At 53.9% G+C, this 119,767-nt stretch overlaps 1 protein-coding gene across 7 annotated transcripts; it reads left to right on the top strand.

Moving 5' to 3' along the window:
* The first annotated feature begins 29,311 nt into the window (after positions 1 to 29,311).
* Positions 29,312 to 117,488, top strand: PAX2 (paired box 2). 7 transcript variants are annotated; one of them, XM_030334868.1, is made up of 12 exons: positions 29,312 to 29,358; positions 40,104 to 40,214; positions 43,745 to 43,910; positions 44,710 to 44,907; positions 71,157 to 71,242; positions 72,521 to 72,640; positions 78,184 to 78,252; positions 97,510 to 97,685; positions 99,885 to 100,011; positions 114,392 to 114,493; positions 116,679 to 116,765; positions 117,261 to 117,488. In XM_030334868.1, exons 1-12 carry the CDS (start codon positions 29,334 to 29,336, stop codon positions 117,380 to 117,382), a joined length of 1,389 nt encoding a protein of 462 aa, XP_030190728.1. In that variant the 5' UTR covers positions 29,312 to 29,333; the 3' UTR covers positions 117,383 to 117,488. The 7 variants fall into 7 exon arrangements, with proteins under 7 accessions (XP_030190728.1, XP_030190727.1, XP_030190731.1 ...); XM_030334867.1 differs by having other exon boundaries at positions 43,742 to 43,910; XM_030334871.1 differs by having other exon boundaries at positions 117,242 to 117,386.
* The last annotated feature ends 2,279 nt before the right edge of the window (positions 117,489 to 119,767 follow it).

Raw genomic sequence — 119,767 nt, 5'->3', positions numbered from 1 at the left:
TACTTAGAAGCTATTAGACTGCTCCTTTGTCGACTGTCTCACAGGAGTAGCTTATACCTCTTCATGTGCTTATTCAATTGCCATTAGGTCCGCAAGGTCTGGGGCTGTCTCTGTTTCAGATCACCATCATGTCTGCAGGGCAGAGCACAGTGCCTGGCCCAGAATCTGTGCTCAGCAAATTATGTTAAAGGAATGAATGAGGAAATAAAAAATAAAATACAGGAACGAATGAATGAAACCAGTACAAGGACTCTGCCTCAGCTAAACTGGATTGCTTTTCCCATGGGCGCTTTCTTGTCTCCACGCCTTCCTCACCCGCGTCCCTCTACCTGATACGCTTTCTTGCCAACTCTGTTCTTCTGTAAATCCAACCCACCCCTGGCAGCCTCCGCCAAGTAATCGTGCTCAATATTTGAGCCTCCAGTGGCTTTTACCTCCATTCCCTCCCTCCCTGCCCCACCAAAAGCGTCTACAGTTTGTATTATTTCTTTCCGATTGTGAAAGCAATACACGTACATCGCAGGAATTTTAGATAACACGGATAGTGCAAAAAAATATAAAGGAAAACAGAACATTTCTAATACGACTACCCACTGATAACTGCTGCTTCTGTTGTAGAGAAGCACCCATTTTCCCATTCATAGTCACGGAAAAATCTGTAACCTCACGACTAATCAATGAGGTTCATATCGGTCTCATTAAAAAAAAAAAGAGAGAGAGAGGTGCCTGGGTGGCTCAGTCAGTTGGGCGTCCGACTTCGGCTCGGGTCGTGTTCTCACGGTTCGTGGGTTCGTGCCCCGCGTCGGGCTCTGTGCTGACAGCTCAGAGCCTGGAGCCCGCTTCGGATTCTGTGTCTCCCTCTCTCTCTGCCCCTCCCCCGCTCATGCTCTGTCTCATTCTCTCTCAAAAATAAACATTAAAATAAATAAATAAAAATTTTGTAAAAAGAGGGTAGAAGGCTCAGATATGTTTACTAACTTGTTCAAGATCACACAGAACTATTGCACAACAAGGCTGGGATTGGGAGATGGGCCTCCAGCCTCGCTGACTCCGAGCCCCCTGCTCTTACCATCTCTCTGGCCCTTCTCCCTGTCCCTCTCCTCCATCTCGTCTCACATCGCCTGCTTTCTCCCTTCAGACTCAAAGCCAAACTCTGACACATCCCCTTTAACCCAGTAATTCTACTTCCAGGAGAGCCGCTTTGGCATTTTCTGCAGCAGTAGAAGACCCGTAACAACCAAAATGTACGTCCACACTGGTTTAACTAGTAACGATACATCCTCACAATGGAATACTAGGCGGTTGTTCTCAGGCACAAGGAAGATCTTTAGGTATTACTCCGGAATGACCCCTCAAATAATTTGTAAATCAAAAAAACCCCAAGATGTGGAATGATGCGGATGGTTTGCCATCATTTATGAACGTAGGGAGTATTTCTACAATGTATGTGTACAATATTTCTACACACAAAAATGACACCAGTTGTGGCTTCTGGGAAGGAGAATGGCGACTGAAAGTTGAGGGTGAAAATGCACCTATATATAATGTTCGAATTTTCACCATGCCCATGCCCTTAATACATAAAAGAGCAAAAGCAAAAACAAAGACAAAAATTGCCAAGCTTTATCTGATCACCCCACTGAGCCCGTCTTGGCTCCATGTATGTGAAAATGCGTGTCCTGGTCCCCCCTTTTGGTGGGGACCTCCCAAATTAGTGTCGAATATGGACTATTTTCAGAGACTGAAGAAGTAGTCTCTTCCATCAGACTATAGGATACTGCAGTCACCAAGGCCAAGGACTTCTGTTCCAGCCCTAGCTCTGTCATTTGCTAGCTGTGTAACACTGGACAAATCATTTGACCTCTCTGAGGGTAAATTCATTCTGTCTTCTCCATCAGTCAGGTGAGGAGTAATCCACTGGCCCCCTAACTTCCAGATCTTCAAACAATGTGTCCCCTCTAGCTAAAAGTAGCCCTCTTCTCCCTTCCCTGTCTCAGTAGCTCCTACCCATCCTTCAAGACTCAGCTTTCAAGTCACCCCTGCAGGAAGACATCTCTGATCTCTTGGTCAAGGTCCTGTTCTCTTGCTGTGGGCTTCCCTGTCACAAGCCCCATCACACTTGGTCAGCACGACTTGTCCAGTGTTGCCGTCCCAATTAGATTACAAGCCCCATGAGGACAGGAGCCATGCTGCGTTGATCACACCTAGCACGGTGCCTGGCACATGCTTGGGCCCAGCAAATATTTGTTCTGAGAGTAAAGGGCCACATTGCCTTTGCCCAGCCCCTTCCTCAGATACCATGTCCTTATAGACTTTAGCAGCCTCCTCTTGGCTACTCATGAAAGAAGGGATGAGGCCTCTCCATTCCTGTTCTTTCTCCAAAGTCTCTCAGCCCCCTGGGGCATCAGAGCCTGAGATCTTCCCCACCATCACACCCACAGTCTCCAAAGCAGGCTTCTGGAGGCTTCTGTCCAGTCTAAGTCTCTCCTTTCAGGGAAAGGCCCACCCAGGCCAAAGTCAGGCCTCAAACCCATTCCCCACCTCCAACCCAGCCTGAGAACACGGTGACCCAGCCCAGCCTGGCGGGCCTGGCCCATCAATCGTGCTCCCAGGGGTACAAACCAATTTCTCTTGCTTTCCCGAGCCCGTCTCCCTGGCGGAGCCTGGAGGAGCCTTCAATCGCATTAATCCCAGCCTGGCGGCGGTGACGAAGACGGATTTCTCCACCAAACGATCCATTTGTATCTCTCGTGCACTCACTTGGTTTTTTTCTGCGCGGATGTTCAAAATATCATGAAAAAGGCGTTAGCCGGGTAGCTGTGGCGCAGCGAAATAATAGAGTGATCCGGCAATGCGCTCCTGACCTTGCAGGACAGCTAATCCATCCGCACATCTATCTTAATTATTCCCGGTTACAAAAGAGAAACTCCACCATCCATTCATTCCAGGCTGGCAATTCCATTTTCCACCCCCACTCACGCCCCATCCTTTCTCCACCATTCCCCTAGCCAGAGAGGCCCATTCACCAGGGCGAGAACAGACTTTCCCCATGGCAGCTCAGTCTAGCCAGGCCTGGGCCCATCCCATGACAACCCAACCCCCAGCTCGCTGCTCCTCGAGATCAGAAGAGGCACTTCCCTTCCCCAGTTGACCGACCAATGTCCACTGGAGGAAGACTGGCTACCAACAGGACTAAGGTACAGCAGGGACACACACAGACACACACATGGAGACACACACACGCGCGCACACACACACACACACACACACACGAGACCCTCACAAAGGCAGCCGTGGACTCAGTCTCATCCAGACTTTGACATTCAGGCCACCTCTCACACAGACACCAACAGACAGGCCCACCCCCCTGCCCACCCCAAAGCAGATCATTGGAACTCTCCTGCTGCCCTAGCACAGATACTGGGACAGATACCGAGGAGGGGCATTTTGACTAAGGGGAGGCTCTCTGGGGGGTGTCTTGGTCTGTCTCCCTCCCCCAAAGCCAACCCCCCACCCCCAAAACACACACACTGTGTCCTCTCAGGCCCACCCATTAGTACAACCTGGGCAGCTGGAGAGGCAAGGTGGGGCAGGGCAGACGAAGAAAGCCAAAGAGGTGGAGAGAGGAGAAAGAGTTTGAGCAGAGGTCAGGCAAATGGGAGAAAAAGGAAGAAGGAAAGGGAGGTGGGTGTGGTATGGCGAGTAGGTCATTGGGATGGTTTGTGGAAGTGTCTGTTTGTGTAACACAATTTGAGCTAATTGTACCAGATTCACTTCGGGGATGCCTGGGCCAGTCTCTAAAGCCCTTTCTAATTCTACTCCTTCACGTACAATTTTCAGATCCCTCATTCTAATGATTTTAATGCAATCAGCAAAACTAAGCATGTAATTGTCTTGGCTCTGTGCTTGGCCATGGGGGCTCCTGGGACCCCCGGCTCCCAGCTCCCGCGCCCTCCTCCCTCAGTCCTCCCCTCCCTCCTCTTTCACCCCTCTCTGCAGCCTCAGTCAACAAGTACCCACTGAGGCTTCTTTGGCTCTGGGGGGCCGTGAGAGAAGTAGAAGGAGGAGTTTCAGTCCCTTGCCCCATGAAGCCCAGGTCTGACTAAGGAAAGGACAGTGATGTCTAGGCTAGAACTGGGCAGCAGGGACTGTTTGCTGACCCAGCCTGCCTACATTATTGGGGATGGAGAGGGAGGAGGGCTTCCCGGAAGAGCGCGGTGGGCTCTCCCTCCCCTTCCCAGAAGCAGCAGGCAGCCGGGGCTGGGCCTGTGGGGCGGCGTGCAGGGGAAGGGCCATTTGTCCCGAGACAATGGCAGAGAAGGGGTCTCGGAGCGGCTGTTGAGAGCCAATTTGTAGTGGTGACGGCCGAGGTTGCTCCAAAGGCTGGGAACAGCTGGAGCTCCGGGTGACTGATGGGTGGGCCCAGGAGAGGGGCCATTGGTCTGGCAGACACAAAGGCCCCGATGGTGCGCGGATGGAGCCCGTCAAAATCATTAAGTGCCGAAGATGGGAGCCGCGGATCTCAGATGGGACCAGTGGTTGGGGGGGAAGAGGTCAGGAGCCTGTCCCTCCCTCCCTGAAGCCCCTCCCCGCCCCCCATTCCGGCTTCGGAAAGTCGGCCACCCACACCTTCATTATCATCTTCCTGGCATAGACACCCCACCCCCAGCCTTCCAGGTCCCTGGCCTCACTCCATTGAGAGTCCGGCCTCCGGTCCTATTTCAGCAGCTCTGGCTCTGGGGCCAGCCCCGCGCCTCTCAGGGGGCCCTGTCCACCCTCAGACATCGCAGTCTCTAGCCAGTGGCCTCATCCACTTCTCAGGGAACAGAACATGTCAACTCGGGACCTGGAAAGAGCTCCCCTCCGTTGCAAAGGAAAGAAACTGAGGCCCAGGGTGGTGATTTCTCTCGCTCTCCCCCTCCGAGGGAGATGCTGGTCCCACCCGACCTTCTCCGAGGCAGGGGGCGGCGGGGTGGCGGCGAGCCCGGGAGCCCCCCGCCCCTCCCCCTCTCGGCGACGCTCCCGGCAGGAGGAAAGCAGTGACCCGGCCAGGTGGTGATGATGCGGCCGGCCGCGCTGGTCACTCTTGGCCGCTCCCCGCGCGCAGCCCGACCCCCCTCGCATGGGTCACGGCGCCGGCAAAACTCCCTGACACAGAAACGCCGCGGGGCCTGCGCGTGTCGGGAACAATCCTCCGCCTGATGGGAAGCGACAGCTCCGCTCCTCCTCCCTCCGCTCCCATCCGTCCCGCGGCTCCTCCCCCGAGCCTCGCTCGCCGCCCCGCCACGGGCCCAGCCCGGCTGGGGGACCCCAGCAGGTGCCCCGGGCCCCCCAGTCCGGCCCGACAAGTCGCCACCAAGCCCTCCTGGGGGTCCTAGGGTGGGGACGGGGAGGAGAAGGAGCCTCTCTCTCTGCCGCGAGCCCTCGGGGCTGGGGTGAGGGGGAGTGGGGACAACAGGGACACCCGGACAGGTACGCGGCAGCCCTCCACGGTGGCGGGGGGAAAGCAGGCAGCGGAACCGCTTGTGTTGTGCGCTCCTGCTTCTGGTTTCACCGTGTTCGCGTAGGAAAAAAGACTGGAAAGAAACACATCAACTTTATTTTTTAAATTTTTTTTTCAACGTTTATTTATTTTTGGGACAGAGAGAGACAGAGCATGAACGGGGGAGGGGCAGAGAGAGAGGGAGACACAGAATCGGAAACAGGCTCCAGGCTCTGAGCCATCAGCCCAGAGCCTGACGCGGGGCTCGAACTCACGGACCGCGATATCGTGACCTGGCTGAAGTCGGACGCCCAACCGACTGCGCCACCCAGGCGCCCCAAAACACATCAACTTTAGAGGGGGCTTTCCCGGGGTGTGAAATGACAGGTGGGGTTTCCTTTCTTCTTTTTTGCTTATCTGTAACTCCTGGGTTCTCCACCCCGCCTCCCCCCTCCCCGTGTGTGTGTGCGTGCGTGTGTGTGCAATAAACGTAAATAAACATATATAAAAGCCATGCCAGGGCAGAGGTGCTGTTGGAGAGACGCTCCCACCCAGACCCCAGGCCCTGGCACTAATTTAGTCACAGGGAGGGAGGCTAGTGCACTCTGGAAGGGCCCTGGGTATCAGACCAGGCTGGGGAATGACCTCTCACTGGGGGATCCTGCCCCTGCTCCCACTGCACCTGCAGAGGCTAAAGGTATGCGAGGAAGGACACTGGCTATAGAAGGGCCCAGATGTACAAAAGTAGCCTCTCGGCATTTCCTCACACATGGACACGCAGGAGCACACTGCTGTACCGGCACACAGCCACTCACACTCACGTGTGTACTCACACACCTGTCACACACCCTTGCACTCATGGCCACACGCCCAAGAACACATTCGTAGGCATGTGCTCCTGTACTCACACACTCAGGCTGTCCCTCCCAGCCCCAGACAAACACTACCCATCCTTGTCCAGCTGTTTTCCTGCTTACCTCAACCCAACCTCCCTCCGTCCTCTCCCTCTCCCCTAAGCTCCTACTCCACTTGGCCTTGAGATATGAGGGAAGATTTGCCTGCCCTAGCACCTGGCCTCACCCCAGATTTGATATGGAAGGATTGCCTGAGGGAGAAAGTGAAGGAATTCCGCCCCACCCCCCCCCACCCCCCCCCCAAGCAGGCCTCCTGAACCCAGGGCCCTCCTGCCTTCTACCTGTGAACCCCTGACCTGCCCAGCTCCACCACAGAGCCTCCCTCTTCCTCCCCCTCCTACCTTACTCCTACCCATCCTATATGGCCTCACCTGGGGCCTAGGATCTCTGGAAAGCCACCCCTCCTGGAGCCAGCAGCCAAAGGCCTGGCTGCTACCTCGAACTCCTATCCCCTGACATTACCCCTCACTCGGGTGACATTCCTTCTGTGCCTTCACCTGGGATTCTCTCTTCATGGTTATGAGTCCTGTGAGCTCCTACAAAACAGGGGCTTCATCACGCATTCCCCCCAGCCCCCACAATCAGTCCCTAGCTGTCCCTCGGCTGACTTCCAGATGAATGAATGAATGAGCTGAAGGCTGTTTGTGAATATGGCTTGTCTGTGCCATTGAGTGTGACCGCGTGTGAATGAAGAAGAAGTGGGGATAGAGGCAGGCACATGGGGGAAGCGCCGCCACCTGTTTCCTCTGCGAAAGTACTACCAACAGTGTGCTCGGTCTAAGTGGGAGGTGTTGATTTTATAAGGAAACAGAGGCTCAGAGAGGTTACGTTATTTCTGCAAGGCCACAGGGCTGGGCATGGCAGAGCTAGTCAGATTGCCAGAGTCACAGGCCCAGGATACTAGCTGCGTCTGCCTCCCTCCTCAAGGCTCAGGATGGTGCAGGGGTGGGGAGGAACCACTCTCCCATAACCCTCCTGGCCCACCCAACCTCTCCAGGTGCGAGGGGCCTCTTATCCCCTCTCCATCTTGGGTCCCAAGTCTCTCTCCCTCCTCCCAAACCTTTTCTTCAGTCTAATCTCCCCTTCCACCCTCTCTATAACATCATCTCTGCTCAAGACCACCATCTCCACGGTGTAACCTTGGCCTTGAACACATTTCCAGGAGCAAGAAGATAGAGACTACGGTCTTTGCTCCATCATTGGTTAGCTGGCGGCCTTGAGCAAATCATTCATCACAAATCTTCTCTGGCTTGGGTTCCCCCAAGTGTGTGGAGTGGGATGGGGCTGGAGTAGGTGCTGTCCGAGGTTCCCTCCAGTGTCAACAATCTGCGTTCCAATCTCTGCTGAGAGCAGGGCAAAAAACGATCCAGCACCTCACCCAACCCCATCCACCCCCAGGCCTCCCAGAGGGGTTTGGGCTCAAAGAGGGCTGGGAAATGCTGTGAATTAATTACCATCAGACCTCCGGCCGCTGTTCATCTCTGTAAACAAACATTTTAATATGCAGTAATTAATTACATCTGCCACACCGACCCTCCTCTCGTTCATCCTTCTTCAGCTTTTCTTCTGCTCACCCTGAACCAACCTCCTCCTCCCATTTGGGGCCTGAGAACCCCGTCAGGGCCTCCCCTCCTCCATCCCCAGCTTTCTCCCCCCCCCCCCCCACCAGATGCAGGTGCTCACATCTGCCATGCTACTCTGCAGCTTTTTGTTCCTTTTTCTGTTTCTCTAATACCTGTCTGTCTTTTTGACAGTCCTTTGTCTCTAGTTCTCTCCGCCCGGATTTCCTTCTCCAGCAAAGTTTGATGCCGGGGACACATTCTGGTGGAGACTGGAAAATGAGGACGCCGGTGGATCTGCCTCAGGCGCCTGAGCTCATGAGCACACGTTTGGACTCCTCCGCGGTACAGGACCAGGCTGATTTACAGGGATTCTCCAAAAGCCAGAACAGACCCTGTTCCAGGAGTAACCCTCCCGGCCCTGAGAGCTCCTAAGAGTCCTCTTGGCCTCCATCCTTTCTCCAATCCCACTCCCTGCCTCCGCAGCAGGTCAGTGGGAATCACGGAGCGACACATCCGCCCGGCCACGTCACAGTTACTTTTCACCCTCTCCAAGGGCCAGGAGTACCACCATTGGATTCACCTTCTACGCCCCAGGCCGCCCCAGCCCTCGCGGCCCACCGTACTAGCCAGGGTTAGGCAAGCTTAGCATGGTGGACTTGTGGGCTGCGCCCCCAGCCGGTGGAATGGAGTGAACCCCTTTTCTGGGGAGGTTTATCGTGTCCTGTCTGGAGTCTGGATGGGAGCAGGGGTGACCAACACTGGATCAGAGGCGAGAACCCCAGATGAGAACGAGACGAGGGGGGCCGGGTGCCTAAGGCTCCGAGCGACAGGACGGGTGGGAAGAGGACGGGTGGCCCGAGAGGTCCAGCCCAGCCTGACCGCGCAGGGGGAGCCGGGAGCGGGGTGGGCGGGGTAGGGCGGGCGCCACCAGGCGTGGCGCAGGGAACCGAGCAGAATGAAATGCAGATGCAAAACGTGCTCGTAAGAGTTTCCTCTCTCTCCCCATCTGCCAAAGCCGAGATTTTAATCTTTAATCCATGAGCAATCAGCGAGCAGCGGCGAATGGCACATTACAGATGTTTTACTGTCGCGGGCGCTCGCAGCTTCCGCGCTCCGCACAGGCGCGCCCGGCGCCCCCGCCCCGCCTCGCCCCGCCCGCCCCCACCCTCCCCCTGTGGTCCGTCTTCTTCTCCCCATCCCTGGTGGCCGTTTAACAACTTCCCCCCTCACCTGCACGCTCCTGGCCTGCCGCGGAGATGGGAGTGGGGCGCAGGGCCATTAACCTTTCCTAACGGACCTGGGGCTCCGCTGGTGCGGGCACACGCAGGGACACTGGCGGGGCAGGGGCGGCACTCTATTGTGTCGAGGCGGATTCCCGGCCCGTCCAGATTGGGGAACGCTGGAACAGGGCCACCGAGTGCCACACTAGCTGAGCTGCCCCACCCCCACCCCTTTCCCCCGACCCTACCGACGGGGCCGCTCGCGGCTCTTGTGATTAGCGTTCCAGATGTTCAGTTGCTCTGGGGTTCCAACTTCCAGATGTTGGGCACCTCTGTTCTCACGCGTGGGACCACGATTCCCCTCTGCATGATAGGGGAGATTACTTTCGTGGTCAGATCTGGAAGGCCCTAGGGAATTCTGGCAGGATGGGGGTCTCACTTCAGTTGTGGAGTTGTGCCCTCTGTAAAGTTGGGGCAGAAGTTCCTCCTGCTACTTGGAGCTTGAGCACGAGGAGGAAAATGGAGCCCTTACTAGGCTCTGAGTCCAACTTGCTCTCCGTAATCCTCATAGGATCCCTGAAAGCCACAGGGATGTACTCTTTTCCCAGCTCAGAAATCCTTAACAGTGATCCCAGTTTTCTAAGAGATTATTCTTGTGATGGTTTGATTACTATGTGTCACTTCCACTAGTCCATAAGTTCCATGAGGTCAAAGACTGTTTTCACTCATTGTTGTGTTCCCTGGGTCTTAATACCGGGCCTGGCACAAAGTAGACACTCAATAAATATGTGTTGACAGAATAGAGAACTTGTACAGTCTGCTATAGTCTTGGATCGTATTTTCTTGTGCCATTATCAGTGAAGATAGACCCTGCACCCCCATACACCTAAAGCATGCACACACATCCCCCTCCAAAGACTTCCCAAACTGTAGCTCTCATCACTCCGGTTAATAGCCCATTTTCCCCCCTACCTCCACGATGGGTCTCTTTCATTCAATACAAGGGGACGCCAGGGCAAGAGTGTGTCCGGCACTAAGCCAGGGCTCCTTTGGCAAGCTACCTTCTCTCCCCAGACCCCAGGAGCTAGGTCCCTCTGACTCAGGGTTCACCCACAACTCTTGGACATCCTCTCCATTTCCCCCAGCTAACTCCTTCTGTTTGCATGGCCAGGCACCATAACTTCTCTGACACTTCCCTTCCTAGTGGGGGATGTGCCCCCAGTCCAAGCCCAGTCCCGACCTAATCCAAAGCCCTATTTCACCAAGCAGGGTCCATTCCATCAGGGTCCATTCCATCACTGGGACCCCTAGTCTCCCCTCAGCTTCTGGTCTTCGTCTTCTTCAAAGTTTTTTAAATGTTTATTTTTTTGAGGGAGAGAGAGACAGACAGTGTGAGCAGGGAAGGGGCAGAGAGAGAGGGAGACACAGAATCCAAAGCAGGCTCCAGGCTCTGAGCTGTCAGCGCAGAGCCTGATGCGGGGCTTGAACCCACAAACGGAGAGATCACGACCTGAGCCCAAGTCTGACGCTTAACCGACTGAGCCACCCAGGCACCCCCAGCTCTGGGCTTCTGAGAAGAAAAAGTAAGGGAAGGAGGTGGAGACTCTGAAATGTAGTGTTTAAAGAGGTGGACAAGAAAAGCCGGAGAAGAAACCTAGACAGGTGGAAGAGACCCACAGCACAGGCAGGGGCAGAAGCGCACACGGAGGGGAAAGAAGGGCGCCTGAGAGACGGAGGACAGAGGCGGATGCAAAGACAAGAGGGAGGAACAGAGATTGGCAGCGGCCACGGGAGAGGCCCAGGCGGACGCTGGTGGAAAGAGGGATAGAAAGCAGGGAGGGTGCTGGCGGGGGAGGAGGGAGGCCCGGGAAGGCTGAAGAGTCGGGGCAAGAGCAAAGACTCGGGTTCTGGAAGCCGAGCGTCGGGGCGGGAGATGCTAAAGGACGAGGGTCCGAGAAGCGTGGAAGCCGCGCGGAGTCTGGGCCTGGCCGAGCCGCGGTGCCGGCTGTCGGAAGCCGCCCGGAGCCTAGGCCGCAGGGCCCACAGGCGGCCCTGAGAGGCGGCGGCGAGGGAAGCCGGAGTGAGAGGCGGCGGAGCCGCGTGTGTGTTTTTATTATTATTATTTCTGATTAAAGAGGAATTCATCTCGTATCTGCCTCCTGCCAGGGGCCGAGGCGCCGCCATTGGGGTTAACGGTGCGGAAGAATACAAAAAAATTTCATTGAGGAGGATTATAAAAGTTACTAGCTGGAACATTAACAGAAGAGTAACTTGTAAAAAATGCAATATTACAATATTCACAAGGACGGCAGAGCGTGGTAAAGCTATAAAATTCAACATTAAAATCTTCCACAGCCTAGATAACCTAGTTAACAAACATGGTATTGGAACTACTTTTCTGTTGGGGCTGAGGGATACGAGCCGGGGGCTGATCACACCTCGGCGGCGGCGGGAGGGGCGGGGCGGCCCTGGGCTAGCCCCGCCCCTCCCCAGCCTCAGCATCCTCCCCAAGGAAATGGGGATGACCCCGTCCAGCGCTGGGATTGAAGCACTTCACAACCTCGGGCAGGGCTGGGCGCTTGCGAGGCTATTTTTTGTGTGAAGTGCTAATTAAGGCAGACAATTCACCCATGGATTTGGTCCTGCTGAATAGGATATCCATTTCTGTAACTGCGGAATGTGCATATAAAATGTATGAAGAAAGGATTGTGTGTGTGTATGAGTATATGTATTCAGGGTGAGATATGTGTGCATGTGCAGGGTGGGTGTCCCCAGGGTCTCTGTATGTATGTGCACAGTTCTTGAGAACATAACGCGGGGCATGTAAACGTGTATGCAGGGCACAGAGATTTGGGGTGCAGAGTGTGCACGTTCATAAAATGTATGTATGTCAAGTGAATATGTAGGGTTTATGTGTAGGTAAGATATGTGTCTGCATAGCACAGGTATTTGCTATGGTACATGGATGTGCATGGTGTATTCATCTATAGGTCATGGTGTCATTGCAGGCATAGTATGTATCTTTGCAAGGTGTATTTATTAAAAGAACATAGGTTTGCTTGGTTCTGTGTGCATGCATGTGCAAGTTATATCACGACAGGGTATTATGTGCTTGTGAACACAGAATGTCTGTGTGTGCATAACAGCATAGAAAGTGTAATGTGTTTGCTACATGTGCAGAATATGAACTTTTGCATAAGCTCTGAATGGGATAGCATGAACAAATGTGTATATGTGTGTTCAGGGCAGCATGAGTGTATGTGAACAGAGGGGCTGTTTGTGAACGTGTGTGTCCAGGTATTTTGTGTATATTCAAGTATTTGTAGTGCATATGTATGTGAGCAGAATACATATATGTGAAAGGCATGTGTATGTATATGTTACATGTTTATGAAAAGTATATAAACACCATGTGAGATGTCTGAGTGCGTGGAGTGTCTATGGATGTCACAGAGCGTCTGTTTCTGTCAGGCTCCCAAGGACTTGTAGTGTGGTCATTAAAAGCATAGATTTGGAGACAGGCAGATTGGGACTGAATTATAGCTTTGTCATGCACTAAGTATATGACCTTAGTCAAACTTAACCTTTGGTTGTTTTAGCTCCCCCAGCTGCAAAAATGGATATAGTAATAGCACCACTTCACAGAGTTATTGTTGGAATTGAGTTAATACTTGCTGTGGTAGGAAGAATAATGGCTGGCCGCCCAAAGATGTTCAATTCCTAATCTCCCAAATCCATGATTATGTTACCTTACATGACAAAAGGGATTTTGAAGATGTGATTATGTTAAGGATTTTGAGATGAGAAGATGGTCCTGCATTATCTGAGAAGGCTCAGTGTCATCACAAGGGCCTTTGTAAGAGAGAAGCAGGAATATGAGAGTCAAAGAAGATGTGAGGACAGAGGCAGAGATCACAGTCATGTAGCCGTGAGCCAAGGAATGTGGTCGCTTCTAGAAACCGAAAAAGACCAGGGAACTTTCTCCTCTAGAGCCTTCAGAGGGAACATAGCCCTGCTAACCTATTTTAGACTTCTCACGCAAGAACCGTAAAACAATAACTATGTTTTGTTTTAAGCCACTAAGTTTATGGTACTTTGTTACAGGAGCAATAGGAAACTAGCACCCTTGTAAGGTGCTTGCAATCGTGTCAAGTACACAGCAAGTACTTTATAAGTATTTGTTAAATAAATGTCTTGGCCGTGACACTTGAGGCTCCAGGGGAAGCCTAGTTTGTTAGTCAGTTGCCAGATTTGCTTTCCCCATCTAAGACTGTCTTTGGCTACCCTGAACCTTTCAAGATTCTGGATCCTGCCAGAGGCTGTGTTTTGCCAACACAAGCATGGACACATGGTGGCGGCGGGGGGGGGGGGGGGGGTGGGGGTGGTGCGGGGGGGGGGAGTTCCCTCAATATCTGCCTGTTTATTCTTCTTTAATCATGCGCTGGAGTTCAGGCTAGTACTGGGAATCTAGGCCTGTGGCTGAGGGAGTTGGGGGGCAGGTTGAGAATCTTTGGACTTTTCAGCGTTCTTGCTCTTTGGCTCAGGCTTGGCAGGAGAACGAAGTTGTCGTGGGGGAAGAGAAATTTGTGTGGGAAGTTGGGCCTCGAGTTCCAGTGGAGTATACACTTGTCCTTGCACACAGAGAGCTACACCAGGTCACACTCAGCCACAATTTTAGCCACAGAACTTGAGCCATCAATAGGCCATCAATAGGCCTTGGCTCTCCCCCTTACCTCTCTGCTTCTGCTGTCTCCCTCCATCTCCAGCTTGGCGCCCCTGGGTAATGCCTCCCCCCCCCCATAGTTTCCAGATGGGGACAGGGATTTTGGACACATTGCCATGAGATAATGAAACAAGTGGGTTAATTTGCACCGCAATATATTTTTAATTCATACAAGTAGGTGTCATGTATGAGCATCCGTTTCCTCATCCACAAAAAGGGAATAGTAATAGTAATCCTTTCCTGCCTTCCTCACTGGGCATTGAGAGATTCAAAAGAGAGGCACCTGGGTGGCACAGTTGGTTCAGCGTCTGACTCTGACCTTGGCTCAGGTCATGATCTCACAGTTCGTGAGTTCGAGCCCCACATCGGGCTCTGTGCTGACAGTGTGGAGCTTGCTTTGGATTCTGTCTCTCCTTCTCTCTGCCCTGTCCCCTCTTGTGCATTCTCTCTCTCTCTCTCTCTCTCTCTCTCTCAAATAAATAAATAAATAAATTTAAAAAAAGAGAGACTCAAAAGAGAACATGCTCTACAATCTCTTGGTACCGTCGACGCCCGGGGCCCTGGAGCCAGACTCACATCTACTTGAAGAAAAGAAACAACTCTAGTTGGTTGCTCTTGGGCAAGGACATAAGTAGGGAAGGTGAATCACAAGGATCTGAAGGACCATTGCTGGCAGTTAGATGTCCATTCCTTTTCACCACGGAAGAGGACACAGGAGGTCTTTGCAGATGTGTCTGGACTATAGGGGCCACTTGAGCAGGCCCCAGGGAGGTGTGATAGAGCATTCTTGGCATGAGTCCACCACGGGTGCAAACATAGGATTCAGAGTTCTCTGTGTGCATTGAGATGTTTAAGTCCTGCACTCTGGAGTTAGAATACCCAGGTAAAGATCCCAGCTCTATCACGTCCTGGCCAATGTAACTCTGGGCAGCTTAATTAACCTCTCTGTCTCAGCTTCCTCATCTATATAATGGGGCAGTAACGGCCTCCAAGGGACACACCATGAGGATCAGAATTAATAAACATGTGGCCCAAAAGCCATAGTTGGCCTTCAGCTCGGTTTGCTCTGCCTATCCTGTAAATAGGTAATTGATGCAGTTACTGCAAAAGCCAAAATATACTGAACAGCATCTAGGGAAAAAGTCTTCGTATCATCCCTGCCCGGTTCCTTGAGGCAACTACTATTTCCAATTTTTGGTATATCTTTTTAGGACTTGTCCGTACAGGTACAAACGTGTGCGTACGTGTATGTGTGTGTCTCTTCTTCTCTCAATAAATGGTCCCTTATGCATCGTTCCATGCCTAACTTTTTCACTCACTTCCCCTTGGAGATCTTTCCATATCTTTATATATAAAGATTCACTTCATTCTTGGTCAAGGCTGTCTAATATTCCATTGAATAGATGTGTCGTAAGTCATTTAACTAGGCTTCTAATAGTGAACGTTTAGGTAACTTCTAATCTGCAAACAAACCTGCAATGACTGACTATCTTTACACATTGGTCATTTGCCTTATACACCATCTGCCTGCTTAGGTTTTGTGAGTTTGCTTTGTTTTTTCAATTTTTGATAGTTTTCATAGGCACCTGGGTGGCTCAGTCAGTTAAGCATCCAACTTCAGCTCAGGTCCTGATCTTGCAGTCTGTGAGTTCGACCCCTGCGTCGGGCTCTGTGCTGACAGCTTGGAGCCTGGAGCCTGCTTTGGATTCTGTGTCTCTCTCTCCCTGCTCCACCCCTGCTCACGCTCTGTCTCTCTCTCTCTCTCTCTCAAAAATAAATAAACATTAAATTTTAAATTTTTGATAGTTTTCAATGGATTTCAAATAAAAACTAAGACTCATGGGTATTCTTAAAAAATCAGACCATTGGCATCACCGGCCCCCACTTCTGCATGACAGTCACATCCATTAGAGAGGCCTTGCCCTCTCCAGCTGCCCCAGAACCCCCCACCCCTATTGGTCTTTCCAACCATTTCTGCCCTCACCGGCATTTGTGTTTAAGAACCCCAAGTAAGACTTAGGAGACATTGGATGTAAATAGTGTTTTGTCTAGTAGCCAAGGAGTGCTAGTGTTACCCTTTCATAAAGAGGGGGATCACTCATCTACAGTCTTTGGAATGGGCCTGTTTTAGGGGCACAGGTTCTTATAAAATGTAGTGGTCCTGGGGGTCCACACAGGAAGAGGAGCTATGCTGACACTTACAGGCTTCCCACAGCTCTGGAAGGAGGAAGGGATTCCTTCCCACACATCCTGCCCCATTTAATGAGATGAAGACTAACCCACCAAGAGACCCATGCTGGTCAACACAGTAGCCATCCGCTGCAAGTAAGCGGAATAACTAAATCAAATTTGATTAAATTTAACTTTAAATAAATAAAAGAAAAAAATCAGTTCCTCTGTCACATCTGCCACTCTCTGAGTGCTCAATTGCCACATGTGGCTAGTGGTCACCAGATTGAACAGCGCAGATATAAAACCTTTGCACGATCACAGATAGTTCTATGGGATAGCACTCCTCTAGACTGAACCTACATGGAGGCAGGACTGGGTATCTCTCGTCCGCCACTGGAATCCCCATGCCAAGCGCAGAGCTGACACAGAGGAGGCACGCAGCTGTGGTTGTTGAATTAGTGACTGAGGAATGAATGAATCAACCAACCAACCGCCCACGGGACACACAACCACAGGCTCCCCCACAGTGACCAACTGAGGCAAGCTTTTGATGGGAGACTGAGGATGGGCTAGGTCAGAGGGAACTCAATATAACGCTGGAGGCTGGCTGCCTCCAGGAAGCCCAGCAGGGTCCCCCCAGGGCAGAGGCCTAGAAAGAAAACAGTCACCCACAGATGGTTGCTGGAGTCAGAAACCTGTGTTCTGAACATTGCTGCTGTCACTTGTTGTGAGGTCTTCCTCCTGAGAATCTGAATAAAGGCCTCTTTTAAAATATCCTAGTGTCTGTGAATCAGAACTAGGGAAACCTCACTGACCCCTGGGGGTCAGGGCAGAGCAAGTGGGGCTCTTCCAGTAGCTAGATGGAGCGCCTGAGATCTTGCTGGTGACAGGGGAACTCCTCTACCAAGGCAGAAGTTGTCCCAGGGGCTGTGACGACCTGTTCCTGCCTCAAGCGTGTGTACATGCTGAGAGAGAGAGGAGAGAGATGAGGGGGCTGAGAATCTGGGTAAGAGGGCATGAGAGGGCGCTGCATATCTGCACACCTGTGTGTTTGAAAGATGTGTGCCCCTGAAACTTCTGTGCATCTGTATGCATTGGGGTGTATGTGTATGTATTGGGGATATGTATTGGGGGGTATGTGTATGCATTGGGGGACTGTGTGCAGTATGAGGGGAAATATGTGTATGGAGAGATTGGCTACATGAGTGTGGTTGGGGTCAGTGTTGGGGAGTGTATTGAGGGTTGTGTGTGTTGGGGGCTGTGTGGGGTACATGTGGTGTAGGGCTGTGAGTGTGTGTGTGTGTGTGTGTGTGTGTAGCAGACTAGTGTGTGGCCCTGCTTCATTTCCTTAGACTTCCTGGATATGGGCCAGAGTTGGCCCCTGAATCCATCTGGGGAAGCCCTCCTCGGCCAGGGAGGGGAGGCTCAAGCTGTTCTGTTAGGAACTGCCCGTCTTGCTTCTGGGATGGGGATGCTGGCTGGGGAGAAAGCAAAGGCCCAAAGAGACAGACAGAGAGAAAGAGACGAAAAAGAGGAGAGACCTGATGGGGCACTGGAGACCAGGTGAGGGGTTGGGGGTGAAGAGGGAAAGTGAGAGCCAGTGGGAGCAAGCTAGTAGGGAGGGAAAGAGACCCAGTGGATCAGAGGCCAGAGGGAGAGCTGAGATGAGGGAAGAGAGTGGGAGAGACAGGAGAGAAAGAGAGATTAATGGGGAGGAGGGAGAAAAGAGAGAGCGGTGGGAGCAGTGGAGGCAGCGGATCAAAGGCCAGAGTCGGGGACCACGTCCGGGGCCGGGGGTGGGGGGGGGGGGGGGGGGGAGGGCGGTTGGGGAAGGAGAAGCGAGGGGAGGAGGCCGGCGGGGGGAATTGCCAGGCGGGCGCTCGGGCGCTCCGAGCCGCGCGGCTCCCCGGGGAGACGGCAGACACTTTGCGGAGATGTTACTCCGGAGTTGGAGACGATGATAAATATGATAATTTGTATAAAATCTGAATGGGTCTTGTTTTCAGGGAGAATGCCTCGGATGATGAATGGGCCCGGCTCTCAGATAGATGGCTGATAAAAAGTGTATTGGATTGTTGAGAGCGATTTTAATTCTCATTCTGTACCTGCAGATGCCGCGGCCGCCGCGCCCGGCCTCCTCCTCCCTCCTGCCCACGGCGCAGGGCGGCCGGCGGCCCGGCCGGCCTCGGCGGCTCAGGAGGCTTCTGAAATGACTCTAATTACAGAGTTATTAATTTTAAGAGGAGGGTGAGCGGGGGGTTTATGATTATTAATCGAGCGCCGGCGCGCGGCGGGCGGGGCCGGGCGGGCGAGCGCTCGGAGCGCGGAGGACGCACCAGGCCCCGGGGCAGCTCTAAGCCCCGCAGGCTCCTCGGCCACCGCCGCCCGGCGGGCTTCGGACACGGGCCGGGAGAGGCCGAGTCCTCCCGTGCGCGCTCCGCACCCCTCACCCCTAGCCTTGATCCGACCGGGTGGTCCAACCTCTCGGCCTGGCCGACTCCCCTCTGCGCACCCGAGGGTCTGGCTCTGCGCCACGGAGACCGGAGACCGGTGGGTCCGCAGCCCCGGGCCGAGAGGCGCGGCTCTGCCCGAGGAGGCTCACCTCCCAGCTCTCAGCGTCCACAGGTGCTGAGCAGTCGCCATGAACCCCGAACCTGTGACCCAGGCAGTTCGGGTTCCTTCAAAGACATATGACAATGACATTGAAGGGTGGTCCCTGTGTGTGCCAGAAGCCGCACCAGCGCTCCAATGTGTGCAGAAGGGATGAGCCTTCCCACTTCTCAGATGAGGAAACTAAAACTTGGAGAGTAACTTGTCCTTGGGAAAGGATGTATTTACTTCAGGGATGCTGAGGGCAGAGCCTCCCCCCCCCCTCCTTTCAGCCCCCACCCCCAGCCCCCATGCCACCAAGTACACAACAACTTTACCTGAAGAAGACCTGGGGTAGGGGACAGGAAGGGAGCAGCGGGAGAGAATCCTCTCTCATTTACATCCATCCAGTCACCCTCGCTAAGTGCTGGTTCTGAGCGATTGGACTCTTGCCTAAGACCCTGTCGGTCTTGGAAGAAGGTTCTCAAGAGACAAGGCTGCAAACTGGGAAGCAGACACTTACAAGTCCATAAAGGGTTTTGTTCTGTGGGCCTGGCACTTTGGGACTAATATCTTCCTGGCTACAGTGACCATTTTTAAAGAACTCACAGGTAAAGAATTGGTTAAATTCCCATAAAAAAAAAAAAAAAAAGAACCTCTCCAATGTAGGCCCAGACCTCTCCTCTCATACTCGCACACACACTCATTTCTGCCTCACTCTTCCTGGATGGGTTAAGAGTGTAAATAGTTTCCACAGGCCTGGAAAATTCCAGAACTTCAACTTCTATCTTTTGGCGGACATAACTCCTGCTCAGAGCAGGGAAAAGAACGACCTCTGTGGGCCTAGAGGCGGGAGGAACTGTAGGTAGTTGCAGCACATAGCGGGAAAGGCAGCTCTCTGGCCACAGGGAAGTCAGTTCTGAGGACAGCCACAGTGCCTGGTATGTGAACCGAGAGGAGCCAGTGGACAGGATGGGCCCCTGAGTGGGGTCCTCTGTGCTTCCCTGCAGTTCCCAGGGGCACCGTGGTCCAACTCCTGGGGATCTGTGTGGGACAACCCAGGTTAGGCCTGGGAGGGGCAGGCATTGAGATCAATCCAGGCAACTCTTGGCTGCGGCTGCTGTTGAGGCTCAGGATCCACCCAGGTCTGATCAAAGCCTGAGTCCAGCCAGAGAGGAGCTGCAGGCCTGGAAGCTGGAAAAGCCTGAGGGCTCTTAGAGAGGGACAAGGCCAGGCTAGAGAAGTCAGAGTCCCCCAATACACAGGACAGCTCTTAGGGTAGGGCTCCCAGCTCCCTGAAGGGCTGAGCTGAGCGAGGGCTTGGTGGCCCTGCAGTTTCACAGACTTGTCTGGCCTGGTCCCAGGAGCCAGCTCCGAGTTTTGGATTCGGAGGTGCTAGGCAGAGATGAGAAAAGAGCATGGAGGTGGTGAAAGGGGACTGGGGTGAGAATCTGCAAGAAAGAGGGAAGAAGGACTCTTGAGTCCCACCAAATGGATGCCCTGAAGAAATCCTCTCAGACCCATTCAACCCCTGAGCCACAGCCAGTGTCCCTCCTCCCCCTGACTTCTCTCTGGGCATTAAGAATATCTACTACAGCACATGCTTAAGAACGCAGGTCATGGAGGGGCGCCTGGGTGGCGCAGTCGGGTTAAGCGTCCGACTTCAGCCAGGTCACGATCTTGCGGTCCGTGAGTTCGAGCCCCGCGTCGGGCTCTGGGCTGATGGCTCGGAGCCTGGAGCCTGTTTCCGATTCTGTGTCTCCCTCTCTCTCTGCCCCTCCCCTGTTCATGCTCTGTCTCTCTCTGTCCCAAAAATAAAAAAAAAAAAAAAAAAAAGAACGCAGGTCATGGAAGCAACATCTGGGTACAGATCCTACTTTTGCTACCTCCTCGCTCTGTGATTGTGGAGACGTTACTAAAATGCCCTGTGCCTCTGTTTCCACATCGTTAAAGTGGGGTTCATAATAATGGATGTGGATGAATGGAATTAATATGTGTAAAGCATTTAAAATGATGCCTGACATACCGTAAGCCTTCAGGCATGTTAGTTGTTTTTACTGTCATTATTAACTTTGCTCTAGTGGGGCACCTGGCCTTCCCTCTGGATTGACATCTTCTCCGGAGTGTCTCTATCTCACTGCTCTTTGTACCCCCTGACACTTCGTGCCTGCGCAGGAGAAAATGCTCAGTCAGTGCCTGCAGAGGTCTAGGTCTGGGATGGGCATGAGGAATGACCTAATGTGGTCAGACATTATTGTTAGGGCTTAATATACACCCCTTATTTAATACCACCCAACAATTCCACAAGGCAAATACCCTCACTCCCCTTTTACAGATGTGGACACATAGGCACAATGAGTTCAAGGTCACATAACTGGCCTGTTTTAGAACTGAGAAAGAGGAGATCAACCTCAGGACTGCCTGGCCCCATTTTTCACTCTTGGATGCCACCCTCTCTGTCTTGGGGTTAGTGAGAAGTTACCTTCTTCTTTAGGGCACCTTGTTCTATGAGGCTGCCTGGTAAGGTCATGAGATGAGGAGACAAGTGTTGCCTCCAGACAAGATGCCTGGATTTTGGCTTCTGTAACAATTACAGGGGGGGGGGGAGGCTTTATGAGAGGAAGGGGATGGTGAGTGAGGGGAGGGGTCAGAGTTGAGACTGAAGTTATCCAGAGACTTAGACAGATCTTAATTTATCATCTCACCCCACAACACACACACACACACACACACACACACAATCTGTGCCCAAGTACTCACCACTCTGCTTCCATTTCTCACCTCTCTTCTCTGTCTCCCTCAGACTATTTTGTTTTGAGGCCTTCCATCTTCTTTTGCTGAGAAGACTATTTGTCCAGTCTCTGCCGCTCCCTGTCTACCTCCCACCCACACCTGCACAGTGGTCTTTCCTCCCAAATCAGATCTTTTTCCTTCCCTGCTTAAAATCCTTCAATGGCATCCCATGGCCTAAAGGAGAGAAAGAAAAAAAAAAACTCCTTAGCAAAAGTGTTCCTTGATCTAGACCCCCTCTACCTCCCAGTCTTATTTCCCTAGCCTTACCTTTGACCCCAGTATTGGCCTCCCAGAACCCTTTGCCAGGCCCCAGCTAGGTGGGTTTTTGCCCTCTCTCCGTGCCTTTGCCCCGATCCCTTTCTGCTTGGGAATATTCCAACCAGCTATGACCTACATCTAGTAGACACCTAATCATCTTGCAAGACCCCATCCCCTTTATGAGGCATTCTCTGACATCCTCTGTGTCTTAGTCACCCTTCTGCCCCTCATCTCGACACTTTCTGGAGTTTCTTGGCAAAGCTCTCTCTTTGCCACCAGATAATGTCCTCCTTGAAAATGGGGGCTGTGTCCAATTTACCTCTGTAGTCCTGGCGTCCATCACTGAGCAGACCAAAGTGGACTGACCAACTGACTGATGCCCTCTGAGCTGGTTTTGCTTGGTCACTGCCTCCCGACTTCCCTAGCCCAAAGGATTCTGATCTAGGTTTTGTCCTGTCTCCACACAAAAGTAGGAATGGACTGAACTGTCAATCTTCTTCCTGAAGGTCTTTTCATCCAACTCCTCTCTAGTCCAGCTCTATAGCTGCACCAGACCTGCCAGAGAAGGCAGGAGAAAGGGGCAGGAGCGGGGAGGAGGAGTGGACTGGACTGGACCCCATCTACCCGGAAATCCCAGGGGTTGGAAAATTTCCGGGCGCTAGTCACTCCAGGGGCGAAGCCTTCCTCGCCTCACCCTGGGTCCCACAGGCACAGAGGCCACCAGCGGCCCTGTCGGGGTCTCAGTCTCTAGCCCGATGTCCCGGGGGAGCCATAGCACAGGTCTCACTCGCAATGAGTGAGACCGGGGAGGGAGCGCCTTTTGTCCGTGCAGTGACCTCGTCAGACCGGAGGGGAGACGCCCCCTAACCTCCTTGCTCCTTCCTTTCCCTCCGGTCCACATTTCCACTTTTCATCCCTCGCTGCTTCTCTTCTGCACCTCTCCCCACCCTTCCCCACTTCTTCTCCTCTTCTTTCCTCTCCCCCTCCCCACTCTCTGCCCCGGGAGGATCAGTGCGGGGCCTGGCCCCCAGAGCGAGAGGAATCTGCGCGGCGCCTCTCGGTCGCCGCGGGGAGGCGGTTCGGGAAATGCGCCCTCCACTGGCGCCGGGGCGCGGTTCTCGCCACGTTACTTTTTTTCTCCAAGCAGAGCAGGGTGCGCGGGCCTGGGAGCGAGGGCTCTGCGAGAGGGGGCGGGGGTGGCGAGTTCTCCGAGGCTCTGCCCAAGAACGGGCCCCGGGGGTCCTAGCTGCGGGGACGCCCAGGGGTCTGAGCTAAGCGACCGAAGCCAGCCCGCCCCGCGTCCCCGTCTCCTTTCGCACCAGGGCAGGAAGTCCTAGGCGCCCCACGCGCGCCCAAGAGAGCCTTGTGCCTTTTCATCTCCCCATCCCCTCCTCCGCCACGGATCTGGGGTGACGTCCCCACACACAAACACCATGCCTTCCGGGAGCAGATGCTCCTGCGTGCCCAGAGCCCTGGAACTTCAACTTGGAGTCCGATTCTGCACGCGACCCAGTCTAGAGCCCCGAGTGCGAAGGCTGCGCTGCCCACCGGGGCCTCTGGGGTCTGCGGCCCTGGCGCGAAATTCCTGGCCGCCGCGGGGCGCGTTCTCACTGCCGAGCCTCTCGCAGGGGAGTTTTTGTAGATAAAAGCGTTTGCTCTTTTGAGTTTCTTTTATTTTATTCTTTTGTCCCCATCTTCTTAATCTCCCCCCCCCCCGCCCTCCTTTCTTCTTTAACTTCTCTTTCCCCTCGTTTCCCCATTCTTTTCGTTCGCCTTTATTTCTGCCTCTCTCTGTCCGTCTTTCTCTGTATCTCCCTTGTTTATTTTGGCCCCTTCTCTGCCTCTGGGTCCCTGACTTTCTTTGGGTCTCCCTTCCCGGACCCTTCTGTGTCCCTACGCTAGGGTCGCGCCATCTCTCTGCCTCTTTTTTTCTTTTTCTTTTCTTTTTTTTCCCCCTGACTCCGCTCCTCTTTCTCACTTTTTCGTTCTCCCGGCGGCCCCAGTCTGGTGAGCTCGGGTCCGGCTCCCCCGCCGCCGCCGCCGCCGCCACCGCCGCCTCCGCTGTGATTTATTCGCCTCACCCGGCGGAATCAGGTGCTGAACCGAGCCCCGGAAAGAGGGAACAGATTTCTCCCAGGAAGGGTTTTGTGAACTAAACGATGCTAATTACGGGGTGGGGGACGCGCTGCCGGAGGTGGGGAGGCGCGCCAGGCCGAGCGCGCAGGGCGGAGGGGAGAGGCCAGGGCCGGGACCAGGCCCTCCCAGGCCGCCTCCCCGGCCTCCTCCCCTGCGGCTCTCGCCCTGGCTTTCGCCTTTCCCTGGGAACTTTCCTGTCTGAGTTAACTATTAACTGTTGGCGAGAGGCAATTTTCTTCGGAATTCAGCGATTTCCTTTCCGCGGTGGAGGCAGATTAACATGCAAATGGGAGATGCTCGGCTTGAGTCTGCGCGCGGGCGAGGATGCCTCTGTCCCTCCAAACGGTGTCCTTCGCGACCGCGGAAAACTACAGCCCGCCCCCCCGCCCCGTGCCGACGCACGAAGCCGTGACCAAGCCGGCGCCCGGCCGGTGCCCGGAGCGAAGGTGGAAAAAGCCGAACGCTCGTGCTTGGGGGCGGGGTTGAGAGGGCAGCTTTACCTGGGCAAGCCCGGGGCACCTCCGAGGAGCCCGCGACCGACACAGCCTGCTCCCTACTCGGAGCCCCGGAATGCGGGGACGCTCCTGGAGGCGTTGGCAAACTTTCCCTCCTCCAGAACCCTAGCACTGTGCCTCACTTCCTCCCCCTTCGCCACTGCCGAGCACCCCAACAACACACACGCACACACACCCTGCTCGGGCTCCTGACCGCCACAAACTTTGCCAAACTTGAGCCACCGGGCACAAACTCCTCGCCTTTTCCTCCTTTCCTCTTTTGCCCCGGGCCGCTCTTCCTGGTGCAGGCCGGGAGGGGTTCCCGGCTTCCAGACAGGGGGGGATGGCCGTGCTGTGAGGGTGGTGGCCTGGCCTCGCCGGCTTGTTAGCCCCTGCCACCCTCCAGGCCGCCGGACCCCCAACGCGTTCCACCGCGGAAGGCGCTGTTGGGTGCCGCGGGGAGGCTCGGCAGGGCCCTGGCCGCCAGCCCCGCCGCCTTCGGGCCGGGCCTTCCCGGGGCGCCCGGGCGGCCCCCCACTACCGCATCGGGCGGCGCTGGGGCGCGGAGCCCCGGTTCAGGGCGGCCAGGCCCTCGCCGGCCGTCCCCCCTGCGTTCCCAGTCTCCGCAGGTCGTTTCCCCACAGCCCACGCCCGGGGTTAGCTCTCTCCCGCCCGACTCGCCAGCTCCGTCTCAGGCGGGGCTGCCTCTGTCTCTCTGTCTCTCCGTGTCTCTCTGTCTCTGTCTCTCTTGTTTGTTTCAACGCGCGGACACTGATTGCGCCTTATGAAGTTCTAACTGGTTTTGTGTCAGGAAGATCTTTCTCGCTGCTACCCAGCCTGGCGTGACGGATTAAACATCAACTAGTTAAATAAAAATTAATATCAACTGCCTCCTAACTTCTAATGTCATGTTGTTTATAACTAATGAACTGATTAGGGGATAAACACATCACGAAGACATTCGGCTCTCCTGCCTGGGCTCCGCCGCCGCCCGGTGCCCACTCCCCGGTGCAGCCTGCAGGTTACCAGGCCAGAAGGAGGGCGGGGGCCGGAGGGGCTGCGAGTTCCCTGGGGGCTCGCTCCTCTGACTGCCTTGGTCTTCTTTCCGCTCTTTCTCTGTGTCTTTCTCTTTCCCTTCCTCTGTACGTTTCCTTTTCTCAGTCTCTCCTCTTTTCCTTTTCTTGCCTTCTTTCGTCTGTCTTCCTCCCTTTCATTCTTCTCTGTCTTCTGTTTCTGAACTGCAAAGACCAGTGCATCAGACTGCCCCGGTTGTGTCTGTCTGTCTGTCTGTCTGTCTCTGACTGTCTGGGCCCCCAACCCCCCTTTCTCTGTGGGAATCTCTAACTCTCTCTTCCTCCCGGCTCCCCCTTCATTTGGATTCATTTCTCTCCCAGCACAGAGTGTAATGATTAAAAGCGTCCTTGTGACCGCCCTGCTACAAAGCTAGAGGCTTCAAGCTCTCCTTTAGCGCCTGGTGAGACACTGACACCCCCTCCTCAGCTATTTAGGGGAAAGAGGAGGGAGCCAGAATAGGTGGGGTCTGGTTGTTGTTTTTTTTTTTTTATTTCTCCTCTATTTAATCTGGAATGGGAGGGAGAAAAAGAAATGTGATTTTTAAAACTTTTACCTTTCTTCTTGTCCCAGAAGCAATTACTACAGGTTCGAGTGTTAAATTTAATTTTCGAGGAAAGAAAAACTGCTCTGGTCTTCTTCCAAGGCCTTCAGAGCCCTCTCCACGCACACCCATCTCACCAGCCAGACCCAGCCTGATCTGAACAGCCTCCTGCAGGGCCCTTTCCCTAAAGCTACTTAAACCAGATCACAATTGTCATCATGACAACAATAAGTCAAGAGAGCAAGTAATCACAGACCTGGCCTCAGTGGTTTGTTTTTTTTTTTTTCCTAAGAAGCCACAACGTTTAAACTTGGTTTGCCCTGGACCGCGGGGTCTGACAAGACAATAACAACAGAAAAAGCTTTTAAAACCAATTTAGCACACGTGAAAATGTAATTCTAATGAAGAATCAATAGACTGGTGGTTCATTTTTCCTGGGACTCCTTGGAGGACCTGAGAGAGACTTTCAATCAATGGGGCGGGCAATGAGCAAAAGGGCCCAAGAGACGGTGTGGGACAGGGGTGAGGGCTCGAAGACAAAGGGAAGCAGAGCCTGAGGGAGGAGGCTGGAAGGAGGCTGAGGTACAAAAGCTGGGCCCTTTGACTGGCATCACTTTGCAGGCTTCCGGAGTCCCCAAGGCTCCCAGAGTATCAGAGCCAAGAACTAAGAAAGCTCTTTCCTCCTCTTGGCCCTCTGGTCTGCGACAGGCTACTTAGCACAATGGCCTCTGCTGCCTTCCCCTGGGCTTAGGCCCCAGCCCTGGCACTGTCCCAACCCTGGGCCCTGTGTTCAGGTAACTGTGACGAGCTGGCTCCGGAGCAGGCAGGGATACCGATCCAAGTGTGTGTTCTCCCCAGTTCAAAACACCTGGTTCCCCAGTGGGTGCCTCCCTGTTATGTGTGTATCTGGAACGCTGGGCTCTGTATTCCTGTCTCTGATAATGCAGAAGCAAGAGAAACAAATGTGTGTGTGGTCGCGCCTACATTTTATAAATCACTTCCACCCAAGTTATCTCTTGAGAGCCCTGGGAGAAGTGCAAGGGTTATTAGCACTGTTTTAAAGAGGCAACAAAGGCACAAAGAACTATGCAGGGAAGGTGTGACTCAGCAGGCCGTGGCCCTTGTGTATGACTGGGTGTGGCTCTGAGTAGGTGACTGGGTAAGAGGCTGTGTGTGTGAATATCTCATGTGTGTGTAAAACAGTGACCACATGAGTGTGATTTGTGTATGTGTGACACTAGGGTTTCATTTATGCATATTGCTCTCCCATCCTTGCTCTTGGTAATGTTGTTCTGTGTATAACAACAAAAACAAAAAGCAAAACAAAAAAAAAGTGGTTTTTTTTGCATCCAGTTTTTGTGCTCTCAGCTAATCACTGTTTTAATCTTTTAAAAAGAAGACAGAGAAGACACACCGGCAAAGTCTGATGTTTAAAATCACAAACGTTGGCCAGGATAATTTGGCCATGACTTTCCTAAAAAGCGTAGACATTCTTGTTCCTGTAGGAAGATTTTTAAAAGTGGAGGAGCCATGATACAGGTTTGCCTCTTCCCCACCCCCCAGCTTCCTGTCCCTGGTTGCACAATCTGTCTGGAGAAACTTTTGTTGAAGTGGAAGGGACTTGCAGAGAAGAATTCCAGTTCCTAACCTAAGCGGGCTAGTGGGCCCTATGGACCTGAGCCCTGCCCTTTGCCTTGGTGCCCTGCTGCCCCGGGGCCTGGAGGTGTGTGTACAGGAGATGAGGCCAGCCGGAGACCCCTGCCTGCACACAGGGGCTTACCCAGCACTTTCCCTGTCAGCCTCTCGGCGTTACTCAGCACATAGGAGCAAGGCTGAGTGAGAGTGGGAGGCCCAAGGTGGGCAAGTTTCTGGGCACATAAAACAGGGTAAATAAGAAAGGGGTACATGGGGGTAGAAAGAGGAACAGACTGCTTGAGAGGTGTGCAATCGTGTAAGAAGTATAAGAGAGTGCATATGTGAAAAGTGGTGGAGGAGGGGTCTGAATGAGAATTTGTGACAAGGTGTGAGGTGTAAACTCCAGATGTGGGAGGGTATGATGTGGACAAAGCTAAAGTGAGCCTTTGATCATGGCTGAAAGCATGGGTGCTTGGCGATGGTGTCAACCTGAGGGTCCAAGAGACTTGGGGTAAGAGGACCAGAATATTTTGGAATGGTGTGGCTCAAGTCGGTGGCTATTTGAGTGTGGCAGGAGCTTGGGAGGGCTCTGGTCATTCTCCCTTCCTCCCTTTCCTGAGACCCTGATCACCTCCTCAAGGGCACGGAAGCCAAGACGTTTTCATTTTATTCTAAGTTAAAGGGAGGAGGAGGAAGAGGAAGAAGGGGAAAAGAGGAAGGAAGAGGAGGGGGAGGAGAGGGAAGAAGAGGAGGAGGGGGGAGGAAGGGAAAGGGATGGAGAGAGAGAGGAAGGGGAGGACTAAGAGGAGGAGAGGGAGGAAGAAGAGGAGAGAGAAGAAGAGGAGAACTAGGAGGAGGAAGAAGAGGAGGAAGAGGAGGGGTAGGAAAAGGACAAGGAGGAGGAGGAGGAGGGGGGAGGAGGAGGAGGAGGGGGATTAGGAGGAGAAGGAAAATGAAGAGGAAGAGGAAGGAGAAGGAGGAGGAGGAGGAGGGAGGAGGAAGAGGAGGAAAATGAAGAGGAAGAGGAAGGAGGAGGAGGAGGAGGAGGAGGAGGAGGAGGAGGAACAGGAGAGCTTGTGAGGAATTTAGTGAGCAGTTCCATAATATACGGATGACAGGGACCTTCAGGGAGCAACTATGTGTTCCGACAAAGTTGGGATGCCTTCGTAGGGATCTTGGAAACCGAGGCTGAGACAGGGGTTGGGGGTGGGCGGCAGGCTGTGGAGCCCAGTGGTCGGGGAAGCAGAATGGGGCGAGGCTGAGAGTTGAGGGGAGGGAGCCGCACGAAGTTGGGGAGTGCACGAGTGAGGACGCCCCCGCGTGCGAGGCCGCGCGGCTGCCGGGGAGAGTGTGACAGTGAAGAAGAGGGGGTGGGGTGAGAGGGTGTGCCGGCGGCTAGGCTGGTGGGGATTCGGTCTCCGGGCGCCCGCGGCGGCGCGGGCGGCGGCTTGCGGACGGCTGGCTCCGGGCCTGGGCGCGTGTGCGCGCGTGTGCGCGGGGCGGAGAGCCGGGGGCTCCTCCGCGCGGGGCTGTGCCTCGGCGCGGCCGGCTGTGTGAACGCGGGCGCCGGCGGACTCACCGCCCAGGCGGCGGGCAGCCTGGGTTATCTGAGCCGCTCGGTCTTGGGTGGCTGCGCCCAGATCTCGGGGAGGCGGCGGCACGGGCGAGACGCGCTGTCGGGGCCGCGGCGCCGCGGAGGAGCGAGACCCGGGCCCGGACGGCAGCGGCGGCGCGCAGAGCATGGACCAGCGCACGGGCCGGGCAGGTAAGAGCGAGGAGGAGCGGCCCGTCTGCGCCACAGGCGAGGGGCGGGGGTGGGGGCGGCGGCGTGAGAAAGATGGGGCGGCCCAGCCCAGCCGAGGACGAACCCCACTCTTATTTTCTGTGCTTGCGGGGGGGGGCACCGTAATCGCTGGGGACTGAGGCTCTGCGACCTCTCCCCACCCGTGGGACCTCCTGGGTACCTCCCTCCGGGTGTCCTCTAAATCTGCTAAAAACTTTCCATCCAGAAAACGTGAGTTTTACAACTTCTCTTGGTCTCTTTACAGAACCGGGCTTTTCCATTCTGTTGTGCCCTTATGACTTTATCTTTCCACTTTCCAGTGTAAAAATATTTTGCATAACTTCCTCCAAGTTGGGTGCACAAGGAAGGTCTTAGTTTCTAGTGGGAATGGAGCCTGGGTGTGTGTACATATGTGTTAGTGGATGGGCACATGCTGTGTGCACATGTCTCTGTGCACGTGTGTGAGGGTCCTGTGTCTGTGTCTTTGAATATAAACCAAAGTGTAAGCTCTGGTGTAGACGTGCCTAACATTTGGAAAGAAGACTCTGCACCCCCCCCCCCCACAAATAAACAACTCAAGGGAGGCCTGGGGCAAGGGGAGGAATGGCAGCCCCCCCCCCACACACACAGGTGGGGATTAAAATCTGACCCAAAGGGCTAAGGGAGTGGAGAGCTGTTCCTTTTTTTTTTTTTTTCCTTCACCACACCCCCCCCCCCAGGTCTGCCAGCTCAGTTCTGTCTGCCCACCAGGGGCCCTAGAATAGTGTGGGTGTGGAAGCCAGGGACCCAGATTTAGTCTTGGATTGGTGGGGAGGGAGAAGGTTGGATTAGTTTCCAAGAGTTTTCCAAATAATTCCACAGAGGTCAAGGACCAACGAACTCCAGCCCCTCTTCCCTCCCCTCACTCCTTATCTTTCCCAAATCTCTCCCCCAGCCCCCACCAGCTCAGGTTCTAGCTTTTTCAGCTGATAATCCAGTTTCCTCCCTCAGCACTGGTCCTCATCTAAGCTTCTTGGCCCAGTCCCTGGACTGCCTCCATTCCCCCTTAGGAGCCTGGTACCCACTGGGGGACCTGGGTCCCCAGGAGGGTCAACTGTGGTCTCCTGGGCTTTGAGGGCCCTGGGCCACCCCTCCGCACCAGAGGTTTAAGTAGGGAGATCAATAGCAAACAGTTGTAATGATCTAATTAATTATGGCAAAATTAAAAGCGAGTACAAAATCAATCTCTGATGGTGTTGAAGATGGAATTCAATTGAGAGCCCATCTGTGCACCCCCTCGACCGTATAAATATGCAGCCCAAGGACAGACCTAATGGCTGGGCCTTCCTGGAAACCTCTCTCCCCCTTTCTTCCTCCCCAGTACGGGGCTTCTCCCTCACCCACGGCCTCTATTTTGCCTCCTACCACCTCCTGCCCCGACCCCTCCTTCTTTCCCGGTCTTTGCTCAGGCTACTGACACTCCCACTTTTCCATTTTCCTGCTCCAAAGGAGCCTCTCCCTGCCTTGCAGGCCGGAGGTGCGTGGATCTGGTTCCTGGCCCCAGCAAGTCTTCCCGCGGGTGCAGACAGGCCCTCTCCACGGCGCCTCGGAAAAGAAAAGGCAGAGCGGTGGTGTGTGGGGGGGCATCCTTGAGCGCCTGGCCAGGCCATCACCCCAAGTTTCTGGGCGCGTGGGACACTCCAGGACGGACCAGGGCGCTTACCCCGGGGCGCCTGCGCCTACCTGCGCCAGGCCTGGTAGCCGCTCTCCTGGCACGGGTGGCAGAGGGGCCGGGCAGACCAGCTGTGCACCGCACTCCCTTTCCCTTCCCTCCTTTGCCCCGCTTTGGCCGGTGCGGGGGGTCGCACTGCCGCCGGCCAAGGCTTGGGGAAGGGTGGGGAGGAGCTGCGGAGCTGGGCAGGAGGTAGGGCTGTATTTGAGAGAAGGAAACCCCCTTTCCCCTTGAGGTGGCCCCACGGAGCCTCGGAGTCTTCCGCCCACGGAGCCGCTTTCTCTCTCTCTTTCTTTCTCTTTTCACCGCCCCCTCCCGTTCCTCTGCCTTAATTTCTTTCTTAGGCACGCCTGGCCGACACGGCTCCCCGGGGGCTCCGCGTCCCCCAGACGGCCCTGGCGCCCTCTTTGGCCTCATCCGGCTAGTTCAAAATGACAATGACACAGGCGCGCACGAGCGAGCGTGCCTGGTTGCCGCCCTGGCGCAACCGCCGCAGCCGGGTGTGCGAAGGATGCGGGTTTTATTTAGTCTCGCTGAGCCAGATCCCCAACAGCGAAAACCACCAGGAAAAGGCGAGGTATGGGGGAAGGAGAGATAATCAGTAACAAGGTTAATTGTGGTCTTTGGCCATCGTCGCCTATACCCCTAGAATCATAAAAATAAGACGTTTATTTGATGTCCGCTGGCCTGTCCTAGCTGGTCCTCTGCCTCTCCCTCCTGGGACTCTGAGCCCGCTCCCTGGCCCACACTGAGTTCCCAGGTTTCTTTCTGCCCTCCGGGACCCCTCCCGCTCCCTGGCCCTGCCGCCAGGGAGAGCCTGGGGGAGACACAGCCCGATGCCTCCCCGCCCTCTTTTGCCAGGCCTCCTCACCCCGTTATTAATTGCTGTGTTGACCTGCAGGATTGATTGGCGGCCCCGCAGGAAGAGGCTGAGAAGGCCTTGGCCTCCGAGCAGCCTCGGCTGAGGGCAGAGAGAGGAGGGGGAGGTGTTGGATATGGGTCCTGAGCTCCTATCTCGGCCCCGCCTGGGACACAGCTGTTTGCCCAGACACCCTTCTCCACCCCCTCACACACACACACACCTTCCACGCACCCTCACAACACACACGCTCATACGATCCCCTCGCCAAGAGATGCTCAGCCCCCAAGGAGACCCATCAGAAATTCTCCTTAATTGATTTAGAAATGGAAAGAGGCTCCCTCCCTCCATTAGTCAGTTTCTTCAATATGTTCGTTAGCCGCGGGTCTAGACCTCACGGCCGGTCCAGACATGGCGGAGCGAACTACTGGGACCCGGGCTTTTTTCTGTCCAAGATTTACTTTGCATCTTTTTTTTTTCTTCCCTAGGAACAGTTACAGAAAGTTAAATAATCCTGGATGCCGTGACCCTTAGTGTCTCAAACCAAAGCACTTTTTCCAGAAAGAGCCCTTGTCCTGGCTCCTGAGGGATTCTGTGCAGCCCTTTTGTTTCAAGTTCGGGGAGTGGACGGCTCTGGACCTCGGAGGGTGGAGGGCGCAGGCTTGCAGCCGCCTGGGGTGGGGGGGTCTAACCCTGCAGCAGCGGAGACCCTCCCTCCCCACCCCCACCCCACCCCACCCCACCCCTGCCTGCCTAAACCTCTGTGCGCGCGCGCGCACACACACACACACACACACACACACGCGCGCGCGCACGCGCGCACACACATACACACACACACACACACACACACACACACACACACATACTCTTCCACGCCCCCCCCCAGCCACAGCAACACCCCTCGCCCCGAACCCAGGCCACAGGCCCGCGGGCCAGGCACCCAAGCGGGAGTGAGCCCCCAGACGTCCCGGCTCTGGGCTGGGGTGGGCGGAGGCGGCAGGAGTAGACAAACCTCAGCCCGTCCCCAGAGATAGCCCTGTGTCTGGGTTCTCTCCCTGTCTCAGCCAGCCCCTCTCTCCCCGGTTTTCCCCTCTCCCCTCCGCTCCGATCCTTTGTCTCCAGCCACTCCGCGGCGCCAAGCAGCTTGTCCCCCGCCTTGGCGGCCCTGCCCTTCGCTTCCCTGTTTCGTTGGCGGGTCTCCCCCTGCCTTACCCGCTCCCGGCTCTGGCGCGTTCTCCGCCTGCTCCTCACATCCACACCGCTTGCTGGGAGAGGAGGAAGGGAGGGCGGGCGCGCCGCGGATGGATCCGGCAGAGTAGATTTGGTGCTTGCTCGCAACTCCGGGAAAACTCAGCCCGCCGGGGTGCTCCCGCCCCTCTCCAACTATTCCTCAACGCTGCGGAGCCGTGCGCCCTCGCCTGCGTTTGGCCCCTTCCTTTCCTCGTGCATTGGCTGTGGCTCTTTCGCTCCCCCTGGCCTGCCCAGCATCTGCAGTTGCGCTCCCCCACCCTGCCCTGCACTGCGCTCCCTTTCGGCTGCCCCCGGCTACCGCCTGCCCCCTCTCTCCGCAGCCCTCTACGTCGCGGTGGCGGTGGCGGTGGCGGGTAGCGCCGGAGCGGTCCGCGGGCCCGCAGGCACTGTCTCCCTCCACCCCAGCCAGGTCAAGCTGCAGGCTCAGGGCCTGGCTCAGAAGAGGGTTAATCATTACTTCGCTACCGACACAGCCTTCACTCGCACTCTCTCACCCGGGCTTGGGGAGGAAGGGAAGAGATAGTTGGCCGGATGGGGACCTCGGCTTCGCCCAAACCAGCCTCTTCGGGCCTTCCAGAGACAGGTGTCTTCTCTGTGCCCTCAGCACCCCTTTCATGTCCATTTCCTTCCCCTCCTCTCTCCCCGCCTTCCACGCCTCCCCTTCATCAGGCCTCTCCCCCACCGTCTCATCTCCGCTCTGGCTTTGGCAGGTTGACTGAAGGTCCAGAGAGGACCAACTTTCTTTGTTTGGAACCGGACTGGACGGGATTTCCTTTCCCAGGTCTCTGAGAACGGGCCAGCCTCCTCCCAACCATTTTGGCAGACTGGCCCGAAGGGGACTGCGCCTGAGGCCACAATTAACCTGGCTGTTGGGGGAGGGGGTAAGAATTTAATGGACCCTCTAGCATCTGCGCTGACGCAGGGGGGCGGCGAGGGTGCAGGAAGAAGTAGGAATGGAGTAGCAGGAAAGAGAGCAGAGTGATAAACATGGACAGGGTGTGGTATAGTCAATGGAAGGGGAAAAATCCTGAATGGAAGGAACACAGGAAGCGAGGCAGCAAGGAATCCTCTTGTTACCTTTCTAGGATAGAAGTTGGGTGGAAAGCACCACCCCTTGCCCTGCCTAAGCAGCCCAGCTCCCCCCCCCCTTCCTCTTTGTGGAGGGGTAAGTGTTCCGGGAAGCTGGGCACTTATTCCTTAATCTACCACAGAAATGTTGGGTTTTCAAAGTGCTTTTCTATTGGCTAGCTCCAGGTAGTAGGCAAGACAGGTAATCGTCCCTATTTTACAGGTGAGAAAACTGAGGAGGCTCAAGAGGCAAAGGGACTGTGAATGTGGTGGCTGCCGCTCCTTCTCATGGGCTATGGGGTCAGCAGCCCCTTTAGCTGTGCAGAGGTCTGTGAGTGTCTGGGGACAGGCTCTGTGCAGGTCTGAGCCGCGAGTACCCCGGCCTCTGTGGGGCCTCTTGCCCCCCACCCTCCAGCTTGTTTTCTGTTGCACGGGGCCCTCTGCTCCTACCCTGCAGACCTACTGGCCCAGTTTCTCCTGTTTGACTATTTTTTTCAGCTCCCCGGTCGGGTGGGCCACCGGCGGCAGCCACCTGGCAGGCCCGTGCCGCTAAGAGGCCGCTTTGGTGGCCAAGTGGCTTGCATTGTCGTTTTCCCTCAAAGGGCCGGGCAGGTCGCTGGGACCTCTGGCGAGGAGCAGCCGGGTTAAAGGGGGAGGGGCCGGCGAGGATAAAGGCGCAGCACGTGCGCCCGGCCTCCACAGGACCAACAGACCGAGCGGGCGGGGCCGGCCGGGAGGCTGCCCCCCCCCCGCCCCCGGGCTTCACGCGGGGAGCCCAAATATTGGGAACAAAAGCGGGAAAAGAAGAGTGAGAGCAGGAGGGAGGGAGGGAGCCAGGGAGGGAGCGAGGAAGCAGAAATTAGGGGGTCTTAGATGAAAAAAAAAAAAAAAAGAAAGTAGCTTTAGGGGGAATGTGCTGTGGAGTGTGAAATTGCAGCCCATGGTGCTCCATATTGTACCAGAAGCTCTTCCAAAAAAAAAAAAAAAAAAAAAAACATCCTCCAACGTGACCAGAGGGTTAGGAAGGGGGAGGGGCGGGGAGAGAATGGGGAGGAGGAAGGGAGAGTGCCGAGCCGGAGCCGGGCCGGCCGAGGTGGAGAGGGGGCCGGATGCGTGCGCCGGCGGCCCGGGATCTGGTCGTGGAGAGCTGGCGCCCCAGGGTGCGCCGGGACCCAGAGGGCGAGTGGGCCGCGGCCGTCCCGCACTTGGATTGTCAGCGAACTTTTTTCCTCTTTGCTTTTTTCTTTTTTGGTGGTGGTAGTGGTGGGACTTCCCAAACTGGGACTAATTCAGGAAAGGAGCTCGGCTGCGAAGCTACCTTCCTTTCTTCCCTCCTACGTTTCTGCTCTTCCCTTCGGACTAGTTTCCCCCCTTGGTTCTAAACAGCTTTTTCCCCCCTGAACTTTAATGCGTTTAATTTGGTCCGCGCTGTGGGGAGCATTTCCTAGGGAGATACATTTAATTTCGGAATTTCTAATCCCCTCCCTCAGAGGCCCGGCCCTGGCTCCCTTTGCCGCTCCCCAGGAGGTGAAAGGAGTCGTTGGAGGAAGAGGAGCCCAGGCCAAGGGGGAGGGGCGCGGCTGGGAAGCTCCTTCGAAGCCCCCAGGCCCCCACGGCCCAGCCGCCTTTCCAAACTGCCTGAGGTCGGGGGCCTGGGCTCTGGGTCAGGGCCCTGCCTGCAGAGGAGAGGCAGCCACGCCTCTGCCTACCCACACCCGGACAGAAAGCGCAGAGCCAGGGACCGGGAAACCGGAAAAGGAGGCGAAGGGTGGAGAAGAGAGGGGGTGCAAGTGGGAGCAGCAGACAGGGTGTATATGAGCACTTCACTCCGTGCACAATCTACCCAGAAACGCATTTCGTAGCTCGGAGTGCTAGTCGTGCTTAGCTTGGCTTGGGATGCCTGTGCGTGTGTACACTTGGGGTGCGGGGTGGGGGTGGGGGAAGAACTCAACGTATCCCACACGTATCCGAGTATCCCACACCTACCCTGTCCCCCCCCCCCCCCCCCCCCGGCGGCCTGCTCTGCCCCGGACAGTGGGAGAGTCAGGCCAGCTGCAGCTCAGCAGTCGGGAAGGAGGCAAGGGCTGGGGCACCCCAAGAGCCAGGCCGGGAAGGGAGTGGAGAAGAAGGAACGGAGATCCACAAGGAAGATTTATTGGGCAGATCAGATGCACAGAGGCGGCTAATGAAGCAAATCCCGAGATGGGTATCAGAGCAACTCCCCAAAAGTTTATTTGCCTTTAAATTTCCGCAGGGAGGCGGGCGCCTTGTTTGAAGTGTAAATGCCCCTAGGTTGGGGGGTGGAAAGGCCGCTTTGAAAACACCAGAGAGAAAAGGTTCATTTAGAGGCAGACGGGAAAAGCAACCAACCCTGACAGGTCGGAGCCCGGGTTGTGTTTGGGGTTGGGTTGTTTTCTTTTTTTCTCTTTCTTTTCCTCTTTCCTCTACTTTCTTCTTCCCTTTTTCCCTTTCTTGCTTTTTTCTCCTCTACTAGACTCTATAGAAGAAAGGGAAGAACAGGAAAGGGAGCATCAGAGGGAGAGGCGAGTGCCTGGAGAGAAATCTGTAGTCCAGCCCCGGAGCAATAGAAGAAGGCAGAGTCTTGGCTAAAAGGGTTTCTAACCATCAGAGATCATTGCTCTTTAACTTTCTAGACCCAGGAATGGGCTGGAGCTGAGGAAGAGGCTGCCAGGGGCTGGCTTGGTGGGAGGGTGAGTGTCGAGCTGGTGTAGTGCTGTGGAAAGGGTCCCAGGAATTGGGGGTGGGGTGGGGTGGGAGTGATTCTGGAGTCTCAGAGGCTACCTGGGAATTGGACTATCATGGAAGGGTCTTTACTCCTCAGGGGGCATTTGGGAAAGATAGATGTGTGACTATAGCTTCCTGAATGCTTTGTGCATTAAGCCCTTGTAAGTCTCCTTTCACAAAACGTAAAATCCCTCTTGCCCAATACGTGAAAATGCCTGTTGTCTGCATCCACACTTCTTCGTAGTGTGTGTAACATAGGGATATGTCTAGCTGGTTCTAGAAAAATATGTGTGTCTTTGTGCCTAGTGTGTGTGTGTGGGGGGGGGGAGGCGGGGTTCTGCCCACAGTTTTATTCCTGCAATAGTTCAGACTCCCCGGGACTTAACTTCCTGAACTAACGTAAGGAGACCTGGGGCAAAAGGTTCCCTTAGTTGTCAACTCCCCTCAGCAAGGATCCTTCCTCTGTGCCTCTCCCTACACCCCAATTCTTGGTTAATTACCTTCCTGCAGGAAGCCCAAGGCTGTACCAGGTAATACCACCTGAGAGCCCCTTTCTTCCAGGCCTGGGAGCCCTTTCCTTTAGGCTGCCCGAACTCTGTTTTCCTTTTTTCGCTCCCCACACGAAGTTAGCGCGTGTACGTGGGGTTGTGAGGCCAAAGCAAACCCGGGAGCGCCATCTGCAGGTCTCGAGAGGAAGAGACTGACCTTCGGGGCTGGACTCTGCGCCTTCAACCTCCAGCGGAAGGGAACCAGCCCCGCCGACCAAGGGGAGAGGGAGTGAGGGCTGGGAGGGAGAGGGATGGTGGGGAGGATTCTTTTTTTCCTCCCAGGAGTTACTCCGCAGGTGGATTAAGCGGATCAGGCTCAGGAGGATCCAGGAAGGGGGGCAAATGTCAGAATTCCAAAGACTCAGCCTCTTAAGGAGTGGGAGGTTCCGAATGCTGTGGGACTGAGCCTGGCTGGATCCCGGCCCGAGGATTAGGGGCCCTGGAAAACCCGGGTGTAAGAGGCCCAGGAGGAGTCTCCTCCTGGCCGAGTGGGGCAGGTGCGGCACCCAGCCTAGCTGCCGCCTGGGCTCCAGCCAGCGGGACAGCGGCGCGAGTCTGCGGCTCTTTCGCCGGCGCCAGGGTCTGCAGTCAGGGGCCAGAGGCACCTCAAGACCGGGCAGCGGGAGCGGAGCGCGGGCTTCCCCAAGCCGCCCTTTCGCAGACCCAGGGAAGCGGGGGGAGGGAGCGAAGGAGGGAGAGAGAGTTAAAACATCAGCTGAAGTGCCAAGATGATTTATGAGACGAGGGAAAATATTTCATAAAGATCTCCCGGATATTCTGTACTTAACCAGTTAGGAGACAAAGGGCTTCTCCTGCCTGGTGCGTACGAGCGGACCGAGCGGGTGCGGACGAAGGCTGCGGAGGCCGGGCCAGAGGCTCTAGCACGAGCGGGCCCGGGCCGGGCGCTAGCTCGGGAGCCGCCAAGCTGGCGGCGGGCGGCGCTCAGCCTCGTTCGCAGCCTCTTCTCCCCAGCCGGGGACAGCAAGCCTCGTCTCCCGCGTCCTCTGCCGCCAGCGACCAGTCGCTCTGCACTGTCTCCCTCCCCAAGCCCTTCTCCCAGGCCACCCGAGGGTCCAGAAGCCAAGTCCCGGGGCTGTCCCACCGTCCGCTGGGTCCCACTGAGGCAGGTGGGTCCTCGCCGGAGGTCTCCAGCTCCATCGGAAACCGAGCGTTCTGGGCTGCCCAGACCCCGATGGGCAGGGGGACGAGGGGAGCCCTCCGCGCAGCCGCGCGTGGGATGCAAGAGGACAAACTGCCGGGCACTTTGCCCCGGAATGAGATTGGGGGGTGCGTGGGTGGGGAGGTACCTCAGGAGGGAAAGGCGAGAGGGAAGGACCAGAGAGAGGAAGGAAGAATCAGGAAGGAACGGAAGGGAACTCAGAGCTGAGAGGAGGGGGGTTAAGACTAGGGATGCGGACCGGGCTCGGGGCCGCGTGGCCCACGCGGGCACTGGCCGGTGGATGGCAGGGCTGGGTGAGTTGGGACTGTGAGCCCGGCTGCCGAGAGCGGCGCGCTCCGTGGCACTCTGTCGTTGCCTGAATATTCATTAGACCGGCCGCTCTTTCTCCTTATCTAACGTTTGTCTTATCGGCGAGTTTCGTTGCTCAGTGTAGTTTTAATCCCGGGCTCCCCTTTCCCCTCCCCCTGGCCCGCTCCCCTCCCTCTCCCTTCCTTCGCCTGCTGCTCCCTCCCTCCCTCCCTGCCGTTTCCCCCTCCCCTCCCCTCCCCTCGCCGGCACCGGAGTGACAGGCGCGGGGCCCTCCTCGCCGAAGCTCGGGGCTCCGGCGCTGGCGAATCACAGAGTGGTGGAATCTATTGCCTTTGTCTGACAAGTCATCCATCTCCCAGCGCGGGGAGGGGGAGGGGGTCTGGAGGGGGCTTTGCAGCTTTTAGAGAGACACACACCGGGAGCCGAGGCTCCAGTCTCCGGCCGAGCCTTCTCGCAGCCGCAGCCCACCTGGGGCCAGCCCGGTGCGGCCGGCGCTGCTCAGCTCCCTCCCTCCTTCCCGGCCCTTCGGCCGCGGCGGCGCGCGCCTGCCTTTTCTGGGGGCGGGGGCCCGGCTCGCGCTCTCCCCTCTCCGAGGCGCCCGCTCGGACATCCCGAGGATTGCTACTTCTCTGCCAACTTCGCCAACTCACCCGCACTTGGAGCGGCCCGGCTCCCCGCCCGGCGCCCTCGGGCCGCCCCCCCCTCGGCTCCTCGCCCTCTCCGACCGCCGCCTCTCGGATGACCGGGTTCCAGGGGAGCTGAGCGAGCCGCCTCCCCCGCCCAGCCTCAGCCCTGGCCTCAGCGGCCGCGCGCGCCATGCGCCCCCAGATCCCCCCGGCCCGGCCCGCCGCCCCGGGGCCGCTCTGCTGACCGCCCGGCCCCGCGCCCCGACGGCGGGAAGTTGCGGTCGCTGCGGTTGCCAGCTCCGACCCGCCCGGGAAGCGTCCCCGCGGGGAGCGCAGCGCGGCGCCCCCCGCCCGCCCCGCCGCTGCCGGGCGCCCGCTCACCTCCCCCACCCCCGCCTCCCCAACGTCCCTCCCTTTTCTCCTCAAGTCCTGAAGTTGAGTTTGAGAGGCGACACGGCGGCGGCGGCCGCGCTGCTCCCGCTCCTCTGCCTCCCCATGGATATGCACTGCAAAGCAGACCCCTTCTCCGCGATGCACCGTGAGTACCCGCGCCCGGCTCCTGTCCCGGCTCGGGGCTTGGCGTCCTAACCCTATCCTGTCCCGCCCCGCGTGGCCCTGGCCCCCTGCGCTCAGGTCCCACCTTGGGGACCACGCTGGCTTCTCTAGCCCTCCCCCCTTCGTTCTTCCTCTTCCCCCCATTTTCCAGTGTTTTCAAAGCCTCCAGTTTCTCTCTTCTGCCTTATGTTCCTGGTACTTCTCCCTCTACCAGCCTTCCTACCTTCCCTGGTGCCCATCACCTGTCTTCCTTCCTTCCACCTGCTTCTTCTTAGGTCATCGATCCACAGCCCCTGGTCCTGGCTCCAGCCATCCTACTCCCTGGTCACCCTCTTGCCCTGGGCTGGGAGACTAATTGGCAGGCAGTTTTGAGGGGTTTGTGTTGTGGTGTTCTCTCTCTCTCTGTCTCTCTCTCTCTCTCTACCTCCCCCTCCCTCCATTCATCTCTACCTTTCTCAAACTTAGTGTGATTGTCCAGGAGGAGACTCCTAACATGGGCAGCTTCAGTGTCAGGACAATCAGGCAGAAGAGTGTGGGGGTGGGGTGCCCCCATCTGACCCTCAGCTCCCAGCACCTCCAGGCCGTGCCAGCCCCGACAGGGCTTCTTGTGAGCTGGTTTGTAATACTTCCTTCCTCTCCTTTTCTTTCCCACCTCCTTCCCTTCTCCTTCCCCTTCTCTTCTCCTTGAGTTGGGAGTCTGAGATTGGCAGGATGTGATGGTCATCTTTCTCCGCCTCTCCCTGGGAGATGCTCTAAAAACAAAGAGGGGTTCCAAGGAGAAATCCAAGTCAGCAAGAGATGGGAGTAGAGGAGCCTGCCAGGCGGCCCCTGGGCACAGCCAAGCTCCGCTTGCAGTTCTGGAGGCTCCTTGCCGGCCTCCCACTCCCTGGTGAAAATGGTCCAGCCAGTGACCTGGCCAGTGGGTAGTCAAAGAGAGAGAAAACGAGGGGGAAAAAACAAAAGGAAGGCAAGCAAATGCCAAAGCTGGGGAGAAAGGAAAGAGAAAAAAAAAACAGGGGGAAGGAAATAAAAGAAAGAAAACAGAAAGGATGTTCCAGAAGAAAGAGAAGGGGAGAAAAATGAAAAAAAAAATAGAAAAAGAGGGAATTATTTTAATGAAATCTGAATTTATCTAATTCATGTCCTATATCTTTAGCTTGGAGAAGAATTCGGAGATTGTTTTTTGCAGGCTTTTTTTTTTCTCTCCCAGATAAATGAATTCTAAATAGAAAACTTCTCCTCCTCTGTAGATTAATAATTAAGGATGGTTTGTAACTTTTCACAGGGAAACTTTTTTAGACCTGGCTTGGATCGGTGCTCTGGACAAGAGAGCCGAGGAGGAAGAGTTGTGTTTTTCTATAAGCATATAATTAGCGTTACGGGGGGAGCTTCAAAAAATACTCCTGGGATAAAATATATTTTCCTAAAGAATTTCTAAGCACAGCTAATCCAAGTCAGGGCCCTCTGGCCGCGGCGGATCTCTGTGAGCTGAGCCAGAAATCCTGTCTCCTTTTCGGAGTGAGTGGAACCAGGTCGACCCGCCGTCTTCGCCCAGCCCGCCGGCCTCCCTGCTCCGCCGCCTCTGCTCTCGCCCTTCTCTCTGGCTGATTCCGCGGGGGAATCTGCCGAGTCCCGGCCGCCCACTGGGTGTCACTTGGAAACCCAAAGGGGAGCAAGGCGAGCTGAAGGCGGTCGGAGGAAGGAAGAGACCGCGGAGCGAGCGAGCAAGCGGGCGGGCGGGCGGGCCAGCAAGCAGCCGGAGCCCGTGTCCGCACCGGCGGCAGTGGCGCATTCCAGGCCCGACTCATCGGCGGCTCCCGGCCCCCTGGCCTGGACTCCTGCCGTGCCCCCTTCCCATCCCCTTCCCTTAGATTGGGGACGAGGGGCCGGGCCCGGAGCCCGGGGAGGCTGAATTATTCATCTTTAATCTGCCCGCAGCTGCCGCCTTTTCATACCGGTAACGCGAGTTCTCCCGGGGCCTAAATTATTGATGGTCGAGGTTTGGAGGGAGGGGAGGGGTGAGGAGTGGGGCTAGAGGTAGGGAGAGTAGCAGGGATGAGGGGCAAAAATAAGAGGTTGTGGCCTCCCCCAGCCTCCAGATCAGAAGCCTCTCCCCAGGGGTTTCGCCGGCCCTTGCTCTCAGCACCCCCAGAAGGGGACGCGAAAGAAATGAGCGGAACACAGATGTCCCCGCTTTCTCCGAAAGTCGCCTGAGGCTAGCAGGGCAGGGGCTGTAGGTTGCCGGTCAGGTCAGGCTGGCCGCTAGAACTCTGCGCTTGGATTGCTCAGGAACTGCGGCTGCGGGTTGATGGCTCTGGGTGCAGGATTTCTAGACTGCTGTAGGCCAGGGAGAACGGGGCGCCGCGCAGCGTCCTCAGGTCTGGCATCCGGTGACCACTTGGGCTCTGAGGTTGAGGGCCCGCGCTGGAGTCGGGTTGGAGACCCAGCGCCCTTGTCCTGGGCGGGAGAGCAAACGCCCTTGCTTCGCGGTGTCCTGGGAGGCTGCCGAGGTCTAAGAGGTCAGAGGGACAGGAGCTGGCTCCGGCTGGCAGCACGGGGTGCCCCGGTGAGCCCTCAGCCTGTCTGGGCCACCTGAGCCATGTTACCTAGGCAAGGCAATGGGTCCCAAGCCTGGCGCAAGGCGGCAGGCAGACAAGCCCCTGCAGCCTGCGTTCTCTGGCTGTTACCGAGCAGAGCGCCCGGCCGCTCTCCGCTGCCTCCCAGTCTCTGAGCGCAGCAGGCTCCGGGCCCCTGCCTCTTCAGCCTTCCCTCCTCCACCTGGCCTTCTTTGAACTTTAGACACTAGGGAGACCAGTGGGAAATATGGCCCCCAAATATATAAATATAGAAAACATAAAGGAAAGGGAAAATCCCGGTCAAAAACCAAAATAAAATAAAAACAAAAACACAGGGAAAGAGGTAGGAGAACTCCAACTCTGATTAAAAATAGATACAAGAGGTAGGGAGCCAAAGGAGAGGGGCAGGGACCTAGCCCCTTTCTGTGCTTAGAACCCTTTTGTACTGAGTCCACCGGTCCCAGACACCCCCCCCCTCCCAATCATCTGCCTCCAAGCCCTAGCACGCACCAACGACTCCCCCTTGCTTGCGGCTCAGGCGGGATCCCGCTTCGCGCTGCTTCTGTTCTCTGCTCGGCCCTTCCTTTCCTCTCCTACATTCTTCCCTGCCTGCATTAATTCCCCCTCTTCCCTCTTTCCTCTCACCCTGCTTCTCCATTCCTTCCCTCACTTTCTCCCTTGCGAGGTACTGGCCTTCGAGACGCGTTCTTCCCAGCCCTCTGCCCAGCGTCACGCTCCCGCATCTCTAACGCCCCGTGGGTTTCAATCCCCAATCCGCCGCGTGGTGTTGACCGGACCACTGTTCTTCCGGGAGTCCGGGATCATGCCCCTGCGCCCTGCCTGCTCCCTTTGCACGTCCTGGGCCGCGGACCCTGACTAATGGCCGGTCCCTGCTGTCTGTGGGGTGTTGTGTTTTTTTCTTGTCTCTCCCCAGCAGGGCACGGGGGTGTGAACCAGCTCGGGGGGGTGTTTGTGAACGGCCGGCCCCTGCCCGACGTGGTGAGGCAGCGCATCGTGGAGCTGGCCCACCAGGGTGTGCGGCCCTGCGACATATCCCGGCAGCTGCGGGTCAGCCACGGCTGTGTCAGCAAAATCCTGGGCAGGTGAGGGCCTCAGAGTTGCCCCTGGGAGACACCTTGCCTCCTTATCCCTCCGCCCTGGGTCTCCAGACCAAGGACTTGGCTAAAAGTCAAGGACGCCAGTGGGAGAGGGGCTATCCAGATACTCAGAGGTATCTAGAGAGCTGCTCCTTTCGGTGAGGGCGCTCAGGTGGTGGCCGCAGCCCCAGGAGCCAGGGCGGAGCAGGGTCACTCAAATTCCGCCCAGCTTCGGGGTTCTCGAGGCTGCCAGTTTCCAGCCTTCAGTAAGGGAAGGACTCCTCTTCTAGGAGAGTTAACGCAGACTGGGGAGGGGGGTTGGAGGAACAGGGTGGGGAACGGAAATGGGTCCCCAAGAGAAGAAAAAAATCAGCACTGGGTAGGGGAAAGGAGGGTCCTGGTTCTCAGGGGGCTCTGTGCTCAGTAGGAAAGGGCTGGAGGTGGTGCCTCCGCCAGGGTGGGCCTGGAGGCCTGGAATCGTGCTGTTCCTCCAGTTCCTTCCAAATGAAAGTCTGGGCTTTCAGACTCCCAGGGGCGCCTATTCCCGCTGGTGTGCTCCCAGCCCCCCTCCCCCGTGACTGCCTTCCTGGAGGGAGTGTCCCTCTCGTCCTCCCCTTCATCCTCCAGGCTATGCCTCGCCCTAGCCACGCGCCCTCTGGAAGCTGGCTCAGCCATGCTGAGTCTTTTCCCTCCACGCTGTTGCCTCGGGTGGGAGAGTGGCTCGGCCGCTCTGGAGCCTGCAGCCTCCCTGCCCCCGCCGTACGTAGCCTGCTTCTCGCTGACCCCGCCGGCCTTCCGGGCGCAGGTACTATGAAACCGGCAGCATCAAGCCCGGAGTGATCGGAGGCTCCAAGCCCAAAGTGGCGACCCCCAAAGTGGTGGACAAGATTGCTGAATACAAGCGACAGAACCCAACTATGTTCGCCTGGGAGATCCGAGACCGGCTCCTGGCCGAGGGCATCTGCGACAATGACACGGTGCCCAGCGTCTCGTCCATCAACAGGTGAGCAAGCCGCCCGGGGCTACGGGCTACGGGGCGGGACTCCAGCTCCCAGCTCTCGCCTACCAGCGCGTCTCCCAGCTTGCGGTCTCTGTTCTTTCTCCAGCCTCTGCCCTTGCTCCAGGATCTCAACCCCAACGTCCTTTGGGCAGGGAGAGGGGACCTGGGAGGCAGAGAGCTAGACAGACAGACAGAGCTGTCTCCAGCTCAGGGCTGGGTATTCCCTGCCAGGCTTCTCCCGCCGGCGTCCTGGAAATGAATCCAAGTGTTTGTGGTAATTAAGACTCCAAGATTACGTGCCTCGGTATCTAGAGACAATCACAGCCCACAGCCGAAGCCTTTAAAATGACCAGTGTCTATTCATCGCTTCCAAACAGACTTCCCTTTCTAAAGGCATGCTCCCTTTCTCCAGGGGCAGCCTCCTGTTCTGGCTTCCCCACCCTCCCTGCCAACTCCCACAAAGCTTGCCTCCCAGGAGCCCAGGCCATGCTAGCCAGCTCCGCACAAATTTCCGGCCTACGAGCACCAGGCCTGCAGAGCAAACGCTAACCACCAGCCAGCAGTTGGCAGGGAGTAGAGAAGCCGGACAAGGAGTGGGGCACCAGGCGAGAAGGGAGAGCTCTGGACCCCGAGGCTCAACTTTAGGGTGCTTAGGGCCAGGACTCAGTCTGCACCAGATGACAGGCTCAGGCACATGGGGACGACATAGGCTGGAGTCAGCCGCACATATAGCTGCACAAGGTAGTCTCCCAATCCCCAAGCTACTCTAGCACGCTCTCTGGCAGAACGCGCGTGCACACCCCATGTACGCACACCCCCGCCAGTGTGCAAACGGGCCTGTGCTGGGTACAGCACATGCAAACAGCAGTTGGATGCAAGAGCCCAGGATGGCTCCGACATCACGGAGCTGTGCAATCTGACATCAACAGAGACCCTGTACAAGTTCCAGACTGCTTGGCCGGCCTTTCAACCCCTGCCCCCCCCCCCCCATTTTAAGGCAGATTCCCAAATTAGAAGAGGATTTCCTACCCTTGTTATTCTTTGCACTTTTCACGGGCTCATTATCAGGACAACTAATAATTCAGATGGTGCCTTTTCCTGAAACTGGCATCACGTATTAAGGTTTTTTTTTTTTTTAATATTTTGCAAATGATATGGAATTATCCCAAATCATCCTGAAAACAGCAGGTAAAATTAGCTGGTAGAATGTACCTTGGCTAAAGAAGATTCCCTCTGCCACACTCGTGCTGTAACGTACTGCGAGGCGACCCCAGAAATTATCCCAGTGTGTGCCATCTGTATTAAAATGGTTATTCAGTTATGAACAGGGTAACATAATACTGATCAGCTAATTATACACCCTCCGAAAACCCTCCAGCTCCCTGGGCCTGGCTCACTAGGTGTTGAAAGCATAGCGGTTTGACATTCAGACACCTTCGGAAGAAGCCCGAGAAAGACTGTGGGTGGTTTGGGAGGGGAATGTGTCTTTTGCATTTAAAAGCCAGAGGAGGCTGGGGAAGCTTTGGGGCCGGGGCAGGATTGGCGGTTAGGGAAGGGCAGGGGACAAAGCATTGTTTTCTGAGCCATCTGGAGACAGCCCCTTGGCTGTCTGCTGGTCCTGGGAGTGAGTTGGAACTGAGATCTTGCGAGGAGAGCAGCCTGCTAAAGAGCAGTGTTGTTGGGACTGGGCGCTGGCGTTCTGGGGGACGTTCCAGAGAAATGCTTGTTGTCAGTGATAGGATTTGCAAGCCTTTGGAGGAACCCAAGACACGCACAGTTAAGGCGATTTGCTTTTCTTGATGGGCAGAGGGTCAGAGCGATCAAGGCAGTTATGGTGACAGCCTCCCTTGTCTACCACCCCATCCAGCACCCACCCCCGCCTCTCCCCCAACATATACCCTTTCAGGCTGAGATGTTTTGGGAAGCTGGCTCATGCACGAGTTTGGGAATGCCCTCATCTTGAAAAGCCACAGAAGACGGGGAACGGGTGACCCCAGGATCAAGCTCAGGAGCCTTGGGGTACTCCACCGGAATTGGGGGGAGGTAAAGGAGTGAGGAGTAGAGAGCGGGTTGAGAGTGGGAAGAGAACAGCCTCAGCTTGACAGCTCTGACCGTGGCCCCGTCTGCTCAGCGTGGCGCCCCACCACCTAAGGGGCACAGAGGCTTCCTCGGGTGTGTAGAAATAGCCATCTGTGGGCAGGTGTTGCTGGAGATGGAGAGAGAGTGGGAGGAGAGGAACGGGGAAGCCACAGGCAGCATGGGCAACCAGCCCTGGGCCTGTGGTTAGGCCTCCTGGCTTGCTTTGTCAACCAGGAGCAGTCAGGGTATTCTGGGTTTCACTGTGGGACAGAGTCCTACCGTGGTTCAAATTTCGGAGGAAGATTCTGAGGGCTTCCCAGTGTGCTGCTGAGTTGGGGCTGGAGGGATGCGTCTGGGCCCCCGTGCCCTTAGCTTCATCCTTGTAGGCACTTTGCTTGAAAGAAGGAAAGGTTTATTCTGAGATTTGTTGGTCCACCCTGAAACCGGATAAAGCGGGATGTTTCTGCCAGCGTTGGTGATGTCGGGAACTTTGTGAATTCTCATCCTCTATAGGAAGAGCCTGGAGACTTTCCTCCGTGCAGAAAGTGCACCGGGGAAAGGGTGGCTCTTGAGTTTAGAGTCTTACTGTGGGTGAGGTGCCCACTCGTCTTAGGTACGTGTAACCATTGTCAGAGTGTGCATGTGCCGGTGGTTGGCAAGAAAGGAAGTCCACACATGCTCACCCACCTGAGCCAAATTGTGAGATTTTTTTCATTTTCTCCTCCCCAAAACAGATGCTGTCGCCGCACTTGAAATATGCTGTTATGGTTACAAACTCAATTGCTTTCCGTGCCTCTAAAATTGGTTCTGGCTTTCTCTGATCCTGTCGCGATAAAGGCTTGGACATTCAATCCGTACACTCCACTGGCAAATCCTCAGAGAAATACCTCTCTGAGTCAATGGAGTAGGTCAGGGAGGCCTCCCAAAGCCACTCCTGCCCCCGGAGACCACTGTCAAACACCCAGAGCGTTGACTGGATTGCTTAGCATGTGGAACTTTTGTGACTCATTCTTGATGTTGGGTTACTGATTGCTGACCACGGAGTTGCCAGTTCTTCAGCTTGCACGCTGCCACTGTAGAGGGTGGGTGTTTACGAACAGGTGACTTGAGGTTGAAGCCTGGTATGGGAAATGGCCAATAGATGGGGGAAGTGATGCTGCCGAAGGAGGAAGTCACCCAATTATATCGCTGAGCAATTGACGAGGCAGGAAGGATTCTCCTGATTATGTGCCAGTGTCTCCTGGTTTGGCTGTTGCTCTGGGCAGAGAGTACTGCTCCTTTGGAAGAATAGGCGCAAACTCCAGGTAGAGTCTAGGGTTATGGAGGATCCCCTGAGGGTGCCCCCTTGGAACAAGTCGATAAAAAGGCCGTTGCCCTCTTAACTTTTTCAGCCTGCCCTACACTCTTGGGATCAGGGCCTTCCCTGCTCCTAGATCTTTGGACTGGACTCTTCCAGAGTCAGTTTCTCGCTGATCACCTGCTACCCACACTCTCTCTCAGCCTGTTTGGCTCTAAGTGAGCACGTTCATTTTCCCAGCAGTGGCAACAGTGGCTTCAAGGCTGCAGTCCCGTGCTGTTCAAGAATTCCATCCTGTGTCGTTCACAGGCCTCATCAGAGGTCTGGCAGTGGGGTGACAGTCGTGGGCCAGCTGTTCATCCAAAGACTATCCAAACAGGCCAGGAGCCACTCACCCTAGCTGAGGGAATGCTGAAGACACGTAGACATGTTCAGGGCCGGAGCCTGTGTCTGTCTCTCTGAAACTTGGGTTCTACAACATTGCACTTTTGACTCTTAGACCTGACTTGGCCAGAAGGGCAGCTTCACCTGCCCCATCTCCATAGTCGTGGAGCTGTTTTGTGGTCAGGGCTGGTGGTCTCACGCCAAAGAGCTAAGGCAAGTTGGTGAGCTAAGAGGAAGACTTCTCTCCTCAGAAGAATGGGAGAAATAAGGACAGAGAACTTGCCTTCTGTGGCCTGGGACCTACCAGCCACAAAGAGCCCCAAATAGCGAACAGATATGACAGTTTCTGTCTGAGAAGCCTTGCTCACCTGTTGTTCCCCGGGGAGGGCTCTCCCGCTGCTGAGGTCCCCCCCGTCATTAGACAAGCGTGTAATAGGCGGGACTGCTGATCTTATTTCTTAAAACGACCTGGAGTTGTCCCTCCGAAGGGTCATTTTTGTTCCCTTAGTTATGTTAGACTTCTCGGCCAGTGGTTGTATTGGTCTGACTGTTTCTCTCATTGGCTGGCTCAGAGTGGGTCCTCAGGCCACCAGATGGCTTCAGGTGAGAGCAGTGGCTGGTGGCCCTGAGCTCTTACCTTAGCTGGCAGCTCTGGAGAAGAGGAAGACAGGAGGGCTTGTTCCTAGTGAGAACTCCAGGTAGGTTTTGGAAGGTGATGCAAGGAAGAAAAGAGAGGGAAACTCCTAACTAACTAGCTAAATAGTGTCCCAACTATTTTGAGAACTCAATAAAACAATCACATCAAATATGAAGAGGCATAAATCTTGTGTCTGCACAGGTAACCTACTCAATTGCTTTTATTATCGCTCAGGCTGCCTCCATTTATTACCGTCCACAGCCTGGGCAAAGGAGGTTGCATAGAGGGTGGTCTCCAGTGCAATCCTACACCCTGAGAGGCAACAATCAGCCCATAGAGCCAGGGATTTCGATGGGAGCTCGGGAAGGGCCCATCTGTCTGCATGAAAACCAATCAATAACTCTGTAACCAGAGCCCTTGTCACAGGGAAATGGACAACACAACAGTTCAATACAGGGGCCACAGGGGGAATTAGCCAGTGGAGATGGGGGCCAGGCAGGAGCAGACCCTGGAGAAGGGAAACAGGGTGCCTGGAGAAGGGAAGGTTGGGGAGGGAGTGGGCTGTGGCAGGGGAGAGCAGCGGCTTTGTGTGCATATTGGCAGAATGGGTGAATTATTGTGTAGAGTAGATCCAGGGACGGAGAGGCACTGTTGGAAGTCGGTTTGGGAGGGAACAGTTGGGCTTATTCTGGCGCATGGGAGATAGTGTGGTTGTATGTGTGATGGTATGTGCTTATAGACTAGAACATTACAGATTCCAGAGAAGGACTGGCAATGGTAGTAACTGGTGCAGAAGAGGAATCGCCACCCCCAACCCCTGCCACCAAGAGCCTGCACCACGAAGAGGGGCTTGGTATGAGCCGAAGTGGGATAGAGGTCCTGCTTCCCCATCTTGTGAGCAGGACTGATAAAGGAATACTGTGTGCCAAGGGCTCCACCATATGCTCCTAGCTTTGGAGATCTCTGGCTGTAGCTACTTTGCAACTTCCCCTCTTAGTTTCAGGTTTGTCCTTAGTCCCCCTTTGTTGCTACCTGGAGCTGGAGGTCCTCACAGCAAGAGGAAACGACGTATATGTATTTCCTTTTCACTTCTGGTCCTTTAAAAGAGTGCACTACAGTGTTCTAACCTGGGCCACCACTTCTCTGAATTCCCTGCTGTTTCCCCCCACTCCTCAAGCCAGTTGTCCAGAGTTCAGACCCTTGCAAAGGAAGCAGTTACAGGTACAGCTTTGGTCAGTGCAGCTCACCAGCCATGTGGGTGAGTCTAGAAAAGAGAGAAGGGCCCGTGACAGATCTGAGGCGTGGGAAACAGTATCTCACGACAATGCCCAAGTAACAAGTGAAACAGATGGGAAATTAAATCACATTGGGTTTATCTATCTACCAGGAAGCCACGGGGTTGAATGGTTTCTTCCTGTTGAGCCTGTTGTTTTGGTGCTATCAAGGTGCAGCTTGCACATATTCACGATGGTTTCTAGGCATAGAGGTTGACATCTTCAGTCATGTGGATTTGTATATGTAAGTGTGTGCCATCCCGTGTCTGCTCTTTGGTAAAAGGGCGAGGAGGCCAAGAACAAAGGGAGGAAGGCCCACAGGACGTGACCTACAATCACTGACAGAGGCTGGACACCTTGTCTCTGGCCCAACAGTTTAACCAGTGATGCAGTCACGGGGCCATTGGCTGATAATAGGACTCAGCTGAAGATTCTTTGTTTTGTAATTTGGGCAAACCCAGGTCAAATTTCCCTTCAATCTTTATTTGCACTGTAACACTCCATGGTCCAGTTAGCCCCCCAAAAGAGGGCCCTGGCTACAGTGATGTCACCTTTGTAGTGGAGAGCTGAATGGTCAGCGGTCCATCTTCTCTTAGATACCTGACTCCCAGCCCAGTTGGCAGGACTAGTTAGGGGCCAACTGCACAAGCAGCCGAAAAGATGCTCTTCCCAGTGGGTCTCCTTCCTATAGACTTGTGTCACAGAGACCCACCAAGGAGAGCGGGTCCCTCCAGCAGGAGGCATGGCAGCAGCACTGGGGCATGGTCATTGGCAGAGCTCTCCCAAGGACCAGGCCCTGGGCCCAGCTTCCAAGTCCTTCCCCAGTAACCCAGATGCCAGGAAAAGAAGGGAGAGGCTATGTGTGAGAACCACGTAAATGGGAACTGGAGTGGGCTTGGAGACCAGGAAGGGCATGAAGGCACAGGCAGATGCCTGGGGGTTCCAGAGAGGGCTGGGCCTCGGGGAGCTGTTGGGAGTGGGAAATAAGAGGAGAGTGACCGAGCACTGGAGGAGAAGGGGCAAGGCCTTGTGCAGGTCCCTGTGGGAACTCCTGGGTGGGAGAAGAAGGTATGTCGAGGGGAGGTACGGAGAGGGGAGAGGCTGTAGAGCCACGTTCCTCTTGTAGCCCATCCTCAACAACCACACACACACACACACACACACACACACACACTGGACTCTGTCTTTTGGTTTCTGAGGGATAATATATATGATGAGGAAGTATTTTGTGTTTTTCACATAACAGTGAGAGAAAATGAGACTTGCTGACCTTCAAGAGAGGTCAGGTTTACCATAGGGATGTGGATGGAGGAGGGTAGGGCTGCAGGAGATGGAATGGAGCTGGTGAGAGCTGGACGAAAAAGGGCCTGGAATATGCAAGAAAAGATTTGGGGTTTAAAAACTCTGTGCTGGGCAAAGAAAACACCATTTCTGGCCTGATTCAGTCCATGGGCCCTGGTCTGCAGCCCCAGGGCTGTGTAACAAGACATAGCTTCTCTTCTCTGCTTCAGACCAGAGGGGTAGCAGGGCAGGTGCAGGGGTGCAGGTGGTACTTCCTGAGCCCCTTGGTCCAGGAGCCCCTGAGGGAGGGAGGTGGAGGGGACGTCCACTCTCTACCGTGAGGGCAGGAGAGGGTGAGGCAGGAGTGGGAGAGGAGGACAGAAGTCAGAAGGAAGGCTGAAGAGTGAGGAAGGAGGTGGGGAGGCTGAGGGGCAAAAGGGAGAGGCCTCTGAGCTGGCTTGGCCTGAGGAGAATGGGGTGAATGGCGGGAGTACAAAGCAAGGAGCTCCAGAAGCTTGAAAATTGGGCTGGATCCCGTGCATCTCAGCCAAGGGCCTCTAGTAGAGCTTGGAGGCAGTTGGAGGGACCCTCAGCTCTGGACAGCTGGTAGACCAGGCTAAGGGCGGGGGGGCGGTGCTCAGGAAGCTTAGAAGGTGGGAAAGGAGAGAAGGGAGGCCAGCCAGGAGAGGGAGAGGTGTCAGAGTGAAGGAGGTGGCACGGGAGGTCAAGTGGCGGGAGCCGGGGCTCACGGCCGCCCGCACCAGGCAGCACACAGCACCAGGCGGGCTGGCGGCCGCTGCAAAGCTGCTGCAGGTGTAGCTGCTGCAGCCTGGTCCCCGCAGAAGGGAGAGTGGGAGGGAAGCCAAGAGGAAGGGAGGGAGGTCCTCACTTCCTAGGTGTTCCAGAGTGGAGCCCCTTCCACCTGGGAGCCTCTGGCCGCTTTGCTCAGGGCTTCCTCTTCTGCCTGCCTTCAGCCCTGCCCGAACTTCTCTGCAGTGAGCTCCCTCTGCAGCCATTCAGGAACAGAGGAAGCCAGAGGACGCCGGGAGCAGCTCCTGGCAGGAGTGGCGGAGAGGCTGTAGGACAGGGCAGCAGGCTGGAAGGGGGACTGTCCCCACCTTGTAGGCACAGTAAGGTCACAAAGTCAGAGAGGAAGGGCTCAGAGGACTGCGGGAGGAGAAAGGAGGGCAGGAAGGGAGAGCAGTGGTGGCCCCAGAGCTTGAGCAAATGGGAACAAGCATTCCCTGCCCCGATGCTCCCTCTTGGAGCCAGGGTCTTTGCTGGGCTGGTGGAGGAAGCTTCAGGAAACCTGGAGCCTCGTGGGCAGTGTCTGGCTCGACAGGCCCCAGGGATGCTCAGGGAGGAGACCTTCATCCTGCCCCTCATCTTGTGACTTTCCATCCTGATTGTCGAGGGCGAGGTGGCGCCTGCCGTGTGCATCATACCAAGAGAAGTTGGTGACGGTGTGTTGAGGGCCTCTGTGTGGCTCTGTCGTGGGGAGAGTCTGGGAACTTTGGGAAGAGTGTGTGGGTCCAGCTGAGCGTAGCATTCGCGCCCTGGGAAGCTGTCTACCTGGTGCTGGTATTCCAAGGAGCTCTTAGAAGGAGTCAGGCTTATCAAACGGGGAGCTGGTGGCTTGCTACTCAGAGGGTTTGCGGCTGAAGGGATCGTTGGTCTCAGAATGAAAGTCTCTGCCGTTGCTTGGACGACCTGCCCGTTTGGGACGTTAGCAAGCGTTACCTGGCAAGTGTGAGTTGAATGGACGGTAGAGCTCCCGCTAGGCTGAGGAGTAGGGTTTCCGGTCAGGTCCGCAGGGTCCGGACACACTTAGTCTGAACCCGGGCACATGTGCGTGTTTTCTGCTAGACGTGAGGGTGTAGAGTGGTGTGCGAGGGCCAGGTCGCTACCGGGAACACAGTCGCGGTGCGTGGTTTGCGTCTGTTGAGATCCTCGAGGCGGGTGTGCATCTAGGTAAGGACACAGGTCAAGCGATTTATCTCCTTTTTACATCTGCAGAGAGGAGACCTCCCCTCCCTCCCCCTATCCCTTACCTTTTTCCTTCCTCTCTCTCCTCCTCGGGTTAGCTGGTTTGGGTTAGGAGGCCAATCTCAGTAGACTCTAATTGAAGAGGGAAGAGAATGTGATAAGATAAGGAAGGCCATCCATGCTCTGGGGACCAATAGAGGTTTCATGTTCCCCCACTCCGCTCGGCTTCTCTAGGGAGCTGACACCAGGGCAGGCGGCCTTCCCACAGACTGTAACTGTCTGGCCTCTGGCAGAGCCAGAGCAAATGAAGTATCCCTTGGGGTCAAGACTCAGGTTCCTTTCCCCATCACCATGGGTCTGGGCGGGGGAGGCCCTGACCAAAGAGGAAAAAGGGGTAGAAGAGAGACGGCCTAAGACAGGAGCAGTGAGAAGCGGAGGTGACCGACACTGGTCAGCTCCAACTAAAGCCTGGTTTGGGGGCCACAGAAATGGACTGAGTATGTGTGTTGGGAAGGGAGGTCATTTTTTTTTTTATTGGAGAAGAGGCTCTGAAGCCTTTCAGCCGGTCTGCTGGGCTGAGCACTCAGCTCTTTTCAGAGGTACAGGCCTGGTTTGGTCCAGGTCCTCCTAGAAATAGTGTCCAGCCCTCACTCTTATGCCCCCTGCCCTCCAGCCCCAGCACATATGCATTCGCCTCTTCCCCCTCCCAACCCTTCCCTTAACTTAGCTCTGAGGATTAGGTAGTTCCTGGACCCAGGGAGGCAGCCTGGAGATTCCTTAGGAGATGACCTCCCAGGGTGGGTACAAAAAAAGTTGAGAGAAATTCATTTCATGGCCAGTGGCTGCTTAGAAAAGGCGATTCCAGCATACGAATGTGATAAATGTTAACTGAGCATTAATCGCATTAAAGAGGGCCCTATAAACTTTTCATTTCTAATTAAATTCGTCCAGTGATGCTGCCCAAGCGAGTACTCTGGGCCTTTGTTTATGTGGAAAATTAAAATGCAAATACAATGGGATTTATTTCCAGGAGTGGAGTGATGGGCTGGTCCCTCTGGCTACTGGTCTCCAGGCCTGTCCGGCCAGGTAACTGCTTCTTTGGAAGTGCTGTCCCCCTTGGGACGCATTCTGGTGTGAAGGGAGAGGACAGAGTTCAAGGTCAAATAGAATTAGCAATGAGGAAGTGTGGAAAGATTTGAAGAGAGGGAGAAAAAGGCAACAGATGACCCAAAAATATAGGAAGGCATTGCCCTGGCCCCCCCCACCCCCACCCCCACCACTTCGAACTCACACCTCTACGAGAAGAGATCCCGAAAATCTTGCTTGGGAATAATGTCATCACAAGCCTCTTCTGCAGCTCTGGGATGAAGGGTGTACGCGGCAGGGAGAATTTGGAGGAATCAGCCCTGCCAGGCATATGTGGGCCTCCTCCTAAAAGAACTGAGTGGTCATCAGCAGGGAAGGCCCTGGGCCTGGATTTATCTGCAGCACCTTGAGGGTGGGCTGCTGTCCACATCGCGATTTCACTGATCTCTTCCTGCCGGTGCCAAACGGCATTGACACAGGGCAGTGGAGCATAGAACCGAGGACGCTGTGCAGGCACGCCCGCCCGCACGCAGCCTTGTCGTGTGTAGGGAGAGCCAGTCGCTCATAAGCATAAACAAATGTCCCTTGCAGGGAGTCCTTTAGTGCCACGATGCCTTTGATAAAAAGCAGTAACCCTAAATACTGTTGAATGGAGCGATCTAAAGTTCCTATTTACTAAAACATAAATTAAGTCAAGTGGAGAGAAAACACGGGTAAGGAAAATCGTGTGGGTAGATCAGTAGCGACACTGAAAGATCGCTGTGCTGCTCCATGGATAAGGAAGTTGTAAACGGCATTAAAAAGTAGAGAGGGAAAGAAAATGGAAGTAGAGAGATGATAAAAGGCAGAGCACTAAATCACAAGTAGGGGTACGTGCACAAAGTCACAAACCAGATTTACACCAAGCGTTGCAAAATCTACAGCTTGGACTGACAACACACAGAGATACTCTGCACCCGGGCATGCAGGCATCCAGAGAGTGGATGGGGCCACGTCAGCACCAAGAGGCTGGATGTGGCCGCAGCGTGGTCTCTCCCTGCCGGACAAGGGGACTGATTCATTAGCTCCGCCGTGCAGGGATCTGACTGGTCCGGTTCTGCAGACGGTCCAGGATACAGCCTTAGGACGTTTTTAAAGGTCTCTGAGTACATGAGGCTCTTGTGAACTGGATCCACGTTCTAACGGATCTCCAAGATGGAGTCTGATTGACCAGTTTTGTTAAATAGCTTGCTACCCCTGTTCTCTTTAGTCTGTTTTATTCTGGGTTGTTCTTGTCCTTTTTGGTGTTCACTTATGTCTCTTAGAAACGTATGAGCACTTGCTGACAAACAGGTAAATGTGACAACTCCCAAACATCTGAACGAAAATCAAAGCTTTAGTCAATCGTCTATAAGGGTTGTCAATAGGATGCCAAATATCTGGTGATTTAGAGACATCACTGATCAAATTTCTTAGTTTTTATCCAGGCGCAGCATCAACACTCGTTTTCATTCCACTGGTGTTGCATTTCACTGGAGAACACCTGTTTCCAGAGGGAAGTATTGTAGGCGACAAAGCGTTGTGGTTAGAAAGCATCTCTGATGCACTTGGGTCTGGCTTCTGGTTTAAAAAGAGGCTGGTCTTGACCCGAAAGTCAGGTGGAGAGCTGGTACTTAGAGCGCTTAGTGTCTGGACAAGTACAGCTGATGGACCCGGAAGGTTGGTTGGGAGGGCAAATCGCTTTGTCCAAATAAGGGTAAACTGTCTGGTAGGTCTGGCTTCCATAAGGGGATCCTTTTTGCCACCTTAAAGGGGAGTATCGGGTGCTTAGTAGACATGGCCTTTCACTCATTTATACTTTCATTTGTCCATCCGGAAAACCTTTGCTAAGCACCTGCCATATACCAAGCAATGCACACAAACCTTTGTAACCCAGAAAAAGTAAGAGAATGGGCTCTAGGAGAGATTTCTGGAGTTTGAAGCAAGCTTCCCTGCTCACTGGCTGCGTGGTTACAGGTCAATCTCATCTCCTCCCTGGACCTCAGCCTCTCCACCCCTCTAGCACGGAGATAACCACACAGTTCTGTCATAGGTGCTTGTGAGTGTTATGTGAGTTCATCCACATAAACCTGCTTAGCATTGCACCTGGCACGACGCAAGTGCTCAATAAATGTTATTATTGTGGCAGTCGTAGCCATCGAGTGTACATTTCTTGCGATGTGTCTGTGTCAATGTGTGTGAGTTCTGGCCTGTGTGTGCACAAACAGTGAACTCTTTTAAATAAAAAGCTCGAGTTGAAAGGATATTCTGTGAACAGAAATGTGTATCAAGAATGCCGGTGAGAATTATGGTGCTCTCTGGGCCCAGCCGGATTGAGGAAAGGGCCTGTTCTATGTGTGTGCAGGGAAAAAGCGCTCTGAGTCACTTATCTAAGCACTGAACAGAATTAGTCAGATAATTGCCCCCTTTGTCCACGTTGTTGGAGAGCCCAGCCTGTGTGTGTGTGTGTGTGTGTGTGTGTGTGTGTGTGTGTGTGTAAACTTCGTATGCCTGCACACTCTTTCTCTGGAATGAGCTTACTATTGCTTGAGGAGTTGAAGGTTGGCATTTTCTGGGCTTCATGGCATTTTCATGGGTTGTGGTGCTTTGCATTTTATAGGGTTTTTTTAAGATAAAATGAAACGGTAGTGGAAAAAAAATCCTTATTTGATGGGTTTGAAGGGTTCCTCTGATTCTTAAATGTCATAGAGGGAAGAGAAGGGAGGTAAACAGGAAGAGGAAGGAAAGAGAGGAGAGAAAGTAGAGACAAGATAAAGGATAAAGAGAGAGGTGAGGGGGAAGTGAGCAAATATTTGACAAGTTCAAACTGATCTGTCTACTATTGTCCCACATATCTGGACGTTCCAGGGAACCATAGGAGGTTGATAATCCCTGCAGTTATTTTCACTGCTAAGGGCTAAAAGATATTAAGAAGTAAATTTAGGAGAAAATTTTACTTTGGGCTATATGAATGAACACATTGAGCAATGGCTCCAAGTAACGACAACTACAGATTCTTTTTACCCTACACTCAATAAGAACAAAGGTGAAAACCAAAGTTCTCCAAACCCCCGATGATGTGTTCTGTCTCCCCACCTCTATGGAAAGGCCCGTGGAATGAGGCCAAGGCCCAATCCCATTCTTGCCTGTAGTTTTCCCGGCCCCTTTGGTCTGGGTGGGTAACCAAGTTCAGCTCAATGGACTTTCATAAGATCCACACGCAACTGCCTTAATATTCACTGATCTGATTTCCTTCTTACCCCTTCCTTATTTCCCAATTTGACACCTGGATTTCACTATCCCTTATTTATACCTATTGGCTGGCAAAGGTTCTGACTTTTAAAATTAGAAAGCAAATATTTTAAATGAGCTAAATTTGAACCCTGAGGACTCAATTATCCTTGAATTTTTTTCATAAGTGTAAAATGCCTAAGGGCCACCACCTTCCTTTCTGCCTATTCATCCTTGCGGGGCTGGATGCAGCCCTCTGTATGGAGACAGGCAGTGGCGAAATCTGTCATCGCCCAGCCCCTGCCGCTGTCCAAAGGGACCGGAAGGCAGAGGAGGGAGCTACCCCCTGCCTCCACACTACCTGACTGAAGTTTTTACACTTCTCCGCTTAGATCACACACAGCTTTACTCATCTTGGGGTTTTAGGTATGTTAGCACATGTGTGTACACGCTTGTACACATGCAGAGGCCAATCTATGGCCGCTTTACTTGGTAAGCCCTTGTGTTCATAATAATAGTAGCTAACAAGTGCTTACTGTAGTAGAAATCATTATAAGCATGTTGCATGTATTAATTGATTTAAGCCTCGTAAACAACCCCATAGGGCTTTATAGGATTGTTTATAGATGAGGTAACTGGAGTTTAGTGACGTTAAGTAAGTTACTCAGGTCACAAGGCTAAGCAGCAGAACTAGGATTTGAACCCAGGCGGTACTGGCTCTAAAACCTATGTGTTCATCCAGCACTCCACCCTTCAGATGGCCTTCGCCGTCAGAGCAAGGGCAGGTGTCTGCAGTCTCTTGCAGGGCTCTGTATATCTCGCAGCCTCACACCCAGCAATGTAGTTCCACATTTCCTGACAAGCTCAGAACAAAGACCCTGAACCCTAGTAGAAAGTTATGCCTAGTAGGTGTTGCTGTACTCTTCCATGGTGTGTGTATGTGTGTGTGTGTGTGTGTGTGTGTGTGTGTGTGTGTGCATGTGTCTGCGGCCTGGTGAGTGCAGGCCGCTGCTGAGCCGCATCATCTGGGGATGCTGGGAAGGAAGAAGGTGCTGATGGCCAGAATCCCAGAGAGGAGGGGACTGGGGAACTAGAATTCCTGTTGGACTTGGGTTCATGTTCCTTGGAATCGGGGAGCTTACTCCCATCTATCCTCCTCTACACAGGCTTGGAGGCTTAACTTTCCACATGAGGCAGATGTAGGGAGGGTGGCCCCAGGACCTGTGTCAGTGTGGTCAGGTCAGAAGTGTCCCACGGATCAGGGGCAGTGTGCTTCCAACAGAACAGAGCCGTGCTTCTGGTCATCAAGAAGAGATCTGTCCCTCATCTCTAGAATCTTCCTTCTGGAAAGCAGCAGTGCAAATGACCAGGTCGAAGTAAGCTAAAAAAGCTAAAGGATGGGCCCTCTCGCCTGCCTCCCGCCACCACACCGAGAAAGCAATTACCGAATCGTACAGCACCACCCAGATCCAACATCATTACTCAACCCACATCACCAAGGAGACACCCATTAACCTAATCTCTGAGACGTACATTACAAAAAAAAAAAAAAAAGATGCTGATATGATCAACGAACACAATAATTCAAAGCTGAGACTCAGACATTGCTGCTAAACAATACTCAAATTCCTCCAGCTCAGTGTTACACAAAGTGCAGTCACCTCAATGTCATATCACAAAACACCAAGTAACAAACCTCACGCCGGCTGCAGGAATGCGTCCGGCCACAATGCGTTACAACGTACACCCAACACAATTCAAACCCTGCATCCCACAGGCGCACCCACACGCAAAGGCTGAAACCATGCGGCCACCAGAGCAATAGTAAACGCGACTCAGACAGATACAGCAGTGGACCGGGAAGCACAGCACCCGGCCCTTCTGCACACCCAGCAGAAACCGGTCCCCGCCGCAGCCTCCCCAAGCTCAGCGTGCTCTTGACCCCCAAGCTCAGTGCAGCCTGCCAGAAAGCAGCAGCACCATCCGGTTTCTCCAGCAGGTGGATGTGTCCAGACCATCACCTTCAATAAGGCCTCCGGGCCCTGGTTGCTAGTAAGAGAATAAACTGTCCCCTGAGCCTGCTTCCTGAGACAGGACGAACCCCGCTCTGTCCTGGTTGGGGTTTAATAAGACTTTGCTGTTACTGAGAACGACAGAGCTCCGGGGAGGGAGGGAAAGGTGGGGGAGGCCTGGGAGGGGGCTCACCAGGCTGGGTGCGGGATTCCCCTTCCTCCACCAAGCCCTGCCTTCCGTGGCCATTCCAGAGCCGAAGCCTTCTTGCTGGGTGTTCACTGAGTATCGATTCAGTCTGCAAGCAATTTTAATATTTCTTCAGGGACTTTCCAGCAACAGCACAAGTCATTAATTCACCCTCCCAAATTGCTTATTCAATAGCAGGAACATGGCTCCTGAATAAAGTCCCAGAATTTATGTGACTCGCACGAGTCAGGAGGTCAAACAACTGTTATGGAGCGAAGTTAAAAATCCAAATAAAATATTGACACTTTTTTGGGGAGGGGGAGGGGGGGACGTAAAGGTATTTAAAATAGGTTTTTGTTGCAATGCCCCCAGGATAAAGAATGGAAGGAGACTGAAGACAAGTTGGAGTTTATAAAATCAATGGAATTTATTGCACATCTACTTGGCATTTAATAATTCTCTCATTTCCACATCCCCTGCACCCCATCCTAGCCATAGACAGAAAGATACACAGGTGTACAAGTGCACATTTATGCACATCAATACTGGTTCACGGACCAATATAAAAACACAGTTGTGATGTGAGAATCTAGACACCCTGGGAAGGGACCAGTGATAAGTGTGACTGCGGCTTACATGTTTGACAGAAATAGGCGTAACTGGGGCAGAAATTCATGAAGTAGGTTTTGATAAATATATCCAGTATTATAAATCTTGGATCAATGCATCAGAGCAGACATGAATATAAAGATACACTAATCATGGAAGTAGTTTCTAGAAACATAGAAACCGAGAAACACTTCTGTGTGCGGTTTCGCCACGCGATCATGTACATGATTTGAAAACTCGAGAGATAGATAAAGAGATGGATGCAGAGAATTTGGAAACTCTACACCCAAACCTACCAGTGCATATAAAATACTGAAACCATAGCCACTTAACCTAAAATTGTGGTTCGTTTGTTACACGGACATGCTGCTCATCAAATACAGGGGAGAGGTTAAGCATGTTTGGAATCACTGCTGTATGCAATTTCTGTTTATTGTCTCCACATACATTTGCTCAGTTGTCCAGATCGCAGAGGCGAGAAGACTGTAGGGGAAATTTGTTCATGCCCAAATAGTTAATAAACACAGATAGCTATTAATGTAGAAACTTCCAGGAGAGGTAAGATGGTTCAGCCTATACACACTGGAGTCCCAGGCCTGTACCCAAAGTCTGGCTCCAGTGCTGTTCAGCACGTGACCTTAGGCGAATTGCTCAGCCTCCTTGTTGTCGCGTTGGTGTAAGAGACAACATGCGTATTTGACAGAGTTGTAGTTCAGATTTGAATGAGAAAATGCGCTTGTCACAATGCCTGTCAGTTAGTGAATATGAAATAAATTTTAGTTATTTCTTTTGCCGTTATTATATGCAGCTCTTCTATTCAGGGCCAGCCTCTCATAGATTCTACCATCTGTTCTTGATATGAGTTATTCTACCCAGTGGTTGGCAGCGTGGGTTCTGGAGTCAAGCTCCCAGGTCTAAATCCTGGCTCTGCTACTTACCAGCTGTGTGCGCTTGGGCAAGTGACCTAACTTCTCTGAGCCTCAGCTTCCGCGTCTGTAGAACAGGGATAATAATCTTTGTAAGAAGTTGTAATAAATAAATTAAATAATCCACCTAAGGTGCTTAGCACAGTGCCTGGTACATAGTGAGCATATATTAGCTCACTATATCCCTTAAGGTGTCATCCTTATTATTAATAATAACATTCAGTTGTTTTCCAGCAAATAGTTTCTTTCTTCAAAAAATTTTTAAAATTCTGCAAATAGTTTTGAAATACTGACATTATGGGGGCGCCCTGGGTGGCTCAGTCAGTTAAGCTTCGGACTTCGGCTCAGGTCATGATTTCATGGTTCATGAGTTCGAGCCCCAAGTCGGGCTCTGTGCTAACCGCTCCGAGCCTGGAGCCTGCTTCAGATTCTGTGTGTCCCCCTCTCTCTGCCCCGCCCCAACTTGCTCTCTCTCTCTCTCTCTCTCTCTCAAAAATAAATAAACATTGAAAAAAGCTTTAAAAAATATATGTAAATACTGACATCATGCCAGGCCCTGTTACTAGGTGCTGAAAATACAATAGTGAGAAAAATGGGCATGACATCTGTCCTTGTAGAGTTCAGAGTCCAGGGGAGGACTCAGGGTGAACTGAGTAAGCAAGAAAACAAGCTTTCAGCTCTGTGCTAGACCCTGAGGGGAAGAGGGGTACAGGGCAGAATAGATTGGAAAGCCAGGGTGGAGCCAAACTGGGGAAGATTTTGAAGGCCAGGCTAAGGAATTTTGAGTGAATTCCGTTGGTAACAGAACGTAGTTGCGGGGCTTAGCCACATCCCATTCTTTCAGCAGGCAGACTAATGGGTTGTTTTTGAATACTGAAGTAACTAGGTAAGAGGTAGAGGGGCTAGGGGCACAGAGGTCAGGTCCCACCTCTGCTGCCACTCAGGGCACTTCCTCCAGGCTTCCTTCCGCTCACCCAGGGAGGTGGGCATGCCAGGGAGGGACACGAAGGTTGGACGGGCAGGACTTGGTCCCAGCAGTGAGTCTACACAGCACCCCTTCCACCATCCTATCAGGATACGAGGCAGTCTTCTAGCCTCTGGACCTTCCCGAGCAGGACCGCGGGCTGGACAGCTGGTGGTCCCCAGTTCTAGCCCAGAAGCCCTGACAGATGAGGGCAGGCCGGTGGCGAGAGGAGCTAGTCTGGTCACGCTCTGGGCTTGGCATGCACTGCAGACTGGTTTCCAAATGGTTAGTTAAACACATTGCCCCTTAATTTTTAAACCTATGCATATCTTGAAGTTAAATCAATCCATATGCTTACCATCCATCATATAAACCATCACTATTGCCCCCTTGGGCCAGCCCCATGGCCCATCTAGCCTGGTAAATTGTATCTGGCCTGGGCTCCCAGGGACACGTGGTGGAAGGATTATCGCCCTTAGTGCCAGTCTTAGAAGGCTAAGGTGATGCAGAATACCTAAAGAAATAATAGCTAAGGTGATATCTAAGGAACCCAGTGGGAATCTATCGCCCTGGAATGCACAAAAAAACTATCTGCAAATTATTTTTATTTTTAACCTGTAGTTCAGTTTCCACAGAGGAACCGGTAGCTTCTTGAATTTTCGTTACTGGGCCAGTTAGAAGTCAGGATCAGCAGATGGAGAGAAATGTCAATTGACAGAAATGAGTAAGGAACCTTCTGAGCCACTAAGACTTTCTCTCAACCCTCTCAAGGCTCCCCTCTATAACCACAAGGATGGTTTCTTCCCCCTCTGGCTTAAGCTAGTCCTCTCAAATACTATAGAGTTTAAGAGTAGTCTAGAGAATTTGCTTAAATCCAGATTTCTGGGCCCTACCACCATCAGAAACTCTAATCAGGAGGCGTGGGGTGGTCCTCAGGGATCGCATTTTAGCACGAGTCCAGGGGATTCTAAACGCAGGTCGTTCAAGGACACTGGTTTGAGGAAACTCTTCTGCAAACTTTTCATTCATTGGCGCTCAGTCGTGACTTCTGAGAAGCAACCAAAGAGGCAGAAGCTCTTGACACATGTAGGGGGACCCCTGTTAACCTCGGAAGCTGTGCATTCCAGCTCCGCCATGCTATGGCCAGAATGGAAGGTCCTGCCCATACCTTCTCCTCACCAGCGGCCGTTCTCCTGCACAGACCCTGCCTGACCTATGGTTAGTTGTCCAAACCCAAACCTGTAGGGCATGTGAGTGGGCGCGGGCAGGCAACTCTAAGCTGCACAAATTGCAAAGCTGGAACCTGGGACGACAGAGTTCGCACAAAGAAAGCGCTTCCGGGCTGCCACTGGGGAGGGCAGATTGGATGGATGCTGTGTCCTCTGCGAGGAGGAAGTGGTAAATTTAGGGTTTTAGTTCCTGGGATGTACAGAGGGGAAATTCTAGTTCTTTACTCCCCCGAAGTAGGGGGAGGTAGGAACCATTTTTAGGAGAGGTGAAATCTTCCTGGAGAATCTGTGATCCCTAACTCGAGGTTCTGCTGTGAAAAGTCTCCAGCTGTTTGCACTGGTCCAGTTTGACTCAGGGCTGAGCCAGGGACACGTACCTGACAGAGGCTTTCTCAAGGGCCTGTGTTGAAGCGATTACGTGCAATCACTGGGCAAAATATCCTTTGCTGAAGCAAAAATCATTGTGTCCTTTGGAGTGACCCGGCCTGCCGTAGCCAGGCAGCCCAAAGCTCTGGCAGGGGCCCCTCCCACCGCTCGCCTGGCTCAGTGGGCCGTGGGGTCAGCTAGTCTGAGACATTCCCTGGAGTTCCCTTGGTTTACCAAATCAGGAAAGACTTTCCCTCTGTGAAGAGTGAAGTGTTTTCTGCAAAAACTGTGAAGTGAGCAGTCTACCACCCTAGGGCAATTTCAACTGATTTTTACATGTATATGGCACGTGTGTGTGGGTACCTAGGACTTCTTGCGCTAAAAAACCATTTCAGCAAACCAGTAATATGACCAGGCCTGGGGCCAGGCTGAAGGCCAGGAGGCCATTCTACTAGGAAGTAATTCCAGTGTAGGGAAAGCAGTCTGTTCTAGGCAGCTGAATGGGACGTGATGGGGACAGGCTTGCAGATCATGTGTATATATCACATTGTCAGCAGCTGCTTCTAGTAGGTGTTACTACTCCCGTTTTAGAGCAGGGAATACTGAAGCTCAGGGAGCCCCTTACCCTTGGTTTCTCAGAACACAACAGCAGAGACTGGAAATAGAATCCAGGAGTTTGGATTCTGGGCTTTAGGGTCTCTCTTTTCTGGAGGCAGGAGAGTTTGGTGGTTATGGGTATGGGCCCTGCATTTAGTCTACTTGAGTTCAGTCCCCAGACTTGCCACTAAGTAAACGGGTGACCTTGGGTAAATGATAATATGCCACATCTACAAAATGGGCTATTGTGAGGATTAGGTAAACTATTTGTTTGGGGCACACAGAACACTGCCTAACACATGGTAAACCCTCAATAGACAATGGCTTTCATTACTGGAGCTCCTGCTAAGGGAGCACTGCTCCTAGAAATCCTGACCGGCCCAGTCCCGGAAATGCCGCCACCTGTCTCTCCAAGGTGAGCTGTCTGAGGTCACCCCAATGCTAATAGGACCTCTTCTTGTCTCCACCTCAGGGGGAGTTTTTGCACACCATTTATTATCATATAATACAATGCAATATAATATCATACATAACATAACATAATATGATGGGTAGGTTAACTTGGAAACCCTGAGGCGGACCGTGGATGGATGGATAGATGAATAGATACATTTGTACTAAGTATACATACATTATATCATTCTATTGATTTGTAAAAAGTTCCCGGTCTGCCTGGCTGTAATGAGATTTTTGAACTTTGCGTGGCGATCAATGAGTGGAATATTATTGGCCTGGAGAATTGATATACCTGCTCTCAGTGGCTTGTTCTGCTCCCAGGCTGCCCCGGCCCCCCAGGTGTACGATTTCAGCAGACACTTAACCTTTTTTACAGTGTCATCAGGCTAAAAGGAATCTAATAGTGACACAGGACTTGTGCTCAGCACTCTGCCACTATTGCTTTCCTGTCACAAATAATTTATAGCCTTCTATTTCCATCCCTGAGCCTGCACCCCAGCCCTGCCTCCCACTTTCCCCCAGCTCCCGGGAATCAATAAACTCACACAGCCACAGTGGGACTACAGGGTGCCCAGAGACAGACAGACGGACAAAGAGAAGGGAGAGCGACAGAGGGGCAGAGAAAGACAGAGAACGAAACACAGAGGCAGGAATGCGAGGTGGAGGAAGAAGTGAGAGAGGGAAGAGAGCCAGCGGAGGGGTAAGAGTGTCCCCGGCGCTTTCTTGGAATGTTGAGAGCTCCTCGGTTTCTTCATGAGTTTAACAAACTGTTAATGGGAGTCTCATTACATGCTCTCCTTCTAACTCACAGAGCTGATGAAACTGTTTTGATCTCCAGCTTGGTGGGAGGTGGAGGCTTCCTGGGAATTTAACCAAAGAAAGAGTGGCTTCGCCCCCCCCCCTTGTCGTCTATACCCCGAAGCGCCACCACAGCTCCCTGGCATCTACAGGGTCCCGAAGAAGCTACTGCTCATACTGTCTGTGGACCCTTCCTGGGGCCCCCGGGCAGAGGACCCTAATGTATCTTCCTGAGAGTGTCTCTGATTCACCTCTTTTTGGGTCAGGCTGTGACACCTGCCACTGGTGTTTCCTGTTTTCTCAGTGCCCTTTCCAGGGCCGCCATAGCAGCTACACTGGCCAGGCTGGACCGTGCTGGGCTGAGAGGCCTCCTGCCCATACCTGGCTCAGTCCCTAAAGAGAAAGCAGCCAGTCCTGGCGGTCACTCATAGGAGTAATGCTACAACTAGTCGTGATTATTGTTATTAGCAACATTAGCATGTATTGAGCCCAGCATCATACAAATCATCTTACATGCGTTATCCTGTTTAATCCTCACCACAATCCTAGGAGGTGGGTAGTATTATTATCTTATTTTACAGATGAGGGAGTAAGAGACTGCCAAGGGTTTCACAGGCAGTTAAGTAACAGAGCCGAGCCTGACCCAGAGCCCAGAGCCCATCCCCTTCTTCCCTTTGCCCTAGTCGCACCCTTGCTAAGTGCCTAAAGTCCCTGTGCTGGGCTCAGGCAAAGCCAGAAAGGTGGAGGAGGAAGGGCATCCCTGTGAAGGAGAACATGCTAGAAAGGGAAGTGATGAGCAGGCGTCCTGACGTGTTCCCATGGCAACAGGAAACAGCGCTTCTCGGCTCCCCTGAGTAGAGCTATGGCCTCCAGCACCCCCACTGCACCCTCCAAAGACCCATACCTGCAGACTTGACTTGAAGGCCAAGCCTGCCCGGGGCCACGGAGGCCAGGATGTGTCTGGCTGTCTCGCCGTGCCAAGAATGAAAAAGATCGGAAGAGAAGGAAGATCAACAGGGGGAAATAGTGCCAGACAATCACCCAAAGCAGTGCTTTACTTTATCCTTTTAAGCTGTGGTGATATTCCCACGAGTTGTTGGGTTGTGTACAGGATGCAGGGGGGCAATGGATGACTACCAGGGACCCGCGATCTCAGTTCTTAAATTTCCCGAGAGCAGCTCTGGGGACTAGCAAGTGCCCACTGCCTGGGGGGCACGGATGGACGCCAGGAGCATTAGTAACTCACGGCAGGCATCCCGCCCAGCTCCTGTCCCATGCACCACCAAGCCCCCGTCAGGGAGTAGTGATTTCCTATCACTTGCTGCCTCAGCTGAATCTGCACTGGTGCCTCAGGGGTCAGAGGCTCTGGGTAACAAAGATAGAGACCCCACAAGGCCATCTCGTTACCTGTCTCAACCAGCCCCAGCCCTGGGGCTCCCTTAGTCCAGGGCTCATCAGCCCGCAAGCCAGAGCCACCCACGGCGGGACCAGTGAGATCCCAGAAGCTTTTGCTGCAGTGAATTAGGAGCGGCTGCTCTGAGCTGTATACACAGCCTCCTTCTAGACTTTTCCGGTACACCCGCCTACATCGCCCTTAGCCACTGTCCCATCTTTTCCCATTGTGATCATGCTCCAAACATTCCCCCAACTCTTGGGAGATGACCTTCCCTTCTGCTTCGCTGAGAGATAAAAACTGTAAAAGCTCCTTCTCGAAGCTTTTGGCCACCTCAAAATGCACCATCTCTCACCAACTCCCCCTGGCGCCTCTCCTTGTTCTGTCTCGCTTTCTCCACCATCCACATTCTGCCAGGCAACTTCAGCTCTTCTCTGGTTCTCCCTCCTCGGCCTGCAAGTGTACCCAAGTCTTTCCTCCCCCAACCAGCCTTCCCTCCACTCAGCTGTCAGTCCCATCCACCGGCTCCCACATTTTTCTCTCTTCCTTTCTACGAACTCCCGAAGGCAGGAATCTACTTTCACTGCCTCCCTCTCCTCCTATTCAATCCCTAACCTTTCTGTCTGGCTCCTGCTCTAGTTGTTTGTTGAGACCTCTGTCCCCCAAATCCCCAAACCTGTGCCTCTTCTTATTCCCAGTTCCCTCCAACCTTTGCATTGTCACCGATGCCGCGAATTATCTTCTCCTTCCGGAAACGTTTTTCTCCGTCGACTTAGGTGAAACTGCCCAATTCTTGCTCTGCCATTTCCAGTGTAACCAATTCTGACCCCTCGGCAAGGTCAGGTTCTTTCCCCCAGCCTGTGAAAGCCAGTGCCCTCCAACATCCACTCCTTCGGCCTCTTGTCCCTATCAACGCTCTTTTTCCTTGATGGTTTCTTAAATCCACATGTGCTGTGCTAGCTGGACACCCCCCTCCCACCTCAAACACTGCGTGTCTGAGACAAAACCCGCCACCTCCCTGCGTCTCTCCTCCTGACAGTGGTGCAAACCACCAGCCTTCCAGGTACACAGAATTAGGTTCTTTTTTTTTTTTTTAATTTTTTTTAACGTTTATTTATTTTTGAGACAGAGAGAGACAGAGCATGAACGGGGGAGGGGCAGAGAGAGAGGGAGACACAGAATCGGAAACAGGCTCCAGGCTCTGAGCCATCAGCCCAGAGCCCGACGCGGGGCTCGAACTCACGGACCCCGAGATCGTGACCTGAGCTGAAGTCGGACGCTTAACCGACTGAGCCACCCAGGCGCCCCCAGAATTAGGTTCTTAGAGCCATGCTGGACTCCTGTTAGGTGCCCAGTCGGCCATTCTGCCTTCATGACGTCTTACAGACTCTTTCTTTTCTTTCCTGTGACCTTGCGCCTGTATATTGCTTTACCAGGATCTGTCTGCAAGTGTCCCCTCTGGTTTAGAAATCACTCATGGCTTGAGATTCTCTAAACCTGGTTGCTGTATGTTGGGAGAAGTATGACAAAGTACCAGAAAAAGCCCACGTCCTAGAGACTGAGTTCTGACTCTGCCCTGACAGTGTGATTTTGACTAAGCTACTTAACCTCTGTGAGCTTTGGTTTTCCATCTGAAAAACGAGGATAATAGTATCTACTTTGGAGGTTGTTGGGAGAATGAACAGTTGCATATGTAAGTAATATAAATTGCATATAGTGTTGGCGCATGATAGATGACCAGCAAATGGAAAAATCACGATCATCGTCGTCGCTTCCAAGTTTTCAGCCTTATTTCCTCTAGCTTCTTCCTGTACCTCCACTGCTCCTGGCTGGCTGGTCTGGGCTTTACCCCTAAAGCTCATTCGGCTCCCATGCTTTGCTTCTGTCTTCCTCCAATACCTACTTTTAATGGTCCCTACCCATCCCCTCTGCCACGGCTTCTCTGTTCACCTTAGAACCATGTTATTTTTTTCACTGCAGAGGAGACCTTAGAGATCCTGTAGTCCAACCTTTTTTTACTTTACAACTGAAAAGTAAAGGTCCAGAAACGTAGAGTGATGTACCTCTGAGGCCCAGAGAAGTAGAATGATGAGCCCAAAGCTATGGTGGCCGATGAATGGCAGGGTCAGAAGCAGGACTCAGGGTCCCGGCCATGCATTCCGGTGCCCTTGTCACTCTCCTCCGTGCCTTGGGCCCCTTCATCTGTTCAGTCCTGTCTTGCTTTGAAGGTCTACATGAAGCTCTGCCTCCTCAGTGACTTCTTTCCCAGTCCCCACCTGCAAGGTGGCTGGATTCCTCCCTTGCCTCCCTCTAGCGCTTATGGCCTGGCCCCTCGGGGCTCCTTTGCGTTCTTTGGGTGTGTGTGCTCCCTCCCCAACTTCATCTCCAGCACTGTGAGGCAGGTGCCTTACCTCTATTGCCTGTGGGTGCTCGGTTAAACCTGGTTACAGTGGAGTCTGCTCATGGTTTGTGACTCACCTGGTCAGTGTGGGTGAACTTGACTCACACGCCACTCTGCAGGGAGGAGCAATGCCATTGGAGAAATTGCCTCAAGGGTACCTATTTTGGCTAGCGGATGGAGGGGAGCATTCCTTGGTCTTGGCCCCAGCATTGGTCTTTTGCACGTCTGAGCCCCGGGCTTCTCAGACCACTGACAAGCAGGCCTATCCCCAGTCCTGGGACGTTTGATCCAGCCCTCTACCCCTAAAGTGCACAGGGTGGGTGCGAGGCTTTTCAACTAGGCTGGAAAAGAAGCTGTGGTCCAAGTAAGACCCCAGAAAAGCAGGCCATTGGGCCAGCAAGCTGGGCAGAGATAGGACAGTAAGTGGGCTCAGGAAGAAGTTGTTCAGGGCCTGACATCTGGCAAAGGGACCATGTGCTATGCTGGATTCCCTGGGACAAAAAGGGTCATCTGTGACCCAGCCCTTTCCGGGCTATTTCTTTTTAGCCCAAGAAATAGGAAAATCTCACTTTCCCCCCCCCAACTCTAGAAGACTGATACAGTCCCAATAGGAAAAGCAGCTCCAAAACGATCTCTAGACAAGGCAGTCTTGTTCCCAGGAGGAGGTTTGCGTGTGGTTGAGGAGGGAAGGGGGGACAGCAAGACATCAGGGCAGCCCCCACCCCCAGAAAGGGGAAGGATGCTGTGCTCCACTCACTCTGCTGCCCCAATCCTTGCTACCAAAAATCAAGCTGCAATTCAGATGATGCACACCGCAGGAGAGAATACAGACTCCCTCTGTCCAGCTGCACTAGGTCGGGTCTGCAGAGCCAGTGGGAGGGAAAGTGCGTGCCTCGCGGCAGTCAGTGAGAGCAGGGGTGCAGGGAACAGATACATGAGGAAGGAGCTGGGGAGCTTGGGCGAGCCCCTCTGGGCTGGGCTGGAGAAGGTGCAGGCAGGAGAAGGCACGTGATGTGTGATGCTGTCGTGATGCTGTTGCAGGATCATCAGGACCAAAGTTCAGCAGCCTTTCCACCCAACGCCGGATGGGGCTGGGACGGGAGTGACTGCCCCTGGCCACACCATTGGTAAGAGGGCTCAGGGAAGGGAGGAAGCGGGGGCCCACCCAGGAGATCCAGGACGCCACCCCCATTCCCTTCAAAATGGCATGCCTGCTGAGGCCCCAGGACCCCTTCCCCAGCCCACGCTCTCCCTGAGCTCCTAGAGGTGGGGCTCTCCCCAGGAGACTAGCTCACCAGGACTGTTTTTGCTTCTTGCGCACATCACCTTGTAGCTGCCTTGTCTGTCTTTCTGTCTCTGTCTCCTTCTAAATCAAGCTTTTCCTTTGGCTTTTCTTCTCTCCCTGCCTTCCCCTTCCTCGTCTTTTGTTTTTATCTGATTCTGTCTCCACTTGCCCCTTTTTCTTTCCTATCTACCCTCTTACGGCCTTTTTAAAATTTTTAAAATTCTTTCTCTCTTCTCCCCTCCTCTCCCTTCTCTCTCTCCTTTCCTCTCTCTGCCTCTCCCTTTCTCTTTTCTCCTCTCTGTATGTGTGGCTCTGGATCTGTTCGCATCTCTCTGCTTCGCTCTTCACAGCTTCTCTCCTCTTAGCCTGTCTCTTCTTGATCTGTCTCTCCTTCCTCCCCTCTGTAACTCTCTGTTGCTCCAGCCTCCTTGTTTACTGATCCTTGGCCATGGCCTCTCAGAGACACAACCCAGGCCTACCAGAGCACCAGATAAAACCCCCTCCCATATTGTCTTCCCTTCGATCCAAGGGTGCTTGGTGGTGCTGCAGCCATAGATGAAGCCTGGAGTTTAAGGGGCTGAAATGTGATTATGCTTTTGTTGCTGCCCCTCTTGGAAGCTGTCCCCTTATCTCTTGACCAGCAGGAAGTAGAATGGCTGGTCCCAGGCCTCCTGAAGTTGGCAGGAGCCGCTGTTCATGAGGCCGTGTCACAACGTGCGCCAGGAGGGAGGATCGGGCCGGGCTGTACCTGAGCAGAGTGAATGGTTTCACTAGTCTGTGCCCTGAGGGAGAAATTGGGAACTTCTCAAGTGATTTCAAGACCAGAAGCAACTGGGAGAGAGGAGCTGTGCCCTCCTGGGGAATATCGTGGCCATTCTTGTGTCTCCTAGAGAGAGACAGATCTTAGAAAGCCACGGCGTCTGAAAGGAGATAAGTAAAGGCCAGCCCAGGAGACCAGAGGCAGCGAGGTGGGGTTTGTTTAGGTTTGTTTAGAGGGCGGAGGAGAACATGGGCTCGCCATCCCTCTTAATCCTCTGCTTCTCTCTGCCCCCAGCCTCGGGGCTTTGGTCTGTGATCACAACTGTTATCCTGATGGCATTTCCTCCTTACTCTCGTCCAGTTCCCAGTACGGCCTCCCCTCCTGTTTCCAGCGCCTCCAATGATCCAGTGGGATCCTACTCTATCAACGGGATCCTGGGGATCCCTCGCTCCAATGGTGAGAAGAGGAAACGTGATGAAGGTAGGGAGGAGGGAAGAGGCTTGGCTTCCCTGTGCATGCTTTGTCCTTGGACTCAGGGCTCCGGTTTCGGCCCGGCCTCGCAGCTGCTCTGCTGGGAGATCAGTTTTAGTAGCAAAGCCCAGGTCCCCCTACTGCCCTGCTGGCTCCTGGAGAGGGAGGCAGGCTGCTGGTGGGGCCATCAGCTTCACCATCTGCTCAGCAGTCTTGGTGGCCTCACCTTCCACCGGGACTGCCCCTAATATCCCAGTGGGGTGCCAGGGGAGAAGCACAAACCAGGTACCTTGGGAGGGTTCAGGAAGTTGGGGGACAGCTGATCTTTGACCCAAGGATGAGAGGCCGATCTGCCTTATTCTTACCTGATCCAACCCCTCAAAAGATGGGGGCGTGATGTCACGTGCAGCTGACCCCAGTGTCCTTTCTCTGTGACACATGGATTCTGCCCCCCATTGAGCTGGACACGGGCCCTCTGTACTCTTCTTCCCTATGGGAGGAGACACCACTCAGGCTCCTCTCTGTCCCTTCCCTTCCGTTCCCTATAATGTCTCAAGTGCAGCCAGCTGTTAGGCAGGGAGTTCAGGCGAGGGAGGAATGAAGAGGAGGAAGAGAGGGGAAAGGATACAGGAAGAGGGAGTGGTGGCCATGGGCCTGGGAGAAGGTGTTCTACAAATGTTGGGATGTGCGGGGTCCCTTGGTGACCATCTGGTGCTCTTCTCATGCATGAGCCCAGGGCGCAGGGCTGACCAGCCCAGACAAACGGAGACACCAGTGTCTCAAGCCTGCTTCCTGCCCCAGTCTCATGGTCCCTGCTGGGGAAGCAGTAACCTTCTGGTCTAGGGAGGTCTAGAGAATCTCCCATGAAATAGAATCCTCTAGAGATGAGCATACAGGGGGACTGCATACCCCTTTAGCCTGGACAGTCCCAATTTATGCCCTTTGTCTCTGCATCTTGGCCAGTCAGCATCTCCTTTTTCTCTCAAAAATGTCCTGTTTGGGCAATAAATCATGTGGCCATCCCAAGCATAGACAAGCCCTTGATTGGGGCGGCTTTAGAGGGTAAGGAACAGAGAAAAGGAACAAAACTGAGCTTCCCTGGGCCCAGGCTGAGGGGAAAGAGAGTGTGAAAGCCCTGGCCTCCAGCGGAAGGGACAGGACAGGCCTAGGTCTGGCAAGACAGTGATGACCTGGTGCTGGCCTCCTTCCAGAAGCCCTAATGGCCTCGTTTCACAGGGAAACAGCTTGTCTGGCTCTATTTCTCCTTCTTCCAAAATATCCAAACCCATTTGGCTGCCACGGCCTTTGCCACTCACTAAATTTCATTGTGGTTGTTTTGGCGGCCACCCTCGATGGGCAGGGGGAGGCCTCGCGAAAGGCCCTAAGTCCTAATTCTCCCTGGGGGCTGACCATACTCCAGCCTTAGCCAGGTGCCCTGGCACCCCGAGTGGTTGGGAAGATTCTGCCTCAGGCCCCAAGGGTTTCTCCTTTAACCACTGGCCCCTGCATTTTTTAGAGTGTGAGATGTCCAGCAGGCAGGGCGGGGGAGACCACAGGACCCCCTGTGTGCTCTCCCCTGTTGGTTCCCAGTTGGGGCCAAGCATGCCCTCTGCTTCCCGGGCTCCCGTGGGCCATGAGAGGAGGCCAAGAGTAGGGAGGCACTGGCATGAGGCTGTGGCCACCCAGGGTCAGGCCCCACTGGCCCAGAACAGACTGCTCTCCTCCCTGCAATTGATTACATTCATTGTTTCAAGTCAATTCAATTCAGTGAACCTTTTCCTGTGCATCAGCTGCAAGAAAGGCTTGGTGCTACAGGATCCCAAAGCAGAACAAGATATGATTCTTGTCCTTAAGGAGCTTCCAGTCTAGCGGGGCGTGTAAAACACGTGACCCCAGAAAGCAGAAAGCTCCATCAGATATCTGTGTCGTGATGGGAGGCCTGGGCCGCAGGCCATGGGAACTCGGAGTCAGGAGGGAGTAACCTGGCAGAAAGGGCCGCATTTCGAGGAGGAACCTGAACGATGGGTGAGGGTCATGTGCAGGGACGATGCAGGGTGAAATTCTGTCTGGTGGGGGAGCCTTAGGACCAGAGGGTGCTCTGGCAGGGTTGCGAAGGCTCTAGGGAAGGGCTGGGAGGGAAGCTCAGTAGATGGGTTAGGGCCACAGGGGACTAGGCCAAGACCGGACCAACTATAAGGAGTCTAGACTTTTTTCTGCAAGCATGAGTAGCCACTGAAAGTGTCTGAGCAGGAAGAGAGAAGAGCAGGGCCGGGTTTGGGAAGACCATCCTCCAGCAGAGTGACCGTGGTGGGAGTGGGGAGACATCTCAGGAAGCAGTCAGTATCTCCTAGGTGAAGGATAATGGGGACTCTTAGGTGTCTCTTCCTGCTTAAACACTTCTCTCCTGGGCCTAGCCAAGGTACAAGGAGTATCAGAGGCCCTATTTCTTTTTTTTTGGGGGGGGGATGGTTCTCTGGCCTTGACTCCTGCTTCTCTTGACTAACCCCAAACCAGATGGAGCTGCCCTTTCCCTGGTGGAGGCCAGCACCTTTGAGGGAGGCTAGGTCTCCCTGACCTTCCCCCACCCACCCCCCCAGGCCACGGTGCACACTTGACCTGTCAGATCCAGGTGGAAGGGAGAAGAAGGAAAGGAGAGAGCAAAGGCAGACCTTTCGAAGCCCTGCCCCCTCCCCCACCCTGGGTGCCTCCAAGCAGCCAGGCCCAGTTTGCATTAGGGAGCAGCTCAGATGATTAAGAATAGGAGAGATAATTATGTGTCAAGATGATGTAGCCCAAGTCTGCAGTCAGGCCAAGGTAGCATAGCAGCTGGCAGGCCGGTAGCAGGAGGCAGCCTCAGGCGTGGGCTGCAGACGCCCAGGTATGTCCTTCAGCTACGGGGCCAGCACCGAGGGCTAAGAGAAAACCGACTTGGGGCACTGAGGGGTGTTGGGATGAGAACGGGGATCCGTGTCAAGGGACTAGACCTTGGGGGAGTGGAGGGGCATATCTTCCTCCCGGAGGACCCCACTCTCCCTGCCAGGCTGGCTCTCCTTGGGCCCCACACACTGTGGCATCTTTCTAGAAGTGCCATGTCCCGAGGGCAAGCCGTGAGCCTGTCTGTCCTCAAGGAAACCACTCCCGCTCCCGCCTCTGGGTACGGTCCGGCCTATTCTTCAGCTCTAACAATGTCACGGTGGTGGGCATTAGCGAGGACAATCACTGCGGCGTGTGCTGGCATTATTGGAGACAATCTCAGCAGTAGTTATTGGTGTTCACAGTGATAATACCCAGAGCGTTATTGGCATTGGCACTCGGAATATGGACAGCGTTATTAGTATCTGCAGCAATCATATCTGTGGGGATATTAGTAAAGGGCCGATCAGCTGTGACTCTGGGGAGAAAGGAAACCCACAGTGGCTGTCAGCCTGCTTGAGACGCCTTCTCACACCCTGGCCATTGGAAGTACGGAAAAATTCCGGGGCTTTCCTTTGAGAAATGTGCTAGTCAGGAAGCTTTGACACTCCCCACCTACATGAGTCCAGGAGCCCCCAGAGTGGGACAGGTAGATGGGCCCGGGTAGATGAGGAAGCTGTGTCATGAAGTACCCAGAAGACAGGCTGTCCATCAGTCTGAGAAGGTAGATCCCCATTTAGTACCCGCTAAAATCTCCGCCTCTTTTTGGCTACAATTCGGGGGGAGTATATTAGGGTCCTTGGGAGGGACCCTGTTTCCATGACTGTTGCATTCCCCGGTTTATGTGGCTGGAAGATACAGCCTCTCGATGTTTTCAGGCTGGGAAACCAAAGACCTTTGCCTTTACCCAGTTGCTCTCGGCCGTAGCCCAAAACATGGCTGTCCATCCGTGTTGTTGAAGCACGGAGCAGTTACATAACTTGTCCAAAAATCCAAATGAAGTCATATGGTATGAGTCTGTTGATCTGTGTGCGGGGAGGTGTGTTGGTATCATCCTTTGATGTGTGGGATTGCAGGGGGCCGTGATTTTGCATTCCATTAATTAGGTGCACAATGAATTGTGCAGTTGAGTGGAGCCAAACCGGTGCAGTTGTGCGTTTGCAGACAGGACAGGTTTGCACGGCCACTAACGGCTCAGTCCTGTCACTGCCTTTAATAGCTCCCTTCTGCTTTGGATGAAGCTATAACTGGAAAAAAGAGGCTTATTTCCTTAGTTAGTTTCCCTTCTCGAAGTCCCCGAGTGCATTGCTCAGGTTAGACTTGGGGCCAATGAGGGGATTAGGCTGCGAACATGAGCAGCACCTGCCCTGTCCAGGAGCCCTGGCCTCGGGCAAGAGGAGGCTGTAAGACCCCCAGCGAGAAGGAGGATGCCAGGGGGAGCCCAGCAGGAAGTCCCCGGAGTGGCGTGGATGGGCAGCGTGGCTCGGTGGGGAGGGGTGGGGCTCTGGAATGAGGCACACCCAGGGTTGAATCCTAGGGCCTTGCGCAAGTCACTTACCCTTCATCAGCTCGGTCTCCTCCGTAGAATGGAGATGGTAACAGCACTTACGTCACGGGACTGTTAGAGCGGGCTACACAAAATCACGGAGGTAGTGTTGAGTCAACTCCATCTTGGAAGATGGGTCGTTGGGGGTCTCTGGGGGAAGACCTAAATGGCAGGTTTATGTTTTGAGGGGAAATGAAGTCATGACAGAAGGAAACATTCGGGCACAGGCTCCCTCATCTTGGTGCGGGAAAAGCTAATGCTGGGATGAGCCAACCTGGATGGGACCAGGGCAGTGGGGGAGAGATGTCAGCCTCGCCTGTGTGACTTGGGAGGACCTTTGTGTAGCTCTGCTCAGTCATTTGCTCTGTGGTTATCCAGGGGGACCGCGTGGCATCTCGTAGCGTCCGCAGGCATTTTAGATGTGTCTAAATAAATCTAGGACCCCCTTCTTTTCTAACGTGGAGGCACCCCTCCCTCCATCCATTGCTGTGCATTTCTGCTTCCACACGTAACTTTCTTTATCTAGGGAAACATGTGTTTGTTGTTTTATGGACCCCATGTAATTTCTTATGTGGTTTATGCAAATGTGGGTGTGTTTTCTACCATGCTGAGATCTTTGGGTGAAAAGGGGTGTGGAACGCCATGCACTGGGCAGGCGTGCCATCTTCCGGGTGATGATGGAGAGATGGAGAGATGATTGGAGAGATGACCAGATGCGAGCAGGTGCGTTTCCACCAGTACTAGTGAGCCGGGAGAGCTCGAAGCTAGGCCTGAGTGTGTTAAGGGTCCACAGTACTAAGACACAGGTGTGCATATAGAGTTTTGCCCAAAGGGCCCCGTAGGCATCACCTTGCGTTCTGTTGGCAAATGGATGGGCTGTCCTGAGCCTGCCTCCAGGTTTGCTCGGGGCCGAAGGCTGGGGAGACTGAGGCTGGGAACCCTGACACCCTCAGGCTGTGTGGGAGTCGTCTCTCAGAAACCTCACAGCCCCTCCCTTGAAGAGGAGCCCGGTCTCCCAGTCTCAGGGTCTCGGTCTTCTACCTGCCTATCTTTCGGGATCTCTCAGTGTCTGTCTGTCTCTTATTTGCTCTAGTCGAGGTATACACTGATCCTGCCCACATTAGAGGAGGTGGAGGTTTGCATCTGGTCTGGACTTTAAGAGGTATGGGGGCCAGAGGGAACCTGGTGTGGGGGTCAGGGGAAAGAGCTGGGGGGGTGGCGGTTAGAGACTATTCAGAGAGTGGGCTCCTGAGAGCCAAGGAGCAGAGAAGGAGGAGGTGGGTCAGGCTTCCACTGGGAAACCAAGAGGCTAACAGAGTCTCGGGGCCTGGATCACTTCCGCCATGGGCCACCGCTGGGTTCGGGGGCGGAGGCCCCGGTGGCCTGGAGGGTCAGGCGCTCAGTGGATGGGGGGTACTTTTCCCAGCCCTTGGAAAAACAAAGAGCGGATCGGGTAGTAAAACAAAAGCAAAGGAGACCTGGAAGCACCTGACAGCCCTAATTCATCACGGCCCAAGTTTTTTCCTGTGTTCCCATTATATTTGTTTGTAAAAGTGGAAATCAATTTTGAAGGTAATTTTCTGGAAAGAATGGAAGGGAGGTGGGAGGGCCGGATAAGGCAGAGATGGTAAAAGGAAAAATTTAGGCCAGGCACAGCCCAGGGGCAGCTCTTGGCAAGGTGAAAGAAAATTGCATATTCAATCTCCATCCATGAATCTCCCTCACTGCTGCCCGCCTCCTGCTTGAAAACAATGAAGGCTTTTTCCCAACGCTGGGCAGGGCCTCGGTATCAGCCCCACTTTAACTTCAGGGTCATTAATTCCCTGATTATTGAAGGAGAAGAGAGGGTTGCAGCACCTTCAATTCCAAAGGCACACCCCCCCCCATGTGATCAAGCCCGGGCTGGGGTGGGGCGGGGGGCAGCCCGGGTGAGGTGAGGTGGTGTTGCAGAAGACCAGAGGGGTGGGGAGGGAGGAAATGGGGAGCCAACTGGACTGGGGGGAAGGAAGCCAGGAGGAGGGTGGAAGAAGGCAGTCATTACTGCATACCTCTGTTGTGTTGTTATTGCAAATTAAAAGTAGCATGTTCCACTCCACAGCTATCTTTGGGGAGGGAGGGGCACCGAGGGAGGTGGGGGATCTTATCATTGCTTCTTCAGCAGACCAGCCGTGGTGTCACCGTGTGAGGTGACATTTGAATTTACAATTCCGCTGAGAAAAGCCATTAATTCACAAATTAACATTTCTCCCTCTCCCTCTCTCTTTAACACTCTCTCCCTCTCTCACATGGATGTGCAAGCAATTGAAAAGACAAAGGAAATAGCCTTAAGGAAGAGACTTTACTGCTAGTCTGTCTGTGCCGAGATTGCTCCCCCTGCTTCCAGATAGATAAACCAATTACCTGAGCAGCCCTGCTCCTGGCCGCCCGCGATCGCCTCCTTTTGTGGGCTGCCTCCATGGCTGGATCACACTCGGTGTATCTCATTAATGTAAACCAGGCATGCCCTGGCCACCGGTCTCTCTTCCCCACTCTTTCTGGAGGGGCAGCGGGAGGAGTGCCGGTGTCAGAAAAGGCAGACGAGGAGGACCCCGGGGAAGAGGAGAGGCTGCACTGCCCGGCTGCCAGGCCCTGGGACTCGGGGTGCGCCCACAGTCCCGGAGGAGGTGATGGGGGAAGCCTGCAGGTGAGCATTCCTTGGTAGGCTGGCGTGGGCGGACGCTTAGAGGCAGAGGCAGGGGCCAGAGCCTGACTCGCCCAGGCCCGCAGGGCCGTTTTCTGTGGCCCTTTGATCCAGATGCAGAGGACTGGCAGAAGCAGAGAGGGACCCACGCACTCCTTGCACGGGAAGAGCTTAGGGAAGTTTTGTTGAGTATACACCATGTCAGCGGGCCAGGAGTCGGCCCGAAGGAGCTGGTAGGGGTGCCGAGGAGGGTCTAGAAGACTCCTCGAGGCTGTACCTTGTTGCAGATTCCTTAACCTAAACCCAGGACTGGGGCACAGTTACGTCCGTTTGCCACCTAACCCTTACACCTGTACCGAGCCGTCCGCTTCCCTTCTCAGAGAACACTCACCCAGCAGGGTGGCCTGGGTGGCAGTGTGCTCTCAGAACTCTGGCGTGAGTTTACATCGCGGGCAACGGAATCGCAGAACCTCTTTTGGCTTTTACTCTCCTCCAGGCCCTGGCCAGGGACTGTGAGAAAACATTATATTGGCAGAGGGAAGCTGAGCAGAGTTTGAGGTTCTCAGAGGAGACGAGGACGTACTCTGTGGATTATTGCTGGGATTATATGATTCCACACGCACGATAGTACTTAGCCCGGGTCACGGATTCTGCGCCTCATGGGGCAGGTCCTATGAGAGTCCAGAAACCAAATGCACATGAAGGTAGTCATTTGTCTAGACAAGCGCCCGAGTTTAACTGCATCAACACAACTCAACCTATGTTCGTTTTCCAACAAAGATTCAAAACCTGGCTACTGTCCACGCCAGTCCAAGAAAGAGCTAAGCTTCAAAGGTCAGCATTCACTAAGCCACCAAAAAAACAAAACAAAAAAAAAATCCACTCATGAACACACGTTCATTGTTATGATTATATCTTCTTGGTAACCTGGGAAATTAGACCGTTCATACCTGAGGGGGGAGTTTTCCTATCTTAGTTGGATCACATATTTTAGCCAAACTTTCTGGGTAATGTTGGCCATGAGCCTGTTGAACACCGACCATGTCGTTATACAGAGGTAGGGGTAGGTCATGCTGGTATTTTCTTAAGACCTTTTTCCTTGTCATCTGTGCTTACGTGGACTTACGTGTGTCTGTGGGGAAGCCCTAGGACTTAGCCATGGCAGTGGACATAGGCATGTGCAGTGGACATAGGTGCCTGAATTGCTACATAAGTCTCTGCGTTTACGCCAGAGACTGGCAGCCAAATCATTAACCAGCGCAGTCTCCCGGCCAGTTCATGCTGCTGTGGATACAGAGTTCCGTTTGGTTGTTTGAGGAAGTATGTTGAGGTTTAGCACGAAAGAGAATTTTTTTCATAAGGTGCCAAAAGGTCGGAATAGGTAGGTGGACTCTCCCCCCACCCCCACCCCCCAGGAGAGAAGGTACAGATTTGCAGTCGAGGGGCCTGTATGTGTCCCTCCGCCACTGGAACTTGTGCTGGGGGAACCACAGCATCGCAACTTTTCCAGCAAGGGCCGCCTCCTGCCCCCACCCCTGCGTCTGTGCACTCCTGCGCACCGCGCACGCGCGCCCGTTTTGTCAGACTAGGTCTTCGCCTCCGAGTCTTCCATTCGGTGACTACCTTCCAGCCCTGCCGGTAGGCATCGTTCTCCTTCCTCCACCGGCAAGGGCACCAGGCGAGAAATCCGCTGCCTCAGCTCTGCCCTTCTCCCCCAAGTGCAGGCTAGGGATGCAGGAGGGAGGAGCCGGGCCCTGCTGCTCTCGGGCTCACCTTCCCAGGCGCCTCCTCCTCTGCAGGCTGGGGAGGGGGCAGCTGGGAAGCGCAGGGGCATGGGGGACACTTCGGAGAAAGGGTCCAGAAGGCAGGTAGGCTGGGGAGACCCCGAGTGCTGCTGCCAGAGGGGTGGATCCGAGCAGCCTCCGGACCTTGGCTGGCTGCCCGCGGAGGAGCCCTGAGCTCAGGGCGGGACCCCTTCCCTGCCTGTCTTCGCCAGGGCCATGGTGGCCACAGGACTCTCCCGGACCCTCCCCATTCTGCCCTGTGTGTGTGTGGGGGGGGGTGTGAAAAGGCAAGGAGGCTTGGGGGAGGGCCGGACCTGGCTCTGGGGCTGGGAGACAGATCACGAGCCTCAGAGCCGAGTTGCAGCAGCGCCAGTAATTCAAACCATCCTGACCCTTCGGTGAACCCGAACCTGCTGACCTTGACAACACCAGACAAGGGAGGCCTCACAAACCTCAACCTGCACGAAGGCCTCGCCTTCTCTCCCTCCCGTACTTGGAGCCCTGTGGCCCAGCCTCCAGGTGGCTCCTAATTTGGCTGTCCCCACCAAATGTCAGCATCTCTGCCTCCCTGAAGTACCCGCCCGCCTGCCTGCCTCAAAGCACCCTCTGTGCTTGGCTCCACTGGAGACAGTACATGGGCATCTCACGGGGTGGGGGTGGGGGGGCTGCAGGGCCAGGTCAAGGAATTCTCCTTTAAATAGCGCTTTTTTAAAAAGGCGTATTTATTTTTGAGAGAGAGTGGGAGAGAGACACAGAGAACACAAGCAGGGGAGCGGCAGAGAGAGAGGGAGAGAGAGAATCCCAAGCAGGCTCCCAGCTGTTAGCGCAGAGCCCAACTCAGGGCTCAATCCCAGGAACGCAAGACCATGACCTGAGAGGAAATCAAGGGCCGAATGCTTAACTGACTGAGCCGCCCAGGTGCCCGTAAATTGGGCTTTTACGCCTTGCCCGTTCTCCTCCTGCCTGAGGCTTCATCTTTTCTAGAAACATGGCGCGCGCGCGTGTGTGTGTGTGTGTGTGTGTGTGTGTGCGCGCGCGCGCGCGTGCGCAGTCTGAGTGCACACAGGGGCAGGGATAAAATGTGATGGAGACAGAGCGGACAGAGGAGGGAAGAAAAGCCGGAGGAAAGCAGCCACAGGAACCTGCATTAAAGTAAATGCAGTTTATGAAGTTTATGCTTTCCTCCTAGGGAGAGCTGGATTCCATCCAACAGCCTCTCAGAGCCTGGCAAACAGCTCCTGAAGCAGAAAGTGCGGGCAGGAGCTCAAGCAAGCCAGTGACAGAGGGAGAGATGCGTGGACACATGCACTCTTTCTCTCTCTCCTCCCCGTCCCCCCCACCTCTTCCGCCAGGTCTCCCTAGGCCACTGCAAAGTCTGGGACGGCAGGGTGGCGGTGGGGGTTGGTGGTTTGGTGGGAGTGACTCCAGGACCTTCACTTTCTTTCCCTCTCACTTCCCCAGCCCCCCACCTCATCTCCTTTGGTGGCGTGGCCAACCCAGACACCTGGGTGGACTGGTGGTGTGGCAAGCTGGGCCGAGGGTAATGTGGGCAGTGTGGACCCTGGGGCAGCCGGCTGGTGGAAGCTGCCCCGGGTGAGGGACAGCGCAGTGAGGATGGTCTTGGGGTGGTAGGCGTGAGGCCTAAGTAGTAGAAAGGACCAGAACGTGGTCTCCCAGGGAGCTGCCTTTTTTTTCTGAGGCTGGGATTCATTTTCTCCGGTACCTTGGTCTAGGCCAACTGGGTACCTTGCAGCTACTGAAGACAGCTGCTGGAGTCTCTTAAGCAGAAACGATTAGCAACCGTATTTTTTCTGGGAATTCAGAGGAAACAAATGGTTGACAAGGTTAGGATACCCGCGTTCTCAGAGGGACTTACAAGCAAGGTGGGATAGCTGCCCTTCTAGACCTTTCTTCGTGTGCACAGGCACGCAGGTTCGTGTGTGCGTACGCTAATATGTAAGTGGGCCTTGACTTTAGAGGAAAGGGGAGTGTCCGGTAAGGCTGTCACTCGGCCCGGGTGGGGGCATGGCGCTCCCTTGCCCCTGTGCCTCATCTGGGGATGGGAAGTGGGGAGAAGAAGTCTGACTCCCGCCTCTTCCTGGGAACTCTGTGTCCCTGTTCAAGTTCTGCCAGGAGCTGGGACAGAGGAGGACAGCAGAGGTAGAGTCATCCGAAGGCAGGGCGTCCAGAGAAGAGTCAGAGGGAAAGGGTAGGGTGGGCAGAAATTGCTGATTGCGGAGGACGCTCTGGAAGCCAGGAGATGCCAGGCATGGAGGGAGGCAGAAAGTGGCCAAGGATGGCTCTCGCCCTTTCTCTCCCCTTCTCTCCCCTCTCCCCTCCCTCCTTCCCTTATCCCTCCCCTCTTCCCGCCACACATCTTTATTGGTTCCGGTAATAGCGTTGATTTGCATGTCAGGCAAAGCCTTGCTACGCACACAAAAAGAAAACCCCAGCCGTGGCGGTGTGGCAGTGTCAGCTCTCGCTGTTGTTCGACAGTGTAAAATTAAATTAATAAAGCCCCCAACACAGGAAAACATAACAGGAAATTAATGGCCTTTACTGTCGCTCTGATGCAGTCATTTGCAACCCTGCTTTCCGCACCAAAGACTTCATAAATGCAAGCAGTTTCTCTAAACAAGCATACTTAGGGCGGCCTGGTATGTAATTTTTCGCCTTGCTTGTGTCCTTTGAGCTAACAAAGCCCCCTTCCCTCCCGGCTCCAGAGAGGTTTCTAACTGGTTCTGGCCCCAGCTGGAACCCAGCACCAGGCAGGAGGCCCCAGCCCCTCCCTGAGAGCCCACGTAGGGCTGAAGGAGGACACAGGTCCCACATAGACAGACCCTCTGCCAGCCCCCCTTCCCCACTGGCGGCCCGGGAGACTGGAATCCCAGCCTCGGCCAGCCGGCCAGCAAAAAGACACAGTACATGCTCTCGGGCAGGAATGCTGATCACTCTGGGGAAGTCACCCAATCCCACCCAGTACTCACCCCTCCCCTTTCTCCGTGCATTTCAGTGTTCTCTCCACTACCTGTTTGCTCCCCTCCCATCACTGCTCTGGCCTTCCCTTCCCTCCAGCTTCATCTCTACCTGCTTACCCTCCTTCTACTTCGTATATGAGTCGCACACACTCACGCTGGCTGTGCGTTGGCCGTGGGTGCCCACGCCCTTCTTTGCTACAGGTAACCCGGGGCTTCTGGGAGGAGCAAAGGGACCTCTTACTCAGAAGGGGAAAAGTAACCGAACTGGCATAAATTCTCCGTGGAGTTCTAGGTCTCCCCCTTATCTCCCTCTTATCTACTGTTTGGTTACAAAATATGAGGGCCCTAAGTGATCATTCAGGCCATCCCTCTGTCCTTGGGCAAATTTCCTATAAACCATTTCAGAGGGCTGAGAGCCTATGGTTTTGCTTTGGTGTGTAAATAGTGGAATATTGACAAAACTTACACTTACTTCTTTGGAGAGCTGTGTATCAATGCGGGCCCAGGTGCCCACTGTGTTGGGATGTATGAGAGGAACACGTAACGAGGACTTGGGTCTCCAGGAACATACAATCTGCTGGGGGAGGCAAGGCTATCACACATCAGACAATAAGCTCTTAATTAAATGCTAAACCATGTGGCTGAGCATCCAATAGGAATCCGAGGAAGTGGCTAGAAGGGCAAGCAGGAGATGGGACTTGAGCCTGGGAGTGGCCAAGATGCAGACAGACTGTCTCCAGAGACCCCCTCCCGTGTGGAGGGGGGCCCAGTGGCTGTGCTGAGGGTGGTGACAAGGCAAAGCCTCAGATTCTTGAAGGTCATCTGGTCTTATCTGCCACTCACATAGGACTCTCCCTTCCAGCAGTTCTGCATGACAGGCCACTGCCCCTGCCTGGACATAGGACATAGATGGACGGTTGTCATTGTTAGCACCACTGCCTTTATACTGAGTCCCAGTAGTGTTGAGGGAAACACCTTGGAATCCGAATGTCTGGATGTGGGGTCTGTCTCTACTCCTTGCTTGCTGTGGGACATTTGGCTATTTACATAATCTCTCTGAATCTCAGTTTCCTCATCTTTAAAATAGCGACGACAATATTAACCCCTTATTAGAGTGGTGGTAAAGATCTCCCTTTGACACTCTCTCTTCTCTCCCTCCCTCCCACCCTTCCTTCCATTCGTTCCACCTGATTTGCTGAGTGCCTGGAAAAACACTGGGCTGAGCCCTGGGTGGATTTTAGTTTCCTGCACTTGAGGAAGGTTTTTCACCATCCTGGTTACCCATCTCTGAATTCATTCTTGACAAAGTCCCTCCTACGTGAACACTGAACTCTACAGACAGTCTAGCCAATGCCAAGATCAGTAGAACCATTGCCGCTCTCCATCTGGAGAGTCTGCGTCCATACGGTAGCCTAAGATTACATTCGATTTTTTTAGCTCTGTCACACTCAAGATCATATTGAGTTCGTGGTCAACTAAAACCTCGAGATCTTTTTCACATCAATTGCTATCAAGCCAGGTCTACCCCATTCTGCACTTGTATAATTGATTTTTTTAACCTAAACATAGGGCATTCCATTTATCCCTGTTGAATTTCATCTCGTTGGTTTGGGCTCTTAATTCCACCTGATTAAGATCACAAGGATGTCTTCTGTAGCATCATCCTAGTAGGGTTTTTTTTTTTACAAGAAGTATTGGCCTTTAAAATAAAGGAGAGGGTTAAGCAGCTGACTTGATGAGATCGAGCCCCGCATTGGGCTCCCCGCTGGGTGTGGCACCTGCTTAAGATTCTCTCTCTCCTAGTCTCTCTGCCTCTCTTTCTCTCTCTCCCTCAAAATAAATAAATAAACGTCAAAATATAAAATAAAGGAGAGACAATGCCCCACCAGCGAAAACCTCCCTTCTGGTTGCAATAAACGAATGCTTTAGGTACGATTGAGCCCAGCAGCCATCAACCATTTCACTTTTCTTCATCTTGTCCATAAAATTAGGAAGGAGATTCTTTGTGAAATGTTTACATGCACAACATCCACAGCATTTTCTTAATCGATTAAAGAATGCAATTTAAGTTGGTGAACAGATCTATATATAAAACAGGGCAGGACTGGGGTGCCTGGGTGGCTCAGTCGGTTAAGTGTCCGACTTCGGCCCAGGTCATGATCTCACAGTTCATGAGTTCGAGCCCTGCATCAGGCTCTGTGCTGACAGCTTGGACCCTGGAGCCTGCTTCGGATTCTGTGTCTCCCTCTCTCTCTCTGCACCTCCCCAGCTCATGCTCGCACTCTGTCTCTGTCAAAAATAAATAGACTTAAAAAAGATTTTTTTTAAACAGGGCAGGACGATTTACAAAAGCAAATAGAATGCGGTTCTTGACTGCAGGAAGCTTCTAATCCAGTAGGGAGGTTAAGTGTGTACATCACAATACAAGCAGAATGTGATAGGGGCTATGATCAAGGTATAAAGCACTACGATGAATTGTTTCTTTAAAAAAGAAAAAGCGGTTACTACCAACCAGGGCAGTTCAGGAGGTTCTAGTGGGGTTTGCATTTGATATCTAATCATTGATATCTAATTAATGTGCCACAACTTCTCAGTGAGCGCATACAGGTCCCAGGCATCCATGTTCCTTCCTGGTGCCCACAGATTAACTGTATAATAATTTCTCCTATAAGATTTCCGCACCCTGGCATTAAACTTATCAAAGCATTATTTGCAGACGCGTACCTTTCCCCCTTTTGCAGGGCAGGTGGCATTGAGTTTTGTCACTGCTACGTCCTTCCATTATGACTTCTCAAGGATTATCAACAAAACATTTAGGATCCTACCTACTTTTCCCCCCAGGGTCCTGGTGCATGAATTATCTGGGTCTGGGAAAGTTAAGTCCATTGAAATTGTTAGGAGTGACCTGCCGGGCCCCCTCCTGACCTGGGCAACTCCTGCTGGTCCTGTTTTGAAGATTCTTTCTCTGAGGGAGAAGGCCAAGGCAAGCTGAGGGTCGAGAAGTTCTTCCTTGTCTCCCCCCCTTTTTTTTTCCTCAGTATTACCTCCCTTTCCCAAGTACTGAGCCTTAAACCTGCCTTCCTTTTTGTTCTTTCTTCAAACATAGCTATTGAAGGCCCTTTTTTGTTGTCTCAGCTTGTTCTGAGCTTTTGTCTTCCTGACAGGTTCATGCTACTCTCATATCCATCCTTGGTTATGGTCCCCTCCTCCCATCTGTTGTGTGTCCTTTTTAAGAGGGGAAAAAATAACTTTCGTCTGATGATCAGTGCAATACATGCTCATTGTAAAATATTTGGAAGATAAAGTAAATTTTTACAAAATCACCCATAATCTCCTCTCTGAGAGGTAACCGCTCTTAAATTTGGTATAATCTTTATAGTCTTTTTTTTCTTCTGTGCATATATAATTTTTTATCAAAATTGGAATGATACTGTATATACAGCTTGTGTCTTGCTATTTTCACTTAACATTCCATAGGACCATTTTCACATATCATTAAATATTCTTTGAAAACATGATTTTTTAATGGCTGCATAATCTTCCACTGTTCGGTGTACATGTCCTTTTAAAATCTAGGCTCATCATATTTTAAAGCTTATCCGTGTGCAACAACAATGACTTTCCTTAAATGTCCTTCTCTTTCAAGCCCTCCCCCACTCCAACCCCCTTTGTTTTGTCGGGTTGATTATTTGAGCGTGTAGAGGCGGAATTTCATTTTTAGAGCACCCTGTCTTTATGGAATCATATTCCCTTGTAGAATCTCTTGCCATGGGATCGCACGACCATTCTTTCCCTCCACGTGTAACAGTTTGCTTTCCTCAAGTTGGATTCTGTCCAATGCCTCCTTCCTTTGCTACCGTCAAATCCAGACATGGTTGCTTTCTCCCCAGATTCCCATCACATCCTTTTGATCAGTTTTTGTTTCTTGGTCAGAATTAAGCGGCTTGGAATAGTGAAACTGAGAACCTCAGTCCCCATCCTAACAATGACTAGCTGTGTGACATGGGAAAATTACTCAATCTTTCTGAGCCTTTTTTTTTTTTTTTGGCCTTAAGAAGGAATCATATTAAATGATCTCCATAATAATTTACAGCTGTAAAATGCAATGACACCGAATCCAGAGCGGCAATTTCCTTTGTTGCTTCTTTTTTCTTCTAAAAGGTAAACTGTTGAGCGAGGCAAGCTAAGAATTTACCAGCCTTTACTTCTGGAATTCGGTTAGATGAATCAGTCAACATTTTTTTTTTTTTATCACCTCAGGCCCTATGCTAGGTTTACAAAGATTAAAAAGATGGGTTTCTGCCTTTCAAACAGTCACAGTTTAGTGAGGAAAAAACCCAAACCAAACAAATAACCATGATAGGGGCACCTGGGTGGCTCAGTCAGTTGAACATCCAACTTTCGCTCAGGCCATTCAGGATCTCATACTTCGTGAGTTCGAGCACCACGTCGGGCTCACTGCTGTCCATGCAGAGCCCGCTTCAGGTCCTCTGTCCCCCTCTCTCTCTGCCCCTCCACCCCTCGTGCTCTGTCTCTCTCAAAAACAAAGAAGCATTGAGAAAAATAACCATAATATAGATTCCGAATTTGGCTCTGCCACTAACTGGCCATAGTAGATAATTTGGGGCAAGTTACCTTTCTATCCCTTGGTTTCTCCACATTACGAGCTCAGCTGCCACAGGCTCATTGCCTGGGTTTGCTTCTGCCTCTTCCATCACTTGTTAGCTTCATAGCCTTAGGAAAATTCTGGAACCTGTGCACGTCCATTTCGTCACCTACAAAATGGGGATGATAGTAGAAGCTTCCTGCTTAAGTTCTGGTGCAAACTAAATGAGTTAATATATGTACAGTTATTAGATGAGCACCTAATATATAGTAAGCACTTAATGTTAGTTGCTGTTAGTGTAAGGATTAAATCAGCGTATATATGTTACGCATCCTGTCTGCTACTGTAATAGAAACAGGATGGATTTCAGTTATTATTATTATTTCTACAATAGAGGTTTGGATAGATGGCTATTGGAACACAGGGGAAGAAGAAATTAATACTGCGGAGGGAGGAGCTAGCCACCCTGGTGTAATTTTAAGGAAGCTCAGTCCAGAAAAGCTCATGGGACTTGGACAAGGCCATGTAGCAGTGAGCGACAAAACCAGGATTTCAAACCAGATGTTACCCGTAGTCCAGCGTTATGTTAGGATGTCTAATGCAGGTTAGTGTCCCTAGAGGCACGCGGGTGCCAATGGGCACAGCAAGACTGAGGTTAGACAGACCAGCCGGCCACCCCCACGTTCCCCCAGCCATGAACTCACTGAGCGTTTAGAGGTTGAGCTTGGTCAAGGATAGCAGGTGGTTTGCCAGGACTAGAAGGCTAGGCAGAAGCTAGTCTTGCTCCGAGCCTAAGCTTTGAGCCATATTTCCAAGGGCTTCTTCGTGCTCTCTTCTTGAGCTTGGCTTGGCCAGGGCAGACCCACAGATTGTCCAGCTTAAGGATGGGAGGCAACGGGGCACGTCACCCCACATCTCCTTGGACAGTGCTCCCGCCGGCACACTCTCCAAGCCTGGCCCTTGCAGCCCTTCCCTGTACAGGGCAGCCCTGTTCCTGCCAATTTCTCCTTTCCTCCAAGCTTCCCCCCTTCCTTCCATCTCCCCCGCCTCTTCCCCCCTCCACTCCGCTTTCCTCCCCTTCCCTCTTCACTCCCTCACACTTTTCCCTCTCTCTCCCCCATCCTCTGCCCTCCCCGGGGCACAAATCCCGGCTCTTTCCCTGGATGAAAGCGGCCCACTCCTCGCTGGGAACGGGCGCCCCGCTGCATCGGCTGCATCCGTGGGAGGGCCCGGCGCCGCGTGGGGGTGGGGCCGGGGCCGCACCGGCGGCTGCCCTGAATGACAAGCGGGGATATTGATCGCATTCTGAACTCAGCCCAGCCGATAGAAGGTAATTAATGACTCCATTTGCCTCAGTACCGAGGAGAACAATTGAGTTTGAAACTGCAACAACTGGCAGCTGGGGGTGAACCCCTCAGAGGGGGAAGGTAGTGTTAGAGGAGCCAGGGAGGGGCGCAGAGGCCACTGGTCAGGGCGTTAGCCCAGAACCCCCACCCCAGCCACCGCTAGCCCCTGCTCCTCCCTTGCGTACAGCCCCTAGGGGCCGAGGCCCATCACCCACCTTCCCACGTCCATGCCTTTCTCTTTTCTTCCTGTATCACTTTTCCCCGCTCATTTTCTGTCTTGGGATGAAACAAGACTTCCTTTCCCCCAGATTGCTTCCTGTCAGCTCTAGGATCTCGCACATCTCCCTCAGCTTGCTCCCTCATTTGTAAAACTGAACTAATGGTCTCTCTTTGGCAAGTGTTCTGTGGAAATTGGAGATAATGTGAGTAAAGCACTGGAGCCTGCCCAGTACATAGTTAGTGTCCGTAAACGATGGTGATGCTGATCTTTGACAAAGAAGGTAACTTGGGTGGCGTAGAACTTTGGGGTTAGACATCCCCGAGTTCAAATCCAGGATAATGTTGAACAAATAAGTTTGCCTCTCATCTGAAGAATGAGAAGAAGAAGAAGTACGTTGTGAAGTTGGGTGGATTTAACAAGTGTATGTGAAAGCCCTAATATTGTCAGTTTCCCCACAGACAGGTAGATACGTGTATTTGGGCTCACAAAACTGCGGTTAGTATAGCTCTTTGCTAGACTTTAAAAGAATTCCTCTCAAAGGCCTGATTCCTACTTCTTGGGATTTGGGAGGTGACACTTGTTCGTCCCCCCCTTAATTCTGTAGACTTTGGTGAGCCTTGGGGCTTTCTGACCAAGGAAATGGCATGATTTCATTCTGTCTCTAATCATCACCCCACCCACCTTTTGGTCAGTGCACAAGAACTTCTCCTGTCCCTTGCGGTGACCACTTTGAGGACTCAGGTAGCATGTCTTCACACAAGGAGCACAGAACACTTCTGTTCCTAGCCCTGCTCCCTGCGACATGGTGTTCCCTGGCCTCCCTCCTGCCCAAGCTGCTGGGACCTCACTGGACAACACTATTCATGATTGGCCTAGCCTGGGGTCAGAGAGGTGGAAGGTAGGGCTCTGCCCTCAGGAAGCCCACAGTGGATGGGGAGTGACAAGGCTAAGTGAGCGAGGAGATCAGATCTTTTGCTGAAGAGTCAAAGGCATTTTTATTAAGGATTCCAGAAGTGGTGCACGCTTGTTATACAAAGACCGGACAATATCGAAAAACTTAGGTGAAAAGAAGATAATTTGCTCCTGATCAGACGGGAACCATTGTCAACCATGTCAGCGGCTCTCCTTTCGGTCAAGATGACCTTTGGTTTTACAGTTGTCTTCATCCATGTGGGGACTGGGACACCGTTGCTGGAGCCCATGCTCCGTGGGATGCTGCAGCCCATTGCTGCCCCGTCCACAGCTGTGCACGGAGCCCCTTCCCTGTGCCAGGCTCCCTGGTGGATATGCCCTTGAGCTAGCCACTTACCCTTATAGAAGCTATTCTTTGTTTACTCTGAGCCTGTTTCCTCACCAGTAAGGAAAAGAAAAAAGAAAAAAAAAAAAAGGGACCATAATCCCTACCTGCCTTAGAGAGTAGTTAGGAAGCCCAGATAACCCAAGGTCTATGAAAGCTTTTTGTTAACTGCTCAGCAAATAGGAAGCAGTCAGAGGAGAAGACAATATGAGCCTTTGTTCCCCCGAAAGAATAATATACATCAGAGTTTTAGCTCAGCGGTTTGTTTAATTTAATTAATTAATTTATATCCGGCCTTGTTTCCAAAAGGACTTGTAGTAGCTTACTCTCCTTGACAACGCTCATGCTGTAGTGGACAAAACGCCCGGAGTGGGCTCCAGTCCTGAGAGTCCTACTACCCAGTTGTGTGATCTGGGACTGGTCACCTGCCCCACGTCACCGCTCACCCCTTCTAGTTTTCCTTTCTGTAAAATGAGAATTTGGACCGAGTGTCCCCCTAATCATTCTGAAGTAGTCTGTGCTCAGCCAGCTCTACCAGCTCACTGAAGGCCGCTCCTTCGGTGTAGGGAGGGTGCAAGGCAGAGAAGGCTGGGGCGGGGGGGTGGGGTGGTGGCTAAGATCATGTCCCAGATGGAGTCAAGTGGTCCCCAGCTGAGCCCCTGGGTTTGGAAGCTGGCCTGCGGAGTGAAATGACGTAGTGGGTAGGCTCTGGGCCAAGCAGACCTGAATTCAAATCCCGACTGTCATTTACCAGCGGTATAGCCTTGGATAAGCTACTTAACCTCTCCACCTCAGTTTCCCTCTCTGTCACATAGGTATCACGGTACTCCCCTCACAGGGTTGTTGGGAGGATTAAATGGCATGTAATAAGTTCTGAGTGTTGTGAGCAGCTAATGGATGGTGGCTGGGTAGGGGACAGCTGGAGAACAGGGCTGAGTCCTCCACACGTGGAGACTGACTAGCACACGGTCCCTCCTTTGCTCTGGCAGGGTGCGGGGGGAGGTCTTACTAAACGTACAGCAACCACATTTTCCAACCTTAATCTAAAAAAAATGGACCGGCCGTGGGAAAGAATCCTAAAACTCAGAATTGCTCCACAAAGCCCAGGACATGTGGCCACTATACTCCAGCCCTCTTCTCGAAGCCCTGATAACAGGTTGGCTTTTGTCTTCAAGATAAAGGCTGAGGGCCTCCTCCCTTCATTTAGGGAAGGACTTCCCTGGAACCAATAGTCACCGTGGGCCGATAGACCCATTTTATCCCAACCTTGCTTTCTGTGACAAGGCCGTGGTGTGGGATGTCCAATTTAGAGGCTGTCTCTGAGCCCTGTTCTCAAGCGAATTCCACTGCCTTCTTTGGATGGCAGTTGTGTAGCTCCGAGGTTAAGTTCGACTCTTAACTGGGAACACAGTGTTCTCTGTCCCTTGGCACTTAGGCGGGCAGGTGGTTTGCTGAGGGTGGTGCTCACCAGAGTGGGGGTGAGTGAAGGAGGGGCATAAGTCTACCCTGGGGCCTGCTGTGGATCTTCCCACATCCCTCTGATCGCTAGAGATACGCGGGACTTCCCTGATAGGTGACTGGGTGTTCTGAAGTGCCAAGCCAGTCCGATGGCCAGTTCAGACACCTCCGGCCAGGGCTTTGGCTTTGAATGTTACCCAGGGGAGCCTCGGTCATTCATTCAGTCACTCATCAACACTGACTCTGTGCCCACCTCTGTGCCTGGTGCCAGACCAACAGAGATGCATCAGGCATGTTCTCTGCCCACAGGGAACTCACAGCCTGGCACCTTGGCACAAGGGAGCAGTCGGTGTTGGGTCAGGAGTCTTCTTGGGGAAGAGTGCTATCTAATTACTCACATATTTTCCCTCCCCACTCACTCGGAAACCTAGATCAAGACCCGCTTCTGCCTCCTCCTCTACTTTGGCCCAGCTCTGCCAGAGAGCCCTGAATGTCCGGGCCTAGCACTGGTGGCATAGCACGGTTCCAGCCTCTCCTTGCTGTCACCTCTGAGAATCCACCCTTGGGAAGTTCCACCCTTGGGAAGCCCCACCCTGAGCGCTTTCTCCATCATCCTGAGGAGGTCCCTGCCAGCGGTCAACACTGACCCTGGTCAACGCTTCATTTTTCCGTTCCTTTTCTATTCTCCCCTGTTCTCTTTTCATGCCTGCTCCTCTTCCTCTCCTCTCTTCTCTTTTCCCCTTCCTCACCCTACTGTCCGAACCCGCCCCCATCCAGGCCCCCCCTTAGCTGGATACCCAAGTGTACCATTCACGTGCCCTCCCCCAGCCAGCATTTCCCTAGGCTTCTGGCATGGGGAACATCTGCCCTTTTTCCTCTCCCTCTGTCTGCCCTTTCTCCGCCTCTGGGTTTCCTCCTTCCTGAGCTCTTCCTTCTTGGACCTCTGACCCCAGGCTTCTCCCCACCACCTTTCCTCACTTCCTTCCCACACTTTCTCCTTGCCTTCGTCCCTCCCTTCCTTCTCCAGCTGAAGCAAGGATGCCACCCCTCCTCTGGAGAGAGCCTGTGAGAGCTCCCTGTCCCCACCAAGGATGCCACTGCCCTCTCCCCTCCCACAAGCCCCAACCCCCCACCTCCCAGAACTTTCTCTGCGCTCCTGCAGCATTCATGATTACAGCCGCCTTTCCTGACTCTTCAGGATCTTCCTTCTCCTCTGGGGCGTTTCCTCAAGCTTCCTGCAGCCTCTCTTGGGGTTGTTTCTCTGCAGGCTTTCATCATACCACCTTGCCTCCCTGATCCTCCAGCACCTTCTTTCTCTTCTTCCCCCACGCCCTTCCTCCTCTTGTTCTTCCCTTTGCCCGCCTCCCATTGCCACCTCTTCCAGTAGCAGGCTTCCCTTTGCCTCTCCTTCCTCCCTCCCCCTTCCATCGCTGCCTCTGTAACCTGTCTTATCACCAGGGCCTGAGTATACAAAAAAATAAATAAATAAAAAGGTCAGTGAGTGGAGGGAGCAGCAATAACCCCTAAAACAGTACTATCAGTGGAACATGATTGATCAATTGAATTCCATAGCGGCTGAAAAATGTGGGATTAAGTAGTGTATTATACGCACAATGAGTTGAGGCATGATGTTCATTTCAAGTTCATTTCGCCGGCCTCTGCCACCAGATCAGGCAATCAATAGGGGCAGCAGATATCATATATCACCTCTCTGCGGGCTGGGGAGAGAGCACCATAATCTCTCGCAAATTTAGAGTGACAGATTTGTCAAGATCTGAAGGGCCCCTGAATAAATGAAGGAAAAGAGACTCCTCCAGCCAGTGACCTGAGGACAAAGCCTCAGTTCAGCCCCTACACACACACACATACGCACGCACACACACACACACACACAAGGTTGAGCCAAGCCACACACAGGCATATACACAAATCCACACAGAGGCATGATATGAGTCTTCCCACACATATGCACACACTCATGCACATCATGTGTGAGCACATGCTCGCAGACAAATGCACACTTTCCTTCCCAGGACCCATTTGGTGACACCGCAATAACCACACACAAAGACACCCGCTGCCTCCCTCGGCCCTGACAGCAGGGCTTCCCAGAAAGGTAGGAGGACTCCAGCAAGAGAGAACTGGACACAATGGAACATGCAAATAGCTACGAGGGGGTGGAATTGGGATGATAGCACCTCCTCAAAAGGAAAACAGGCAGAGAAGAAACATGGGGCACATGAGCTCATGCTCCCCACGCAATCACACACACACACACACACACACACACACACACACACACATCCTTTGATAACGGTTCTTGCTCTGTCACTTACAAAGACACAGACACATATTTATCTGGATGTTTATACATGTACAAATACATATACACAGAGAATGCCCACACAAAAGGAAAAAATAAACATGCCACACCCTACCTCATATAAGAGAGACACACACACTCTCTAAGACAGAACATCATTCCAGAGGCTTACACAGTAAAAAACACAACCACCAAGTTTTGTGTCCATAGGAATGTGGAGACATCGAAATACTGTGAAAGCTGTCCCTGTCTGTCCACCTCAGACTTGGTCCTGGTCTTCATTTCTCTCCCTTTCTTACACACACACACACACACACACACACACACAAACACACACACACTTTCTTTGCTTTCCCACCTCCTGAGGAATAGAGTGGAGGAAAGGCAGCAGGTCCCATTTGGAAAGCAGACCCCCCATGCTCCGTCTGGGAGGCCAGAAGAGAGGATGGCTGCAGGTGGAGGTTAATCAATATGTAATATTTTCTATGGTCTCCTGAATGATACTGTATGGTGTTACTGTATATAATGCAATATTGATTATATCATATCATATAATCACCTATAAACTGATATATATAACAGTCCCAGAGGAACACCCTGAGGCCTACAGCATGGGCTGGCCCCAGGCCCAAGGCTCCCCAGCAGGTCTTGGGCCGAAGGAAGCCGAGAAGTGGCCCTGTTGTGCCTGGGGGGGGGGACCCAGCTTTGGGCTGGGGGGTTGCTGGGTAGAGGTTCAGAGAGAGACAGAGAGCAGGCACTTAGCTCACTGCGTGCTCCGAAAACCCTAACAGACCTGATGCAAGGAGGTAGGGAGGGGTAGAAAGCCCCCACACGTAGAAGAAAGCCCGGGCAGAGCAGGACATAGACAGAATTGGCCTGCAGCCCCAGGACGGGCACTAGTGTGCCGCCACCATGGCCTTTTCTTCACTGAGTGAGTCTCAGCTCTCTGTGAGACCCGCAGGAGGAACTGGAGGGCAGAGGATGGCCTCTGATGTGGGCCTACTCAGAGTCCGGGTCAGGGACAGAGGCTGAGGCAGGCGGCCTGGGCACAAGAGCATCCACAAAGACCCTGTCTTTAGTCTCTGCCCAAGGCAGTGTGCCACTGCTCACGTGCCAGCCGCTGTCCTCCTGCTCTGGTCTGAGTCCTGGCCCAATGCAAGCAGAATGCCTCAGCTTGACTTTCAGAGCCCCTCCTCCCTCGGCGGTGAAGTTAATTACTTCACCCAGTCTCCATGTTACACTCAGCCTCGGAGATTTGATGATTTTCCACCCCTGGAGTCAGTGGAACTGAAATTCATCTCAGAGCCGAGTTCAATTCTCCACAGGCTCGGTAATGCTGGTCTGAGACACCCAGCTCCTCCCTCAGGCTGACCCAGGCCTGGGGACAGAAGGGGCTCAAGGGAGACATCCCCTAAGGAGACGATTCCTAGCAGCCCCCTGGCTCTACTTCTGCCCAGTTTTTCCCTCACTCCCACCCCCCCCCACACACACACACACTGGGACAACTTCCCTTTCTCTTCCCAGGTCCTTCAGAGGCTCTGGCTTCCTCAGCCAGATCTCAGAGGCATGGCCAGCCCCTGGGTCAGCTGCTCCAGCCTAGAAGCTGGGAGTAGGGGGTCCCGGCAGGGGTACAACGCTCTGGGGGCCGAGCCAAGTGCCGGCCCCCCCGGGCCCACTGTACCTCCGCTGGCCTGTGCTGATGCCCCCAGTGTCCATGTGTCCTGCAGATGTGTCCGAGGGCTCAGTCCCCAATGGAGACTCCCAGAGTGGCGTGGACAGTTTGCGGAAGCACTTGCGAGCTGACACCTTCACCCAGCAGCAGCTGGAAGCTTTGGATCGGGTCTTTGAGCGTCCTTCCTACCCTGACGTCTTCCAGGCATCAGAGCACATCAAATCAGAACAGGTGAGGAAGGCGTTTTCTGCTTGCAGAAGCGCAAAGGAACAGGGCAGGACAAGGCCTCTGGACAGTGTGCGTCGCCAGCATCGCACGTGCTACATGTGTGTGCACCACGTGTGTGCTGTGTGAACACACACGAGGACGTAATGGTCGAGTTAAGAAAAACCATTCTGGTATAGGGCAGTTAGAAATGATGAGCTCTGGGTGCTAAGATGGTCTTGGGTAAGTCTTGCCCCCTTCAGAGCCTCAGTTTCCCCATCTGTAGAATGAAGGACTTGGGTAAGGTCTAATAGGTCCCATCCAGCCTTGCTGTTCCATGAGTCTGGCATAGAATACCCAGAAAATGTCCCCATGCCCCTGCCGTGTCCCTCGCCTAAATGGCCCGAAGGTCTTACAGAAAGTTTGTACAAGCCTGGGGTGCTCTTCTCGCCCAGCGTCACGAGGAGAGCCCTCTGTGCCTGCCTCCTACTCCCCAGTGCAGCTGTCCGGTGTGACCCCAGATAGGCCAACGGCCCTCACCCCCAGTACTCCCTCCAGATGCAGAACAGCCCAGCGTGGCTGCAGCCCGCAAGACAGCGGCACGATGCACAACGCGGACAGACGTCTCTGATTCCTCCCGTGTACCCATGTGCGCGTGTTCACCCACCACCACGGGCCCCTGCTCACTGTACTCAAACACGGCCCCGAGAGCCGGAAGGGGCGCCTTTCCCAGGCCACAGCTCAGCACACCTCCCGCACCTGCCTCCACCCACACATCCCTGTGGGCCCCCGGTGCACGCACGCAAAGATAGGAGCACACACCCATTCCTCCCACACCTACGGCCCAGGCCGGGCCCACAACCGCAGCCCAACACGGTCAGCCGGGCTTGCACGCGCACCCGCGCGGTGGCACAGCAGCGCCGCCCCGCGCGGCACTGTTCCTCCCTCGGACTCCGGCAGCTCCCAGCCACTCGCCTTTCTCTCCGCCCGTCCTTTTATCCCATAAGCTGTTTGTCTTCATAAAACAAAAATCAAAAGTCTTTTTAAGGTGCCCTGAGCCATAAACCAACAAAGGAGGAGCCGGCCGAGGCGGGCGGCTCGGTGCACCCTCCACGAGTCCCCGGCTGTATTACAATGAATAACCTTTATTTACTTTCATTAGACTATTAAACACCAGCACAGTCATTTTTCCCCCTGAAACTCGGAGCAGGGCCCATAAAGCAAATCCGAAGCCTAATTGAGTTCATTTTAATTTCTCTCCGATCACAGCGAATTACTCTGGTGATAAATCAGGGGGCAGCTTCACCCCCAGTAGAAGGCCTAATTTGCAGCTAATTACAAAACTGATTTCTACAGGAAGATCAATACGAGAAGGAATTGGAAATGACGAGGCAATCCCGTCCAGCCAGGGAGGGGAGGGGGCCCTCTGGGGGGGCCAGGAAGCGGAAGGGAAAAAAACGGACCCGAAAGAGCAGAAAATCAGTTTTAATTTAACGTAATATTAATCAGAGCAACTTTTCCTGCTTTGTGCAGGCTCCTGGGCTGCCCAGCTCTGGGGTCTGGCTTAGCGGTGGCTGCAATAAAAAGGCAATTACCCGAGTGTTTCGGGCAGGACACCCTTTCAGAGTCAATGACTGGCCCCCTCCCACCCTTCTGTTAGCCATGTGGACTCTCCCCCTCCCCAATTTCATACCCCAGTGCACAGGCAGAGAGCGAGGGGCCCGTGGGGCTGTCTTTGTTTGTTTTTTAAAAAGGGGGCGCCAGCACCCGAGCAGCTAGCCCAGCGGCACCAGGCCAGAGGCCCCGCTAGGCCCTTCCCCCAGCCCCTGCCTCTGCCATCACTGCACGGTTCGCCCTCCTCCCCAGGACTCCAGGGGGGACCTGAAAGCACCCCTTGCCTCGCAGCAGGGGGAACCCAACTGCTACACTCCGCCCTTGGGGCTTCTTAGGCAGGGGACGCTGTGGCAATTGGAAGGATGCTGGGATAACCGCCAACAGCGTATACCTCCAGCTACGCCGAGTCCGGTCTCCCCCCCCCCCCCCACCCACACAAAACTCTCCATCATCCGCCGAGCCCGCCCCTCCCTCTCTCCCCTCCCTCTGCCCGGCCATCTCCTTCCACCCCATCTGGGAAGGCTCCCTGTTCCTCCTCCCCATCTGCACACTGAGCCCTTTCTCCGCATGTGCGCATCAATAGAGAGCTGTCGCTTTTCTCTCTTCTCCCAGGGGAACGAGTACTCCCTCCCAGCCCTGACCCCTGGGCTTGATGAAGTCAAGTCGAGTCTATCTGCATCCACCAACCCCGAGCTGGGCAGCAACGTGTCAGGCACGCAGACATACCCCGTGGTGACCGGTAAGGAGGCTTCCGGGAGGGTGGGGGCGCTGCTTGCAGTGGGGGCACCTCAGCCGGTGCCATCTGGGCCCAGTGTGACAAGGAGCCCCCTGGCATGATATCTGCAGAGAGAGCGAGCCTCCGAAAACCAGGGTGCTTCCTGAACAGATGTGTGCAGATGTGGCGAGACAGAGTTGTGGTCAGGGTCTCTGCCTGGAAAGGTCGAAGCGAGGAGGGGGCTACTGCTGGTCCCTTCTGCCCATCCTCCTGCCTCTCCTTTTGCCTTTTGCTCTGGCCTCCACCGAGGCGCCCAGAGTTATTAGCCTCTTGCTAGGACATGTGCAGAAGAACGCGGAGGCCGGGCTGGGGAGAATGGAGCATGAGGCCCAGGGTCCAGCCTCCATACTCCCATGTCTCCAAGCGTGCCTTCCTCTACCCCCCGGGAAGCCGGGTTAGCTGTGTGGCTTTGGGCTTCATGGCATATGGCATCCAGCTCTGTGGTTACAGATAAGCACGATTCTTCCAGCCCTCCGTCCGCTTCCCGGAGAAATCACAGAGACTGAGGCTTGATTTCAAGGCAGGGTCAGGCCTGTCGCACAGTCAAACGCAGGGGGAGAGGGCATTTGTCCAGCCGCTCTCGTGGGTTAGGAGCGGCAGAGGCAGCTCGCGGGAAGAAGGCCGGAGTGTGGCGCCGCGCAGGGCCAGCCGATGCCGCTCTAGGCCGCCGGGCTGCGGGCTGTGGAAGGCGCCTGGCACTGTGGAAGGCTTTCCGGGCCAGGGAAGTGCCCAAGTGGGAGAAACACACATTGAGGTGTTATTAAAATTCACCTAATTATTCTGGAGACACTAAAGCCAATGTGCCGTTTGTTCCTTGGGAGACAGAATGATTGAGAAGGGTCTCGGTGGGGATTGGGAGACACTGAGGCGTTACCTGCCGAGCGAGGCGGGCGGAGGCGGCCCGGGGACCTGGCAGCCAGCGTCACAGCCAGCGGCAAAGACAGGGAACAGGCCCTGTTCTGACTTGGAGCCCACCTGAGCAGGGCTCAGGCCTGAGATGGGCTGTGAGTGGCCACACGGCCTCCAACTAGGGGCTGGGGAGGGCCCTGCTGTGAGCTCTCGCAGCTTCTCCTCCAGAGGCGTCCTGCTACAACTGTTTCTGGCCCGGACAGGGTGGAGCTCTCTGGCTAGGCAATCAGAGACTGTTCTGGAAGTGTCAGAGAACTGGATGGGGCTTTCGGGAGTGACAGGTGGGTGGGTCAGGACACTGCCTGTTATCAACTGGGCCTCGACTCAAGCCCTCCTTAGCCAACGTGGAAGCCCTCTGAGCCACTGGGGGTTCTGACCCAAGGCAGAGCAATGGTGCAGGCCGGGCCACCTTTCCGGTCTGCTGAGAGTTTCAGTGGCCACTTCCCAAAGGTGGTCCACCCCAGGCAGCTGACAAAAGAGAGTCCAAGAGACTCGTCTCTAATCCCAGCTGTGCTTCTCTGTGCCCGGGGCCACAGTCCAGAAGGCAGAGGCTCCCTGGGGTGGAGAGATGGACCTTCGGGTAGGGTTCCTGCTGCAGGAGAACTCAGGCTGGTGCAGAGAAGTGCCTCCACCTTGAGCATCCCCCGCCCGCCTTCCTGCCCGCCCCCCCCCCCCATGGCCCTGGAACGGTCCCAGCTCAGCCTGGGAACATCTCCGGCTGATCCATCTGGATCCAAGTGTGAGAAAAGTTCATTTCAGACCCAGCTTGACATTCCCAGGTGGCAAGTTAGCACTAACATCTCAATCTGTATGCGACATTTCAATCAAGCGAGGAGTAACAAAAGCAGAACCATTAACATTCGGAGCTGTTCACCAGTGGTAATGACGGGAAACTCGCTCAGAAACTGGAAATTACCAAAAAGAGGGAAGTGTGTGGAGAGGTGGGGGAGGGGAGGTGGGAGGAGGTGGGGGCAGGGAATGATTTTTCCAGACTTAGGCCAAGATCCAGTGTTTGGATTAATGGTGCCATTACCCGAGAAAGGGCTTCAGATTATGCTCATTCTTAAAATGTTTTTGCTGGCAATTAAACGGCTGCAGTTATTGATCTTTGTTGATTTTATGTCCTCCTAATTTGCATAATCTATTAAAGATGAATGATTCACGATGTGTTTATTATGGGGACAAACAGAAATTGCTAGAGGTACTATCAAGGTGAGAAACGGGGCAGTGCCCAGAGACTTCATGCGCCGGCTCAGGAGCGGGTCCAGCATGGTGGCCTTCGGGCCAGGACTTTGTGGGGAGCAGTGAGCAGCGATGCAAGGAGAACAGACACGAGAGAGGTGGACTTGGGCTGTGTTCTTCTAGAAGGATCTTGGCATCTGTGACAACTTCAAGCCCAGCTGGGATACGGGAGAGGCTTTTGGTGTATTCGTGGAAATTCCCCTCGGAGAGTCTTAAAAAGCTTATTTGGTTGGAGAATATGAAGGGCTTTGGTGGAGAAAGAAAAGGGGAGGCTCGTTCTGGCCAGGCGTGTGCTAAAGGGGAGGGAGCAGGGAGGTCATCCGTGCCCACAGCCTGGCTTGGGCGTGCTAAGGTGTTCAAGGAACCCTCTTCATCCCCGCCGTGCCTCAGGCACCCAGCTCGCCTTCCTCCCCGGGGGACAGGCAGCTGAGGCTATAAACCTTCAGGTGTGAGCCCTGAGGAAACCGGCCCAGCAAGGCCCTAGCCCAACCTGAAGAGCCGACCTTATTGATATTCCTGCCACCTCCTGGCACTGGAGGCTGATTTCAAACTTCACCAGCCACTTGATACAGCTGTTCCACAAGGTCAGGACTGAGAGGAGAGAGGAGCCTTGGCTATTGTGTGGAGGGGAGAGTGGGGCCCAGTGGGCCAGGACACAGCTAATCACATTGCAAGCAAGGGTGGCTGCCAGCGACTGGGGCCTGGCCTGATAGCCTCCCCTCCCCACCTTCCATCTTGGAACCAAGGAGAGAGACCGATTTTTCTGGGTAGTGTTTGCAAGTTCTGCCGAGATTTTAATTTCACTGCATCACAACTCAGCAAGCTGCCAAGTCAAGCTGGTTATTTAAATTTATCACCCACTTTCCCTTCCGCCGCTGGGCTGCTCTAGCTCAGCGGCGTCTCTTCTCTCCAGCCCACTGCTCTAGGCTGCTGGTCTGGAACGGAGCCGAGCGTCTCGGAAGTGATAAGGAAAAAGGGACCAGCTAGATGAGAGAGTGGGTTGGGGGTACTCTGGCCCCAGGCTTCCTCAGGTTGGCTGGCTGATGGCTGGTGCCTTCTATCACTTCTCACCCTTCCAAAGGACTCCATAGGGGGCCGCCATCGACCCCTCAGTAGTCCCAGGGACCTCTAGGTCAGGACTTCAGTGAGGACTCTGGCTCCGACTGTGTGCCTGCCGATGCCTTCAAATCTCCCACCACTGGTAGGAAACAGCCCTTCTTCCCCCGCTAGCCCCACCCCAACCTCTCCCTTCCTGTGTCTGTCCAGGTCTCTAGCCATAGAGGAGCATGAGGGGACACTGGCAACAATGTTGATCTGAGAGAAGATGAGTACTAGTTTCGGGATTCCCCGAGTCTCTTGGAGACGCGCTTGAGCATTGAGAGAGTCCCTTCACCTGGCGAAAGTCCACCCCGAAGGGGAGAGCAGGTTCCCCACCCTGGAGGCCAAACGGAGCGAGTCAGGGATGGTTCGGCGGCTCTCCGTGCTTACCCTGGCCTCCCAGGAACCCAGCGGCCCCTGGACTTGATGCACAAGTGGGCTTCACTGGCCTCTAGTGGGCATCAGCACCAAGCACCAGGAGAGATGCACACGAGCGTAATCCTTGCCGCCCTCCTTTTAGTCCCAGAGAGGTAACGGGGGAATGAGGCCAATGTCCAGAAACCAGGCAGGCTACACTCACCAAAACACCGCTGGGTAAAATGTAACAACAAGAATTGTTAATACACAGACAAGTCTCACTCTGTGGCACCAGACGTAGAGGGAAACTCAAAGCCCGGGCGATCTGTGAGAGACTGAGGGTATCGCACTGGAGGTGGACCCTAACTGGGGGACGTTGGGGTTGTAACACACCAGACAGGAGCCATGACCTTGGGTCCAAAAGAAGCAGGAAGCTAGAACTGAGCATTACCCCGCATAAAGCCAGGGACAGAGCAGGACAACACTGTCCGTGAAAGGGAGACACATAAACGTATCCCAGTGGGTCCAGGGAAGCAAGCAAGGGGGAAAAATGGTCTCCATGAAAAATGGCGCCCTGAAGTCTGACCCTGGTTCAAGAGTTCAAGTTTATACCCGAGAGTGTGACAGGAACTCCCCAGCCAATAGCTGGCATAAAAATGTGTCCAGAATAGTGACCCACTCAGAAACCCCAGCAGGGACAAGGGCAGACCTTCTCTGTAGGGGCAGTCCCCAACCTCGGGCACCTGGGACTCCGCCACTGAAGATGAGCTTGCTACAAAAAAAAACAAAAACCAAAAAAAACTACATACTTCATGTGAATACAAGCTATCGTGAGGGAGAGTTAGCAGAAGCAATCAAAAGGACGATTACTCTCCCCAAGAACGGGACATGGTAGAGCAGTCCAAAAGCATCTATAAAATAAACATGTTTTAGTCTTAAAAAGATAAAAGTTAAGTATCAGTTTTGTGTTTGTTACAGATCTAGATATCACATCCCCCTCCCCGCCACCGCTCAGCCAATCGTCAGGTAATAAAGATCAGAAAGGACAAAGGCTGAAGACCGCACCTATAGCGCATGGTTTTGAGGTCCAGGCGCCATGGAAAGAGCTGAGCCTCAGGCCTGTACCCTGAGAGTACAGCCTGTCCCCTGCTTCTCCAAACTCCCAGATCAAAGGGTCAGCAGAGAATCTTCCCTTTTCTTTGGAAAAAAAAAATGTCTGAACTTTGGAAAGCTAGGGATGAGGAAAATACATTCCTCCTCAGTGAGAAGAAGAGCCTTGTTAGCTTCCCTACCCTGGCAGTGGGGGGAGAAGGGGGTGTTATTCCAAGAGTTTGGGAGAAACTTCTCGTGATGCCTTAAGACTGCAGCTCTGAAGGAATCTATAGCTAAGACCCAGGAGGAGATGTGGATGCTGCTCAAGTCGGGGGAGAGAGGGAGCAGAAGATTCTGGAAGCTGGTAAATTTGAGCAGAGGTGGGGGGAGGTCAATAAGGCAGAGGTCAAAGCTGGAAAGCAGGGCTGACCCCCCCCCCCCCGCCAGGTCCTGGAGGCCTGTGCGGACAGTGCAGGCTCAGCTTCTGAAAAAGGGTTGTGGGCTCTCAGAAGCTCAGACCCCCTGCCCACATCTGGGATGGTGAGCGAAGTGGCTTTTTAGCCGATAGAAGTGTGGGTCCTGGGAAACCCTCCTCCTCCTACCGGGGAGTCCTGAGGACCTCCAGAAACTGCCTCTTTCCTGTAGTTAACAACCCCCTTCCAATGCAACTGCACTTCCCTCCATAAAACAAACAGCTTAGCTCTTGGCCAGCCCCTCCGGGGGAGGAGAGGGCAATAAAGGCTGAGAAATGTTTCTAAAGGAGGCTGGGAGTCTCCTAGCCTTGTCTGTCAGCTCAAAGACCCTGATTAGCTAGAGGAATTTAGGGCACAGACATCAGAGTTCCTCTCCAACCTTGAAAGAAGGGCGCTAGGGCAACTTCTGACATACAGCAAGTCAGAGCCCTTTGCTGAGGAAGCCAAACCAGACCAGAGGGCTTCTGCACAGCACCCACGGGCCCTGGACTCTTCATTTAGGCTGAGAAGGCCCAACAGTATGAAGCTAGCCTCCTCCAGACATCCCTGAGGCCTCCGGCTACATCCCCAAGGACCTCCAGGCCTTAGACCTCAGCTCTGATTTAATTATGGGGGCATTTCCATAGCAATGAGACATTGACAGATAATGCGGGTGCCCTGGGCCTGCAGCTTAGGGAGTCATTGAATCAGGGCTCTGCCCCTTCCTCCTTTATCCAGTTCACCTCTAAAGGGAAAGGATACTGAAAAGAAGGGGCATCAATCCACTCTAGGACTGGGAGAGTGAGATCAAATTGGAGCAGAATAAAAGCTGTACCACCCCAATTTTCATCCTCAATTCACATCCCATATCTGTGCCTACCAGCCATCCCAGTGGCGATGGGCTGCCCATCCCAGCAGGGTGCCTTGGACAGAAGCACAGCGGGGTGCGGGGTGGAGTTGCAGAGGGGAGGAGAGTCATGGGGAATATGAAGACAGTATGAAAGGCTCCAGGGTATTTTAACAAAGATGCAGTACTGTGGTCATACCTTGGGCCTTCCTCTTGACTTCTCCCTTCGTCTCTTCCTTCCATCCAAGAGACCCAAAGGCTGAGCACCCCAGATGGATTGTGCTTCATCCTCCACAGCAAGGGCTCGCTGACCCATGTAGAGACCAGGGAGAGGGGCCAGGTTTTTTTTTTAATGTTTTTATTTATTTTTGATAGAGAGAGTACTAGCAGGGGAGGGGCAGAGAGAGAGAGAGGGAGACACAGAATCCAGAGCAGGCTCCAGGCTCTGAGCTGTCAGCACAGAGCCCGACGCGGGGCTCGAACTCACAGACCTTGAGATCATGACCTGAGCCGAAGTCTGACGCTTGACCGACTGAGCCACCCAGGCACCCCAGGAGGGGCCAGTTTTAATATGAATTCAAAATATTTTTAAGAAATCAATGATCTTTATTCCAAGTGCATATAGTAGCCAACTCAGGCTAACAAAGAGTTGCCTAATAGAAAGCACTGGGCACTATCTTCATGATTAGCTGGGTTAGAGAGGACCTTTCAGCTGTCATAGATGTTTAGAGATGCATAGGGGGGGTCCCAAAGGACAATTCCCCAAAAGGGGGCTCCCCTGCCACTGAGCTGGTTCATTATTTGGCCCTTTCTAAGAAGAAAAGTTTGGCTAAGTAAAAGTAAAATCAGTCAACTTAATCTTTTCTGAATAACCAGAAATTCTAAATGGTGGTATCCTGATGAATATTCCAGGTATGCTTTGGGACCAAGGGCTCAGAAATGTCCTGGTGGGCTCAAAGCCACCTAGGTAAGACCTGAAAGCCTGTTTCCCCCAGAGAGCCAGCCACCCCCCAAGGTGACAGGAAACACCCCCCCTTACCCCCCCCCCCCCCCCCCCCCCCCGCCACACACACTCACACACCTGGCCCAGGGTGATCAGAATCTTTCCTTCCCCCACTATTAGCCTCAGGACAAACAAGCCAGTACTTTTTCACCCCTGAGCTTTGGGAGGCAAGCCTTGCCACTATTGTTACTTCTGAGAGGGCTTTGCTCCCTTCAGCCTGGAATCCTCTCCTCTCCTCCCCCGTGGCGGCTGGGCTGCTAGGCAGGGAGGGAGGAAGTCTGCGGCCCACTCCAAGAGCAGCCTAATGCTCCAGCAGCTTAAGTGGCCGTTTTCCTTGGGATTAGGGTTTCACTTACACAGAGCGCCTGAAAAACGCTGCGCTTTCGGAAGGATTAGAGCTGACAATTCAGTGGTCTCAGAGAGCAAAATAAAGCCGGAGAGGAACTGGGAGACCTGGAGTATCGGGAGACTGTGCAAACAGGCTTAACCTCTGCCCACCCAGCACGAGGGTCTCTCGTGCTCTTGAGCCCATCAGTGAGCCTGGGCCCGCCTCCGGGGGGTGGGGGGCGGCGGTGCGCCAGCACCTGCCCAACTCCTGGTCTCCACTTGGGATTTGCTAAAGGAGCCAGAGAAGGCAGCTTGGGGAAGTGAGGGAGGAGAGGGCTGGGATGTCTTCCCCTCTCTCTGAGCCTCAGTTTCCTTCTCTGTAAGGTAAGGGGGGTTGGACTAGGAGATAGCCAGATTCTCTTTCAGGCCTTTGAAAATGTGATTCTCCCCAACACTCCCTAGCCTTATCCCAGGATCCTGAGGCTGTAGCTCCCTCCACGGTCCAGCTGAGTTAAAGGGAAGCCACCTCTTGGGGGGCTCAGATGAGGGCAGTGAGTGTGCTGGAAGGGGAAGGGGTGGGGACTGCATGGCTGGTGTATCCAGCTGGTTGGCTGTCTGGGCGCAGACCCCCCCTGAGCCCACACAGATCTGGGCGGCGTCCCTGCCCAGGACACCGCAGGGACTAAAGGTCCAGCTGTCAGTGGGAAGCAAGATCAGCTAGGAGAGCAGCCACCTGAGCTGCGGGCACAGCCCCCTCTGCTGGAACCCAGAGTAGGCAGGGCTCAGGATGAAGAGCTCTGGGGCCAGCACGGTGCGGTGCCCGGGGCTGGCGGCCGTCGCGCAGGCACCTCTGCCCTCAAGGAAGAACCTTTGGGAGGATTTGGAAACCTTGGAAATAAGAAACAGCACGAACTAAGTGGGAAACTCCTTAAAAAGCAGCTTTCACGGAGGTGAAGTTGGTTACTTTAGCATATTATTTAAACTTGGATTCGTCATTAGGTGATTATAATCGGTACACCAGTGTGAATGTGCAGTGTATTGAGGCGGTAATTACAGATTTAATAACTGCGCATTCTTGGAAGTATTACGGATGCTTGTGTCAAACGCGGGCACAGACCGCCAACCTCGGAGCAATCTAATGTCTTCATCGTCAGTACCTTATGAGAAGCAGACAAAACTTGAGACTAGGATAGTGAAACAAGAGTTATGTTTTCTGGCCTTAGGCTCCTCCACAGTGTCGAGCGGATGGCAGAAGTGCTCATTTTCAGAGAACGATTCTGCGGAAAAGCACCCCTACACTCACCGACTGGAACTTTGGCTGTATAAATCTGTGTCTAATAAGTCTGGTGGTCTGAGTCATCCCTGAGCCCGAGCACCTCCGCCACTCGGGCAGCTGCCTTTTTATTGTTTCCCGGGTCTTCGGGATGCTGACGTTTCCCCTACTTGAGATAAGACTCTCCGCTCCCTCACATATTCTCCTGCTGTTCTCTGTAGGATCTCGTCTCCTGGTACGATTGAAGTGCTTTCGAACAAATCGGTGTCTTTCTTAGGCCAAAGAAAGGAGGTTCGTTTGGTGTGTTATAAATAGTGTTTCTCCATCTCCGAGTCAGGCATACTTTTGCGAATATGATAAAGGCCATCTAGATGTTATATATGTGTGCTCATAACATCTGATGTATAGCTTTACATGGACCCTGTGAAGCGTATCTATGGAGTCCCTGCAGGATCAGTGAACTCCAGTTTAAAACCCTTGCTGTAGAAAATGAAAGAACCTGAACCATGCAAGAAACAAGGAACCACAAGATGTTGCTGTAGGAAGGATTCATTTAGCATCATCCCGGGTTACCTTCCTGGACCAAATACCTATTTTCTGGGTCTATAATACTCAAGAATGTCATTCTAGAATCAGTTCCTATGGTCCTGCTTATTCTGTCATCCAGATTCAACCATCTACTCTCTGTGAAATCTCGAACATAATACTTCGCCCCTCTGAGTTTCAGTTTTTCATCTATACAACGGGGATTACAAGCAGATCGACATCATTGGTGGATATGAGGATTAAAAGAGAGAAGACACAGAAAATGTTTCGGACAGTGCCTAGCTGTCGTCGGTGTTCGATGAATGCGAGCTAGACTAGATCAAGTAGAAACACAACTCTGCCCTTGAATCTTAGAGCTGACAAGATAGCATAAATTCTCTGGTGACTGAAATTTTCCAATTTCTTAATAAAGTCATTCGCCTTGCTTTTCTCTGTGCTTTGTAAGAGGAACTGCACTTAGATTCTCCAAAACAGTTGATTTGATCTGGCCCATTTGGTAAGGAATGTCTGACAAAAGTGCACCGTCTGATTCAGATGTAGTGATTGCTGTAGAAATTGGCTGTAGACTCTTCAGGGACTTCTGCAGTTGAACTGAGAAGACATCCTCATCAAGTACAGTGCTGCTAACACTTCTGGGTGCTTTAAGATTCTCGACTACTACTGTTTCTTAAAGAGCCTCTTTGTTTTTTAGAAAACTCTCCAAGGAGATTAATACTCCACCCCATGGAGTTTTACTACAGACTTTCGGTGTCAGTATTTTATTCTTTATGTCCTGTTTTTTCTTGCCTCATCTTAATGACAACGGCGACAGTATGAGCTTTTGCCTGTTGGATGACTTCTTTTCCTTTCCTTTGGCTCTTTTGGGAATTATCTGGCTTCACGTTATCACTAAAAGGCGGTGAGGGACAGACACAGCTTCGAACTCTGGCTTTCTCCTTTACTAGCTCTAGACCCATTAGGAAATCTTGATGCCTCTCCGCGCCTCCATTTTTCTCAACTTTGAAACAAGGACGTTAGATCATCTCGAAGGCTCTTCCATCTTTAAAACGTTGCCATCTTAGGAAGCAAGGATCCAACACGAAATGCCCATTCCCCTGGCCATATGTGGGTTCTTGTCCATTTGTGATTCCTGGTGCTGTTGTCCCATGACTGGCACTGTGGGTGAGCAAAACACTCTTGCCTCTCCCTATCCTCTGTTGGGTAACACCTACTTACTAACCTATGTCTTTCGCCACGTGGCTGTTTCCTCCTCCTTCTGTGCTTTCGCTCCTTTGTTTTTAGGGGTTGGTTGTGCTTCCAGTTCTCGAGTCTCTCTCTGCTCCCATGTGTCCATCCGTCTGCAGTGCTCTGCCGATTCTTCCTTGCACACATTCCATTACCCATTCATATCTCTCGCTAAAAGAGGCTTGCTCAAAGAATGCTGCTGGGCAAATGGTATGATGGTCTTAGTAATTTGAAAACTTCCTGCGGTACGTGTTTCCATTATTGACAACGGGGTTCCAGAAGAATATATGGCTCTGGCAAGAGTTTGGTCAATTTTTTCCTCCTCTTCTGGTGTCACCTGTGTACTAATGAAGCCATTGAGCGTGCTTTGTATGCGGCGGCTTGCACCTCCGTTGGCTCAGGGGTCCTGATGGGCACCTCTTTGTGGTAATGCTGATGTTTCAGAATCTGCAGTGGCAGCAGCTTCGGAGCTGTATGCAGAACACCAGGAAGCTTGCGTGCTTCTTCCTCGTCCTGGGCATCTTCTCTCACATTTTAAAAATGTCTGAAAAGCACTTCCCGGGTTCAGTTCTTTAACTAGAATTTGGGAATGTGTCTTTCAAGGAACAATTCCGCGGATGACTTCCGGCATGCAGAAGTTTCTGTGTGCCGGAAGTTAGCCTGACTGTTTTGCAAGAGCAAAAGCCAGTGGAACTAAACAGTGCAGTGGGGATAACTCCAGGCTAGCTGGAGACACCTTTCCAGGCATCCAGCCTCTCTTCCTTTCTCCGAAGCTAGGTAGGGAATTGTATGACACAACCTCAGATTACAAGGAATTCATGTGTGGCAGGCTGTAGGAACCAGGCAGCTGAAAATCAGAATTCGGGCGCATTTAGATTCCTGTTTTTCACTTTTCTGGCTGCTTTCCAGGCATTAAGATCGCAGGACCAGGAGGAATTGGATTTCTATATCTTTCTCATTTCAAAACCTCTACATCTTCCCTAACTCTCCTCTGTCTTGGGGCTTTTTGACCAGCACATGCCATATTATTAGTCTCTCAAGGAGTTGATAAATATCGCCGTCCTTGTCCATTTCAGACCCACTCCACTGAGAGATGGTCAGGAGGAGTGAAACTTGTATTGACGATAGAAGTCAATGAAAGAAAACCCACAACAAAGCAGGCACAGATACTTCCTTCTTCCTCTCTGGGAGTCCGAAGTGATCTCTTGTCTGATGGTTCTGCTCCGTTGTTTGTTCTTGAGTTTTAGGAAATATAAGACCTTAGCTATATTAGACAGTAGAGAAGAGAACCATTCTATTGCTTGATGGGCTATAAGTTACAATACAAGTCACTGTCATCTCTCATCATGCCCTAAAAATTCATAATGGCCTGTTCAAACTATTTTTAGAGAAAAAGCAGATTTCAGCATTGACATTCTGCCCCAGCCTTTACCTCTTCAAAGGAGACCAGCACACATGAAACAGTCAGAAAACAATACAACCCGCCTGGCGTTGGCTGTAAGTGCAACAGAGTGATAGAGAATCAATCAGTAAATATTTATTGAGCATCCTTTATTGAGTTACCAACCATGCAAGGCAGAGCAGAAGACAGGGCCCTGCCCTCAGTTTGATTATGGTCTATTTGAGGAAGCAAGCCATAATATGAAACAACGGGTCTGATGCCTTATGAAATATAATGTCGTGGTCAGCCATGCAGCACAGACACTGTAGAAATTTGGAAGGAAGAAACTTCCCTGATGGGTAGAATGGTAGGCATTTTAAGGCTCGAGCTGGAAGGGGAGGGTAGCTATGCGGAAGACAAAACGATACGGCAAAAGCACAGAGGTTCCACAGCGCACCCGCCCATGAAAGCAGTCCAACTAAACCAGGTGGAGTGAGAATCAGAGCTGAGAAAGTCAGGTGGGGAGAGTACCCAGGAGGCCTTGAAAGCCTTGGCAGAGTGTGGATTGCAGCTGTGGACCGCAGAGAATCCATGGTGGTCTTCACAAGGGAAGTGATAGGTTGAACGCAACATTTCATGAGGACTAGCCAGGCAGCCACCCTTGGGATAGATGGGAGAGGCAAGAACGTGGAGGCAGGGAATACAAGCAAAAACACTGTTGTGGCTGACCAGGGGCAGGTGCTCAGGAGCTGAGCTATGGAGGTGGGAGAGGCAATGGAGACGGGACTGATGTTACAGACATTGCTAAGGGGAATTGATAACACTTGCTGTCTGACTTCATCTAAAGGGGAAGGACAAAGGCTATACATCCAGAAGGATTCTAAAGTGTTTGGTCTGGTGGTCTTCAAGAGGGTCAGGAGACCTGATTGGGAGGAAGATGAGTCTGCGTTTATTCCTGCTCAGTTTTAGGTGACAGTGGGACAGCTAATGAAAATGTTCAGCAGGCAGCTGGAAATGCAAAAGCCTGAGCTGTAGCCCTGTGTACTTTGGGAGAATTGAATCACTCAGATGTGTTGAGAGAGAAGTGAGGAAACTCACACGGGTCAGAAAAGCAGGAGATGAGGTGAAATTCACAGAGGGAGTGGCCAGGAGAGCGAGGGGCACTTTGGAATAGCCATAGGGAGGATGAAAGCTGCGGGTGGGTGGGGGGAGCTGAGGAAAAGGAAACGCGCTGGGCCAGATGTGCAGAGTTCTGTGACTCCCTGCATCTTGCCACACCTTGCCTTCTTAGGGTCAGACAGAGGCACCAGAGTGGGACAGTGGACAGGCTGAAGAGGAGGATAAGGGGAATCTGGAGAGGATAAATGGGACCCAGGAGAGCATCACATTGTCTCTAGGGCATGGCACTGCGGGAGAGGGAAGAGGGCAGATTGTTGGCATTAAAGATTGAGGCATAAAACATAAGGGAGGTGGTGATCCCTTCATGGCGATGGAGGGGACAGGCAAGAAAGGGAGGCCACTCAGGTGTCGCTGCATCCCAGAGATGTCTGTGAACTATGGGTGGCTCCCTAATACTGGCTTGCTTTACCTTCACTCCAGGACACTGTGAAGGAAAGCCCTGCTTCCCACCCTCCAGACTCTAGCTAGTAGAAGTTTCCAGAGACTGAGGTCCGGCAGTTGGTGGGGGGAGAGGGGTTTGCTCGTTGGAACTTGATCTGATCCACTTGAACTGTTGGCTCAAAGCCCCTGATTCACTTCAGGGATGGTTTTTTTTATCATTTAAAATTTTTTAAATTCTTTATTCATTTTTGAGAGAGAGACAGCGACACCGAGTGTGAGCGAGGAAGGAACAGAGAGAGAGGGAGACAGAATCCGAAGTGGGATCCAGGCTCTGAGCTGTCAGCACAGAGCCTGAGGCGGGGCTTGAACTCATGAACCACGAGATCATGACCTGAGCCAAAGTCGGACGCTCAACCCACTGAGCCACCCAGGCGCCCCATATCATTTAAATGCCATAAACACTAAGAGCAAAGTAACCCACTGGATGCCTCCCCACCCCCACTCTCCACACCTGCCAGGCCCAGCACCTGCAGCTCCACTGAGAGAGGACAAGAAATGCCCATCGGGCCCAGAATGGGTGGGGGTGGGGGTACCCTCCAAGTCTGAAGGAAAGATGGGGTGTTAGAGAGGTGCAGGGTGAACAAGATGATAGAGGTCCATTTGGCTACCAGAGAGACCACAGCTGAGTATCTTGCTGGGGAGGAGGAATAAAAGCAGGTCACCACCCCCCCTTCTCCATCTGGGTTTGGGCAACAAAGGGACACAAGCAAAGGCGAACACATAGGCACACGAACGCACACAGAGACACACAAAGTGCTGGAAACAGCAGAGGTGCATGGCCGATCATAGGACAGACGTTTAGCTAACGGGCTTCAACGCGTGTAAGGGCGCACGCGGACCTGCTCATTCAGCTCTTCTGCCACATGTCTGCTCCCTCCTTGCCAAGAGCGTCCTTCCCATGGAGTACCCTGGTGGGAGCAGAGGCAGGCCTCTCCCTTCCAGGCCTCACCCCTTCCCCTTTGTGTCTTTCTAGGTCGTGACATGGCGAGCACCACCCTGCCTGGTTACCCCCCTCACGTGCCCCCCACTGGCCAGGGAAGCTACCCCACCTCCACCCTGGCAGGAATGGTGCCTGGTAGGTGACAATGGTGCAGCTGCCTCGTTTAGATGGGGGTGACTACGCTGTGGGTGAGCTGCTGAGTCGGGCGGTAGTCTGAGGCTGGGGGTGGGGGGAGACCCAACGTCCCCTCCCCCCAAGGCTTTTCTGTTCCATCCCTCTCTCTCCCTAGAGGCTGCAGTTGGTCCCTCGTCCTCCCTCAGGAGCAACCCAGGGAGGGAGTTGGCCGAAGGGGCTCTTGTGTGCACCCCACCGTATGCCAGGGCCCCTCCACGGTGCCCACCCAGCGGAGCCTGTGCCCCGGCTCCTCTCTCCGTGCCCCAGCCCACCCCAGCCAGCTGACACTGCTTGGAAGGGCCTGCCCTGGTTTCCATGGAAACTTGGAGCCCAGAACCATTTCCAGGGGCATTGTCAGTCACTCAGACAAAGCCACCCTGGTCCACACCAACCCGCAGGGAAAACCGGTGTGAACTGACCCCACCCCAGGGAGAGGAGGGAGCTAGTCCCTAAGGAAAGAGGAATAGAAGACAGGCTATGGCAGGATCCAGAGAGACTCTGGCTTCAGAGAGACAAGCTAGAGAACCACGTCTCCTCAGAGGTACCGGGCCCTCATTGCTCCTGGGAGGAGTTGGGTCTGGACTGTGGATCGGAGAGGCAGAGGCCGGATTTAGGGACTGAGGACTGTAGCTGGAGGTTGTGCTCTTTCCAACCTCCCATCCCAGATTGGGAGCCTGGCTTGAAGCCAGAGAGAGCTGAAGCTTCTGTTCGTATACACACAAAAAAACCCTCTTATCTTCAAGAGGGTGAGACTCGCTGGGCCTGCAGTCCACTCCTGCTGGTTGCCCTCTTGTGTGTCCCTTCCCTGACACACAACCCCCACGGTGGGGGAGGATAGAAGAGGGTGACTGGCCCCACTCCCGGATGTGCATCCAGGGGCAGCCCTGGCGAGGCAGAGCGTGGGGGGAAGGGCAGTGGCAAAGAGGAAGACTGCCCCGGGGTGCTGTACCCCCATAGGGGCTGAAGGGAGTTAGAGGAACTGGCTAAGGAAAGCTGGGAGGTGTAGGTGAGGGGATTCCTGGCCAGATCTGGAGGGGCGTGGGTAGGAGTGTTGGGGACAAGGAGATTCTTCTGGGAAGGTCCCAGCAGTGAGCAGGTGGAGGCTGGAGAAGGTCTTAGAGAGGTGGGGGTGAGGGAGGGGGGAAGCCTGCAAGGAGGTGGGGATGAGGGGAGCCGCAGAGAGCTCATGGTGGCAAGGGGGGAGTCGTTAAACAGAATCTAGTGCTGATGAGGAAATTACACTTGTTTCATTAGCGATGGGGAAGGAGATAGCTCAGTTCCTCTTGGTCACAGTTGAGCTCAGAAGCTCATTATCCTGCTGCACGCATGCTTTCCCTCCTCGTCAATAAACAGGCTTTCCAGTGGCTGCATCCCCCACCCCCACCCCAGCTCCCTCTCGGAGAGGGGCCCCTTCTCCTCTACTTAACCCGCGGTTAGGGATCACTGTAAACAGTCTGGGGTCATCACACAGGAGAAAGGGCGAGGGGGAAACCCGGAGGCCTGGCCTTTCTCCCGCGGAGGGAGGGAAGCAGCTTCCGTCCGCTCCCAGCCCACGGGGCCCTCCGCTAACCGCTCGCGGACCGGCGGGCTGTCCCCCTGCTTCCCACCGCCTCCTTCTGCTGCGTGGCCCGCCTATCGAATCTCTCCAGGGAAAGGCGGGAGGGGGGGGGCGGTGTTTCCCAGCAGAAACCCCCACCCCTTGCATTGGCACCGTGCTGAGATGCCATTCTCAGGACTTTCTGGGACAAAGTGTCCCGAGGGCCTTTCTTCGCCACCCTCCCCGGCTTCCATCCCGTGGGGGCTACGATTCCTAGAACCAGAGTATCCACTAAAAAGGCCCTAGACCCCAACGCAGCGGGGTAGGCGCGCCTGGACCCGGAACAAACCCTCCCTGGGTGACCCAGAGCGCCTCCGCGGCGGAGCCCCGAGCCCCCAGGCCCATGTGCGAGGCCGGTCGGTGCTTCTGCACCCGCCCCCCCCCACTCCCCCCGCAACGGGCTCTCCCCACGCAGACCCAGTGGATTGCTCTGCCTCTGTCCTGCCCGCCGCACCTGCACCTCGGGCCCGGGGGAGGCCGCTGGCGGGGCACGTCGGGTCCGTCCGGGCGTTGCGCTGGTCTGATCCCCACTCCCCAACCCTCCCGCAGGGAGCGAGTTCTCCGGCAACCCGTACAGCCACCCCCAGTACACGGCCTACAACGAGGCTTGGAGATTCAGCAACCCCGCCTTACTAAGTGAGTACGCCACCTGGCTGGCCGGCGGCTCAGCGCGTCAGCCCGCGGGCAGGCTTGGCCGGGCTGCCTCCGGACGCCGGTCTCGCTCCCCTCGACCCGCCCTTCGGGTGCCGGGCGGGCAGGCTCTGTTAGTGCAGCACTGAGGCCCCGGGATCCCTAGAGGACGCCCGCGCCTCCCGTCCCTTCCCTCCCTTCCTCTCCCTTCCCGGGGGCTAGAAGGCTCTGCGCCGCCCCCACCCTCGCCCCCCCCCTGGAAAGTCCCCAGTCGGGCGGCGGCGGTCACCCATTGATCGGGCCCCTCTCCCATCGGTGAATGAAGCTCTCCTGGGGGCAACCGGCCCAGCAGCCCAGCCGAGGTCTCCCTTGCCCCCATCCCGCCAGACCCCAGCCCCGGGGAGGTCTTTGCTTTTCTTTCCTTTTTTGTTCTCCTGTTTGTCCTCTCACCCAGCCCATTCTTCTCCTGTGTTAACTTCCAGGTTCCCCTTATTATTATAGTGCCGCCCCCCGGGGCTCCGCCCCTGCCGCTGCTGCCGCTGCCTATGACCGCCACTAGTTACCGCGGGGACCACATCAAGCTTCAGGCCGACAGCTTCGGCCTCCACATCGTCCCCGTCTGACCGCCCACCCCGGAGGGAGGGAGGACCGACGCGACGCGATGCCTCCCGGCCACCGCCCCAGCCCCACCCCCACCCCAGGAACCCTGCAGCCCTTCACACCACCCCGTCGAAGGCCGGACAGGACGGGTGGAGCCGCGGGCGGGACCCTCAGGCCCGGGCCCGCCGCCCCCAACCCCGCCCGCCGCCCCTCCCCGCCTGCCTGGACTGCGCGGCGTCGAGAGGAGGGCGCGACCCAGCTCGCCCCGACTTGGCCCGAGCCGGCCCCGGAGCGGACCAGCCACACCGCGGGACCCTGGCCGGGCCCGCCGCCACGCGCGGGGGACACGTTTCTGTGACACACAATCAGCGCGGACTGCAGCGCGGCCCAGCCCCGGAGCAGCCCGCCTCGGACGCTCCGGCGCCTGGAGGCTTCGCTGGAGGGACTGGGCGAAGGAAATTAAGAACAAAACGATTTTTCTGCAGAAGGAGGAAGAGCCCCCTGCCGAACCCTCGGGGAAAAGTCCTTACGCTCGCGCCAGCCGGACTGCCCCCACCTTCCGAGTGTGCCCTACCCCAGAAGGCGGAACGGAATGGGGGCGTGGGGTCCGGGCTCTTGGGACGGGGGTTGGGGTCATCAGGTCTTTCCGAAGTTGGGACCAAGGCACGCAGGCCCCAGCAGCGCGCACCCACCGAGCCCTACTCCTGGCTCTACCCTATTCCACCTGAACTGCCTGGTTCCCCAGGGCACGCCTACTAGTGACCAGACTCTCGGCCCCATCTTACCCCTACCTCAGCGTCTCTTCCATCTGCGGCCCTCCCATTATTCCCCCCTGCCTGTCCTTTTCCCACCCCACGACTCTGCACCTCTCCTTCCTAACTCCTCGCCCCTGCGGAGGCTCTCCAGTGCCCGCTGCAGGACCAGTTTCCGTAGGCCGCGGGCACTGGTCTTCCCGGGCAGTTCCTGGACGTCCCCTCCCCCGACACAGACTCGCGATCTGCCGGTGGTAGGAGCCGGTTCTGAGCCGGCGTCTGAGCTGCGGCGGGGTGGGGGTGAGGGCCGCCCGCCCCATCCCCATCCCCACCCCCACTCCCACCCCCACCCCCAGCCTCCTCCTCCGGCAGGAACTGAACAGAACCGCGAAAAGTCTACATTTAATATAATGGTCTTTCCAAAAAGGAGAAGCAAAACAAAACAGAAACCCAACAGGCTGCTGCTTTGTAAAAAGACGGTGTGTGTCGTGTGAAGGCGAACCCCGATGTATATAAGCCCGCCCCTCCGCCCCGCCCCGCCCGGTAGAGTCCCCGCTGCCCGCCCGCCCTGCCTGTAGATACGCCCCTCTGTCTGTGCTGTGAGAGTCGCCGCTCGCTGGGGGGGAGGGGGGGACACAGCTACACGCCCACTAAAGCACAGCACGTCCCGGGGGAGGGGGGCATTTTTTATGTTACAAAAAAAAAAAAAATTACGAAAGAAAAGAAATCTCTATGCAAAACGACGAACATGGTCCTGTGGACTCCTCTCGCCTCTGTTTCGTTGGCTATTTCTCTGTAATTCCGTGTTTTCGCTCTCCTCGTCTCTCTCCTCCGCATCTCTCCCCTCTCTCCATCTCTCTCGTCCCCGCCTCTCTCCCCCTCTGTCTCTGTCTCTGTCTCTGTCTCCGCCCCTCCCTCGGCCTCTCCCCCAGCCCCGGCCCGGCCGCCTAGCCCTCGCCGGCTAGCCCCGAGGTGGCCCCCCGACCCCAGCCCCGGGCTCGCCCCTCCGGCCGTGCCCCGCGCGCCCTGGGCCGCCCCGCCCCGTAGTTGCTCTCTCGGTAGCGGCGATGCGCCCTGCATGTCTCCTCACCCGTGGATCGTGACGACTCGAAATAACAGAAACAAAGTCAATAAAAGTGAAAATAAATAAATAAATAAATAAAAATCCTTGAACAAATCCGAAAAGGCTTGGAGTCCTCGCCCAGATTATCTCTCTCCCCTTCGAGCCTTGTTATTTCAAAAGGAAAACGAGAAAAGAGAATAGTTGAAGGGAACTGCCGGCGCCCGGCCAGGCTCCAGTGGCCCGAGCGGGGCGGCGAGGGCGCTGAGGTTCAAACTCCGAGGCCCGGGCCTTCCCAGTCCTCGTGGAGCTGGCCTGGCCGGGCAGGGGCCCCAGACCCAGGACCCAGCCAAACCCTCGAGAGATCCCCGACAGCTCTGGTCTCCTTAGCCACTTTCAGCGCGTCGGTTCGTTTTGATTCTTTTCTTTTTCTTTCTTTTCTTTTCTTTTTTTTTTTGTGCACATGAGAAATAAATAATAATAATAAATAATAATAATAATAATAATAAATAATAATAATAAAATTTTGTATGGCACTCCCCATGGCTCCAGGTTTGTCTCTCCCTGTCTCTGGGACAGGCCTCCTCTCACACTGG

Source organism: Lynx canadensis, chromosome D2, assembly GCF_007474595.2.
Source record: "Lynx canadensis isolate LIC74 chromosome D2, mLynCan4.pri.v2, whole genome shotgun sequence".
NCBI classification, from domain to species: domain Eukaryota; kingdom Metazoa; phylum Chordata; class Mammalia; order Carnivora; family Felidae; genus Lynx; species Lynx canadensis.
The sequence above is the reverse complement of the archived record's forward strand: the minus strand, read 5'-3'. Positions and strand labels throughout refer to the sequence as shown.

Coding starts and splice junctions, on each gene's coding strand:
- PAX2 (XM_030334867.1), top strand. CDS start 29,334: ATGGACCAGCGCACGGGCCGGGCAG. Junction 100,012..114,391: donor GACATACCCCGTGGTGACCG/GTAAGGAGGCTT, acceptor GTGTCTTTCTAG/GTCGTGACATGGCGAGCACC. Junction 116,766..117,260: donor CAGCAACCCCGCCTTACTAA/GTGAGTACGCCA, acceptor TTATTATTATAG/TGCCGCCCCCCGGGGCTCCG.